Here is a 144,179-nt window from a genome sequence, read left to right on the forward strand (position 1 = left end):
TCTTCCCATGATAACCTCACTAGTAGTTCCGATTGGTGTGTGGGGCCTACTGTCATCTGTGGTCCCGCCCCCTTGGCACGTCACTCTGTTACAGCTTTTGTGCACAACAAACAGCCAAGGGGGGTGGGACAACAGATGACGGGCAGCCCGCACACAATGGGGGGGAGAAGGGGAATCCGGGCCTTATTGTCAATCATGATTAGCTCAAAATCAATGTCTCATTAGTATCTAGCAAGGAACAGTCTCAGTGATGCAAACCATGTATAGTCTGTATTATCATCATTTATTTTTAAGGGGTCAGAAAACTGCGGTGCCAGAGTTGCAAATTGTATAAATTCAATCACACATCAAACAAGTTCAGCAAGGGTTGACCAAGGAGGTGTAGACGTGAACCAAAGGCTAGAGAAGGCCAAGCTTGTGAGAGCTTACAATCTTTTAGGTGACCGCAATACTGAGGCAACAGGAGCTAGAGGAACTCTGAGTAGCCATAGGACTGTAGTTAGCAAAACATGCAAAAAGAGTATTGTGAAAAGGGCAGGTTTGAGAAAGTGTTTTAAAGACTGTAGGTTGATGGAGAGTCTGATCAGACAGGGGAAGTACCATAATAAGTACTCTAGGAAGCTGTACATAAGTCTTGGGGAGGGGCAGAGGTGTAGGTCACAGCAGATCAAAGAGGGCGTGTATCTCATAATGAGGAACAGGGATGTATGAAGGGTTAGTCAATGGAGGGAATTTCAAAAATTTAATGAGATAAGTTTATCATACATTGCTTGCTGATAAAAGCTCATGCAGTACCTCAACTTGACAAGTACATTGGGTAGTTCCGATTGATAAATGGTTGCCTCAATCATGTGATGGGGATGACAACTGCAGGATATTTTAATAAACTAAATAAACTACTTTTATCAAATGGGTTGACAACTTTTCAGTATAGTATTTTGCTATTCTCTTCATTTTATTGGATTGTTTTCTGATCTACTATCCTCTGCATTGTCTGTAGCTATTTGGTTACAGTATCTAGAGATCAAGCGTGTTAATACAACAAAATAAATTAAGCTTTCAAAACATTTCAAATGCATTTTATTTTGGGGGAAATCCATAGTGTATACTATCATTATGATCACAAAACATCTTCACATTTGATGCAAACATGAGAGATCAGTTACAAAAGTCAGTGTAACGAGTGGCACAGCTCTAATCTTATTACTACTAGAGGGAACAGAGATGCATTGCTTTGCAAAGGGTCCCGCCATGTAGGAAAGGAAGTAAACATAAAATAAAACAAAGTTAAGATTTTATAGTATAAGTCTGTAAAGCTCTAACTGCACTGCAGTTGTGAAAACACAAAATATGTTGTGCCACAAAAAGAACAAAAACAGCCAAGCTGATCACAAGCTTAGAATGCATTGCATATTATAGCATCATACTTTGCAATTGTTCAGATCTTGCTGGGCTATAAACAGAAGCATTTCTTACAAAGTCTTCTAATCGCTCTAAACCACAGGTTCTCAAACTCTGTCCTCAGGACCCAACACAGTGCATGTTTTGCAGGTCTCCTCACAGAATCGCAAGTGAAATAATTAGCAACACCTGTGAACCTTTTAAAATGTGTCAGTGAATAATGAATACACCTGTGCACGTGCTGGGTGACTTGCAAAACATGCACTGTGTGGGGTCCTGAGTACCAAGTTTGAGAACCTGTGCTCTAAACTAATAAATATTAAGCTTCATGCTTGTATGGGCTCTTGCGTGTTGATATTCAGCCTTCACTTTCATATAATATATTTTACAAGAAAAACAAGCTATTGGATTTGGTTAGTATGTTGCTTTTATCGAGTCCCTGCTGCATTGTGGATTGATGGCGGGCTGTCATGGTCTGATAGGAAGGAAGTGGCTGCAGCAGCTTCTGGAAGAAGAGATGCGAGGACGTGACGGCAGACAGGACATGTTCCAGACTGTAAAATAATATAGAATAAAATAAATAATGAAATACATTGTAAACTTTTAAAAGCCATGCTTATTTTCTCCATGAGTCCCTTACTTTTATGTCTGTTTAAACCCAGTCTTTTTTCAATAATGTGTTTGCTCCCAACTGTAAAGCACAGTAGAGTAACTTGATGCTATATAACTAAATGTTATTATTTTCTTCAGCCTTTGCAACTATGTAATCTTTAAATGTATTAAATGCATGCTTGTAATAATGCACAAGACCATGTATTAGCTAGTGTAATATAAATATGATGGGTAACAGTTTAAAAACCGTCTCAAAATAAAAAGACCTCTTTTAAAGTAAAATATGCACAATACAGATGCGATCCGGCGCCTAACCCCACTACGGGAGTGCACAAAGATGTTCCCATTAAAGTGAATTGGGTGTGCGCTTCTCGGACGCGCGCGCACTTCAGATGCGGCGATGGGCACGCCTAGGCACTGAAAGAGCCACGATAAGCTTGACGTAATCAAAGGTCAAGATTTAATTCCAGCCAATGTGCACATAGTGCCTTTGGAACAGTACAGTTATTGTATGCACTATGAGGACATCCATCTTTGCTGATTTTCCTTTACCACCCCACAAAGGTGCGCAGGAAATTAAGTGAAGATTTGATACTATATTCCAAGGTAATGTGTGCAACCAGTCATTGCGGGGATGTCTGGCAGCACATCGATCGAGAACTAATTGTCTCCATACAGTCTTAGTAATCACAGAGAAAAAGCATTGCAGGGAATACGTTATCTTGAATGAAGACTGCAAAAAAGACATACAATTAATGTTAAAAAAAAATAATACTAAAAAAGTGCAGAAGTAGAAAGCAATCTTACAAATAGTCGGCAACTTGATTTTAGTCTAGCTAGACCCAGTGCTCAACATATACACATAAATGTTCTGCCATACAGTGATGTCCAAGTTGATGTTTTCAAGAATTTAATCAAAAACGTTTTGGGTAGATAGTTTAAACCAACACCTGTGCGCCTCAATGATATACAGAAGTTCTTCTAAAACACCAACAAACATTTTTATGGACAATGAACAATGCTACAAGTAATGTATACATATAAAATATTACATTATTAAAACACTTACTTTTTGTAACCAAAGTGTCACACATGGCTTGTGAAAGAGGTGGTGACATGGGAGCTCTGTTAAAATTTCATCCTTGATATACTCACTACAGCATATGGCACAGCACTGTTCCTGACCTACAACTTAAACATATGTCAATGACTTAAGATTGTTTTAAAAAGTGGTACAATATACAAGACAGAAACCACGTAGCAGTTCTTGTTCACATGCAAAATTATTTTACATAATTAAAGAACAGAAAAATACACAAAAATGAATGGCCTTTGTTTCCAACTACCTTACTACACAATGGCATTTGTAATAAATGTGTAGGCTACATCAAAGAGAAGAGAGAAAATGGAAAAATATATTGACAGGAAATGCAGACAAAAAGGCTCTCAAGTTCCAGCCAAATGTACTTTCTTTTATAATTGCATGATTGGGACTATGGCATGCTCAAGCAAAGCTCTTGATAACAGCAATACACGACTTGCTAATATACACACACACACATTACTCCATGTATTGTCTCTTACTATTGTGGTCATCTGTGATAATGATCTGAGGAAGACACTCAATGCTTTCCTTTGTAGCTGGAGGGTGAGCCTGCTCCACGTCTACTGCCAGGGACTCCAAATGTGCCAAAGCAGTCTGAAATCAGATACAGCAAATATCATATGGCAACTTCTGAGTGTTACATTCTGAGTGTTGCATATAAATCATCATTTTAGAATTTACACTTTAAATTCAGCAAGACTAATAAATAAGACACGTTTCTTTTTGTTTTTTACTAACTGGTGTCAAATTATGAGGAACAATCTAAAGACACGGTGGAAGACAGTTACAACTGAATGGCAAAATGCAATGTACGACATAAACTGCATGTGACTTGTGAGGTCACACAAAGTCTGTGCAGTGCCCTACAGGGCTTTGGGAGGAGTGATGGAGGCTATGAGGTAGTGTATGGGATTTCTCTTGGTGCAGAGTTGGAATAGTATGTTCCTCATGTATACTTTCCTAAGCATTGCAAACACATAGAGGTGTGACTCTTTGCATTTTATTTTGCATTATTATAATAAAAATGTTTTTTATAATGCGCCACAAAAAGTGCCCATGCCATACAGGGTAAATACAGAAACATTTTCCATTAACAGAGCAAAAGTACTATACACAACTCCATACTGTACCATAGCATAAGTACCAAAGGTTAAATTAATACCAGACTGAATAGTACAAATAACAAAAAGGCATGGATAGGGAAACTTGCTGAAGCTAGCAGAGCCATAGGAAGGAGTCCATCCGGTACCAAACATATGGGCAAGTAGACAAATTCACAGAGTCACTGAAGGGAAGGAGACAAGGGAGCATAGCACTAGTAACTAGGAGTGTGCTAGGTAGGAACACGAGGGAGAAGTGTTCTGCCCATATACTATGGCTAAATCTAGATAAGAATTTGCCTGAAAATATGTCATGTTGGGGTAAAAGCTGCATGTGGTACAATCTGTTTCGGTAGTAGTAATATGAGAAACATAACCAAAGAAAAATATCAGGTAGGCTCAAGATGGCGTACACAAATAAAACTTTTACTAAACGACATTGAGAATACATAACAATAGGAAAGCCACAATTGGTTTTCAGTTATTAACAAAGGGAAAGTACACCACTACCTCTGGGGTGCCTAGAAATCTGTCTAACAAGGTGAAGGGAAGTTCTGTTTTCTGCAGTCACATTGAACAGAAACCAATGAAAACAAAAATACCATCAACCACCAGCAAGAAAGCAGCAAATTCTAACTACAGATAACTCCTTTACTGCCAAGTACCCCATGGCAGCCATTACAGTAGGCAGCTACCCTCACAGTCTGGTAACGGGGTCTCTGCCAGTTATCTATGCCGGTGACATGAGAGTACGTGGAGCAGCAGTGTTTGTCCAAGCTGTTATTCCTGTCACTCAGATTAGCAGACTTACATTAAATGAATGCTGTGAGCATATTTTATCCATATTTTATCCATACATTCTTCAAAGAGAGTTACCTTCTTGTAGTGGTTTCCTGGAAACACTGAGTTAGGATGCTGTCTGGCTGAAATGGATTACTGAATCCTCTAATGATCAGTATTTGCTCTCTACACATATGTTATTGGGGGGGAGGGGGGGGGGGGGCACCATCAGTGGTTCCTTGTTCGCAATCTTGGAAATCCCCTGCCTGGTGAGGATTGCAACAAGGTTGAACTGCTTACAATAAAGTACTTTTATTTGACTGTACAGTGACTTATTTGTGCTCAAAGGTGTTAAAAGTTGAAATCTTGCATATATCGATATCATTTATCAAGAATAAACTTCCTAGGTGTTTCTTCAGTTGCCTCAGTTTCAAGTGCCTCAGTAGAGGAGTCTCCAAATGCACCTGCAAAATCCCAGCATGAATGGGGGCATAAATCCTCAATACCCATATAGGTCTGAGAAGTGCAGTATGTATGGTGTAATGGGTAGCATTACTGCCTTAAAGCACTGTACTTGTGGGTTCAATTCCCACCACAGCCCTAACTGTGTGGAGTTTGTACATTCTTCCTGTACTTGTGTGAGTTTCCTCCAACACAACAAAATATACTGATAGGTTAATTGTCTCCCAGCAAAAAGTCCCAGAATCAAGTTACTTTAATATGGCATTAACAGCCCCACCCCCTGTGGGTGTTAGCCCCAAACCGCATGGCACACTGCCCCTCCCTGACATTCAGAATGCAGCAGATCATGTGTCAGGGAGGATTAATGATCAGTTCCCCCCTGCTGCAGCTGATCAGTGCACCAGCAGAAATCAGCCAAACAGTGCTTGGAAGTAAACGGATTTACCCTCCACGCAATTTTGTCCCGGCTCCAGAGTGATATTCCGGCAGTGATATCAGCAAACACAGACCTCTACATCACTGCTTGGGGGCTGGGAGCCAAACTAAGGATAAATCTAGATAAGAATTTCAATGAAAATTTGTCATGACGGCATGAAACATGACAATCTCTCAGATGAGGGCAATACTGATCAGTACCCCCGTGTGCAGCTGATTACTGCCCCAGGAGGAGAGCGATGTGGCAACTGCCACAAGGACAAGGTGTCTGTGTTACAGGGGGCCCCATGATGGTCCCCTCCCCCCCCCCCCCCCCCCCCCCCCCCCCTCCCTCCATGCCCTGGATCAACCACTGCTGAGTTGAATTTGTATGGAAACTAAAATTTTGTCTTTATCAAATGTACTATACTCCGGGCAGGGTAGGTCCACCAGCATCTACATAAAAGTATTTGGTTTGGTAAGTGAACCTCACCTTGAAAGGGATTTGGTAAATGTAGTGCTACCCTTCCAGAGAACAATGAACAGCTTGTGCCTCTGACCTATGAAGTTTCTACATTATCCAACACCCATCCCCCCCACCAAAAAAACAAATCCTATCTGTTCACATCTTCTGTCCCAACTGTGGCAATTTTAGCCCCTGCGGATCGTCCTCTGTATGTGGTCTCATTCTGGTAGCTGTAGAATTGAAAGAACTCAAAACTGGTTTTCTCCATTTCCACCTACTACAGTAAGTTTTTCTATGCACAGTCCAACCATGATACAAAGAAATTAAAAACCTAGTAAATACCTCCATGGCCTGTGCAAGACGCTCTTCAAGAGCCATATATGTAAGAAACTGAGGATCCATATAGGACATGGCTTGGGCCACACCAATACCATCACCAAAGTCATCAAGTAATCTAAGGAAAAATTTGAAGAAATACATTTTAGAAAATTTCATACAATAAACTGGCAAAAAAAAATAAAAAAATGCATAAGCTATGCCATGGTTGGCCAACAAAGACACAAATCCAACTCAATAAGCAAACGTGCAGAGGAGTTTGCATGGAATTACAGATGTGTCCTGAAACATCTAGCGTCTATATGGCGCAAGATGCCTAGAGTGAAACACACTGAGTGGTGTAACTTATCATAGTTTTCTTTAGCTTTTGTGTGTTATTCGGATCGCAGAGAAACACCAGGCAAAGTGTACTAGAGGCACTGGACCGTGACTTTAACCACACAGGAATTAGTTTTAAACACAAAGTCACAGATGAAGCACAATGGCTGCTACATCGTAGCACTTCGTACAGATTCAGACTCATTTACAAACAGATGTACAAATGTCATACATCAAACTGACCAGTGTAATCTAGCAGAGTACTTTGTCACTTCCAGTTGTTTTACTTATGCAAATAAAGACACATTTTGAGCGAGACAGGATCTGGCGTGCTGACAAGGGCTGTTTGGCGTGACTGAAGCCACAGCATATGAGGACTCATCTGTATGATGTGCACTGAATAAAAGAGATATGCAGTTCTCCTTCAAGCCCCACTTTGGTCTCAAAATCCTGTTGCATCTTGAGGACGTAAAGGAGTGCACAGAAAAAAAGAAAATGCAGATGCACACTCTGTAGTACTAAGCACTGCTAATCATAATTATAATTAACTCTACAATCTAACAAAGCAAAACTGAGGTGCTTAGCATTATTTTTTGAAGTAAGGGAGTATTCTGGCACTGTTTGATAGGTGGAGGCAACAAACTATTATCCACTCCTTTCTTGTAATCTCGACCTAGTACATGTCGACCTAATGAATGTCGACCCAACGACCCATACCCTCTGTACCACATATATCCATCCAAAACTCTGCTGCCAGACTGATCTTGCACACATCTGCTTATCAACATTGATGGTTAATAAACTGGTTCCCCTTATACTCCAGAACCCCATTCCAAAACCTCACACACTTACAAAGCCCTCAACACTTCAGATCATCAATAATCTCCAAATACTCTCCTTTTTACTCATTCTAATCTGCTTCTGACCTAGGACTCTTACTCTATAATCACTCCTGACTACCAACTAAAAAGGATAAATCCAATTACAATACGCACACACACAGCATTCCATACCATACCTTCATGCCTCTAAAACTTTCAAAATGTTGTTAAAAGCCCTATTATTTTCCCAAACTTACGCAACAACCACCTAAATAGAAACATAGAATTTGATGGCAGATAAGAACCACTTGGCCCATCTAGTCTGCCCCTTTTTTTTATCCTTTAGGTAATCTCAACCCTTTTTGAACCTTATCCCTCCCATTACGCCTGTCCTAAACTCCAACTGGAGTACCGCTTGCTCCTCAACAGTAGCCCTATAAATAGTAAGCTCTCCATCATTTCACATTCACACTCATCATGTTGCTACTTTGCATGTCACTTTTGTACGCTGTTCTGACATTGTCCAGTGCTGTATAACACTGTGATGTTTCACAAATGGACAGTAATAATGAAAAAGTCCAGATTCTGGAGGAACGTTAAATGCAATTAACTTAACAAAAACATAACTGCTAATAGCTGTGTAAAGGCCAGTACTCACAGCCCGATTTGGGAGAGATGTGTGCTGAGCGAACCGCTCAGAACACATCGCTCCCACCGTTTAGCACAGCGCGATGTGTGCTGAGCGTGCGAGGGGAGATGGGGACGAGGGTGGGGGGGGGGGGTGAAATGAGCGACCTGCCAGTTTCGCCTGCATGGCAGGCCAATCTAGCACCAGCTAGATTGCTTAGATTTTAAGCAGCGATCGCTCCGTGAGTACCCCCCTTAACTGTTTTCTGGTAATTGGAAAAGGTCCTGGGACAAATTTCCTAAAAATGAAAGCTAATTCAGTGGAACGAGCTCCATCGCTTTATTAGACTCTCACTGACCTTGCAAAGCTTCAAATGGCACTGAAAACCCACCTCTTCATAAAAGCATACCCTTCCACATAATAGTCTCGAGGCTGCTCTCCCAACCCCCTGTCTAATGCCTTGGCCATCTCTGCCTCGTTAACTTATTGCCACAAAGCCACCTTCTGCTTGCTCGCAACTTATGTCTCCGGTCTGTCTCCCTCTTCCCCTAGATTGTAAGCTCCTTGGAGCAGGGCCCTCCTCCCTCCTGTTCTCACAGCCCTCTTCTCTTGCACTTCAATTACAGCTCTTTCATACTGAGTGTCCATCTATACCCGCTTCTCTTCTCACTCATAACCATTCATCTCTTCCAACTGCTGCCTGCATCAAGCAGTACGCAGATTACTCCTTTGTTTCCTTATATCTCAGCTGTATGGTGTACTGAAAATCGTGTTGCTAATTGCTACCTGTGCTCTATTCTAGTTTTTCAGTTACTGTTAAGTTCTGTGTACCCTGTATTGTTCTAATGTGTGCTGTATGTACGCTGCTGTGAACCACTTGTGGCACCTTATAAATACAATGTAAATCAAAATAATAATCATTTAGCTTACAAGCAAAATTATCATTAAAAGGTTAGTATGTTTAATTTTTTTTATTCCCAATGGTTTATCGGGTAATTCTGCTCTCCTAAATTCTGTACAATCTTGCTTAAATTAGCTGCAGTAGGTGAGGAGTAATGGAACTGTGACAAACGTAAGCCGCACTGCCACTAACAGTGATACCTGCTCAGGAAGTGCATCATTGCTTATTGTAGGCAAACTGGCCTGATAAAGTCTTACTATACAGAGATCTGCCTAAAACAAACATTCCACCAGTTATTTATTATGCAATTCTAATATTCAAATAAAAAATAATTATGCTATTTAATTATACAAAAACAAACATATGATGCCATAAAGAGCAATGCACATATACCAAGGCTTACCTCCATTCAACTTCTAAGTCTTCACTCATACTTGAATCATCTTCCAAATTATTATTGCCATCCAAAATGAAAAAACCTGGAGGTAAATAATGACTGCCAATTTCATTTTCCTCATCTGTGCTGCTTTCAATGTCCTCATGATATTGTAGCCAAGGGATTTCCCCATCTTCTAAAGAGTTTTGTTCCCTAAAGAACACAGTACAAGAATTGTAAAAAAAAAAAAAAAAAAAACACGACTGTACAATGTTTTAGAAATTAAAGTTTTACTTGACCACTGGACACGCACAACCACTGATCTCAGTACCTTCCTCAAACCAGAAATGATTAAAGTCCAGTAGCAAGACGCACAGAATACAGAAGTTAGTAATGTCAGCTGCTTACCAGCTGTGGGGGAATAACTATGCAGCACCGTGGGTCACAGTCGCAGCTTAAAAAAAAAAAACATTAAAAAAAAAAAAAGGAGAAGGAAGCAGCAAAAATGTCTACAGGGAAGCAATGTTCATTTTATTTCTATTTAAAGTAGGTTTAAACACCTTTAAGTAAATATAAATGGATTGTACTAAAACATTATTTTTCTACTTATACATGCACTTCTTAAGGCTCATTCACACTTGCCGAGAAAATGAGCGACGTCCCTCATTTTCACCCTTCCTGAGCGACATCGCTCACTTTCTCAGCAAGTGTGTATGCTGCCGCCGACCAGCGATGCGCGGCCCCGCGGGTCATTAACGACCCTCTGGGCCGTTGGACTGTCGTCCAAGAGCTGCCTGCATAGCCTGGCCGCTGTGTGACGTCACCGAGCAATATGGTCGTCATATCAATGTGTACGTCCTGCAGCCGACCGCCCTGGCCCGGGAGGGGAAACACTAGGCGTCGTCGCTCACAGAGCACGTCGCCTAGTGTACACCCATCTTGAGAACTCTACACAAGAAAAACAAAATATAGAGATTTAAAAACTTTACCAACTTCAAACAAAAAACTAAAGTCAGCACTGATTGGAATAGGACATGTTGTTCTCCCCAAAGCATTTAATGTTCCAGTGCTGCCTTGCTAACACTTGCCTAATTCAAACTGGCAGCTGCTCTGTCAATACCCTTCTCAGAAATTTCCATGAGCATATACCGAGTAGTTAAAAAAACTGGCTGGTAGAAGCAGTGCAGTACTGTGTCGGTGAACAGCGAACTCCAACTCAAGTCTATTTTATCTAATACTGGGGAAGATGCATTAAGCCTTTAGAAGTGACGAAGCAGTGATAAGTGCATGGTGATAACGCACCAGCAAATAACCTCTTAACTGTCGATTTACATATTGGAGCTGATTGGCTGGTGCATTATCACCTTGCACTTATCACTGCTTTATCACTTCTCCAGGCTTAATATGGGTGTGGTATGTTAGATAGATTAGACTTAGGTCGACAGGTAGTAGGTCGACATGAGTATTTTTAATTTTTAGGGTGTCGTTTTAATCGTAGAGTGACCGGGAACCCCAATTAGTGCACCATGTCCCCTCGCATGGCGAGCAAAGCAAGATGTCATGCTGCGCTCGGCACAGGTTACCATTCCCAATTGTAGTCCACGTGGATCGTAAAGTATGAAAAAGTTTTTTAAAAAATGGAAAAAAAAAGTGAAAAACTCATGTCGAACTTTTGTCATGTCGACCTAGAGTCCCAGTCGACCTAGAAACCATGTCGACCAATAGTGGTCGACCTAGAGACCGGATCCCGCTTAATACATCTGCCCCCATGAGCTCAAACCAATATTACATTTTAAGCTATCAATAAAGGTTCTCAGAATTCAGGTCTTGCATTTTTTACAATTTCAAAAATGTATATGCATATAAGCCTTATTTTGCTTTCAGGTAATCAGATGTAGGCCACAGAAAACACTACATCTTGATCTCATTAGTAGCATTTGAGCTATCTAATTCGGTGTCAAAAATTCAGGTCACCATACTAAACTACTTCAGGAGTTAGATGGAAATGAGGCTGTAGAAATTCACTTACAGGACCATTTTCAGACAATGAAACATAAATTAGCCCTAACAAAAACATTCAGAGCTTTGCTGATTGCAATTCTGAGCCATCGCATCAATCAAACACTAGTATAAGGATTGCAAACACATTGTTGAAATCAGAACTAAAACAGTTTCTTTCACAAAATGTGTGTTTAGTTTGTAATGTAACAATTTCCAATAGTATCAATGGGTAATCAGCCACAACAGGAAACAAGATAAAAAAAAATGAATTAAGCTATACTAACAAAAAAAAAAAAAAAGTGTCAATAACACACGCATTAAGTTTCAGTGTTATTCATCTAACTACAGAGCGGTTCTGTACCTAGTAACTAAATGACAAACCAATGGATTGTACACACCTCAGACAAAAACAAACCAAGTTGGTACAGCAATAATATGATACCGGACAACTTGTCACTGCAGAAAGGTTTTAGAATGTAGCAACAGCAGATTATGCAGCTAAAATGTAATTGAAACAAAGGGGGGAACTCAATTGCCCAAAGTAATTTTTTGGCCGGTAAAAACAGGACTTTACTGTGATTTTTTTTATTGGGCAATCAAATCAGAGCCCGTTTTTACTGCCAGAAAAATTACCTGTTTTTGGCCAAAAACACATAGGATCCGTGTGATAAGTTTACAGACCTATGTGTTTGCGCAGTCACAATTGCAAATGCAAGGTACTTATCAGAATCGGGTCCCAAAACAAATCCATGATATGTGCCATGTCGGCCTGCCTTCGGGACTAACTGGATTGCCCCGGGGTATCAATTAGCCCGCAGTAAATTATTGCAGATAATTGAATTCCCCCAAAGTCTACTAGTGTACATGAAGTAACCCAGGAGCGTTTGGGCTCATATGCAAGTATGAACCTGCAGGCCACGTGCTTTAACGGGTTCGGTATAGCAACTATTCAGATTCTAGACAGAATCCGATTGGTTGCTATGGGCAACCTCTCCACTTGTGAAAACCCGCACTTTAGTAATTTACCCCCTGGAGTCTAGAAACTATTCTTCATAATTATCTATTAATCTACAGTCAAAAGAGCAGGAGTTTATGTAAACCAATTAATTTTGATCACTCTAGTACAGGCCTGGCCAACCTGTGGCTCTCCAGATGTTGTGAAACTACACATCCCAGCATGCCTTGCCACAGTTTTAGCATTCCCTAATAGCAAAACTGTGGCAAAGCATGATGGGACTTGTAGTTTTACAACAGCTGGAGAGCCACAGGTTGGCCAGGCCTGCTCTAGTACAATTCAGACCAATGAAAGCAGAGGTCTGAATGGATAATGGGGTACTGCAGGGTAGCATCATTAATTGTGAATAAACTGACTATATTAAAAACAGACTCATTTATACACATGACCAATTTTAATTTGCAGGACAGCAAGGTGACAGGAATCACGTAACCAACAGGGTGAAAAAATCAAGACTCCCCTGGAAACTAGGAAAGGCCATTTGCAACCAAGGAGCCCTTTGCTTAGTGTAAAAAACTAATGGGGATCTTTTTTTTTTTTTTTAAATAAAGGGTGAAATATGTATGTCTTCAATGTCCATCAGCAAAGCTAGAAGGAAATCTATTAACTGCTGTGAAGACAAAAGATACTTACTCTACTTGAAAGCAAAATTCTGAGTTCTCTTCTTCTAGACTGCTGCTAATGCTCTGAACCTCATGCTCTTCTTTTCCAGGTAAAGTCTCCCAGCTCTCATCACCAGACGAAAGATCTTTGTCACCAGAAAAATATGAAGGTAAACATGTAGACCATTCCCCATCACTGCAATCAGAGCTGTAAGACAGGTACCAATAATGAGATATATCAAAACGTAACAGTGGTTGTTTTAGTTCAAACTGCTGTAGAAATGAGTTTCATTGTATGCAAGTTATGTAGTAGAGATTTGTAGATGAGGAAATCTGAACTTAACCATTTCCATTATCTTTGTTGAGCAGCATGTGAGACTGTTTGCAGGGATCCTCTACAGTGAGTGTGCCAAGTTGTGAGAGAAGAGGTTAGAGACTAGGGTGGTCATTCCGAGTTGATCGCTCGCTAGCAGTTTTTAGCAGCCGTGCAAACGCATTGTCGCCTCCCACCGGGGAGTGTATTTTCGCTTTGCAGAAGTGCGAACGCCTGTGCAGCAGAGCGCCTGCAAAAAACATTTTGTGCAAAACAAGACCAGCCCGGTAGTTACTCTTCGTGTGCGTTGATTCTAACGTTGGTGGGTTGGCTTTTGACGTCACACACCCGCCCAGCGTTCGGCCAGCCACATCTGCATTTTCCCTGGCACGCCTGCGTTTTTCTAAGCACTCCCTAAAAACGGTCAGTTGACACCCAGAAACGCCCCCTTCCTGTCAATCTTCTTGCGGCCGCCAGTGCGAATGAAAACGTCGCTAGAACCTTTGCAAAACCACAAAGGACTTTGAACCCATACGTCGCGCGTGTGCATTGCGGTCCATACGCATGCGCAGAAATGCAGATTTTTAGCCTGATCACTGCGCTGCGAACAACGGCAGCTGGCGATCAACTCGGAATGACTCCCTAGGATGATAACAAGACAGGAGATCACAATTCACTCTATGGAGAGCTCGGTGTAGGTAGGAACATTTAAGAGGCGAGGATAAAGCAATCATACTGAGGAATAGTGTGAAAGATTCACAACTGGAAAACACAGAAATTCCCTTTCTTCCTAGAAGTAGCATCCCAGCAAATTCACCCAAAGATCAGACAGACTGATGCCACCGATAAATGGCAAAAAAAACAAGCTGCATCCAAGGATTTGCAGGCCATGTCAATATGGTAAATGTAAGACTACAACAGTATACCATCAGAAAAAGACTGAGCAAGTATGGCTTTCGTGACTGGGTAAGCAGGACAATGTCCCGTACAGATGTGTCCTCATACATCTAGCCTCAATATTGCCACAAGGGAGCCGCCAGGTTCCACGCAACTCTGCTAGCGTTGAACATCTTTTTTTTTTTTACGAAAATGCACCTTAGCCACAACGCATTGTGACAACAGTTCATCAGGAGATTGTGCTGATTAATTTGATATGAGACACTTGAATATGATGTGCGAATAAGTCTGTATACGGAGCACAACAGAACTTGTACTGGAAAAAGCTGCGGCTGCTACGTTGTAGAACTTTGCATACAGATTCTGAGACTCAATCACACACAGATCTGCAAGTATTGCATATCAAATGAATCAGCACAAACAAGTCTTGCAGTGCAAGCTTTGGTTTGTAAAACTGCACCTGAATTCAACAGAAGACTTTGGAATTCATCTGCTCTTGACAAAACAAAAAAGTGAAGTTGTTTTGTTTTACTGCAAACTGCCATGTTTACATTAAAATAACACAACACAACTTCATATCAACTATAAATGCACAGTGGTGGATATGTGATGCTATGGGGTTGATTTGCAGGTACAAAAATTTTTGGAGGAGACTGATAAACCCAATTAAATCCCTTCAAATGATTGCGGCTACTCATGCCTGCATACAGAATGGGGTCAATCCAACCTTCTTCCTCCCAGAGTCCGTTTAGGTCTGGAGGGTATATGGAGCCACATTCCCCCATCCTATGTTTTCTGCTTCTCCCGAAGCTGCAAGATATCCTAAAATCATATTTTAGCTAGGGTTGGAAAAAAATAAATTAAAAAACCCCCCACCAAAAAACAGTTTTTTTTATATTAAAAGTTTTAATGAAAAAAAAAACAAAAAAACAAAAACAAACGCAATCCTCCTTATTAAATTAATACTGTGAAACATTGCTACAGTATGTATTAGAAACCTCAATCAACCATGTTTTAATGCTTTCTAACATTAACAATCCAAAATCATCAGGCTTTGATATACACTTGTTTGTTGTGTGCGACTGAGTCTGTATAGGAGCACAACGGAACATGTATTGAAAAAAAGCTGCCGTTGCTACATTGTAGCACTTCATATAGATTCAGAGATCAGTCATTCACACATCTTCCAGGAAAACCAATTTTACTGTGTATTATTCTTATTACATCTGAATATATGTAGATAGAGTAAGCATTAAAACATACAAAGTACGCTCAGATAGATGTAATCTATACATATAATAAAACTGTAATGGTTATGTCTGTACATAGACATTTTTTTTTTTTTTTAGAAATATACTTCTAGGGACTGTTTATGTATTTTTGTCTGTTCATTTCAGCATCACACAAAAATCGGATGATTTTGTATTGCATTTTCACTATTGTATAACTTAGTATGATCTACAGTATACAGTATATAGGTATGTATGATCTCGATGTCACATCAGGGAGAGGAGCAATAAAAGGAAAAAACAGACGCTTGATACTCTGTGCGTCCATTGTGCAGGCTCCTCAAGTCCAAAATGTCTATATGTGTATATAGGGATTCAGTATGATATCCCGGCTGTTCGGTTGCCGCAGGGTTATATTCCCCCTCAGGTGGTGGCATGGACCACCAACCGAGTGGGGATTCCAACCGCTGGTATTTCTCCAGGTGTCGGTCTCCTGACAGTTGGGATTCCGACAGTTGGCAAATTGAATGCCTCCCGTATATAGAAACATCAATCTTAGGTCTCAGGACCAGCTGCTGCTCCCATGGGCAGCTTTATGTGGTTTGCTTACGAGTTAGTAACCCCGAAAATTGTTTTGTGGTAATCCCTGAAGAGAAAAAAATGCAAATATTGTTGACAAAGAAATTTTGTGATCAATGTGTACAATATAAAATAAAGCATCACAATATTAAATGTCACTACGGTCTTTGTAAAATTAGTTCTGCTGAGTAATAACAGACATCTACGAGAGCGAAGCCATGGGCAAAATCATGTTGAAAATAACAAGTTAATGTTAAGCATTAATCCTACTTTTTATTTATAAATAAATCAATCTGAACAGTAGTACAAAATGGAATACGCAAATGCACTTTTCAGAGAAACTCACAAACACACAGAAAAAAAGACAAAAAAAAAAAAAAAGAGGAATTAAGCATCAGCACTGGGCATGCCACTGGCATTTTGAATAAAAACACTAGTATTTTAGTATAATTTTTTATTTTTTTTCATCAATAGTTTTTATTGAATTTTTTTCGTTGCAAACAGGGGTACAAAAGGAAGAGAGAGGGAGGGGGGGGGGGGGGGGAGTAGGTACATAAACATATAAGTGAACGTTACAATAGACATGTGCAAATAAGTGCAAACAGTTCAAAGTCGATCACACAGGTACATCGTAAGGAAAACAAGAAAAAAAGAAAGGCATTTATAGAGATGGGAGGACGGCAATGGGCTCACCATAAATACAACCCAAATAGGGGTTCATTGTGGTCTTAGAAGGGGGGGGGGGGAGGCCCCATCAGCCGATGGGGCTGGGAGGTGGCTGTCCAGGGGGGAGGGGGCGTAAGATCAATGCAGCACCTTCACCTTCCGTGGTAAACAGATGCCAAGGCATCCAGCGCACAAAAGGAGATTTAGCAGTGAAGGAGTATGGGATGTGTTCAGTCTCGATCAAAAAGTGCAGCTGAATTTTGTGTATTACCTTCAGCAATGGAGGCAGCGTGGCTTGTTTCCAGTTTTGAGCTAAAGCCGCCCGCGCGGCTAGACAGATGTGGCCTAAGACATAGTGTAGATGTACACCCACGCCTCGTGGGTATGTATTCAGTAAAGCTATAAGGGGGGAGGGGGACAGGTCAAGATTCAAAACATTATTGATAAGGCCAAATATTTCTGACCAGTACGCCTGGACATGGGGGCATGACCAGAAAATATGGAAGAGGTGGCCTACCTCTCCGCATAGACGCCAACAAAACTTCGAACATTCAGGCCAGATCGTATGTAGCCTTTCCGGTGTAAGGTATAATCTATGGAGTAGCTTAACATGCATTTCAGAGTGATTCAGGCATTTAGACATGGTAAAAGATGACATAAAAATGCGGTGCCATTGAGAATCCTGGAGAACACATCCCACATCTGCCTCCCACCTGATTAGGGCTTTAGATTTAGGAGCAGGGAGTAATGAGAGCAATGTTTTATACCAGAAGGAGATCTCCCCTCTAGAAGTGGCACAGGAGAATCGGCCTATAGCTTGCTGAATAGCAGGTGGCGGTGGGGAGGGGGAGAGGTGGAGGCTAGTCCACCAGTGCTGTATTTGGTAATATCGAAGCCTCTCAGAGTCAGGCAGAGAGAAGCGTCCCTGTATATCAGAAAAGGAGGCGAGCACAGATCCATTAAACAAGTCTCCCAGGACCTCCATCCCCCCGGACCTCCAGCTCGCCAGGTTAAGATTAGGGACCAGGGCGGCCACCGTACGTAGCGATATCAGGGAGAAATTATGATATGAAGGGGATGTGGCCGCAGTCAATTTGTCCCAAACCTGGAGCGTGGCTCGGGTAGAGGGGAGGAGGTTTAAGCTCCGTGGGCGAAGGGTTCTAGGGATCAAAAAAATAAGAATTTACTTACCGATAATTCTATTTCTCATAGTCCGTAGTGGATGCTGGGGACTCCGAAAGGACCATGGGGAATAGCGGCTCCGCAGGAGACTGGGCACAAAAGTAAAAAGCTTTAGGACTACCTGGTGTGCACTGGCTCCTCCCCCTATGACTCTCCTCCAAGCCTCAGTTAGGATACTGTGCCCGGACGAGCGTACACAATAAGGAAGGATTTTGAATCCCGGGTAAGACTCATACCAGCCACACCAATCACACCGTACAACTTGTGATCTGAACCCAGTTAACAGCATGATAACAGAAGGAGCCTCTGAAAAGATGGCTCACAACAATAATAACCCGATTTTGTAACAATAACTATGTACAAGTAATGCAGACAATCCGCACTTGGGATGGGCGCCCAGCATCCACTACGGACTATGAGAAATAGAATTATCGGTAAGTAAATTCTTATTTTCTCTAACGTCCTAGTGGATGCTGGGGACTCCGAAAGGACCATGGGGATTATACCAAAGCTCCCAAACGGGCGGGAGAGTGCGGATGACTCTGCAGCACCGAATGAGAGAACTCCAGGTCCTCCTCAGCCAGGGTATCAAATTTGTAGAATTTAGCAAACGTGTTTGCCCCTGACCAAGTAGCTGCTCGGCAAAGTTGTAAAGCCGAGACCCCTCGGGCAGCCGCCCAAGATGAGCCCACTTTCCGTGTGGAATGGGCTTTTACAGATTTTGGCTGTGGCAGGCCTGCCACAGAATGTGCAAGCTGAATTGTACTACAAATCCAACGAGCAATCGTCTGCTTAGAAGCAGGAGCACCCAGCTTGTTGGGTGCATACAGGATAAACAGCGAATCAGATTTTCTGACTCCAGCCGTCCTGGAAACATACATTTTCAGGGCCCTGACTACGTCCAGCAACTTGGAATCCTCCAAGTCCCTAGTAGCCGCAGGCACCACAATAGGCTGGTTCAAGTGAAAAGCTGAAACCACCTTAGGGAGAAATTGAGGACGAGTCCTCAATTCTGCCCTGTCCGTATGAAAAATTAGGTAAGGGCTTTTATAGGATAAAGCCGCCAATTCTGAGACACGCCTGGCTGAAGCCAGGGCTAACAGCATTACCACTTTCCATGTGAGATATTTTAAGTCCACAGTGGTGAGTGGTTCAAACCAATGTGATTTTAGGAATCCCAAAACTACATTGAGATCCCAAGGTGCCACTGGAGGCACAAAAGGAGGCTGTATATGCAGTACTCCCTTGACAAACGTCTGAACTTCAGGAACAGAAGCCAGTTCTTTTTGGAAGAATATTGACAGGGCCGAAATTTGAACCTTAATGGACCCTAATTTGAGGCCCATAGACAGTCCTGTTTGCAGGAATTGCAGGAAACGACCCAGTTGAAATTCCTCCGTAGGGGCCTTCCTGGCCTCGCACCACGCAACATATTTACGCCAAATACGGTGATAATGTTGTACGGTTACATCCTTCCTGGCTTTGATCAGGGTAGGGATGACTTCATCCGGAATGCCTTTTTCCTTCAGGATCCGGCGTTCAACCGCCATGCCGTCAAACGCAGCCGCGGTAAGTCTTGGAACAGACATGGTCCCTGCTGGAGCAGGTCCTTTCTTAGAGGTAGAGGCCACGGGTCTTCCGTGAGCATCTCTTGAATTTCCGGGTACCAAGTCCTTCTTGGCCAATCCGGAGCCACGAGTATAGTCTTTACTCCTCTCCTTCTTATGATTCTCAGTACTTTTGGTATGAGAGGAAGAGGAGGGAACACATACACTGACTGGTACACCCACGGTGTTACCAGAGCGTCCACAGCTATTGCCTGAGGGTCCCTTGACCTGGCGCAATATCTGTCCAGTTTTTTGTTGAGGCGGGACGCCATCATGTCCACCTTTGGTTTTTCCCAACGGTTCACAATCATGTGGAAGACTTCTGGGTGAAGTCCCCACTCCCCCGGGTAAAGATCGTGCCTGCTGAGGAAGTCTGCTTCCCAGTTGTCCACTCCCGGAATGAACACTGCTGACAGTGCTATCACATGATTCTCCGCCCAGCGAAGAATCCTTGCCACTTCCATCATTGCCCTCCTGCTTCTTGTGCCGCCCTGTCTGTTTACGTGGGCGACTGCCGTGATGTTGTCCGACTGGATCAACACCGGCTGACCCTGAAGCAGAGGTCTTGCCTGACTTAGGGCATTGTAAATGGCCCTTAGTTCCAGGATATTTATGTGAAGTGACGTTTCCATGCTTGACCACAAGCCCTGGAAATTTCTTCCCTGTGTGACTGCTCCCCAGCCTCTCAGGCTGGCATCCGTGGTCACCAGGACCCAATCCTGAATGCCGAATCTGCGGCCCTCTAGGAGATGAGCACTCTGTAACCACCACAGGAGAGACACCCTTGTCCTTGGAGACAGGGTTATCCGCTGATGCATTTGAAGATGCGATCCGGACCATTTGTCCAGCAGATCCCACTGAAAAGTTCTTGCGTGGAATCTGCCGAATGGAATCGCTTCGTAAGAAGCCACCATCTTTCCCAGGACCCTTGTGCATTGATGTACTGACACTTGGCCTGGTCTTAGGAGGTTCCTGACTAGGTCGGATAACTCCTTGGCTTTCTCCTCCGGGAGAAACACCTTTTTCTGTACTGTGTCCAGAATCATCCCTAGGAACAGCAGACGTGTCGTCGGAATCAGCTGCGATTTTGGAATATTTAGAATCCATCCGTGCTGTCGTAGTACTACTTGAGATAGTGCTACTCCGACCTCTAACTGTTCTCTGGACCTTGCCCTTATCAGGAGATCGTCCAAGTAAGGGATAATTAAGACGCCTTTTCTTCGAAGAAGAATCATCATTTCGGCCATTACCTTGGTAAAGACCCGGGGTGCCGTGGACAATCCAAACGGCAGCGTCTGAAACTGATAGTGACAGTTCTGTACCACAAACCTGAGGTACCCTTGGTGAGAAGGGCAAATTGGGACATGGAGGTAAGCATCCTTGATGTCCAGAGACACCATATAGTCCCCTTCTTCCAGGTTCGCTATCACTGCTCTGAGTGACTCCATCTTGAACTTGAACCTTTTTATGTAAGTGTTCAAGGATTTCAGATTTAAAATGGGTCTCACCGAGCCGTCCGGCTTCGGTACCACAAACAGCGTGGATTAATACCCCTTTCCCTGTTGTAGGAGGGGTACCTTGATTATCACCTGCTGGGAATACAGCTTGTGAATGGCTTCCAATACCGCCTCCCTGTCGGGGGGAGACGTTGGTAAAGCAGACTTCAGGAACCGGCGAGGGGGAGACGTCTCGAATTCCAATTTGTACCCCTGAGATACTACCTGCAGGATCCAGGGGTCCACTTGCGAGTGAGCCCACTGCGCGCTGAAATTCTTGAGACGGGCCCCCACCGTGCCTGAGTCCGCTTGTAAGGCCCCAGCGTCATGCTGAGGACTTGGCAGAAGCGGGGGAGGGCTTCTGTTCGTGGGAAGAGGCTGTCTGCTGCAGTCTTTTTCCCCTTCCTCTGCCCCGGGGCAGATATGAGTGGCCTTTTGCCCGCTTGCCCTTATGGGGACGAAAGGACTGAGCCTGAAAAGACGGTATCTTTTTCTGCTGCGAGGTGACTTGGGGTAAAAAGGTGGATTTTCCAGCCGTTGCCGTGGCCACCAGGTCCGATAGACCGACCCCAAATAACTCCTCCCCTTTATACGGCAATACTTCCATATGCCGTTTGGAATCCGCATCCCCTGACCACTGTCGTGTCCATAATCTTCTTCTGGCAGAAATGGACATCGCACTTACTCTTGATGCCAGAGTGCAAATATCCCTCTGTGCATCTCGCATATATAGAAATGCATCCTTTAAATGCTCTATAGTCAATAATATATTGTCCCTGTCCAGGGTATCAATATTTTCAGTCAGGGAATCCGACCAAGCCACCCCAGCACTGCACATCCAGGCTGAGGCGATTGCTGGTCGCAGTATAATACCAGTATGTGTGTATATACTTTTAAGGATATTTTCCAGCTTCCTATCAGCTGGTTCCTTGAGGGCGGCCGTATCTGGGGACGGTAACGCCACTTGTTTTGATAAGCGTGTGAGCGCCTTATCTACGCTAGGGGGTGTTTCCCAACGCGCCCTAACCTCTGGCGGGAAAGGGTACAATGCCAATAACTTTTTAGAAATTGGCAGTTTTTTATCGGGGGAAACCCACGCTTCATCACACACCTCATTTAATTCATCTGATTCGGGAAAAACTACGGGTAGTTTTTTCACACCCCACATAATACCATTTTTTGTGGTACTTGTAGTATCAGAAATGTTCAAAACCTCCTTCATTGCCGTGATCATGTAACGTGTGGCCCTACTGGAAAATACGTTTGTTTCCTCACTGTCGACACTGGAGTCAGTGTCCGTGTCTGGGTCTGTGTCGACCACCTGAGGTAACGGGCGCTTTAGAGCCCCTGACGGTGTTTGAGACGCCTGTACAGGTATTAACTGATTTGCCGGCTGTCTCATGTCGTCAACAGTCTTTTGTAAAGTGCTGACACTATCACGTAATTCTTTCCATAAGACCATCCAGTCAGGTGTCGACTCCCTAGGGGGTGACATCACTAACACAGGCAATTGCTCCGCCTCCACACCATTTTCCTCCTCATACATGTCGACACAACGTACCGACACACAGCACACACACAGGGAATGCTCTGATAGAGGACAGGACCCCACTAGCCCTTTGGGGAGACAGAGGGAGAGTTTGCCAGCACACACCAGAGCGCTATATATATACAGGGATAACCTTATATAAGTGTTTTTCCCTAATATAGCTGCTGTATATATTTATATGCCAATTTAGTGCCCCCCCTCTCTTGTTTTACCCTGTTTCTGTAGTGCAGGACTGCAGGGGAGAGTCAGGGAGCCTTCCTCCAACGGAGCTGTGAGGAAAAAATGGCGCCAGTGTGCTGAGGAGATAGGCCCCGCCCCTTTTTCGGCGGCCTTTCTCCCGCTTTTTTATGTAAAAATAGGCAGGGGTTAAATACATCCATATAGCCCAGGAGCTATATGTGATGTATTTTTTGCCAAAAAAGGTGTTTTTATTGCGTCTCAGGGCGCCCCCCCCCAGCGCCCTGCACCCTCAGTGACCGGAGTGTTAAGTGTGCTGAGAGCAATGGCGCACAGCTGCAGTGCTGTGCGCCACCTTATTGAAGACAGGACGTCTTCTGCCGCCGATTTTCCGGACCTCTTCCGTCTTCTGGCTCTGTAAGGGGGACGGCGGCGCGGCTCTGGGACCCATCCATGGCTGGGCCTGTGATCGTCCCTCTGGAGCTAATGTCCAGTAGCCTAAGAAGCCCAATCCACTCTGCACGCAGGTGAGTTCGCTTCTTCTCCCCTTAGTCCCTCGGTGCAGTGAGCCTGTTGCCAGCAGGTCTCACTGAAAATAAAAAAAACCTACTTTAAACTTTTACACTAAGCAGCTCAGGAGAGCCCCTTAGCCTGCACCCGTCTCGTTCGGGCACAAAAATCTAACTGAGGCTTGGAGGAGGGTCATAGGGGGAGGAGCCAGTGCACACCAGGTAGTCCTAAAGCTTTTTACTTTTGTGCCCAGTCTCCTGCGGAGCCGCTATTCCCCATGGTCCTTTCGGAGTCCCCAGCATCCACTAGGACGTTAGAGAAAAGATCTTTCACGGGGAAACGGGGGCAGGTCGCCTCCTCTAAACACGTCCACCCCGGAGGCACGTTTTTGTGGAATTCTTTAATCTGGGCCAGAAGGGAGGCCTCCTGGTACATTGATAGATTGGGCATATCCAGGCCACCAACTCTCCTTGGTAAAGACATCCTCGCGCGGGCAATTTTAGGCGGTCGCTAAGACCATATATAATTAGTGAGGATTGTGGTGGCTTTATCTAGATACTTCTTGGGGAGGTTAAAAGGAATAGTGCGAAACAAGAACATTAATTTAGGGAGCAGCAAAATCTTGAAGGCGGCCAAACGGCCCATCCAAGAAACCTCATAGTTGAGCCATGATTTGGTAAACAACTGAAGGGAGGACAGCAGGGGAGGAAGATTGACCTCAAATACAGAAGAGGAAGATGGAGGGATATATATACCCAGATATCGTATCGAGGATGTTTGCCAATTATATGGATACTTAGCGCGTAGTAGGGGCAAAGAGTTAGAGAGATTGATGGGCAAAGCATCCGTCTTGGAGGCATTTAATTTATAATACGATGCTGCAGAATACCTATCTAAAACATTGTGTAAGTGGGGGAGTGTTGTGGTTGGATCTGTTACAAATAAAAGAACATCATCTGCGAACAGACATAGTTTGTGTGACGTGACGCCCAACCTCAGTCCAGGGAATTGCGGGTCCGCACGAAGCCTAGCCGCCAGTGGTTCTATGGCTAGAACGAATATGAGAGGGGAGAGAGGACAGCCCTGGCGGGTACAGTTATAGATTGGAAAAGAACTAGATAAAAAAACCATTACTGAATACCCGGGCCGTCGGGGAGCTATACAGAGCTAATATTGACGAGAGGATATGGTCACGTAGGCCAAATTTTAGTAGGACTTCTCATATAAGACCAGTTTAAGCGATCAAAGGCCTTCTCAGCGTCCAAAGATAGCAGTAGGAGACCTTGCTTGGGGGTTAGAGAATCGACAAGGTTGAATACCCTGCGTGTATTATCGGACACCTGTCTTCCCGGGATAAAGCCAACCTGGTCCGGATGTATCAGGGAGGGGAGGAGGGTGTTCAATCGAGAGGCGATTAATTTAGCATATATTTTAATATCCCCATTCAGTAACGCAATGGGGCGATAATTTTGGCAAAAGGTCGCATCTTTACCCGGTTTAGGGATCGTGACAATACGTGCCTCGAGCATCTCCTGAGGGAAAGTGCCCTGTGAGGTAATATCGGTGTAGACTGCCACCAAAGAGGGAGCTAGAAGGTCTTGGAACGAAACATAGAAGTCATTAATAAAGCCATCGGGGCCAGACGCCTTACCTTGAGGGAGGGACTTGATCACCTGGAGGGTTTCTGATAAAGACCATGGGGCATTCAGCAATGCTAGTTGATCATCTGAGATATGTGGAAGGTTTAAATCCGCTAAGAAGGAGTTGATAGAGGAAGGGGTGGGTTGTGGGGTGTCAGGGTCTGATGCGAGGTTATAAAGTTGGGAGTAAAATTTGGCAAATTGGTTCGCTATCTCTCTTGGGTTAGATATTTTGGTGCCTGTGGGGGATATAATGAGCTTGATTCTATTCCGCGCCCGTTGAGCCCTAAGCTTCCGGGCTAGCATTTTCCCCGGCCTGTTCCCAGTTAGATAAAACTTCTGGCGTATCCTATTCAAGGAAGCCTGGGTGCGCGCCATTAGTAATGTCTGGAGTTGAGATCTAATATCGACTAACTGCTTCTGTAAAGATTTCGTAGGTCTAGATTGGTTTTTGTCCTCTAATTCCTTCAGTTTGAGCTCCAGATCAACCTGGCATTGTAGGTTGAGTTTCTTGAGCTGTGCTCCCGCCTGAATCGCTGCACCCCGTATAACAGCCTTAAGTGCGCACCAGAAGTTCAGGGTGGACGTGTCTGAGGGAGAATTAAATTCCATATAGGACGAAATACTGTCAACTATAATTTTTTTTGAGACTGGGTTGGACAGCAAATGAGGAGAGAGTCTCCACGGGCGGGGGGGAGAGTGTTGGCAAGCTACACTCCATTTAAGAATCAGCGGGGCGTGGTCAGACCAAGTTATAGGGAGAATGTCTAAGGATCTGGCGAACTGGAGAGTCCATTTGTCCGAAAATATAAAATCAATACGGGAGTAAGAGTTGTGGACGGGGGAATAATAGGTGTACTCCCGCCCTGTAGGGTTTTGTACTCGCCATATGTCATAGAGATCAAATTCAGCCAAGAGGTTACGAAAGGCTAAGGAGTTGGCATTGGGGGAGGCGGAGGCGGGGGGAGAGGTCCTAGGAGACCTGTCCAACTTAGGGTCAAGAACTAAATTAAAATCTCCCGTGAGCAAAAGGGAGCCCGTACGAATCCTCTGAATAGCCACACATAACTTTCTGATAAAGGCTACTTGGTTTGAGTTTGGGGCATATGCCGAGACCAGGGTGACCGGCTTGTCGTTTAAAAGGCCGCTCAGTATAAGGTACCGGCCATTTTTATCAGCCAACTGGGAGTGCAAAATGAAGGAGACGGAGTCTCTAAATAATATAGCCACACCGTTCCTCTTAAAAGGCCCATTAGCAAAATAACCTAGAGGGAATCTCCGATCTTTAAAAATAGGGGGTGCTACAGATGAAAAATGAGTCTCCTGTAGGGTAACTATATCAGCTTTATTCTTAGTAAAATAACCCAAAGCCAGCCTACGCTTATTAGGGGAATTCAGCCCCTTGACATTCATAGATAATATCTGGACCATCGGGGCAGGTTAAAGTACTTTGTTAGAAGTGAAGGACCTTGACATAAACTAAAATAGAATTGTCTCGAGTAGCGAGTACCTACATCATAAAACAGGGGGGGGGGGGGGGGGGGGGGAGGAAGGGAACATGGGGACGAGGGGGGGAGGGAAAAACCAAAATGACCCAGTATATCGGGTCGGCATAACTACTGCAAGGAAGGTAAAAAAATGCAGTAGTATATTACCAGGGGGGAACATGTGGCCTAGCGCCACCACCCATGGAGCTAAACAGAAAAAGTAAGCGTAAGCAGAAACAAATATGCTTACCCACAATATATATGCGAACACATGAAAATAATAAAAAAAAATGTAGATATAAGAAAAAAAACAAATAAACTCAGATATAACATGTAAGGCTAGTGCACCGCCATCACAACAGGGCGCAGGGCAACTCACGTGACCCCAACAGGGACAATGTTCAAGTCCATTCTGCGATGACGGTGCCGGAGACAGTTCAATATGAAATCCCAGGCTGGTTGTATCAGCATCAGGCGGTGACCCATTCCGAGCGGATGGTGGGCTGTTTCTTGGATCCAGGAGGAAGTGTAACAGAGATATCCCACTCTGCTAGTAATTTGACTCCAGTCTCCAATGAAGTCACCGTGTAAGACTTATTTTCATACGAGATGACGAGCTTCACCGGAAAACCCCATCTGTATGTGATGTCTTGGTCGCGAAGTGCCAAAGTGACGGGGAGAAATGCTCGTCGTTTGGCAAAGGTGAGAGCGGAGAAGTCCGGGAATAGTTGTAAACCTCCAAGAACATCTGAGTCGGAGTCGCCTGCTTCTCTGGCCGCTTTCAGGATGCGTTCTTTGATTGTGAAGAAATGCACCCTCAGGAGTGTATCTCTCGGGAGCGAGGGGGCAACTGAGCGCGGTTTAGGCAGTCTGTGAATTCTGTCGATAAGTAACTCTCTAGCGTCAGTTCTAGGCAGAAGCTTCTGGAACAAGACAGTAGCATAATTTTCCAACTCGGAATTCTGCACGGAGTCTGGGATGCCACGGATCTTAATATTATTCCGCCGGGATCTGTCCTCTATATCTGCAATTTTAAGTTTGAACGCCTCCAGGTCACTTTGCTGCTGGTCGTGGGACGTTATGAGGTCATTATAAGACGAGACCAATTCCTCTACTTTCCTCTCCAGATGGTCCGTGTGGTCGCCGATAGCGTGCAGCTCCGTCTTAACCTCCCGAAGGGCCGCTGTGAGGTCCTGAGTCAGCTCAGATTTAAATGCTGAGAGGGCTTGATACAGAGTTTTGACCGTGAGAGGCGCATCAGATTCAGGGTCAAACCCCGGCAGGGAGGCAGGGCTGCTAGGGGTATTTTGCGGAGAAGCGGCGGTCGGGGACTTCCGCAGAGAAGAGGCGGCCTGTGACGTTTTCTGAGGCGGAAAAGATACTCTAGGGGGCAGCACCCCTTTGACCTTTTTAGGAGGCATTCCAACGGAGTGCGGTTCTGTAGGCAGAATGAGAATAACAATAAAGAAGCTCAGGATCTCGCAGATTAAATGACGTAGATTTAGGTAAGCATAAAAAAACACGGGTGGTGGCGGGCAGATGATCTGCGCTACATCAGAAGATCGATATCACACATGACCTGGCAGAGGGTCATCTCCATTCTGCGGGGTCCAGATGAGAGGCTCCCAGCCGGGAGAGAGGGGTGAGTGGACCGATACACACCTCGGGTCCAGCAGCGCTGTGCTTTAAATGCTACAAAACAGAGCTGTGGTATGCTTCCCACCAGGGACCACTCATTGATGGGATCCAGCAGGCAGCAGGCAGGAGAGGGGTGAAGGCTCAGTAGCTGCCATCCAGGGGAGCAGGGCGTCTAAGCAGGACGTCTGGGCAGGCTACTTATACTGAATCCAGCAGCAGAAGCAAAAAAACAAGATGGCCGCCGCACCTGCCTGGGAGTCTGTGTCCCGACCTTCTCCACTTGCCAGGGGTCCCCCACGGCTAATTGCCCCACAGGGATACCTCCCTGGGGGTCAGAGGAGCTGACTGGGTGGCTGCAGAGGCTCCGGCGGGGTCCGCGTCTCTTTCCGGCTCCGCCGTGGAGCTCAAAACGCGGGCGCCGGGAGTACGCGAGTCCCCGGCTTCTGGATGTGCCTAGGCCGCAACCGGCGGGAGCCGTAAAAACAGCTCCCCGGCTCCGCGGCGGGCACTACTGGGTACAGGGGGGTTTTAGAAGGAGAGGGGAGCCCTCAGATAAGGGTAGGAGCAGGCCCGGGGGGAGAATAAAGACAAATATTACTGCTGGATAGAGGAGTGCAGCAGAAGCAGGTCTGCTATCTTCTCCAGCTAGGCCACGCCCCCCCCTTTTTTTTTTTAAAGAAGTCACGGCACTGTGCCTTTAGTTACAGCATAACAAAAAACCACAACACCTTTGGTTTAAGTTTAAGGGTGGTTTAAACCAGACAACCCAGATTTTAGCAATCACTGAAGTTAGAGAGGCCGACAAGTTGCCATGGAGTAGTCAAGGAAACCAAACGAGCATTAATAATGTCAAACTTCCTGTTTTCCCTTCATAGTAGCATAGACAATGGGGTAAGGTCAACACTGAACTTCGCTTGGGGTGGACACCATATCTACTTCATCTAAAGTTTAATAATAAACTTAACAAAAAGCTGTTCTGTTTTTATAAATGATTTTGTTCTGAATACCTCTAACCAAATCTAGATAGCGGAATTGGCTTTTCTTTTGAATCTTTGGTTTAGGACAGGAATCCAAGACATCCTGGTTCATATGGAACTGATAAACCACTTTATGTAGGAGTGTAGGTGTTAGTTTTTTGGTAAGCTTTATAAAAAAAAAAAAAAAAAAAAAAAAAATAAGGGGGGGGGGGGCCGAGGAGGGGGCTTTTCTGCAAATAACGTTTGTAATTCAGAGACAATCCATTATAGTGTAATAGTAATCTAGAATATATCTTTCACTTGGAGTTGCCTTGCAAAGGGTCAGGTTCCTGGCCTGATTCCGAGTCAGATGTTGCCCTTGTGTGCAACTTTAGGCTAATACCAGTACAAGCCCTCCCCTGGTATACATCCGTGCGTCTGCATGTGCAAGTGCTCAGATGCTGAAATACCGCTGTGGCATCTTTAGAAACTACCACTGAGACTTGCACCAGCCCCATGCTAGGCGCAGATTAAGCGACACTACCATGCCCCAGTGTCTCTCTGTGCATCTGAGTAGCCATAGTCAGGAATGCCCAATACATTCTTAATAACTTCTGAGAACGTGTTTCAATTGCAACTGCAAGTACGATGAGGATGTCCCAAAGCTCCCAGAATGGGTGGGAACACGCTGAGACGCCTGCAGCACCGTATGTCCAAATTGGACATCCACTTTAGCCAGGGTATCAAACCTATAGAACTTGACAAACATGTTTGTCCCTGACCAGGTAGCGGCCCGGCATAGGGGGTAATTCTGAGTTGATCGCAGCAGCAAGTTTGTTAGCAACTGGCCAAAACCATGTGCACTGCAGGGGGGGGGCAGATACAACATTTGCAGACAGTTAGATTTGGGTGGGTTATTTTGTTTCTGGGGGTAATTCCAAGTTGATCGCAGCAGGAAATTTTTTAGCAGTTGGGCAAAACCATGTGTACTGCAGGGGGGGCAGATATAACATGTGCAGATAGAGAGATTTGGGTGTGGTGAGTTCAATCTGCAATCTAAATTGCAGTGTAAAAATAAAGCAGCCAGTATTTACCCTGCACAGAAACAAAATAACCCACCCAAATCTAACTCTCTTTGCAAATGTTATATCTGCCCCCCCCTGCAGTGCACATGGTTTTGCCCAACTTCTAAAAAATTTCCTGCTGCGATCAATTTGGAATTACCCCCATAGTTGCAAAGCCGAGACACCACGGGCAGCCGCCCAGGAAGAACCCACAGACCTGGTAGAGTGGGCCTTGATAGACCGAGGAATAGGCAAGGCCGCCGAAGCGTAGGCCTGTTGAATAATAAGCCTAATCCAATGGGCAATCGACTGATTTGAAGCAAGACAACCCTTCTTGTAAGCATCATGCAGCACAAAGAGGGAATCTGATTTTCGGACAGCAGCAGTCCTCGACATAAAGCTTAAGGGCTCGCACCACATCCAAAGACTCAGCCTATTGTGGTCATGGTGGCTTTGGCCACTTTATCAATTCCTGATTGAGGTGTAATGCAGAAACCACCTTAGGCAGGAACTGCCGTCAAGTCCTGAGTTCCGCTCTGTCCTCATGAAAGACCAGGTCAGTACTTCTACAGGACAAAGCGCCAAGTTCTAAAACGCGTCTAGTGGAAGCCAAAGCTAAGAGTATAATAGTCTTCCACGTAAGGTACTTGCCCTCCACCGGCAGTGGAGGTTCAAACCAAGAGGACTGTAGAAAGGCCAAAATCACGTTTAGATCCCAAGGTGCCGTGCGCAGCACAAAAAGGAGGCTGGATGTGAAGTACACCCTGCAGAAACGTCTGAACTTCAGGCAAAGCAGCCAATTTCCTCTGAAATAAAATGGACAAGGCCGAGATCTGAACCTTTATGGAGCCCAACATTAGGCCCATATCCACACCAGCCTGTAAGAAACGCAAAAAGCGCCCCAGGTTCAATTCAGCAGTTGGATATTTTCGCCCCTCACACCAGGAGACGTATCGTTTCCAGATATGGTGGAAATGCTTCGACGTGACAGCCTTCCTGGCTTGAATCAAGGTGGTAATAACCTTACCCAGAATCCCTTCTCAGCTAGAAGGTTCCGCTCAACCATCATGCCGTTAAACAAAGCCGCTGTTAAGTCCAGGTAGACGAACAGCCCTTGCTGAAGAAGATCCTCCCTTAGTGGCAGGGGCCTTCTATTGCCACGGCCAGAAGATTCACGTACCAGACCAGTCGAGGCCAGTTGGGTGCAATGAGAACTGCCTGAACTCCCTCTCTTCTGATTCTTTTTAGAACCCTGGAGAGCAATGGAATTGAAGGAAACAGGTACACCAGCCAGTAAACCCACAGTGTTGTCAGCGCGTCCACTGCCGCTGCCAGAGGCTCCCTCGTCATGGAACAATAGCACTGGAGCTTGATGTTGAGTCGAGAGGCCATCAGATCGATCTGCAGACAGCCCCACAGATCTTTTATCAATTGAAATACCTGCGGATTGAGACCCCACTCTCCTGGGTGTAGGTCGTGACGACTGAGAAGGGCCGCCTCCCAGTTGTCCACTCCCAGAATGAAGATGGCCGAGACTGCCCTTGCATTCTTTTCCACCCAGAGAAGTGTCCTGGATACCTCCCGCGTGCAGGCCCTGCTTTTTGTTCCTCCCTGTCGATTGACGCATGCCACAGCCGTGGCGTTATCTGACTGGACTTGAATGGCTTGACCTTGAAGCAGATGAAACACATGCAGCAGAGCATTGTATATTGCTCTGAGTTCCAGTATGTTTATAGTTCCAGTATGCTTCGAGGCTTGACCTCCAGCCCTGAAACTGTGCCCCTTGGGTGACAGGTCCCCAGCCCCAAAGGCTCACGTCCGTGGTCAAGAGAATCCAAACGTAGATCCAAAAGCTCCGCCCCTCCAAGAGGTTCAGGAGGAATCTTGGCCTGCGGTGAGAGACGTATGACCTGGTGCATCTGCAGATGCGAACTGGACTATTTCTTCAGGAGATCCAGTTGGAATGTCCTCGCATGGGATATGCCGAACTGAATGGCCTCGAAGGAGGCCACCATCTTTCCCAACAGACAGGTGCAAAGATGTACAGAGACCTGGTTCAGCTGCATAACCGCCCAAACCAACTCCTGAAGTGCCTTTGCCTTGTCCGCCGGAAGGAAGACCTTCTGAGCCACAGTGTCCAGGATCATACCGAGGAACTGGAGAAGCTGGGTCGGCTCGAGGTGGGATTTTTGAAAGTTTAGAATCAAACAGCGGTGGGACAACAGGGATGGTGGCAGATGGTGTCCAGCAGTATTTTGTTTGATCTCGCTTTTATCAGCAGATCATCCAGATAGGGGACAATGTTCAGACCCTGAATCCTGAGTTGGAACATAATTTCCGCCATCACCTTGGTGAAGACCCTTGGGGCCGTAGATAGGCCGAAGGGCAGCGCCTGGAACTGGTAGTGTTCCTCCAGCAGAGCAAACCTGAGGTAGGCTTGATGAGGCGGCCATATCGGAATATGGAGGTACGCGTCCTTTATGTTCAGAGACCAAGAACTCCCCTCTCCTCCAGACCTGAGATCACTGCTCTCAGAGACTCCATTTTGAACCGGAAAAACCCGCAGATATGGGTTTAGTGATTTGAGGTTCAAAATGGGCCTCACTGAGCCGTCCGGTTTTGGTACCACAAAAAGGCTGGAATAGTATCCTTTGATCCGTTGTGGAAGAGGCATGGCAACAATGACCTGGGTCCGAACCAATTTTAGAATAACCTCCTGTAGTGGGGGCGCATGGTTTCTGAATTTGATAATCCCGATTTGAAAAACCTGTGAGGCGGAGAACTTTCGAACTCCAATTTATAGCCCTGTGATTTCAGGTCTTTTACCCAGGGATCTGTTCCAAACGGGGCTGAAAAATCTCAGACTAGCTCCCACCCCGAGATCCCCCAGGAGCGAAGGGACACCAGCATGTTGAGTGTTTTGGAGAGACAGAGCTGACCCGAGACCCTGTGGTGGCAAACTTATGTGACAAACCTCTGGAGCCTCGTGCCGCATTTGAGGCACCTCTGTCCTTAGACAAAAACAAGAATTGATCAGGCAACCTTACTCAGATACCTGCTGCTTTTCTGTGGGTATACTCAACCAAAAATAAACATGAAATATATATTCAAAGAAGAAAAGCGCTGGTATACAGTAAAATGTCTTATTTTTTAAAAAAGAAATTGTCTACAACATTTACACAATATAAAAATAAGCATCAGCTGGCCGGCATACTCTACTCATGATGATAGCACAATTAAAAAACTGATTAAAATTCAACAGTGCAGATAACAATATGTTACTTAGTAATCAAAAATTCAATCACCAGTATTTAATTATTTGTATAGCAATAATAAAGAGAATATTATTCACTAAGAAGTTTGTTTCCCACAATAAAATGATTGCCAACAGTTCTTCACAATTAGTAACTTTTAGATGACATAAGAGTTGGGAGATTGATATATGCAAATAAGCTTTATTTACCACTTTCATGGATTTTGGAGACACTCACTGTCCTCGCGGCCACTGGTGCTAATATCCTTTAAAGATGGCCATATCCAGAGGAGTGTTTGTTACAAAATTGTATCTCTCCACTTATACTCCTTCTTTGATGCCGTTGTCTCCCTCAAATGGGACAATGTGTACTGCTGCCAATGAACTGCTGTGCTCCGTTATTTGCAGTATCTGGTGAGAGTATTTATAATGCTGGCAAGGATGGTTCCCCGCTACTGCTGTGCCCGTAGTTTCTGCAAGGTACCTGGAGGCTATGGTGATGCTAGGACGCTCCCGCTGCACACGGTGGTAAGATGTTCCTCGCTCCCTGTAGCGACTTGGTTTGTCCGTATGTAGCGCAGCCTGCCTCAAGTGATCATCGGCAGCTTCCTCAGACCAATAGACCTGGTGTTCCCTGTGTTTCCTTTTTTTGAAGGGACCAGATATCTTGCACATGTGCTACAATTATGTGTTCCACACCTCATTATCAGGTGTTGTACAGATGTGTCCACATACATCTTTGCTATATCCCGCCATGTATGGCACGGTCTTGCATGCCATAGACTCAGAGATTTAGCCATGCCTTGTGATTTTTCTTAATTTGCTTCTTTAATATGTTACTTTATACATATTCTATTATGGCAAACAAAACTTTTAAAATCCATCCACTCACTACTCGTGAAAAACAGCTTAGCCGTGTTTTGCATGTTGTGCCAAAAAAAAAAAAAGCAAAGATGTAAGTGGACATATCTTGTAGCTCATATGCTGATGATGTCTTTGAATGGTTTCACAGTGATACATATTAACACATTTAAATAGGCTACAAACTTTACACATATTATATTATACACAGTATATCTTTTGCAAGAGACTACCTCATAAATATAAAATGCTCATTTATTCCTCTTGCTTTTTATATATAGTATAGTTGCAAAGGAGAAATGGATACCAGTAGCTTATTACACTCAGAAAACATCACGCCCATATATTAATATGAGTGAGATGTGCAGTATAAATGAAAAACATTTTATGCAACCATAATTATCCGTATATATACCAATAATGAACATAATACTGCTGTAATAAATGCAATACTATTAAACAGGCTATATAGACTCTTTAGAAATTGCTGCCTTCCCCCTTAGTATTCTTTATTTGTATCATTATCTATACACAGGAACATGTATATTCATCTGTATAGAACTCAAATACATATGTCACCACTAATATTATAATATATATATATATATATATATATATATATATATATATATATATATATATATATGTTGCAAAGAAGAGGCGGCACTCAGAGACTGTAGTTGTCAAAATTGTATTCCACACAAACGATCCAACGTTTCGGGGGTACTTACGCCCCCTTTGTCAAGGTGAACAACAGATGTTGTTCACCTTGACAAAGGGGGCGTAAGTACCCCCGAAACGTTGGATCGTTTGTGTGGAATACAATTTTGACAACTACAGTCTCTGAGTGCCGCCTCTTCTTTGTAACATTGTCCCATCTGCACTGGGAAGGCACCGGAGCAACGCTGTTTCTTGAGGAGGGAGTGCCAGTCCACAGTAACTTATATATATATATATATATATATATATATATATATATATATATATATATATATATATATATATATATATATATATATAGTATATTATTTACATGGGACATATAGTTACCAAAAAATACATATTGACATATAGGGGGGAATTCAAATGCCCGAAAAGTCAGCTGGGTGTCTGCTCCCTCCTATCTAATAAACAGGAAAAAACAGACCCCCAAAGACTGTATTCCTCACATAGGACATACACTCACCAATGAGAAGAAAGAAACTATGAATTATTATCATAATGAAAATAAAAATAAATAGGAGGGCTATTAAGGTCTTCTGTTCTGATAAATCAATTACTATCAAGCCGGCTGATAAGGGGGTTGGGATTGTTATCGTCAATACTGCAGATTACCTAATGAGGCCGGCAGAGTTGGAGGACACCAATTTTTATTTAAAAAAAAATTGAGTAGCAACCCCACAATACCCCATCAGCGTGAATTTTAGACATTGTTAAATAAAGCTCTCGATGAAGGCACAATATCCAAGGATATTTATCACTTTTTATTTAATGCACACCCTGTAATGCCAACATTTTATTATTTGCCCAAAATTCACAAATCCATCACATCACCTCCTGGTCGTCCTATTTTTTCGGGTGTTGGGTCCCTTACATGTAACTTATCCACATTTGTAGATTATTTTTTACAAGACCATGTAAAGAATATGCGGTCATATATAAAAGATACAAAGCACTTTTTAAAATTGACTCAGACAATAAAATGGAAGAGAGGTTACATACTCATGACGTGACGTGGAGGCTTTATATTTCAAAAATCCCTCATGATTTAGGGATAGAAGCCATAAAACATTATTTGTTCCAGGATTTAGACATGTCAACACCTTTGTATGACCTTATTTTGGAATCTATAAAATTTATTTTACATCACAATTATCTTTTGTTCAATTCACAGTTTTATTTAAAGACACGAGGTGCTGCGATGGTGGCTGGATTCGCTCCGAGTCTCGCAAACCTATATATGGGGAGATTTGAGGAGGAGTACATCTGGCGCGGGGACTATGGAGCGAATCTAGCCCTGTACAGGTTCGATACCCTGTGTAGGGGTAGAATCCCCACTAATGGGATCCCCATCATCCTCGTCCACCTGTACATCATCATCAGAATCTGATAGTATTGCAGGCAAAGCACGTATTTGTGCACCTGTAGTAGACAATGGGGGATGGGAAGCATCAGCCTTGGCAGTTAGGCTAGCCACTGCTTGTTGCAGTTCTTGTGTTTTATTGGCATTGGCAGTGAGCTGAGATTACATATCTGACATCATGGTTTTTATAGCCCCCAGCCAGGAAGGCTCTGGACTCTCTCCCATGTTGTTATCAGCATTTTGTGATGACTGACTATACTGCTCACAGTATATGGAGCCCGAAAAACTAGGGGAGACTCTGGTATTACATACATTGCATGACTTCTTTATCACCATAATGAAAGACAGAAACAATACACATACAACACAGAATGAATACAATACAAGCCTGCCCTATTGCAAGTCAGAGGAGACACAGAAGAGAGGACACCAGCGCACCCAACGCTGTACAGCCCCAGTGAGACGGTCAGCGTTTTATGTATTAACATATAACAGTGATACTGCTGTGCAGAGAATTCCCCAGAGGAATGTAAACTGTGCACTAATAGCGTCTCTCCCCCTCTACACCTGGTACAGTGATCCCGTGACTGTTTTGAGGAGCTGCATGAGGCTGCTGCTTATGCAGAGGAAGGTGCCAAAAAGCCGCTGAGCACGCTCTGATGTAGCTCCGCCCCCCGCTATGGCGCTGGAGCTACTAATAAATTTTATACTGGCAATGTCTCCACAGGCTGTGTAGCCTCACATAAATGCTTCACACACACTTCTGCCGCACAATGAACCGGCGATCACCTTCAGGATCTGTTAGGGGTGTGCGGCAAGCTGCAGCAGCTAAGGCGCAGTGCCCCGCTGAACAAACAGCCCCTCAGGTCCTGCAGCAGAGAAGCGGCTCTGCACCTCATGAGTCCAGTAACCGTCTCCCCTAACTCCCACAGCGCAGGTATGCTCTTGCCCAAACAGCATACCGAAATAAGTAAAAGTTTAAATGAAATTGAAGAAAAAACTCTGGAGCTTGCAGAGTGTGCATCCTCTCCTGAGGGCACTTTTTTCTAAACTACCTGTGGGAGGGGGCTTAGAGGAGAGGAGCCAGCACACCCAGTTGAAGAAATTTAAAGTGCACTGGCTCCTTTGGATCCGTCTATGCCCCCATCCTACTAAATCTGTCCCCAATATCCCTTATGGATGCTAGAGAAATCAGAACGGGCTTTGAATAGGTCAAATGTGAATTCGACCTACAAACAGGCGGCAAGTGCCAGTTTTTCAACTTGTCAGAAAAACTGCACTAATTGAATACCCCCCAGATATGAATATTAATGTAAAAAGTCGCACAAAAAGACACTCGGCACTACTGAGTAACGTGCCGGGAGGCTATATGTGAGTGGACACATCGTAACATAAGAGACTTCAGATGGGACATTTCCCAGTGCACACAAGTGACTGCTATTTTAATGCTGATCAGAAATACATGTGCTTTTCCACCTGTCAGTTTAGGTTACATTTGATTTTTTGCATTTTTATGTTTTTACACTGGATTCATTTTAATAAAAGGTTATAATAGGTACATTTTAGAATTAACCTATTAGCTGCGGTAATTTTTCTGGCAGGAAAAAAAAAAAAAAAGGCATTTATTGTGATTTTTGCCTGATGGTCATTATTGGGCTATCCAATTACGGTCTATTTTTTTCTGTGCGACAAATTATCCGTTTTCGCAGGAAAACACAAGGGATTTTTGAAAAACAGCAGTAGACCTATGTGTTTTCGCAACAGTGATCATGGAAAAACAAAATCCCTGCTAATTTACAGAGGGTTATTGACTCGACTAGAGCTACCCAATTAGCCCCGGGCAAGTCAATTACCCTTGGTAAATTACTGTGGCTAATTGGATACCGCCCTTTATTGTAAAAGATTTATCATTTCATTTTTCTATTGTTAAAGAAAATATGTCCATTTTCTAGAATACCTGTTATATTGTTATTTTATTTTGAGCTCCTTTTGCATATTCTCCTGTGCAAGGGGCAGGGTTTTTTTTTTGCAATGATTGGCGTGCAGGAAACCGACCACCTGATATGTCACAGGTCTAGATGTACAGGTAAGCTGCAGTCATGGGAGAGTGTTTCAGGTGACGCAATACCGGACAGTGACAGGCCAGGAGTGTAATGTATCCGGATGGGTGGTCTTCAGTTTGCTGACTGTCGGGATCCCGGCGCCAGAATCCCGACACTTTCTCCCTCTTGGGGGTCCACGACCCCCCTGGAGGGAGAATAGATAGCGTGGCGCGCGTAGCACGCCACCGTGCCCGCAGCGTGGCGAGCGCAGCAAGCCCGCAAGGGACTCATTTGCGCTCACCCAGCTGTCGGTATGCCGGCGGTCGGGATTCCAGATAAGACTGGTGAATTAAGGTTGGAAGTGTTATGGTGGTTTTTGGGTCATAACAAATGGTGGAACTAAAAATGATGACAAGTATGGATGATGACAGTGTCGGTGGGGATGTGTCATTTGAAAATAGTTGGAGGAGAAAGAAACCGTTGTTGAAATAGGTATTAATGCTTCTTTATACATTGTAGCCTTGGAAAGTAACCACTTGAGAGGCTGAGATATAATTTGGCAAAGTGCATATGTATATTGTGGCATAAAAGTGAGAGCAGAATTGTCAGAAGAGAGGTATTGTAATTCAATACAAGTATGTTCCACATCCAAGGGTGGAATATAAATAGGAGAATAGAATCAGAGCTGGTTAAAACTATAGCAGTTAGATCTGAAAGGTAAGACTTGCCATTGAACTGGAATAGGTTGGATCAGATCCCACCCCCTAGATATTAAACACGTTTTAATATATTAAAAAAACCAGACTTTGTGTTGGTAATGCATAAATATCCTACCTGTCTTCATCTTTTGTAGAATCTGTTAATTTCATACCATAGACTTCAAAATCATCCCAAAAAGTATCATCCACTAAAGGTTTATCTTCTTGCGGCGTTACATTTTCCTTATTACCCCTTTTTATCTTTTTTCTGGCTCCTTCAATGGTTGTCGGGTCTTTAACATTGTGGTTCTTTTCATCCATCTTTTCCACACTAAATATGGTTTCCCGGTTTCCTTTTCTAGAACTTTTGGTTTCTTTTCCAATTTCCTCCGTTATCAACGGGTCTTTTCCAGTTGAAATTGAGGGAACCTGTTTTCTAATCTTAGGCCTGACAACGGGTTCATTCTCGTGTTCAGTCTTAACACTAACTGTATTTATTTCGTTGCAGAGTCCTATAGTGCTTTTCTGCGCCAGTTCATGTCTATGTTTCAGTTGCAGAGAATCACAAAGATTCATATTGCCAACACCTGTGGCTTCGTCCTCTGACACAGAGCTTGCGGACAAACTCCACGGCGTTGTGCATAGGTCTATGTTATATTGTTTGGCTAAGGATGCAGGCCTCACCTGAGATAAACTGTCTTTGGAAAAAGTATGATTCAAGCTGGAAAATTCTGACAGTATTTCAGTAGGAGATTCTTTTTTAAAGTCAGAGAGCATGTGATTTAACGTTTTCTTATGGTTTCCAGTCTCACAGTTTAAAGAAATATCATCGTGGTGGCTAACAGTGTCTTCCCCTTCACTGCTGTCTGGCTCAAAAGAGTCAATATTCACAAATGAAATGCTGTTTTGATGGGAGTGGCGCGAGTGCTCCATTGAAGCATGCCTGATGAAAGTTTTTGTGCTTTTCTCGCAGTCAGTGCTATTATTCAATGTCTGACATCTTCTCACATGTTCTGACATTGAAAAGGGGGACACAGTATTTTGCTCGGCTTCAGTAAACACAGACAAACTATCATTAGCATGAAATGTTCTGCTTTCTTCCTGAAAATCCGCAGTTAAAACGCTACCGATGGTGAAGAGTGATGAATCAGGACTTTCAGACAAAACTAAAAAAGAAAAATATATTTAGAATCAAGCTTGGCATTTCTGTGATCAAAGACAGCAGCATGCGGAGGAACAAATTACTATAAATATGGTTGACTTTGTTACAATGATAGTGGGGAGAAAGTTATAAATAATAGTAGACAGCCCACTGTACGTTTATGTGGGTGATTTACAGCTAGGATGACAAAAAAATAAAATAGTAGTTCTTGTTTATTTTTCAAAAACACTGCTGCTACAGAAATGCTTTTGAAGTAGTAATTATTTAATTAACAACCATTCAATAGCTAAATCAATTCATTACTAATTAATGTTCCAAAATTCATCTTTAGTGAAACCCTGTGATTGTATGCCACACTCATATAGTTGTGCTCTCATCGCATAGACATATTTCTGCTTTTTACCAATGGTAATTTGTTTTTAATGCATAAATGTATGAAACGCAAACTGACATTTACGGGACCATCTTCTTTTTTTTTTTTTAAACACTACTGCTTTAGAAAACAAGGAAAAAATAATACCTTGCAGTGATGGCAAAAACACGCTATGGCGCTTATTTTACCAAATAATTCATTGTGGGGACTCAAAAAAGAAAAAAAAAAAACAGGGTCCCCCAGGACATGCTCTGACCAGCAGCGGTCAGTTTTCGTCTCAACGGCAGCAGAAGGAGGAAATTGGAAGTGGAGGAGACCATGGAGAATGTGTTCTCCCGCCTCCCCCTCACAGTCTGCTCCGCGCGCACTGCACATGACAGGAATCATCCTGTGTGTACGGTAGCTGGGGCTGTGACCTCCGCGGGCAAGCTGAGGAAATCCATGGTGCCCCTCCAGTGAGCTACAGGAGCCAGACCGCGGAGGAAGCAGGAAGATGGTAGCGGTAAGTTGCGGGACAAGAGGCGGCTGCGGGTGCTGTACAGCATGAGGGTCATATGGGCTGGGGAGGAGTAGGGGGAAGCTCCTACAGGACCAGACCCGCCCCGTTCATTCACTAACCTGACGCTCTGTATTGTAATCTGCTCCTCTCATTACGAGGACTACACTCACCCACTTTTTACCCTCCACCCTGTCACCCGCTCCCCTCTTCCACGATACTCTGTTGGAGCTCCACAGGAGCAGGGTAGTACTGGAGGGATGTAAGAACTGCCCCCCCCTCCCCCTTTCCCCAGTGTGTATAATAACTGGGGGCCCCCCTTCCCCTGTGTAATAGTAATAATGTTATAAACTGGGAAAGAGGCTTCCATAATTTAAGTAGGTTTCAGATTGGCTGAGGCAGCTAAGGTTAGCCATTTATATCTGTACATTCAGAATACTAGTACTGTAAGAATCTTTCTCAGCATAAGACCACAACTGAATAGTCTTTAATCGATATGCATTAATTCCTGTTTGGTATGTATGCAGATGATAATAGCCTAGAAGAGCTTCCTTGTGAATGAATAGAAGGCATGCAATGGTTTGAGCTTTCACTATGAAGAACAGTTAAATGATCTGGTTGATGACTGGGAGCAGATACATACAGTCTCAACTTTCAGCAGCCAAATGGTCTAATTAAAGAAAGAAAAAAGAAAGAAAAAAAGAAAGAAAAAAAGAAGAAGCATGGGATTACAACAGAACTAAACCTATTATAAAAGTGTATATCTAAATATAACCACTAAATACTGATTTCATTGATAATCAGCCATGCATAACCATGAGTTAAGCACTCCTCGTTGCAATTGCTAGGATTATACACAGTATATAATTTGCTTCAGCATTGTATGTGTCTATATAATATATATTTTATAATGAGGATCATGTTAGACTACTGTACATAAACAGGAACAAACAATAGCATATCACACACTTAATTCCTTCTCCTTTTGCACATTGTCTAACTCCATCCCTTCAGTTTCTCTTCCAAGCTGAGCTGAAGTTCTGTTTGGACTCTCAAGAGATGGGCGGAAGCTGATATAGGCATGCCTTCTTCCGTACCTTCGCCCTGTGATTGTTTGATAGCCTCCTGAGGGTTTAGGCCAGGCAGCTTTACATGCTTCCTGACCCATACCTGAAAAGCAATAGTAAAACTAATTAAAAAGTAGATGTGATGTGTAGGAAAAAAAAAAAACCAAGAGATTATTAAACAAAGCTGCTGTCTATACCAGGAGAGGTCGCTTTACAATGTCAGCCTTTACTGACTGGTAGCTGCCATGAAGATTGGCAGAATATTATCATTACGGAGAGGATATAAAATAGTTTCCAGAACTAAATGGCAATAATCCTGTAAATGTCAAAATTATTTAATCTTCAGTCCCATTTTAACCAAGTAATTGACATTTCACTGCTGTTAATATGTTTTAGCACATAAAGCCACAATGACCTTAATTAAACATGTAAAAAATGATTCAACAATGGAACTGTGAAAAAGAAAAAGCCAAACAAACAAAAAAACAATACAAAACCTAAACACACCCTTATCGCTCCTGTGTGATAATAAAAAAATAAAATAACTAATAAATGCAGAGAGATCAGCTGGTTCCCTTTGGAGGGTGGATCACTGCTGTGTACTTGTAATGATGATGCTCAGAATTAGAATCAGCTTTATTGGCCAGGTACACTTGCGTATACTAGGAATTTGATTTCGGTTTACAGTGCAGCAGCAAGGAGGCGAACACATAGACAAGAGTAAAAGTACACAGTGTTCATTACAATCAGAAGATCGTAGTAGAGCGACTGGACAGTCAACGCGGCAGTTTGTCAAGAGTTCAGCAGGTGGACTGCTTGAGGAAAGAAGCTTTTGAGGCTTCTATTGTTTCTGGTGGGAATGGCCCTGTATCTTTTTTCTGATGGCAGCAGGTTGAGCACACCATAGCCCGGGTGAGGCAGATCATTGACTATCCTGGTCGCCCTTTTTTTGGCTCTGGACCGGTACAGGTCGTGAACAGGCGGTCGATGATCTCAGCAGACCTTACCACTCTTTGGAGCCTGTGTTTGTCTCTCTGATTGGCGGAGCTATACCAGACGATAATAGAGGAGCACAGAACAGATTTTACAATTGCGGAGTAGAAGAGGAGCAGGAGATTCTGTGGGATGTTAAACTTCTTAAGTTGCCTTAGGAAGAACAGCCTCTGCTGCACCTTTCCGATTGTGGCATCTGCATTTGGTCCCCACTTGAGGACTCTAGAGGTCCACTAGCAACACCACACTATCGGCTATGATTAGTGGGGGTGCTTCTGCTGGGTTCTTCCTAAAGTCTACTACCATTTCGACAGTTTTAAGTGGGTTGAGCTCTACGTTGTTACAGCTACATCACCGGGCCAACCAATCCACTTCCCATCTATAGTCCGATTCGTCCCCTTCTTTAACGGTGGTGTCGTTAGTGAATTTAATCATTTTAACTGACTGGGACTCAGAGGAACAGTCATTAGTGTACAGAGAGAAGAGCAGGGGGTGAGAGTACACAGCCCTGGGGTGCCCCGGTACTGATGGACCGAGCTTGGGAGGTGGATCCCCCCACTTTGACCAATTGTATTCTATCAGATACAGTAATGCAGCAGGAGGCGCCTGGTACATGTAGACACCTCCTACTTGCATGTGTGATCCACTGCTGTGCCCAAGGACGCAGCAACACATCACTTCCTAGAAAACTGGACAGCTGAGTAAACCCGGAAGTCACGCAGACCGGCTGCGACAGCTGAGGCCAAGAAACATCCATTGGAAGACTGAGACCCTGGCTTTTGCACTCCCACAAAATGGAAGCAATACACCTCCGTTTTGTGAAATGGCGGCTGTCGCTGCCGCCCCCGAATGGCAACAGACTGTCTGCAGCAGCTCCACCCCTGAGGCCAGAACATTTCAGTCACAAGACAGTGAGACCCTAGCCCCAGCACTCTCACAAAATGCAGATGACACGCCTCCGTTTTGTGAAACAGCAGCCGTCGCAGCCCACAAATGGTTGCAGAGTGCCAATTACTAGATGTCTGCAACCATACTGCGTCTGATGATGTAGAACCTGTACTGTACATGCACAGTACGGGTCCGGCACAAACTTGTGCATTTGCCATTAATTCATCTGAACATCCAGAACATTTCAATATTATAACCATTAATTCGAGGTGAAGGGTACATATTAAAGAAGTAAAATTAATTAAAATTGTAATAAAAATGTCTTGCTACCCAGAGGCGTAACTAGGGTTTTTTGGAGCCCAGGGTAAGATGGAACGTTGTTCCGACACCACCACCCCACCCAAAAAAAAAAAAGTTATATATATATATATATATCTCTCCAATACAATCAAACCGGCACTCCCACAAATAACTATACTGGGCTCCTTTGCCCTAGGTCCCAGTTTTGTAGACAGAGAAATAGAAATACTGCGGCACTCGGACACTTAAGCAAAACAGGTACATTTTCAATGTGCAGGCAATCCAACGTTTCGGGGCTCATATTTTTATTTATATATATATATATATATATATACATATACATACATATATACACACACACACACACACATACATACATATACACACATACATATACATGTACACTGCTCAAAAAAATAAAGGGAACACTAAAATAACACATCCTAGATCTGAATGAATGATATACTCTTATAACATACTTTGTTCTTTACATAGTTGAATGTGCTGACAACAAAATCACACAAAAATTATCAATGGAAATCAAATTTATTAACTCATGGAGGTCTGGATTTGGAGTCACACTCAAAATTAAAGTGGAAAAACACACTACAGGCTGATCCAACTTTGATGTAATGTCCTTAAAACTAGTCAAAAATAAGAATTTACTTACCGATAATTCTATTTCTCGGAGTCCGTAGTGGATGCTGGGGTTCCTGAAAGGACCATGGGGAATAGCGGCTCCGCAGGAGACAGGGCACAAAAAGTAAAGCTTTAGGATCAGGTGGTGTGCACTGGCTCCTCCCCCTATGACCCTCCTCCAAGCCAGTTAGGTACCGTGCCCGGACGAGCGTACACAATAAGGGAGGAATTTTGAATCCCGGGTAAGACTCATACCAGCCACACCAATCACACCGTACAACTTGTGATCTAAACCCAGTTAACAGTATGATAACAGCGGAGCCTCTGAAAAGATGGCTCACAACAATAATAACCCGATTTTTGTAACTATGTACAAGTATTGCAGATAATCCGCACTTGGGATGGGCGCCCAGCATCCACTACGGACTCCGAGAAATAGAATTATCGGTAAGTAAATTCTTATTTTCTCTATCGTCCTAGTGGATGCTGGGGTTCCTGAAAGGACCATGGGGATTATACCAAAGCTCCCAAACGGGCGGGAGAGTGCGGATGACTCTGCAGCACCGAATGAGAGAACTCCAGGTCCTCTTTTGCCAGGATATCAAATTTGTAGAATTTTACAAACTTGTTCTCCCCTGACCACGTAGCTGCTCGGCAGAGTTGTAATGCCGAGACCTCTCGGGCAGCCGCCCAAGATGAGCCCACCTTCCTTGTGGAATGGGCCTTAACCGATTTAGACTGTGGCAGGCCTGCCTCAGAATGTGCAAGTTGAATTGTGTTACAAATCCAACGAGCAATCGACTGCTTAGAAGCAGGCGCACCCAACTTGTTGGGTGCATACAGTATAAACAGCGAGTCAGATTTTCTGACTCCAGCTGTCCTGGAATATATTTTCAGGGCCCTGACAACTTCTAGCAACTTGGAGTCCTCCAAGTCCCTAGTAGGTGCAAGGCACCACAATAAGCTGGTTCAGGTGAAACACTGACACCACCTTAGGGAGAGAACTGGGGACGAGTCCGCAGCTCTGCCCTGTCCGAATGGACAAACAGATATGGGCTTTTTTGAGAAAAAAACACCAATTTGACACTCGCCTGGTCCAGGCCAGGGCCAAGAGCATGGTCACTTTTTATGTGAGATGCTGCAAATCCACATATTTGACTGGTTTTAAACCAATGTGATTTGAGAAATCCCAGAACTACGTTGAGATCCCACAGTGCCACTGGAGGCACAAAAAAGGGGTTTGTATATGCAATACTCCCTTGACAAACTTCTGGACTTCAGGAACTGAAGCCAATTCTTTCTGGAAGAAAATTTACAGGGCCGAATTTGAACCTTAATGGACCCCAATTTGAGGCCCATAGACACTCCTGTTTGCAGGAAATGCAGGAAACGACCGAGTTGAAATTTCTTTGTGGGGCCTTCCTGGCCTCACACCACGCAACAAATTTTCGCCACACGTGGTGATAATGTTGTGCGGTCACCTCCTTTCTGGCTTTGACCAGGGTAGGAATGACCTCTTCCGGAATGCCTTTTTTCCCTTAGGATCCGGCTTTCCATCGCCATGCCGACAAACGCAGCTGCGGTAAGTCTTGGAACAGACATGGTACTTGCTGAAGCAAGTCCCTTCTTAGCGGCAGAGGCCATAAAACCTCTGTAAGCATCTCTTGAAGTTCCGGGTACCAAGTCCTTCTTGGCCAATCCGGAGCCATGAGTATAGTTCTTACTCCTCTACGTCTTATAATTCTCAGCACCTTAGGTATGAGAAGCAGAGGAGGGAACACATACACCGACTGGTACACCCACGGTGTTACCAGAACGTCCACATCTATTGCCTGAGGGTCCCTTGACCTGGCGCAATACCTGTCCCGTTTTTTGTTCAGACGGGACGCCATCATGTCCACCTTTGGTATTTCCCAACGGTTTACAATCATGTGGAAAAAACTTCTCAATTAAGTTTCCACTCTCCCGGGTGGAGGTCGTGCTGAGGAAGTCTGCTTCCCAGTTTCCATTCCCGGGATGAAAAACTGCTGACAGTGTTATCACATGATTTTCCGCCCAGCGAAAAGTCCTTGCAGTTTCTGCCATTGCCCTCCTGCTTCTTGTGTCGCCCTGTCTGTTTACGTGGGCGACTGCCGTGATGTTTTTCCCACCGGATCAATACCGGCTGACCTTGAAGCAGAGGTCTTGCTAAGCTTAGAGCATTATAAATTTACCCTTAGCTCCAGTATATTTATGTGGAGAAAAGTCTCCATACTTGATCACACTCCCTGGAAATTTTTCCCTTGTGTGACTGCTCCCCAGCCTCTCAGGCTGGGCTCCGTGGTTACCAGCATCCAATCCTGAATGCCGAATCTGTGGCCCTCTAGAAGATGAGCACTCTATAACCACCACAGGAGAGACACCCTTGTCCTTGGATATTGGGTTATCCGCTGATGCATCTGAAGATGCGATCCGGACCATTTGTCCAGCAGATCCCACTGAAAAGTTCTTACGTGAAATCTGCCGAATGGAATTGCTTCGTAGGAAGCCACCATTTTTACCAGGACCCTTGTGCAATGATGCACTGTTTTTAGGAGGTTCCTGACTTGCTCGGATAACTCCCTGGCTTTCTCTTCCGGGAGAAACACCTTTTTCTGGACTGTGTCCAGAATCATCCCTAGGCACAGCAGACGTGTCGTCGGGATCAGCTGCGATTTTGGAATATTTAGAATCCACCCGTGCTGATTGTAGCAGTATCCGAGATAGTGCTACTCCGACCTCCAACTGTTCCCTGGACTATGCCCCTATCAGGAGATCGTCCAAGTAAGGGATAATTAAGACGCCTTTTCTTCGAAGAAGAATCATCAATTCGGCCATTACCTTGGTAAAGACCCCGGGGTGCCGTGGACAATCCAAACGGCAGCGTCTGAAACGGATAGTGACAGTTCTGCACCACGAACCTGAGGTACCCTTAGTGAGAAGGGCAAATTTGGGACATAGAGGTAAGCATCCCTGATGTCCCGGGACACTATATAGTCCCCTTCTTCCTGGTTCGTTATCACTGCTCTGAGTGACTTCATCTTAATTTGAACCTTTGTAAGTGTTCAAAAAAAATTTTTTAGAATAAGTCTCACCTAGCCTTCTGGCTTCAGTACCACAATATAGTGTGGAATAATACCCCTTTTCTGTAGTAGGAGGGGTAATTTAATTGTCACCTGCTGGGAACACAGCTTGTGAATTTTTTCCCATACTACCTCCTTGTCGGAGGGAGACTTGGTAAAGCAGACTTCAGGAGCCTGTGAAGGGGAAACGTCTCGACATTCCCATCTGTACCCCCGGGATACTACTTGTAGGATCCAGGGGTCCTGTACGGTCTCAGCGCCATGCTGAGAACTTGTCAGACGCGGTGGAACGCTTCTGTTCCTGGGAATAGGCTGCCTGTTGCAGTCTTCTTCCCTTTCCTCTATCCCTGGGCAGATATGATCTTATAGGGACGAGAGGACTGAGGCTGAAAAGACGGTGTCTTTTTCTGCAGAGATGTGACTTAGGGTAAAAAACGGTGGATTTTCCAGCAGTTGCCGTGACCACCAGGTCCGATGGACCGACCCCAAACAAGTCCTCTTCCTTTATACGGCCATACTGTGCCGTTTGGAATCTGCATCACCTGACCACTGTCGTGTCCATAACATCTTCTGGCAGTTATGGACATCGCGTTTATTCATGATGCCAGAGTGCAAATATCCCTCTGTGCATCTCGCATATATAGAAATGCTCTATAGTCAATAAAATACTGTCCCTGTCAAGGGTATCAATATTTTTAGTCAGGGAATCCGACCAAGCCACCCTAGCTCTGCACATCCAGGCTGAGGCGATCGCTGGCCGCAGTATAACACCAGTATGTGTGTATATACTTTTTATTATATTTTCCAGCCTTGTCAGCTGGTCCTTGAGGACGGCCCTATCTATAGACGGTACCGCCACTTGTTTTGATAAGCGTGTGAGCGCCTTATCCACCTTAAGGGGTGTTTCCCAACGCGCCCTAACTTCTGGCGGGAAAGGGTATACCGCCCATAATTTTCTATCGGGGGGAACCCACGCATCATCACACACTTTATTTAATTTATCTGATTCAGGAAAAACTATGGTAGTTTTTTCACATCCCACATAATACCCTCTTTTGTGGTACTTGTAGTATCAGAAATACGTAACACCTCCTTCATTGCCTTTAACGTGTGGCCCTAATAAGGAATACGTTTGTTTATTCACCGTCGACACTGGATTCAGTGTCCCTGTCTGTGTCTGTGTCGACCGACTAAAGTAAACGGGCGTTTTAAAACCCTTGACGGTGTTTTTGAGACGTCTGGACCGTACTAATTGTTTGTCGGCCGTCTCATGTCGTCAACCGACCTTGCAGCGTGTTGACATTATCACGTAATTTCCTAAATAAGCCATCCATTCCGGTGTCGACTCCCTAGAGAGTGACATCACCATTACAGGCAATTGCTCCGCCTCCTCACCAACATCGTCCTCCTACCTGTCGACACACACGTACCGACACACAGCACACACACAGGGAATGCTCTGATAGAGGACAGGACCCACTAGCCCTTTGGAGAGACAGAGGGAGAGTTTGCCAGCACACACCAAAAACGCTATAATTATATAGGGACAACCTTATATAAGTGTTTTCCCTTATAGCATCTTAATATATATATAAGCATATCGCCAAATTAGTGCCCCCCCTCTCTGTTTTAACCCTGTTTCTGTAGTGCAGTGCAGGGGAGAGCCTGGGAGCCTTCCCTCCAGCCTTTCTGTGAGGGAAAATGGCGCTGTGTGCTGAGGAGATAGGCCCCGCCCCTTTTTCGGCGGCCTCGTCTCCCGCTCTTAACGGATTCTGGCAGGGGTTAAATATCTCCATATAGCCTCCGGAGGCTATATGTGAGGTATTTTTAGCCAAAATAGGTATTCATTTGCCTCCCAGGGCGCCCCCCTCCCAGCGCCCTGCACCCTCAGTGACTGCCGTGTGAAGTGTGCTGAGAGGAAAATGGCGCACAGCTGCAGTGCTGTGCGCTACCTTTAGAAGACTGAGGAGTCTTCTGCCGCCGATTCTGGACCTCTTCTCACTTCAGCATCTGCAAGGGGGCCGGCGGCAAGGCTCCGGTGACCATCCAGGCTGTACCTGTGATCGTCCCTCTGGAGCTGATGTCCAGTAGCCAAGAAGCCAATCCATCCTGCACGCAGGTGAGTTCACTTCTTCTCCCCTAAGTCCCTCGTTGCAGTGATCCTGTTGCCAGCAGGACTCACTGTAAAATAAAAAACCTAAGCTAAACTTTCCTAAGCAGCTCTTTAGGAGAGCCACCTAGATTGCACCCTTCTCGGCCGGGCACAAAATCTAACTGGCTTGGAGGAGGGTCATAGGGGGAGGAGCCAGTGCACACCACCTGATCCTAAAGCTTTACTTTTTGTGCCCTGTCTCCTGCGGAGCCGCTATTCCCCATGGTCCTTTCAGGAACCCCAGCATCCACTAGGACGATAGAGAAATGAGGCTCAGTAGTGTGTGTGGCCTCCACGTGCCTGTATGACCTCCCTACAACCCACACAAGTGGCTCAGGTAGTGCAGCTCATCGAGGATGGCACATCAATGCGAGCTGTGGCAAGGTTTGCCGTGTCTGTCAGCGTAGTGTCCAGAGCATGGAGGCGCTACCAGGAGACAGGCCAGTACATCAGGAGACGTGGAGGAGGGCAACAACCCAGCAGCAGGACCGCTACGTCCGCCTTTGTGCAAGGAGGAACAGGAAGAGCACTGCCAGAGCTCTGCAAAATGACCTCCAGCAAGCCACAAATGTGCATGTGTCTACTCAAACGATCAGATACAGACTCCATGAGGGTGGTATGAGGGCCAGACGTCCACAGGTGGGGGTTGTGCTTACAGCCCAACACCATGCAGGACGTTTGGCATTTGCCAGAGAACATCAAGATTGGCAGATTCGCCACTGGCGCCCTGTGCTCTTCACAGATGAAAGCAGGTTCTCACTGAGCACATGTGACAGACGTGACAGAGTCTGGAGATGCCAAGGAGAACGTTCTGCTGCCTGTAACATCCTCCAGCATGACTGGTTTGGCAGTGGGTCAGTAATGGTGTGGGGTGGCATTTCTTTGGGGGGCCGCACAGCCCTCCATGGGCTCGCCAGAGGTAGCCTGATTGCCATTAGGTACCGAGATGAGATCCTCAGACCCCTTGTGAGACCATATGCTGGAGCGGTTGGCCCTGGGTTCCTCCTAATGCAAGACAATGCTAGACCCCATGTGGCTGGAGTACGTCAGCAGTTCCTGCAAGACAAAGGCATTGATGCTATGGACTGGCTCGCCCGTTCCCCAGACCTGAATCCAATTGAGCACATCTGGGACATCATGTCTCGCTCCATCCACCAACGCCACGTTGCACCACAGACTGTCCAGGAGTTGGCGGATGCTTTAGTCCAGGTCTGGGAGGAGATCCCTCAGGAGACCATCCGCCACCTCATCAGGAGCATGCAAAGGCGTTGTAGGGAGGTCATACATGCACGTGGAGGCCACACACACTACTGAGCCTCATTTTGACTTGTTTTAAGGACATTACATCAAAGTTGGATCAACCTGTAGTGTTTTTCCACTTTAATGTTGAGTGTGACTCCAAATCCAGACCTCCATGGGTTAATTAATTTGATTTCCATTGATCATTTTTGTGTGATTTTGTTGTCAGCACATTCAACTATGTAAAGAACAAAGTATTTAATAAGAATATTTCACTCATTCAGATCTAGGATGTGTCATTTTAGTGTTCCCTTTATTTTTTTGAGGTATGTATGTATGTATGTATGTATGTATGTATGTATGTATGTATGTATGTATGTATGTATGTATGTATGTATGTTTTTATTATTATTTTTTTTTATTGCCTCCCGGTAGGTCCTTTTCTCGTAGTCCATATGGGATAATGGGGTCATTCCTTAATACAATGGGGTATGGAGGGTATCCGCAGGAGGAAAGTCACAAAGTCTTCAGCAGGGTGTGCTGGCTCCTCCCCTCTATGCCCCCACGCACAAGCCATTTAAGGTAAAACTGTGCCCGAAGGAGGATGAACATACTTGAGAGAAGGAACAAAAGTGCAATATGTGGTGAGATTCATACCAGCACACCATAACACACAAACCAGAACAACCGGAAATACATTTTTTACACATTGGCCATAACATTTGGCAACTAGTCTAACAAATAGTAATACTGAACAGGATAACTTGCATAAGAACCTGCAGAAAAACTCTGCACTGAGGCGGGCGCCCAGTATCCCACATGAACTACTAGAAAACAGGATTTTGATACCTACCGGTAAATCCTTTTCTCCTAGTCCGTAGAGGATGCTGGGGTCCACTTCATGACCATGGGGTATAGACGGTTCCGCAGGAGCCATGGGCACGCTTAAGACTTTTCAATGGGTGTGAACTGGCTCCTCCCTCTATGCCCCTCCTCCAGACCTCAGTTATAGGAACTGTGCCCAGGGAGACGGACATTTCGAGGAAAGGATTTACTTTAAACTAATGGTGAGATACATACCAGCTCACACCTCAACCATTCCGCACAACATGGCATTCAACAGATCACACGCCAACAGGCATGAACCAATTACAGCAACATGCTGAAACTAATATAACACAACTTGTGTAACTCTAATAACAAAACTGCAGGTAAAGTATGCACTGGGACGGCGCCCAGCATCCTCTACGGACTAGGAGAAAAGGATTTACCGGTAGGTATCAAAATCCTGTTTTCTCATACGTCCTAGAGGATGCTGGGGTCCACTTCGTGACGATGGGGTTTATACCAAAGCTCCAGTACGGGCGGGAGAGTGCGGATGACCCTGCAGCACCAATTGACCGAACTTGAGGTCTTCATCGGCCAAGGTGTCAAACTTGTAGAATTTTGCAAATGTGTTTGACCCTGACCAAGTAGCTGCTCTGCAAAGTTGCAATGACGAGACCCCCCGGGCAGCCGCCCAGGATGAGCCCACCTTCCTAGTGGAATGGGCCTTCACTGACGTCGGTAACGGCAATCCAGCCGTAGTATGAGCGTGCTGAATCGTACTTCTGATCCAATGCGCAATAGTCTGCTTGGAAGCAGGACACCCAATCTTGAGCATACAGGACAAACAAAGACTCTATTTTCCGTATACGAGCTGTTCTAGTGACATAAATCTTCAAAGCCCTAACCACATCTAGAGACTTTGACTCAGTGAACGTGTCAGTAACTACTGGCACCACAATAGGTTGGTTTATGTGGAAAGATGAAGCCACCTTCGGAAGAAAATGTTGACGAGTCCTCAACTCTGCCCTATCTTCATGGAAGATCAGGTAAGGGCTCTTGTGAGACAAGGCCCCCAATTCAGACACCCGCCGTGCGGATGCCAATGCCAAAAGCATCACCACTTTCCAAGTGAGAAACTTCAACTCTATCTCTTGTAGAGGCTCAAACCAATCTGACTGAAGGAACTGCAACACCACGTTAAGGTCCCATGGTGCCACTGGATGCACAAATGGAGGTTGGATGTGCAGAACCCCTTTCACGAAGGTCTGAACCTCTGAAAGAGAGGTCAATTGTTTTTAGAAGAACACGGACAAGGCCGAAATCTGGAACTTGATTGATCCCAATCGTAGGTCCGCCTCCACACCAGCCTGCAGAAAATGGAGAAAACGTCCCAACTCAAACTCTTGGATTCACACCAAGACACATATTTTCTCCAAAAACGGTGGTAATGTTTCGAGGTTACTCCTTTCCTGGCCTGAATAAGGGTGGGGATGACTTCCTTCGGAACACCCTTTCCGGCGCTCAACAGCCATGCCGTCAAACGTAGCCACGGTAAGTCTTGATACACGCACGGCCCCTGCTGCAGCAGAACCTCCCGAAGAGGAAGAGGCCGAGGATCTTCTATGAGCAACTCCTGAAGATCTGGGTACTAAGCCCTCCTTGGCCAGTCTGGGGCAATGAAGATTGCTCGAACGCTTGTTCTTCTTATGATCCTGAGCACTTTTGGGATCAGCGGAAGTGGATGGAAGACATACACCGACCAGAACACCCACTGGGCCACAAGCGCATCCACTGCTATTGCTTGAGGGTCTCTCGACCTGGAACAATATTTCTGAAGCTTCTTGTTGAGACGAGATGCCATCATGTCTACTTGAGGAACTCCCCAAAGACTTGTCACCTCTGTGAAGACTTCTTGGTGTAGGCCCCACTCTCCTGGATGGAGATAGTGTCTGCTGAGGTAGTCTGCTTCCCAGTTGTCTACTCCCGGAATGAAAATTACCGACAGAGCCTTTACATGTCTTTCTGCCCAGAGGAGGATCTTCGTCACCTCTGCCATTGCTGCTCTGCTTTTAGTTCCGCCCTGCCTATTTATGTACGCGACTGCTGTTACATTGTCCGACTGGCTCTGCACGGGATGATCTTGAAGAAGATGTACCGCTTGTCGAAGGCCGTTGTAAATGGCTCTCAATTCCAGCACATTTATGTGAAGGCAGGCTTCCTGACTTGACCATTTTCCCTGGAAGCTTTCTCCCTGAGTGAATGCTTCCCAGCTTCGGAGACTTGCATCCGTGGTTACCAGGAGCCAGTCCTGAATCCCGAACCTGCATCCCTCTAGTAGGTGAGAACTGTGTAGCCACCACAGGAGCGAAATCCTGGCTCTTGACGACAGGATTATCTTCCGGTGCATGTGTAGGTGGGATCCCGACCACTTGTCCAACAGGTTCCACTGGAATACCCGGGCATGGAACCTGCCAAACTGTATGGCCTCGTAGGCCGCCACCATCTTCCCCAACAACCGAATGCACTGATGGATCGACACACTCGATGGTTTCAATATCTGTTTTACCATTTTCTGGATTTCCAGAGCCTTTCCACCAGAAGAAACTTCTGTGTCCAGAATCATCCCGAGAAAAGACAATCTTGTCGTCTGTTCCAACTGTGACTTTGGATAATTTATGATCCAACCGTGTTGTTGGAGTATTGACAGGGAGAGTGTGATGTTTTGTAACAACTGCTCCCTGGATCTCGCCTTTATCAGGAGATCATCTAGATAAGGAGTTATATCGACTCCTTTTTGACGCAGGACAACCATCATCTCTGCCATCACCTTGGTGAATACCCTCGGCGCCGTGGAGAGACCGAAAGGTAACGTCTGGAATCGGTAATGGCAATCCTGAACCACGAATCTTAGATAAGCCTGGTGAGGAGGATAAATGGGAACATGCAGGTAAGCATCTTTTATGTCTACAGACACCATGTAGTCCCCCTCCTCCAGACTGGAAATCACTGCCCTCAGTGATTCCATTTTGAACTTGAATCGTTTCAAGTAGAGATTCAGATTTTTCAGGTTTAGGATCGGTCTGACTGAGCCGTCCGGCTTCGGAACTACAAAAAGGCTTAAATAAAACCCCTCCCCTTGTTGTGACAAAGGTACCAGGACTATGACCTGATCCTGACATAATTTTTGGATTGCCGCTGTTACTGCTTCCCTTTCTGGAAGAGAAGCTGGCAAGGTCGATTTGAAAAATCGGCATGGGGGAACGTCTTGAAACTCCAGCTTGTATCCCTGGGACACTATTTGCAACACCCAGGGATCCAGGCCAGACCTTGGCTGAACAGTTTGAGACGTGCCCCTACCCGAGCGGCCTCCCGCAAAGGAGCCCCAGCGTCATGCTGAAGATTTGGCAGAAGTAGGGGTAGACTTCTGCTCCTGGGAACCTGAAGCTGCTGTGGACTTCTTTCCCTTTCCCCTTCCCCTACCCGCAAAGAAGGGGGAACCTCTCGCTTTTTTGTATTTATTGGGCCGAAAGGACTGCATATGTGGGTGATATGTCTTTTTTGCCGGTGCAGGCGCAGTGGGCAAAAATGTTGACTTACCTGCGGTAGCTGCCGAGACTAACGCATCCAGTCCATCGCCAAATAAGGCCTCATCTTTATATGGGAGAGCCTCCATATTTCTTTTGGAATATGCATTCGCGTTCCACTGGCGAATCCACAACGCCCGCCGAGCTGATACTGCCATGGTAGCGGCTTGTGAACTCAAGAGTCCAATATCTTTCATCGCTTCTAGCATGTATGCGGCAGCGTCTTTGATATTCCCTAACTTAAGGAGTATCTCATCTTTATCAATCGTGTTAATTACTGATGACACGCTTTCTGACCATTTTTCAATAGCGCGACTCACACACGCGCAAGCAATTGTGGGCCTGAGCAGCGTACCATTGGCAACATAAATGGATTTCAATGTAGTTTCCATCTTTCGGTCTGCCGACTCTTTTAGTGAAGCCGTGCCAGGTGCAGGGAGAATTACCTTCTTTGTCAACCTGGACAGTGCACTGTCTAACACAGGGGGTGACTCCCATTTTTTCCTGTCCTCCACCGGGAAAGGATAAGCTATCTGAATTCTCTTGGGAATACAAAATTTATTTTCGGGATTCACTCACATCCCTTCAAAGAGTGTATTAAGCTCGTGGGAAGGAGGGAAAGTGACCTTAGATTTCTTTTCTTTATAGAAATAAGCCTTCTCCTGAGGTACAGGAGTGGCTTCCGTGACTTCCAGAACTTCCCTTATAGCCACAATCATATATTGTAAATTTTTTGCCAATTTATGATCTATTTCTCTGGAGTCACTATCGTCGACACAAGAATCAGTGTCCGTGTCGGTATCAGTAGTCACAATATTCGCAAATGGTCTCTTATGTGACCCAGAGGGGTCGCCTGCGGATGGAAGAACAGAGCCCTGAAAAATGCAGCACTCCCTTTACAAACGTCTGAACATCAGGCAGAGAAGCCAGTTCTTTTTGAAAGAAAATAGACAGGGCCGAAATCTGGACCTTAATGGAACCCAATTTTAGGCCCAAAGTCACTCCCGTCTGTAGGAAGTGAAGGAAACGGCCCAGCTGGAATTCCTCCGTGGGGGCATTCCTGGCCTCACACCAAGCATCATATTTTCGCCATATACGGTGATAATGTTTAGCCGTCACGTCCATCCTAGCCTTTATCAGCGTAGGAATAACCTCATCCGGAATGCCTTTTTCTGCTAGGATCCGGCGTTCAACCGCCATGCCGTCAAACGCAGCCGCGGTAAGTCTTGGAACAGACAGGGCCCCTGTTGCAACAAGTCCTGTCTTAGAGGCAGAGGCCATGGGTCCTCTGTGAGCATTTCTTGCAGATCTGGATACCAAGTCCTTCTTGGCCAATCCGGAACAATGAGTATTGTTCTCACTCCTCTTTTTCTTATGATTCTCAGCACCTTGGGTATGAGAGGAAGAGGAGGAAATACATAAACCGACTGGAACACCCACGGTGTCACTAGTGCGTCTACAGCTATCGCCTGAGGGTCTCGACCTGGCGCAATACCTCTGTAGCTTTTTGTTGAGGCGGGATGCCATCATGTCCACCTGTGGCAGTTCCCACCGACTTGCAATCTGCGTGAAGACTTCTTGATGAAGTCCCCACTCTCCCGGGTGGAGGTCGTGCCTGCTGAGGAAGTCTGCTTCCCAGTTGTCCACTCCCGGAATGAACACTGCTGACAGTGCGCTTACGTGATTCTCCGCCAAGCGAAGAATTCTGGTGGCTTCCGCCATCGCCACCCTGCTCCTTGTGCCGCCTTGGCGGTTTACATGAGCCACTGCGGTGATGTTGTCTGACTGAATCAGAACTGATTGGTCGCGAAGCAGGGTCTCTGCTTGACGTAGGGCGTTGTATATGACCCTTAGTTCCAGGATATTGATGTGAAGGCAAGTCTCCTGACTTGACCACAGACCTTCGAAATTTCTTCCCTGTGTGACTGCCCCCCACCCTCGGAGGCTTGCATCCGTGGTCACCAGGACCCAGTCCTTAATGCCGAATCTGCGGCCCTCGAGAAGGTAAGCACTCTGCAGCCACCACAGGAGAGACACTCTGGCCCTGGGGGATAGGGTGATCAGCAGATACATCTGAAGATGTGATCCGGACCACTTGTCCAACAGATCCCATTGAAAGGTCCTCGCATGGAACCTGCCGAAGGGAATGGCCTCGTATGATGCCACCATCCTTCCCAGGACTTGCGTGCAGTGATGCACCGACACCTGTTTTGGTTTTAATAGGTCTCTGACCAGTGTCATGAGCTCCTGAGCCTTCTCCATCGGGAGATAAACCCTCTTCTGGTCTGTGTCCAGAATCATGCCCAGGAAGGGCAGACGAGTCGTAGGAATCAACTGCGACTTTGGAATATTTAGAATCCAGTCGTGCTGTTGTAACACTTCCCGAGAGCGTGCTACGCTGATCAGCAACTGCTCTCTGGACCTCGCCTTTATGAGGAGATCGTCCAAGTATGGGATAATTGTGACCCCTTGCTTTCGCAGGAGCACCATCATTTCCGCCATTACCTTGGTAAATATTCTCGGTGCCGTGGAGAGACCAAACGGCAACGTCTAGAATTGGTAATGACAATCCTGTACCACAAATCTGAGGTACGCCTGATGAGGTGGATAAATGGGGACATGAAGGTATGCATCCTTTATGTCCAGAGACACCAAAAAATCCCCCCCTTCCAGACTTGCGATGACCCCTCTGAGCGATTCCATCTTGAACTTGAACCTTTTCAGGTATATGTTCAGGGATTTTAAATTCAATATGGGTCTGACCGAACCGTCCGGTTTCGGTACCACAAACATGGTCGAATAATAACCCTTTCCATGTTGAAGGAGGGGAACCTTGACCACCACCTGCTGAAGATACAATTTGTGAATTGCAGCTAACACTTTCCCTCTCTAAGGGGGAACCTTGCAGGGCCGATTTGAGGTATCGGTGAGGGGGCATCTCCTCGAATTCCAGCTTGTATCCCTGAGACACAATCTCCATTGCCCAGGGATCCACCTGGGAGTGAACCCACTTGTGGCTGAAATTTCGGAGACGCGCCCCCACGGGGCCTAGCTCCGCCTGTGGAGCCCCAGCGTCATGCGGTGGATTTAGTGGAAGCCGGGGAGGACTTCTGTTCCTGGGAACTAGCTGTGTTGTGCAGCTTCTTTCCTCTGCCCCTGCCTCTGGCAAGAAAGGACGCACCTCGGATTTTCTTGCCTTTTTGTGAACGAAAGGACTGCATTTGGTAATACGGTGCTTTCTTAGGTTGTGAGGGAACATATGGCAAAAAATTTGACTTTCCAGCAGTCGCTGTGGAGACCAGGTCCGAGAGACCCTCCCCAAACAATTCCTTACCCTTGTAAGGTAAAACCTCCATGTGCCTTTTTGAGTCGGCATCGCCTGTCCATTGCCGAGTCCACAGGACCCTTCTCCACCCTAGGGGAGGATTCCCAGCGTAACCTGTCCGTTGGCGGGAAAGGATACGCCATAAGCATCCGTTTGGAAATTTGCAGTTTTTTATCTGGAGATTCCCAAGCCTTTTCACATAACTCATTTAGCTCATGTGAAGGGGGAAAGGTCACCACCTGCCTTTTTTCCCCATACATATGAACCCTCTTGTCAGGGACTGGGGTTTCCTCTGTGATGTGCAACACCTCCTTCATTGCTATAATCATATAACGGATGGCTTTAGCCAATTTAGGCTGTAACTTTGCATCATCGTAATCGACACTGGAGTCAGAATCCGTGTCGGTATCTGTGTCAACAATTTGGGATAGTGGGCGCTTCTGAGACCCTGACGGCCTCTGCGACATAGGATCAGGCATGGGCTGAGACCCCGACTGTCCTAAGGTTTCAGCTTTATCCAACATTTTATGCAAGGAATTAACATTATCATTTTAAACCTTCCACATATCCATCCAATCAGGTGTCGGCGCCGTCGGCGGAGACACCACATTCATTTGCTCCCGCTCTGCTTCCACATAGCCTTCCTCGTCAAACATGTCGACACACGCGTACCGACACACCACACACACAGGGGATGCTCTTACTGAAAACAGTTCCCCCACAAGGACCTTTGGAGAGACAGAGAGCGAGTATGCCAGCACACACCCCAGCGCTATATGTCCCAGGAATCACACAGTAACTTAGTGTTAACCCAGTAGCTGCTGTATTATATGTTTTTGCGCCTAATTTATGTGCCTCCCCTCTCTTTTTACCCTCTTCTACCGTGAATCTGCAGGGGAGAGCCTGGGGAGCTTCCTCTCAGCGGAGCTGTGGAGACAAAATGGCGCTGGTGAGTGCTGAGGAAGAAGCCCCGCCCCCTCAGCGGTGGGCTTCTGTCCCGCGTTTCTGTACAATATAATGGCAGGGGCTCATGCATATATACAGTGCCCAACTGTATATATGCCCAACTTTTGCCAAGAGGTCCTAATTGCTGCCCAGGGCGCCCCCCCCCCCCTGCACCCTACAGTGACCGGAGTATGTGGGTGTAGTGTGGGAGCAATGGCGCACAGCTGCAGTGCTGTGCGCTACCTCAGTTTGAAGACTGGAGTCGCCGCCGATTTTGAAGTCTTCTTGCTTCTTTCACCCGGCTTCTGTCTTCCGGCTCTGCGAGGGGGACAACGGCGCGGCTCCGGGATCGGACGACAAAGGGCGAGATCCTGTGTACAATCCCTCTGGAGCTAATGGTGTCCAGTAGCCTAAGAAGCAGGACCTAGCTTCAGAGAGTAGGGCTGCTTCTCTCCCCTCAGTCCCACGATGCAGGGAGTCTGTTGCCAGCAGATCTCCCTGAAAATAAAAAACCTAACAAAATACTTTCTTATAGCAAGCTCAGGAGAGCTCACTAAACAGCACCCAGCTCATCCGGGCACAAATTCAAACTGAGGTCTGGAGGAGGGACATGGAGGGAGGAGCCAGAGCACACCAGAATCCAAATTCTTTCTTAAAGTGCCCTGTCTCCTGCGGAGCCCGTCTATTCCCCATGGTCCTTACGGAGTCCCCAGCATCCACTAGGACGTTAGAGAAAGTTATTTACAGTTAAAGAAAAGTTTAACCATAATGTTTATATATGTACGGATTTACCATTTTAAAACAGCTGCACTTACTATTTTATCTTGCCTATCCCACGACAGACATTTTTAAAAGTTTGGGCTATTCAGTCTTTGTAGTTCATTATCTGCATATTCAAAATCTTGTTAATTAAGAAAAAAAAAAAAAAAAGATTTTACTTACCGATAAATCTATTTCTCATAGTCCGTAGTGGATGCTGCGACTCCGTAAGGACCATGGGGAATAGCGGCTCCGCAGGAGACAGGGCACAAGAATAAAAGCTTTAGGATCAGGTGGTGTGCACTGGCTCCTCCCCCTATGACCCTCCTCCAAGCCTCAGTTAGGATACTGTGCCCGGACGAGCGTACATAATAAGGAAGGATATTGAATCCCGGGTAAGACTCATACCAGCCACACCAATCACACCGTACAACTCGTGATCTGAACCCAGTTAACAGTATGATAACAACGAAGGAGCCTCTGAAAAGATGGCTCACAACAACAATAACCCGATTTTGTTAACAATAACTATGTACAAGTATTGCAGACAATCCGCACTTGGGATGGGCGCCCAGCATCCACTACGGACTATGAGAAATAGATTTATCGGTAAGTAAAATCTTATTTTCTCTGACGTCCTAGTGGATGCTGGGACTCCGTAAGGACCATGGGGATTATACCAAAGCTCCCAAACGGGCGGGAGAGTGCGGATGACTCTGCAGCACCGAATGAGAGAACTCCAGGTCCTCCTCAGCCAGGGTATCAAATTTGTAGAATTTAGCAAACGTGTTTGCCCCTGACCAAGTAGCTGCTCGGCAAAGTTGTAAAGCCGAGACCCCTCGGGCAGCCGCCCAAGATGAGCCCACTTTCCTTGTGGAATGGGCTTTTACAGATTTAGGCTGTGGCAGGCCTGCCACAGAATGTGCAAGTTGAATTGTACTACAAATCCAACGAGCAATAGTCTGCTTAGAAGCAGGAGCACCCAGCTTGTTGGGTGCATACAGGATAAACAGCGAGTCAGACTTTCTGACTCCAGCCGTCCTGGAAACATATTTTCAGGGCCCTGACAACGTCAAGTAACTTGGAGTCCTCCAAGTCCCTAGTAGCCGCAGGCACCACAATAGGTTGGTTCATGTGAAAAGCAGAAACCACCTTAGGGAGAAATTGAGGACGAGTCCTCAATTCTGCCCTGTCAGAATGAAAAATTAAGTAAGGGCTTTTATATGATAAAGCCGCCAATTCTGACACACGCCTGGCTGAAGCCAGGGCTAACAGCATCGTCACCTTCCATGTGAGATATTTTAAGTCCACAGTGGTGAGTGGTTCAAACCAATGTGACTTAAGGAACCTCAAAACAACATTGAGATCCCAAGGTGCCACTGGAGGCACAAAAGGAGGTTGTATATGCAGTACCCCTTTTACAAACGTCTGAACTTCAGGTACTGAAGCCAGTTCTTTCTGGAAGAAAATCGACAGGGCCGAAATTTGAACCTTAATGGACCCTAATTTTAGGCCCATAGACAGTCCTGTTTGCAGGAAATGGAGGAAACGACCCAGTTGAAATTCCTCTGTAGGGGCCTTCTTGGCCTCACACCACGCAACATATTTTCGCCAAATGCGGTGATAATGTTTTGCGGTTACATCCTTCCTGGCTTTGACCAGGGTAGGGATGACTTCATCTGGAATGCCTTTTTCCTTCAGGATCCGGCGTTCAACCGCCATGCCGTCAAACGCAGCCGCGGTAAGTCTTGGAACAGACAAGGCCCCTGCTGGAGCAGGTCCTTTCTTAGAGGTAGAGGCCACGGGTCTTCCGTGAGCATCTCCTGAAGTTCCGGGTACCAAGTCCTTCTTGGCCAATCAGGAACCACGAGTATCGTTCTTACTCCTCTCCTTCGTATGATTCTCAGTACTTTTGGTATGAGAGGCAGAGGAGGGAACACATACACTGACTGGTACACCCACGGTGTCACCAGAGCGTCCACCGCTATTGCCTGAGGGTCCCTTGACCTGGCGCAATATCTGTCTAATTTTTTGTTTAGACGTGACGCCATCATGTCCACCTTTGGTTTTTCCCAACGGTTTACAATCAGGTGGAAGACTTCTGGGTGAAGTCCCCACTCTCCCGGGTGAAGGTCGTGTCTGCTGAGGAAGTCTGCTTCCCAGTTGTCCACTCCCGGAATGAACACTGCTGACAGAGCTATCACATGATTTTCCGCCCAGCGAAGAATCCTTGCAGCCTCTGCCATTGCCCTCCTGCTTCTCGTGCCGCCCTGTCTGTTTACGTGGGCGACTGACGTGATGTTGTCCGATTGGATCAATACCGCCTGACCCTGAAGCAGGGGTTTCGCTTGACTTAGGGCATTGTAAATGGCCCGTAGTTCCAGAATGTTTATATGAAGAGATGTTTCCATGCTTGACCACAAGCCCTGGAAGTTTTTTCCCTGTGTGACTGCTCCCCAGCCTCTCAGGCTTGCATCCGTGGTCACCAGGATCCAATCCTGAATGCCGAATCTGCGGCCCTCTAGAAGATGAGCACTCTGCAACCACCACAGGAGAGACACCCTTGTCTTTGGTGACAGGGTTATCCGCTGCTGCATCTGAAGATGCGAACCGGACCATTTGTCCAGTAGATCCCACTGAAACGTTCTTGCATGGAATCTTCCGAATGGAATTGCTTCGTAAGAAGCCACCATTTTTCCCAGGACCCTCGTGCACTGATGCACTGACACCTGGGCTGGTTTTAGGAGGTTCCTGACTAGCTCGGATAACTCCTTGGCCTTCTCCTCCGGGAGAAAGACCTTCTTCTGGACTGTGTCCAGAATCATTCCTAGGAACAGAAGACGTGTCGTTGGAATCAGCTGCGATTTTGGAATATTTAGGATCCACCCGTGCTGACGTAACACTATCTGAGATAGTGCTACTCCGACTTCTAACTGTTCCCTGGACCTTGCCCTTATCAGGAGATCGTCCAAGTAAGGGATAATTAATACGCCTTTTCTTCGAAGAAGAATCATCATTTCGGCCATTACCTTGGTAAAGACCCGAGGTGCCGTGGACAACCCAAACGGCAGCGTCTGAAACTGATAATGACAGTCTTGTACTACAAACCTGAGATACCCTTGGTGAGAAGGGTAGATTGGGACGTGGAGATAAGCATCTTTGATGTCCAGAGACACCATATAGTCCCCTTCTTCCAGGTTAGCTATCACCGCTCTGAGTGATTCCATCTTGAATTTGAACCTTTTTATGTAAGTGTTCAAGGATTTCAGATTTAAAATTGGTCTCACCGAGCCGTCCGGCTTCGGTACTACAAACAGCGTGGAATAATACCCCTTTCCTTGTTGTAGGAGGGGTACCTTGATTATCACCTGCTGGGAATACAGCTTGTGAATGGCTTCCAGAACTGCCTCCCTGTCGGAGGGAGACTTTGGCAGAGCAGACTTCAGGAACCGGCGAGGGGGAAACGCCTCGAATTCCAGTTTGTACCCCTGCGATACTACCTGTAGAATCCAGGGATCCACTTGCGAGTGAGCCCACTGCGCGTTGAAATTCTTGAGACGAGCTCCCACCAAGCCTGAGTCTGCTTGTAAAGCCCCAGCGTCATGCTGAAGACTTGGCAGAAGCAGGGGAAGGCTGCTGATCCTGGGAAGCGGCTGCATGGTGCAGTCTTTTTCCCCTTCCTCTGCCCCGGGGCAGAAAGGAATGGCCTTTTGCTCGCTTGTATTTATGGGAACGAAAGGACTGAGTTTGAAAAGACGGTGTCTTTTTCTGTTGATGTGAAGTGACCTGGGGTAAGAAGGTGGACTTTCCAGCCGTTGCCGTGGCCACCAGGTCCGAAAGACCAGCCCCAAATAACTCCTCCCCTTTATACGGCAATACTTCCATATGTCGTTTGGAATCCGCATCCCCTGACCACTGACGCGTCCATAACGTTCTTCTGGCAGAGATGGACATAGCACTTACTCTTGATGCCAGGGTGCAAATATCCCTCTGTGCATCACGCATATATAGTAATGCATCCTTCAAATGCTCTATAGTTAACAATATATTGTCCCTATCCAGGGTATCAATATTTTCAGTCAGGGAATCCGACCACGCGACTCCAGCACTGCACATCCAGGCTGAAGCGATTGCTGGTCGCAGTATAACACCAGTATGTGTGTATATACTTTTTAGGATATTTTCCAGCCTTCTATCAGCTGGTTCTTTGAGGGTGGCCGTATCAGGAGACGGTAACGCTACTTGTTTAGATAAACGTGTGAGCGCCTTATCTACCCTAGGGGGTGTTTCCCAACGTGTCCTAACCTCTGATGGGAAAGGATATAGTGCCAATAATTTATTAGAAATTAGCAGTTTTTTGTCGGGAGAAACCCACGCTTTATCACATACCTCATTCAATTCATCTGACTCAGGAAAAACTATTGGTAGTTTTTTCACCCCCACATAATACCCTTCTTAGTGGTATTTGTAGTGTCAGAAATGTGCAATGCTTCCTTCATTGCCGTGATCATGTAACGTGTGGCCCTACTGGACATTACGTTCGACTCATCACCGTCGACACTAGACTCCGTATCTGTGTCTGGGTCTGTGTCGACCCACTGAGGTAACGGGCGTTTTAGGGCCCCTGACGGTGTCTGAGACGCCTGGACAGGCACTAATTGATTTGCCGGCTGTCTCATGTCGTCAACAGTTTTTTGCAAAGTGTTGACATTATCACTTAATTGTTTGAACACGATCATCCAGTCAGGTGTCGACTCCCTAGGGGGTGACATCACTAACGCAGGCAATTGCTCCGCCTCCACATCATTTTCCTCCTCATACATGTCGACACACACGTACCGACACACAGCACACACACCGGGAATGCTCTGATAGAGGACAGGACCCCACGAGCCCTTTGGAGAGACAGAGGGAGAGTCTGCCAGCACACACCCAGCGCTATATATATATATATATATATATATATATATACAGGGATAACCTTATAAAAGTGTTATTCCCTTATAGCTGCTGTTTATATTGTCATGTGCTGCCAATAGTGCCCCCCCTTCTCTTTTTTACCCTGATTCTGAAGCAAGACTGAAGGGGAGAGTCAGGGAGCCGTCCTTCCAGCGGAACTGTGAGGGAAAATGGCGCTTGTGTGCTGAGGAGATAGGCTCCGCCCCTTCACGACGTCCTTATCTCCCGCTTTTTTGTGTAAAAATGGCAGGGGTTAAAATACATCCATATAGCCCAGGAGCTATATGTGATGTATTCTTTTGCCACCTAAGGTATTATCATTTATATTGCGTCTCAGGGCGCTCCCCCCCAAGCGCCCTGCACCCTCAGTGACTGGAGTGTGAAGTGTGCTGAGAGCAATGGCGCACAGCTGCGGTGCTGTGCGCTACCTTAGTCTGAAGACAGGATTGTCTTCTGCCGCCGATTTCACCGGAACATCTTCGTCTCTTCTGGCTCTGTAAGGGGGACGGCGGCGCGGCTCCGGTGACCCATCCAGGCTGAACCTGTGATCGTCCCTCTGGAGCTAATGTCCAGTAGCCTAAGAAGCCCAATCCACTCTGCACGCAGGTGAGTTCGCTTCTTCTCCCCTTAGTCCCACGATGCAGTGAGCCTGTTGCCAGCAGGACTCACTGAAAATAAAAAAAAACTAAATTAAACTTTTATTCTAAGCAGCTCAGGAGAGCCACCTAGCCTGCACCCTTCTCGTTCGGGCACAAAAATCTAACTGAGGCTTGGAGGAGGGTCATAGGGGGAGGAGCCAGTGCACACCACCTGATCCTAAAGCTTTTATTCTTGTGCCCTGTCTCCTGCGGAGCCGCTATTCCCCATGGTCCTTACGGAGTCCCAGCATCCACTAGGACGTCAGAGAAATTATTTTGCTATTTATTTTGCACTGCCTCCTTTCTTCAATGTAAGTGAGAGGGGTGCTTCACACCAAGATCGGTAGCGCAGCAATGAAGGACCATCACCACTCTCGCTACATGCTTTTTGGATGGCTAATCCCACGTAGCATCGAACAAATTGTGTTATGGCTAAACTTTTTATTGTTTTCACTGAAAATTAATCTGCTGGCTGCCAGATTTGACCGACTGGCCCTAGTAGTGTACATTGTTCTATCCATCCCAGAATTACTGTCATTTACAGCTGAAAGTGCAATTCCGCTGCCTAATCACAAAAACACCTGAAAAGCTAATTGTCGCATGAAAGTATTTTTGTTCTTTCGGGAACATTTTGGAAAAACTTTTCCTTCTGTACCGACGTAGTAGTGATGTAAGCCAAAATTTACTGACATTTTCAAAAACAGTAAATTATAATTTCATATTCTGGATTATCTTTGATTGTAGTTTAGAAGTATTACTGCACATTTTGCTCCATGACTGCTAAAATGTGTGTTCATATGGTATGTATGTAAACCTTTTGCAATGTTCTAAGTTTGTAGAAAAGGAGGAAAAATTGAGAATAGACATTAAGTTCTGCTGATTTTGCATCCTGGAGACATGCCTATGTTGCTAATGCTATCTGTCGAAAGAATAATGGTAACGATAGTGCTAAAACAGCTTATATGAAGGGTACTACTTTACATGATAAAAGACATGCAAATATTTAACAAGCAAAGCAAGCATGGTTAAGCTGGCCACACAGAAACAAGACAATTCTTCTAGACCAGAGGTTCTCAAACTCGGTCCTCGGGGGCACAAACAGTGCATATTTTGCAGGTCTCCTCACAGAATGGCAAGTGAAATAATTAGCTCCACCTGTGGACCTTTTAAAATGTGTCAGTGAGTAATTAATACACCTGTGCACCTGCTGGGTTACCTGCAAAACATGCACTGTGTGTGCCCCCGAGGACCGAGTTTGAGAACCTCTGTTCTAGACATACACGTCAGGCATGTTAATGCACTTGGAATATTACACTCACAAGTCAATAGCATTACATAAAATGCCCAATATAAATTTCTGTGTGCTGCAGGTATCAGGTCCTACATGCAATCAAGACCTAATTACCAGGTGTGACTGGCACAGGTAGCACAAAGTAAAAATAAAAAAATAAAACCCAGTAACATTTGATACACACTTGACAGATTCGTTAAACCATGCTAGGAAGATTAAAAGCGATCCCAAGAACATCAGATTTCTATCGTACACAATCATCAAGCTGAGAAGAGCCACACCATTGTTGATTTAAATAACGCCCACAAAAATTACCTTTTAACACCAACTATGGGCAGGATTCTGAGCCAGACAGTCAGCGTTCCACACAAATTACAGCTTCCGCCAGATCATTTACCGTTGCATATGGGGGTCATTCTGAACCGATCACACGCTGCAGTTTATCGTAGCAGTGCGATCGGGTCAGTACTGCACATGCGCCGGCGCATGGCAGACTGCCTGATTGACAGTAAAGAGGCAGTCGCTGGGCGGAAGGGTGCTGGACGGCGGCGTTAAGCCGACGTTTAGAGGGCGTGGTCCGGCCAACGCAGGCGTGGCAGTGACCGTTGGGAGGGTGGGCCACGGCGGCTGCGTGGCATCACACACAGTCGCTGCAACCCGGGGCAGCGAAGAGGTTCTATCGGCCAGCCGCACGAGCTGCGCTGGCTGGGAGTTACTCCACAAATGCAAAAGTATCGCAGCTGTGCGATGCTTTTGCACTTCTGCAGGGGGTGGGGGGCGGCACTGACATGCGGGGTGGACTAGCCCTGTGCTGGGCGTCCCCCCGCATGTCTGAGTGCCTGATCGTAGCGGTGCTAAATTTAGCACAGCTACGATCAACTCGGAATGACCCCCATAGTGCAGTACTTTTGATATCGAGGCCCAAGCCCACTGGTTTTGACCTAGCCGTCGGCCACAAGTGCAGCGTATACACTATCAGTCTTACTCAGGTCAAACGGTTGTAAATTGGCATTTATGACTAACTAGGTGATTCATCGCGCCCTACAGGCCCTCTTCACACCGTCGTAAGAGGATACGTCCCCTTAACCCTTGCTCGCCCTTGTGGCATGCAATATTTTTATTATTTGGAGTATTACCTCCAATCATAACTGCGTGAGTGGTTAAAATAAGATTTTAAACCTACCGGTAAATCTTTTTCTCCTAGTCCGTAGAGGATGCTGGGGACTCTGTAAGGACCATGGGGTATAGACGGGCTCCGCAGGAGACATGGGCACGCTAAAGACTTTACAATGGGTGTGCACTGGCTCCTCCCTCTATGCCCCTCCTCCAGACCTCAGTTAGAGAAACTGTGCCCAGAGGAGACAGACAGTACGAGGAAAGGATTTTTGTTAATCTAAGGGCAAGATTCATACCAGCCCACACCATCCACACCGTATAACCTGGAATATACGCAACCAGTTAACAGTATGAACAAAACAGCATCAGCCAACGACTGATCTTAACTGTAACATAACCCTTATGTAAGCAACAATTATATACAAGTCTTGCAGAAATATGTCCGCACTGGGACGGGCGCCCAGCATCCTCTACGGCAGGCATTCCCAACCACGGTCCTCAAGGCACACCAACAGTGCAGGTTTTAGTGATATCCAGGCTCCAGCACAGATGGTTAAATCAAAATAACGGAGGTACTAATTAAGTCACCTGTGTTCAAGCCTGGATATCACTAAAACCAGGACTGTTAGTGTGCCTTGAGGACCGTGGTTGGGAAACACTGCTCTACGGACTAGGAGAAAAAGATTTACCGGTAGGTTTAAAATCTTATTTTCTCTTACGTCCTAGAGGATGCTGGGGACTCTGTAAGGACCATGGGGATTATACCAAAGCTCCAAACCGGGCGGGAGAGTGCGGATGACTCTGCAGCACCGATTGAGCAAACATTAGGTCCTCATCAGCCAGGGTATCAAACTTGTAGAATTTTGCAAAGGTGTTAGACCCCGACCATGTAGCTGCTCGGCAAAGCTGTAACGCCGATACCCCTCGGGCAGCCGCCCAAGAAGAGCCCACCTTCCTAGTGGAATGGGCCTTTACAGAATTTGGTAACGGCAATCCCGCCGTAGAATGAGCCTGCTGAATCGTGTTACAGATCCAGCGAGCAATAGTCTGCTTAGAAGCAGGAGCGCCAACCTTGTTGGCCGCATACAGGGCAAACAGTGCCTCTGTTTTCCTAATCCGAGCCGTCCTGGCTACGTAAATTTTTAAGGCCCTGACTACATCCAGGGACTTGGAATCCTCCAAATCTCCCGTAGCAACCGGCACCACAATAGGTTGGTTCATATGAAAACGATGAAACCACCTTTGGCAAAAATTGAGGACGCGTCCTCAACCCTGCTCTATCCACATGGAAAATCAGATAGGGGCTTTTGTGAGACAAAGCCGCCAATTTGGACACCCGCCTTGCAGATGCCAAGGCCAACAACATGACCACCTTCCAAGTGAGAAATTTTAATTCAACTGTTTGAAGAGGCTCAAACCAGTGAGATTTTAGGAACTGTAACACCACGTTAAGGTCCCATGGTGCCACTGGGAGCACAAAAGGAGGCTGGATGTGCAGCACTCCCTTTACAAAAGTCTGGACTTCTGGGAGAGATGCCAATTCCTTCTGAAAGAATACTGACAGGGACGAAATCTGTACCTTAATGGAGCCTAACTTCAGGCCCATATCCACTCCTGTCTGTAGAAAGTGGAGAAAAAGGCCCAAGTGGAAATCTTCCGTAGGAGCATTCTTGGCTTCACACCAAGATACATACTTCCTCCAGATACGGTGATAATGTTTCGCCGTCACCTCCTTCCTAGTCTTTATCAGAGTAGGGATGACTTCCTCCGGAATCCCTTTCCCAGCTAGGATTCGGTGTTCAACCGCCATGCCGTCAAACGTAACCGCGTTAAGTCTTGGAATACGCAGGGCCCCTGTTGCAACAGGTCCTCCCTGAGAGGAAAAGACCATGGATCTTCTGTGAGCATCTCCTGAAGATCTGAATACCAGGCCCTTCGAGGCCAATCTGGAACAATGAGTATTGTCCGAACTCTTTTTCGTCTTATGATTCTCAATATTTTTGAGATGGAGAGGAAAAGGAGGGAACACATAGACCGACTGAAACACCCACGGTGTCACCAGGGCGTCTACCGCTACTGCCTGAGGATCCCTTGACCTGGCACAATACCTCCGAATCTTCTTGTTGAGGCGTGACGCCATCATGTCTATTTGAGGAAGTCCCTAAAGACTTGTTACCTCTGCAAAAACTTCTTGATGAAGTCCCCACTCTCCTGGATGGAGATAGTGTCTGCTGAGGAAGTCTCCTTCCCAGTTGTCCACTCCCGGAATGAAGACTGCTGACAGAGCGCTTACGTGATTTTCCGCCCAGCGAAGAATCCTGGTGGATTCCGCCATTGCCACTCTGCTCTTTGTCCCGCCTTAGCGGTTTACATGAGCCACGGCTGTAACGTTGTCTGATTGAATCAGAACCGGTAGGTCGCAAAGAAGATTTTCCGCTTGTCGTAGGCCGTTGTATATGGCCCTTAATTCTAGAATGTTGATTTGTAGACAAGCCTCCTGGCTCGACCACAGTCCCTGAAAATGTCTTCCTTGTGTGACTGCTCCCCATCCAAGGAGGCTCGCGTCCGTGGTCACCAGAACCCAGTCCTGAATGCCGAACCTGCGACCCTCTAGAAGGTGAGCACTCTGCAGCCACCACAGGAGAGACACCCTGGCCCTGGGGGACAGGCTTATTTTCTGATGAATTTGAAGATGGGACCCGGACCACTTGTCCAGAAGGTCCCACTGAAATGTCCTCGCATGAAACCTGCCGAAGGGGATCGCCTCGTAGGTCGCCACCATTTTTCCCATTACTCGAGTGCATTGATGAACTTACACTCTGTTCGGTTTTAACAGGTCTCTGACCATGTTCTGGAGTTCCTGGCCTTTTTCCATCGGGAGAAAAACCCTCCTTTGTTCCGTGTCCAGAAGCATGCCTAAGAACGATAGCCGAGTCGTTGGAACCAACTGTGACTTTGGTATATTTAGAATCCAGCCATGTTGTTGGAGCACTCTCAGGGAGAGCAACACGCTTTTCAGCAACTGATCTCTCGATCTCGCTTTTATCAGGAGTTAGTCCAAGTACGGGATAATTGTGACTCCCTGCCTGCGCAAGAGCACCACCATTTCCGCCATTACCTTGGTGAAAATCCTCGGGGCCGTGGAAAGCCCAAACGGCAACGTCTGAAACTGGTAATGACAGCCCTGTACAGCGAATCTCAGGTACGCCTGATGAGGGGGATATATGGGGACATGGAGGTATACATCTTTTATGTCTAGTGATACCATAAAATCCCCCCCTTCCAGGCTGGAGATAACTGGCTGGAGTGATTCCATCTTGAATTGGAACTTTTTCCAAGTACAGGTTTAGGGATTTTAGATTCAGAATGGGTCTGACCGAGCCATCCGGCTTCGGGACCACAAACAGAGTTGAATAGTACCCCTTCCCCTGTTGAAGTAGGGGAACCTTGACAATCACTTGCTGTTGACACAGCTTTTGAATTGCAGCTAAAACTATTTCCCTTTCTGGGGGAGAAGCTGGTAAAGCCGATTTGAAAAATCGGCGCGGAGGCACCTCTTCGAATTCCAGCTTGTAGCAGGCATTCTTTTCCCTTTACCCTTACTTCTGGCGAGGAAGGAAGAGCTCCGACCTCTTCTGGATTTATGCGACCGAAAGGACTGCATCTGATATTGGGGTGTTTTCTTTTGCTGTGGGGGAACATAAGGCAAAAAAGTAGATTAACCCGCGGTAGCTGTGGAAACCAGGTCCGCGAGACCTTCTCCAAAGAACACCTCACCCTTGTAAGGCAAAACTTCCATATGCCTCTTTGAGTCGGCATCACCCGTCCATTGGCGGGTCCACAGGGCTCGCCTAGCAGAAATGGCCATGGCGTTGGCTCTTGAACCTAGTAGTCCAATGTCTCTCTGAGCGTCTCTCACATATAAGACTGCGTCTTTAATGTGACCTAAGGTCAATAAAATGGTATCCCTATCTAGGGTATCAATATCAGCTGACAAGGTATCTGTCCAAACTGCTGCCGCGCTACAACCCAAGCCGATACTATTGCCGGTCTGAGCAAACCACCCGTATGTGAATAAATTGATTTTAAGGTAGTTTCCTGTCTGCGATCCGCAGGATCTTTGAGGGCTGCCGTGTCTGGAGACGGTAGCGCCACCTTCTTGGACAAGCGCGTTAAAGCCTTGTTCACCCTGGGCGAGGATTTCCACCGTACCCTGTCCTGTGCAGGGAAAGGATACGCCATAAGAATCCTCTTGGGAATCTGCAGTTTTTTGTCTGGGTTTTCCCAAGCTTTTTCAAATAACGCGTTCAGCTCATGAGATGGGGGAAAGTTTACCTCAGGTTTCTTTTCCTTAAACATGCATACCCTCGTGTCAGGGACAGAGGGGTCATCTGCGATATGCAAAACAACTTTTATTGCAATAATCATATAATGAATACTTTTGGCCACCCTTGGGTGTAACCTCACATCATCGTAGTCGACACTGGAGTCAGAATCCGTGTCGGTATCAGTGTCTGCTATTTGGGAAAGGGGACATTTTTGAGACCCTGAAGGGCCCTGTGACACAGTCAAAGCCATTGATTGACTCCCTGTTTTATCCCTGGACTCTGCTTTGTCCAATCTCTAATGTAATAAAGCCACATTTGCATTTAAAACATTCCACATATCTAACCAATCAGGTGTCGGCGTTGCCGACGGAGACACCACAATCTGCTCCACCTCCTCCTTAGATAAGCCTTCCGCTTCAGACATGCCGACACACACGTACCGACACTCCCACACACTCAGGGATGTATCTATATGGAGACAGTCCCCCAATAAGGCCCTTTGGAGAGACAGAGAGAGAGTATGCCAGCACACACCCAGCGCCACCGGACACTGGAATAAAATCCCAGTTAGTACAGTGCTTTATATAATATATAAATACACTCATTGCGCCAATTAAATGTGCCCCCCTCTTCTTTGCCCTCTGTAACCGTGTTCAGCAGGGGAGAGTCCGGGGAGCCAGCTTCTCTGCAGTGTGCTGTGGAGAAAATGGTGCTGGTTAGTGCTGGAGGACCAAGCCCCGCCCCCTCACCGGCGGGCTTCGGTCCCGCTCAAATTATTTATACTGGCGGGGGTTTATTAATATACTGCCTCCGCAGTATCTACTTTATGTGCCAGTGTCCCTAGAGGTTTTTATTGCTGCCCAGGGCGCCCCCCCCTGCGCCCTGCACCCTTACAGTGCCCGCTGTGTGTGTATGTGTGGGAGCAATGGCGCTGCGCGTTACCTCAGTGAAGATCTGAAGTCTTCTGCCGCCTGTGAAGTCTTCTTTTCTTCTTAATACTCACCCGGCTTCTATCTTCCGGCTCTGTGAGGAGGACGGCGGCGCGGCTCCGGGACGAACGGCGAGGGCGAGACCTGCGTTCCGACCCTCTGGAGCTAATGGTGTCCAGTAGCCTAAGAAGCAGAGCCTATCATTTAAGTAGGTCTGCTTCTCTCTCCTCAGTCCCACGATGCAGGGAGCCTGTTGCCAGAAGTGCTCCCTGAAAATAAAAAACCTAACGAAAGGTATTTTTCAGAGAAACTCAGGAGAGCTCCCCTGTAATGCACCCAGTCTCCTCTGGGCACAGGATCTAACTGAGGTCTGGAGGAGGGGCATAGAGGGAGGAGCCAGTGCACACCCATTTCAGAGTCTTTAGAGTGCCCATGGCTCCTGCGGAGCCCGTCTATACCCCATGGTCCTTACGGAGTCCCCAGCATCCTCTAGCACGTAAGAGAAATATTGCACGGACAAAGGACGTGTAATGGTTAAGGGTTTGTAGCCCCTTGCAACTGTGTGAACAGCGCATGCAGGGTCTGATGACTTAGTAGGTGCAGTGGTTGGGCCCAGGGGAGATGCGGATGGGGGAGGGGTGGTTTGCGGGGGTGCCGCGGGTGGGGGAGGAGCGGTTGCGGGGGTGCCGCGGGTGGGGGAGGAGCGGTTGCGGGGGTGCCGCGGGTAGGGGAGGCTGCGGTGGTGCCGAGGGTGGGGGAGGGGCAGGTGTGGGGGTGCTGCGGGCGGTTTGGAGCCACCGCAGGTGGTGGATGGGGGGGTAGTGCTTCTCCTCCTGAAAGCAGCTAAGCTGCTGTCCTCCCTTTGGCAGTAGCTCTCCCGGAGACTCGCACAGCAGCCAAGCAGCCAGTCACTATTATTAGCACCGGTGTCCCAATGCGCCGTATTACAGGAAGAAGATGCACTCAATAAACTACAGCTCCCAGCAGCCCTTAGCACCGGAATGCTTCAGCGCCAAGGGCTGCTGGGAGCTGTAGTTTATTTAGTGCGTCTACTTCCCTGTAATGCGGCACGTTGCGACACCGACGCTAACAATAGTGACTGGCTGGCAGAACTGACTGACTGAATCAATGTAAAAGGTGAGTGCTGTGCAGTGTCAGTGCAAACCCACTGCACTGCACTGTCACCTTTTACATTTATTCAGCATCCAGACATTACCCTCCGCGATATTACCCACTCCAGTGTTCGCAAATACGCGCTATAGCGCGTATTTTACCCTGATCTGTGCTCCGGGGACTCACTTTTCTAAACTGTGTGAGTCCCCTGGGACGCGCTCCGCTGAAGCTGGTCATCTTGTTTAAGTTCTCTTGTGGCAGCGCAGCGCGGCCCCCCCCCCCTTCCCCCCTGACAGAGTGTGAGGACGGCTTCCCACCCCCCCACCCCTCCCCCCGATCACCTGCTGCAGCAGCTTCAAGGGGGACCGGACAGACAGTGAGGACGCCCCCCCCTTCCCGCCGATCACCCAGTGCAGCTTCACGGGAGCCGGACAGAGTGAGGACGCGCCCCCCCCGCCGATCACCCGCTGCAGCTTCACGGGAGCCGGACAGAGAGCAAGGACGGCTCTGCGGCGCTACACACTGTGCTGCGGGGAAATTGAACGCCGGAGACCGCGGAAGGGTGAGCTGGACTTACGGTGGCGGCTGGGGGGCTGCTCATATCGGTGGGATAGCGGAGATGGGGGCTGCATGGCGCCGGCAAACATGTATTAAATGCAACATTTTTGTGGTATGGAGTGGGAGTGAGGCGAGAGGGTGACAGTGCCGCTGGTCTCTGCAGCATACAGGACCCTTGATACAACCAATGGATTTGAGTCATGCTGCCTGTAATTTATGTGCTGACTGATCAACTTCAGTGACACTCACTGTTCTGGCTGCCTTTGTTGGTTGCTGTTGGTTACTGCTGGTTGCCGCTGGTTACTGTAAAGGCAGCCAGCACAGTTAGTGTCACTGAAGTTGATCAGTCAGCACATAAATTACAGGTAGCATGACTCAAATCCATTGGTTGTACCAAGTGTCCAAAGTCATCAGGTCAGGATGTTGGCATTTAGTATATCGACACCAGCATCCCGATCGCAGCAAAGCTGACAAGAGTGACGAGTGCAGAGGGTACCCTAACCTCCCACCCCTAACCCTCCATTTCCCGCAGCCTAAACCTAACCCACCCCCTTAAGGCCCGTACACACTGGTCGATGTATCGGCCGTTCTCATGAACGGCCGAAACATCGCGGGACCGTCGGCCAGTGTGTACGGGCGATACGTCTGTGAACTCAGTCGTTCACAGACGTATCGCATCGGCCCCGCAGCACAGCCGACAGCCAATATATCTAACGATATATTGGCGCGTCGCTGTGTGTGTACGGGGCGGTCGTCCGGCCGCCCGTACACATGCTGCGGCGGCCGGCGGTGATTGACAGGTGAACTGGGCGGGCGCAAGCGCCCGCCTGCCCAATTCATGACGTCAGTCCCCCGACGGATCGGGCAGTGTGTATGCACAGCACACTGCCCGATCCGTACATAGATATATCTGCAGATCAATTGATCTGCAGATATATCTAATAGTGTGTACCCACCTTTAGTGCCTAACACTTATACCCCCTCTCTGCAGCCTAACCCTAACCTCCCCAACACCATATCCTAACCCCCCCACCCGCAAGCTAAACCAGTGGCTGCAGTGCATACTTCCCTTCAGGATCCTGACTGTCAGGATATCGTTGCCGGGATGCTGATCTCCTCGGGATGCCAGCGTTGGCATTGTGGTGGCTGTCAGGATTCCGGCATCGGAATTACGGCTGCTGGGATCCCAACAGCCAGGATCCTGAATGCATACTTTTGATATGATAACAGCCCAGCAGCACTGCCACCCTCCCTCCCCCACAACACTTTTGTAGTGTCTAAATCCAGTCTGGGGCTCCTATTATAGCGGCACCATAAAGCCATTCACCATAAAGCCATTACATACAGAAAATGTATTATTTAATAATGTTGTCCTGTTTTTTAATCATATAATTAAGTGCTCTGCCTGGCGCAATGTGAATAACGTGCTCTGCCTGGCGCAATGTGAATAACGTGCTCTGCCTGGCGCAATGTGTATAAAGTGCTCTGCCTGGCGCAATGTGAATAACGTGCTCTGCCTGGCGCAATGTGAATAACGTGCTCTGCCTGGCGCAATGTGAATAACGTGCTCTGCCTGGCACAATGTGAATAACGTGCTCTACCTGGTGCAATGTGTGGCGCAATAATAAGAATTTACTTACCGATAATTCTATTTCTCGGAGTCCGTAGTGGATGCTGGGGTTCCTGAAAGGACCATGGGGATAGCGGCTCCGCAGGAGACAGGGCACAAAAAAGTAAAGCTTTACTAGGTCAGGTGGTGTGCACTGGCTCCTCCCCCTATGACCCTCCTCCAGACTCCAGTTAGGTACTGTGCCCGGACGAGCATACACAATAAGGGAGGCATTTTGAATCCCGGGTAAGACTCATACCAGCCACACCAATCACACCGTACAACTTGTGATCTAAACCCAGTTAACAGTATGATAACAGAAAGGGCCTCTTAAAGATGGCTCCTTAACAATAACCCGAATTAGTTAACAATAACTATGTACAAGTATTGCAGATAATCCGCACTTGGGATGGGCGCCCAGCATCCACTACGGACTCCGAGAAATAGAATTATCGGTAAGTAAATTCTTATTTTCTCTATCGTCCTAAGTGGATGCTGGGGTTCCTGAAAGGACCATGGGGATTATACCAAAGCTCCCAAACGGGCGGGAGAGTGCGGATGACTCTGCAGCACCGAATGAGAGAACTCCAGGTCCTCCTTTGCCAGGGTATCAAATTTGTAAAATTTTACAAACGTGTTCTCCCCCGACCACGTAGCTGCTCGGCAGAGTTGTAATGCCGAGACCCCTCGGGCAGCCGCCCAAGATGAGCCCACCTTCCTTGTGGAGTGGGCTTTTACAGTTTTAGGCTGTGGCAGGCCTGCCACAGAATGTGCAAGTTGAATTGTGTTACAAATCCAACGAGCAATCGACTGCTTAGAAGCAGGTGCGCCCAACTTGTTGGGTGCATACAATATAAACAGCGAGTCAGATTTTCTGACTCCAGCCGTCCTTGAAATGTATATTTTTAAGGCTCTGACAACGTCCAACAACTTGGAGTCCTCCAAGTCGCTAGTGGCCGCAGGCACCACAATAGGTTGGTTCAGATGAAATGCTGATACCACTTTAGGGAGAAAATGCGGACGAGTCCGCAGTTCTGCCCTATCCGAATGGAAGATTAGATAAGGACTTTTATAAGATAAAGCCGCCAATTCAGATACTCTCCTGGCAGAGGCCAGGGCTAGTAACATAGTCACTTTCAATGTGAGATATTTCAAATCCACCTTTTTCAATGGTTCAAACCAATGGGATTTGAGGAAATCTAAAACTACATTTAGATCCCACGGTGCCACCGGAGGCACCACAGGAGGCTGTATATGCAGTACTCCCTTGACAAAAGTCTGGACCTCAGGGACAGAGGCCAATTCTTTTTGGAAGAATATTGACAGGGCCGAAATTTGAACCTTAATGGATCCCAATTTGAGACCCATAGATAATCCTGATTGCAGGAAATGTAGGAAACGACCCAGTTGGAATTCCTCCGTCGGAACACTCCGATCCTCGCACCACGCTACATATTTTCGCCAAATGCGGTGATAATGTTTCACGGTGACTTCCTTCCGTGCCTTAATCAAGGTAGGAATGACTTCTTCTGGAATGCCTTTCCCTTTTAGGATCTGGCGTTCAACCGCCATGCCGTCAAACGCAGCCGCGGTAAGTCTTGAAAAAGACAGGGACCCTGCCGTAGCAGGTCCCTTCTCAGAGGTAGAGGCCACGGTTCGTCCGTGAGCATCTCTTGAAGTTCCGGATACCAAGTCCTTCTCGGCCAATCCGGAACCACTAGTATTGTTCTTACTCTTCTTTGCCGTATGATCTTCAATACCTTTGGTATGAGCGGCAGAGGAGGAAACACATACACTGACTGGTACACCCAAAGAGTTACCAGTGCGTCCACAGCTATTGCCTGTGGATCTCTTGACCTGGCGCAATATTTGTCCAGTTTCTTGTTGAGGCGAGACGCCATCATGTCTACAATTGGTCTTTCCCAACGGTCTATTAACATGTTGAAGACTTCTGGATGTAGACCCCACTCTCCCGGATGAAGATCGTGTCTGCTGAGGAAGTCTGCTTCCCAGTTGTCCACGCCCGGGATGAACACTGCTGACAGTGCTATCACGTGATTCTCCGCCCAGCGAAGAATCTTGGCAGCTTCTGCCATTGCACTCCTGCTTCTTGTGCCGCCCTGCCTGTTTACATGGGCGACCGCCGTGATGTTGTCCGACTGAATCAACACCGGCTTTCCTTTCAGGAGAAGTTCCGCCTGGCTTAGAGCATTGTAGATTGCTCTTAGTTCCAGAATGTTTATGTGAAGAGACTTTTCCAGACTCGTCCATACTCCCTGGAAGTTTCTTCCTTGTGTGACTGCTCCCCAGCCTCTCAGGCTGGCGTCCGTGGTCACCAGGATCCAATCCTGAATGCCGAATCTGCGGCCTTCTAATAGGTGAGCCTTCTGCAACCACCACAGAAGTGACACCCTTGTCTTTGGTGACAGGGTTATTCGCAGGTGCATCTGCAGATGCGACCCTGACCATTTGTCCAACAGATCCCTTTGGAATATTCTTGCATGGAATCTGCCGAATGGAATTGCTTCGTAAGAAGCCACCATTTTTCCCAGGACTCTTGTGCATTGATGTACTGACACCTTTCCTGGTTTTAGGAGGTTCCTGACCAGATCGGATAACTCCTTGGCTTTTTCCTCTGGAAGGAAAACCTTTTTCTGAACCGTGTCCAGAATCATTCCTAGGAACAGCAGACGAGTTGTCGGGATTAAATGGGATTTTGGAATATTCAGAATCCACCCGTGCTGTCTTAGCACCTCTTGAGATAGTGCTAAAGCTGTCTCCAGCTGTTCTCTGGACCTTGCCCTTATTAGGAGATCGTCCAAGTATGGGATAACTAATACGCCTTTTCTTCGAAGAAGAATCATCATCTCGGCCATTACCTTGGTAAAGACCCGAGGCGCCGTGGACAATCCGAACGGCAGCGTCTGAAACTGATAGTGACAGTTTTGAACAATGAACCTGAGGTACCCCTGGTGTGCGGGGTAAATCGGAACGTGTAGATACGCATCCTTGATGTCCAAGGATACCATAAAGTCCCCTTCTTCCAGGTTCGCTATCACTGCTCTGAGTGACTCCATCTTGAACTTGAACTTTTTTATGTAGAGGTTCAAGGACTTCAGATTTAGAATAGGCCTTACCGAGCCATCCGGCTTCGGTACCACAAATAGAGTGGAATAATACCCCTTTCCTTGTTGTAATAGGGGTACTTTGACTATCACCTGCTGAGCGTACAGCTTGTGAATGGCTTCCAACACCCTCTCCCTTTCGGAAGAGACGGTTGGTAAAGCAGACTTCAGGAAACGATGAGGAGGATCCGTCTCTAATTCCAACCTGTACCCCTGAGATATTATCTGCAGGATCCAGGGGTCTACCTGCGAGTGAGCCCACTGCGCGCTGTAATTTTTGAGACGGCCGCCCACTGTCCCCGAGTCCGCTTGAGAGGCCCCAGCGTCATGCTGAGGTTTTTGCAGGAGCCGGGGAGGGCTTCTGTTCCTGGGAAGGAGCTGCCTGTTGGTGTCTCTTCCCTCTTCCTCTGCCTCGTGGCAGGTACGACAAACCCTTTGCTCTCTTATTTTTGTAGGAGCGAAAAGGCTGCGGTTGAAAGGTCGGTGCCTTTCTCTGTTGGGGAGTGACTTGAGGTAAAAAAGTGGATTTCCCGGCAGTAGCCGTGGCCACCAAGTCTGATAGACCAACTCCAAATAACTCCTCCCCTTTATACGGCAAAACCTCCATGTGACGTTTTGAATCCGCATCGCCTGTCCACTGTCGTGTCCATAAGGCTCTTCTGGCTGAAATGGACATAGCACTCACCCGAGATGCCAGTGTGCAAATATCCCTCTGTGCATCACGCATATAGATAAATGCATCCTTTATTTGTTCTAACGACAGTAAAACATTGTCCCTATCTAGGGTATCAATATTTTCAATCAGGGATTCTGACCAAACTACTCCAGCACTGCACATCCAGGCAGTTGCTATAGCTGGTCGTAGTATAACACCTGCATGTGTGTATATATTCTTTTGAATAACTTCCATCTTTCTATCTGATGGATCCTTAAGTGCGGCCGTCTCAGGAGAGGGTAACGCCACTTGTTTAGATAAGCGTGTGAGCGCCTTGTCCACCTTAGGGGGTGTTTCCCAGCGCGCCCTAACCTCTGGCGGGAAAGGGTATAATGCCAATAACTTTTTTGAAATTATCAACTTTTTATCAGGAGCAACCCACGCTTCATCACACACGTCATTTAATTCTTCTGATTCAGGAAAAACTGTTTGTAGTTTTTTCACACCATACATAATACCCTGTTTTACGGTATCTGTAGTATCAGCTAAATGTAACGTCTCCTTCATTGCCAAAATCATATAACGTGTGGCCCTACTGGAAAATACGTTTGAATTTCTACCGTCGTCACTGGAATCAGTGCCTGTGTCTGGGTCTGTGTCGACCGACTGAGGCAAAGGGCGTTTTACAGCCCCTGACGGTGTTTGAGGCGCCTGGACAGGCATTAATTGATTGTCCGGCCGCCTCATGTCCTCAACTGACTGTTTAAGGGAAGATAAACCATCACGTAATTCCACAAATAAAGGCATCCATTCTGGTGTCGACCCCCTGGGGGGTGACATCTGCATATTTGGCAATTGCTCCGCCTCCACACCAATATCGTCCTCATACATGTCGACACCCCGTACCGACACACACCGCAAACTCACAGGGAATGCTCTAATGAAGACAGGACCCACTAGCCCTTTTGGGGAGACAGAGGGAGAGTCTGCCAGCACACACCACAAAGCGCTATATATACAAGGGATATCCTTATATTAAGTGCTCCCTTATAGCTGCTTTAATATATAATATATATATATATAGCCATTAATGTGCCCCCCCTCTCTGTTTTACCCTGTTTCTGTAGTGCAGTGCAGGGGAGAGACCTGGGAGCCGTCCTGACCAGCGGAGCTGTGACAGAAAATGGCGCCGTGTGCTGAGGAGATAGGCCCCGCCCCTTTTTCGGCGGGTTCTTCTCCCGCTATTTTTCCAGTCAGGCAGGGGTTAAATATCTCCATATAGCCCCTATGGGCTATATGTGAGGTATTTTTAGCCTTGTATAAGGTTTATATTTGCCTCTCAGAGCGCCCCCCCCCAGCGCTCTGCACCCTCAGTGACTGCCCAGTGAAGTGTGCTGAGAGGAAAATGGCGCACAGCTGCAGTGCTGTGCGCTACCTTATGAAGACTGAGGAGTCTTCAGCCGCCGGTTTCCGGACCTCTTCACGCTTCAGCATCTGCAAGGGGGTCGGCGGCGCGGCTCCGGGACCGGACTCCACGGCTGGGCCTGTGTTCGATCCCTCTGGAGCTAATGGTGTCCAGTAGCCAAGCAGCAAATCCACTCTGCATGCAGGTGAGTTTACTACTTTCCCCCTAAGTCCCACGTTGCAGTGATCCTGTTGCCAGCAGGACTCACTGTAAAGAAAAAAAAAACCTAAACTAAACTTTCTCTAAGCAGCTCTTTAGGAGAGCCACCTAGATTGCACCCTTCTCGTTCGGGCACAAAATCTAACTGGAGTCTGGAGGAGGGTCATAGGGGGAGGAGCCAGTGCACACCACCTGACCTAGTAAAGCTTTACTTTTTTGTGCCCTGTCTCCTGCGGAGCCGCTATCCCCATGGTCCTTTCAGGAACCCCAGCATCCACTTAGGACGATAGAGAAATGTATAACGTGCTCTACCTGGTGCAATGTGTTCCGCAATGTGTATAACGTGCTCTACCTGGTGCAATGTGTATAACGTGTATACTGTGTGGAATAATGTGAATTGGTACTATTATGTGACCACGCCCCTTCCCCACGAAGCTACGCCCCTAAAAAATTCCAGCGCGCCTTCGACGCGCACTGCCGCAGTTTTCAGTATCGGTGCAGGAGAACCGATTCTCTTTCTGCCACAAGGTCACCAAAATGTCTAATTACATCTAAAGTGCGGGGTGTCCTGTATGCTACACAGCCCAGCAGCATAGTCACCCCATCCTCCCCCTTGCACCCCTTTTATAGTATCCAAATCAAGTTTGTGTTTTTAGATTTGAATCATTAATAAGACTAATTAAAACCTTCATTCCGATGGGACCCAGAAAAGGACAGGTAGGACCCCAATTTTTAAAAGTGAGGGGTCCCTGGGACCCACTTTTTTTTGGTCTCAGCGCGATCACTGCACTCTATCCGTTACATTAGCCATCTCGGGGCTTACAGGCCGGGCAGTCCAGGTGCTGTGTTGCGGAGTCAGGGACTCTGGAGATCCGGGCGCGGCTGTGGCGGGGAGACACTTCTGTGACATCACGCGTAGAGGAGGCTCTGGGGCTCAGAGAGTATGCGGCACAGGGAGGGCTATGAAAGCCTTCGCTGCACCGCTTTCATACACATCTATGCCGGTGGCCACAGCAGCTTTTGTTCCACCTGCGCCGTGGCTAGGGAGTGGGGATTGTTGATGCCGGAGGGGGCAGGCGGACTGGCAGCAGAACGTAGGTCGCTATCTACAGCACAGAGACTTGCTGCAGATGCAGTGGCATACCCTCTAACTGTACCTTTTTAGAAGGTACAGGACCTTTTTTTTTAGGGTCTGTCCAGATTTTTGGCTCTCCAAACTTCCATTAAAAGTATAGGAAAAGGGGCGTGGCCACATTATCCGTGGCCATGCCCCCTTTTCGAATTTGTACCGATTTTATGTGTAAATTGTTGGAGGGTATGTTGCTGCAGATGCAGTGGGCCTATTTTGGGGTGTGGAGCTAGGGCTGCAGCTCCATCAGCCCCATTGTTAATCCTGCTCTGGGAACACACAGCAGCCAAAGGGCAGAGCCTCCCATTGGATGTAACCTGTGTGGGAGGGTGTTTCTTGCCCAATCAGCTGTGGACTGGGTGCGATAGACCTGTGCTGCTAACCCAATGAGAACTCCTAGCCATGCCCAGCATTAAACACACAGGCACAGAGTCACAGATCTGGGATATTATATAGGAGATTATTGTACAGCGTGTACCCATCTTAAGTCCAGCCATTTACTACTACAGGAAAGCAAACATCTTTTTTGGAGACTAAATTAAAAAATAAGATTTTACTCACCGGTAAATCTATTTCTCGTAGTCCGTAGTGGATGCTGGGACTCCGTAAGGTCCATGGGGAATAGCGGCTCCACAGGAGACTGGGCACAACTAAAGAAAGCTTTAGGACTACCTGGTGTGCACTGGCTCCTCCCACTATGACCCTCCTCCAGACCTCAGTTAGGATACTGTGCCCGGAAGAGCTGACACAATAAGGAAGGATTTTGAATCCCGGGTAAGACTCATACCAGCCACACCAATCATACCGTATAACTCGTGATACTATACCCAGTTAACAGTATGAAATATAACTGAGCCTCTCAACAGATGGCTCAACAATAACCCTTTAGTTAGGCAATAACTATAAACAAGTATTGCAGACAATCCGCACTTGGGATGGGTGCCCAGCATCCACTACGGACTACGAGAAATAGATTTACCGGTGAGTAAAATCTTATTTTCCCTGACGTCCTAAGTGGATGCTGGGACTCCGTAAGGACCATGGGGATTATACCAAAGCTCCCAAACGGGCGGGAGAGTGCGGATGACTCTGCAGCACCGAATGAGCAAACTCTAGGTCCTCCTCAGCCAGGGTATCAAACTTGTAGACTCTTGCAAAAATGTTTGAACCCGACCAAGTAACAGCTCGGCAAATTTGTAAAGCCGAGACCCCTCGGGCAGCCGCCCAAGAAGAGCCCACTTTCCTCGTGGAATGGGCTTTCACCGATTTAGGATGCGGCAGTCCAGCCGTAGAATGTGCAAGCTGAATCGTGCTACAGATCCAGCAAGCAATAGTCTGCTTAGAAGCAGGAGCACCCAGCTTGTTGGGTGCATACAGGATAAATAGCGAGTCAGTTTTCCTGACTCCAGCCGTCCTGGAAACATATACTTTTCAGGGCCCTGACTACGTCCAGTAACTTGGAATCCTCCAAGTCCCAAGTAGCCGCAGGCACCACAATAGGTTGGTTCACATGAAAAACTGATACCACCTTAGGAAAGAATTGGGAACAAGTCCTCAATTCCGCCTTATCCATATAAAAAAAATCAGATAAGGGCTTTTGCATGACAAAGCCGCCAATTCTGATACACGCCTGGCCGACGCCAAGGCCAACAGCATGACCACTTTCCACGTGAGGCATCGTAGCTCCACGGATTTAAGTGGCTCAACCCAATGCGACTTCAGAAAATCCAACACCACGTTGAGATCCCACGGTGCCACTGGAGGCACAAACGGGGGCTGACTATGCAGCACTCCCTTAACAAAAGTCTGAACTTCAGGCAGTGAAGCCAGTTCTATTTTGGAAGAAAATCGATAGAGCCGAAATCTGGACCTTAATGGAACCCAATTTTAGGCCCATAGTCACCCTGACTGTAGGAAGTGCAGAAATCGACCTAGCTGAAATTCCTCCTTTGGGGCCTTCCTGGCCTCACAGCACGCAACATATTTCCGCCATATGCGGTGATAATGGTTTGCGTTCACTTCTTTCCTAGCTTTAATTAGCGTAGGGATAACTTCCTCCGGAATGCCCTTTTTCCTTCAGGATCCGGCGTTCAACCGCCATGCCGTCAAACGCAGCCGCGGTACGTCTTGGAACAGACAGGCCCCCTGCTGCAGCAGGTCCTGTCTGAGCGGCAGAGGCCATGGGTCCTCTGAGATCATTTCTTGGGAGTTCTGGGTACCAAGCTCTTCTTGGACAATCCGGAACAATGAGTATAGTTCTTACTCCTCTCCTTCTTATTATTCTCATTACCCTGGGTAAGAGAGGCAGAGAAGGGAACACATACACCGACTGGTACACCCACGGTGTTACCAGAGCGTCCACAGCTATCGCCTGAGGGTCCCTTGACCTGGCGCAATATCTTTGTAGCTTTTTGTTGAGGCGGGACGCCATCATGTCCACCTGTGGCCTTTCCCAACGGTATACAATCATTTGGAAGACTTCTGGATGAAGTCCCCACTCTCCCAGGTGGAGGTCGTGTCTGCTGAGAAAGTCTGCTTCCCAGTTGTCCACTCCGGGAATGAACACTGCTGACAGTGCTAACACCTGATTTTCCGCCCATCGGAGAATCCTTGTGGCTTCTGCCATAGCCATCCTACTTCTTGTGCCGCCATGTCGGTTTACATGAGCGACCGCCGTGATGTTGTCTGACTAGATCAGCACCGGCCGGTGTTGAAGCAGGGGTCTAGCCTGACTTAGGGCATTGTAAATGGCCCTTAGTTCCAGAATATTTATGTGTAGGGAAGTCTCCTGACTTTTCCATAGTCCTTGGCAGTTTCTTCCCTGTGTGACTGCCCCCCAGCCTCGAAGGCTGGCATCCGTGGTCACCAGGACCCAGTCCTGTATGCCGAATCTGCAGCCCCCTAGAAGATGAGCACTCTGCAGCCACCACAACAGCGACACCCTGGCCCTTGGAGACAGGGTTATCCGCCGATGCATCTGAAGATGCGACCCGGACCACTTGTCCAACAGATCCCACTGGAAGATCCTTGCATGGGACCTGGCGAATGGAATTTCTTCGTATGAAGCTACCATCTTTCCCAGGGCTCGCGTGCATTGATGCACCGACACCTGTATTTGTATTAGGAGGTCTCTGTCTAGAGACGACAACTCCTAGGACTTCTCCTCCGGGAGAAACCCTTTTTATCCTGTTCTGTGTCCAGAACCATACCCAGGAACAGTAGACGCGTCGTAGGAACCAGCTGCGACTTTGGAATATTCAGAATCCAGCCGTGCTGTTGTAGCACTTCCCGAGATAGTGCTACTCCGACGAACAACTGCTCCCTGGACCTCGCCTTTATAAGGAGATCGTCCAAGCACGGGATAATTATTTCGGCCATTACCTTGGTAAATACCCTCGGTGCCGGGGACAGACCAACGGCAACGTCTGGAATTGGTAATGACCATCCTGTACCACAATTTTGAGGTACTCCTGGTGAAGAGGGTAAATAGGGACATGCAGGTAAGCATCCTTGATGTCCAGTGATACCATGAAATTCTCCAGGCTTGCAATAATCGCCCTGAGCGATTCCATTTTGAACTTGAACCTTCGTATATAAGTGTTCAAGGATTTCAATTTTAGAATGGGTCTCACCGAACCGTCTGGTTTCGGTACCACAACATTTTGGAATAGTAACCCCGGCCTTGTTGAAGGAGGGGTACCTTGATTTCACCTGCTGGAAGTACAGCTTGTGAATTGCCGCCAGTACTACCTCCCTTTCTCCGAGGGCAGCAGGCAAGGCTGATGTGAGGTAACGGCGAGGGGGAGTCGCCTCGAACTCCAGCCTGTATCCCTGTGATACTACTTGCAGAACCTAGGGATCCACCTGTGGGCAAGCCCACTGGTCCCTGAAGTTCCCGAGACGCGCCCCCACCGCACCTGTCTCCACCTGTGGAGCCCCAGCGTCACGCGGTGGACTCAGAGGAAGCGGGGGAAGATTTTTGATCCTGGGAACTGGCTGTCTGGTGCAGCTTTTTCCTTCTTCTGTGCAGAAAGGAAGCGCCTTTGACCCGCTTGCTTTTCTGAAGCCGAAAGGACTGTACCTGAAAATACGGTGCTTTCTTAGGCTGTGAGGAAACCTGAGGTAAAATTTTTTCTTCCCAGCTGTTGCTGTGAATACGAGGTCCCAGAGACCATCCCCAAACAATTCCTCACCCTTATAAGGCAGAATCTCCATGTGCCTTTTAAAGGCAGCATCACCTGTCCACTGCTGGGTCTCTAATACCCTCCTGGCAGAATGGACATTGCATTAATTCTGGATGCCAGCCGGCAAATATCCCTCTGTGCATCCTTCATATATAAGACGACGTCTTTAATATGCTCTATGTTAGCAAATATTATCTGACAGGGTATCAGACCACGCTGCAGCAGCACTATTTATGCTGAGGCAAATGCAGGTCTCAGTATAGTACCTGAGTGTGTATATACAGACTTCAGGATAGTCTCCTGCTTTTTATCAGCAGGCTCCTTCAAAGTGGCCGTATCCCAAGACGGCAGTGCCACCTTTTTTGACAAACGTGTGAGCGCCTTATCCACCCTAGGGGATATCTCCCAACGTGACCTATCCTCTGGCGGGAAAGGGTACGCCAGCAGTAACTTTTTAGAAATTACCATCTTCTTATCGGTGGAACCCACGCTCTTTACACACTTCATTCACTTATCTGATGGGGGAACCAAACACTGGCTGCTTTTTCTCCCCAAACATAAAACCCCTTTTATATGGTACTTGGTTTCATGTCAGAAATGTGTAACACATTTTTCATTGCCGAGATCATGCAACGGATGTTCCTAGTGGATTGTGTATATGTCTCAACCTCGTCGACACTGGAGTCAGACTCCGTGCCGACATCTGTGTCTGCCATCTGAGGTAACGGGCGTTTTTTGAGCCCCTGATGGCCTTTGAGACGCCTGGGCAGGCGCGGGCTGAGAAGCCGGCTGTCCCACAGCTGTTACGTCATCCAGCCTTTTATGTAAGGAGTTGACATTGTCGGATTATACCTTCCACCTATCCATCCACTCTGGTGTCGGCCCCACAGGGGGCGACATTCCATTTATCGGCCTCTGCTCCGCCTCCACGTAACCTTCCTCATCCAACATGTCGACACATCCGTACCGACACACCGCACACACACAGGGAATGCTCTGACTGAGGACAGGACCCCACAAAGTCCTTTGGGGAGACAGAGAGAGAGTATGCCAGCATACACCAGAGCGCTATATAATGCAGGGATTAACACTATAACTGAGTGATTTTTCCCCCAATAGCTGCTTGCATACACATATTGCGCCTAAATTTAGTGCCCCCCCTCTCTTTTTAACCCTTTGAGCCTGAAAACTACAGGGGAGAGCCTGGGGAGCTGTCTTCCAGCTGCACTGTGAAGAAAAAATGGTGCCAGTGTGCTGAGGGAGATGGCCCCGCCCCTTTTCCGGCGGACTTCTCCCGCTTTTTCTGGAATTCTGGCAGGGGTATTTACACCTATATAGCCTTCCTGACTATATATGGTGTAGATTTGCCAGCCAAGGTGTCTTATATTGACCTCAGCCCCCCCCCTCCCCCCCCAGCGCCCTGCACCCATCAGTGACCGGAGTGTGAGGTGTGCATGAGGAGCAATGGCGCACAGCTGCAGTGCTGTGCGCTACCTTGTTGAAGACAGAAGTCTTCTGCCGCCGATTTTTCGGAACACTTCTTGCTTCTGGCTCTGTAAGGGGGCCGGCGGAGCGGCTCCGGGAACGAACACCAAGGTCGGGTCCTGCGGTCGACCCCTTTTGGAGCTAATGGTGTCCAGTAGCCTAAGAAGCCCAAACTACCACCAGTTAGGTAGGTTCGCTTCTTCTCCCCTTAGTCCCTCGCTGCAGTGAGTCTGTTGTCAGCAGATCTTCCCCCCTTTCTTTCTTTCTTTCGATTGACAAAATATCCTACTACTATTTCTCCTACGTCCTAGTGGATGCTGGGGACTCTGAAAGGACCATGGGGAATAGCGGCTCCGCAGGAGACTGGGCACAAAAGTAAAAGCTTTAGGACTACCTGGTGTGCACTGGCTCCTCCCCCTATGACCCTCCTCCAAGCCTCAGTTAGATTTTTGTGCCCGAACGAGAAGGGTGCAGTCTAGGTGGCTTTCCTGAGCTGCTTAGAAAAAAAGTTTAGTTTTAGGTTTTTTATTTTCAGTGAGACCTGCTGGCAACAGGCTCACTGCACCGAGGGACTAACGGGAGAAGAAGCGAACTCACCTGCGTGCAGAGTGGATTGGGCTTCTTAGGCTACTGGACATTAGCTCCAGAGGGACGATCACAGGCCCAGCCATGGATGGGTCCCAGAGCCGCGCCGCCGTCCCCCTTACAGAGCCAGAAGACTGAAGAGGTCCGGAAAATCGGCGGCAGAAGACGTCCTGTCTTCAATAAGGTAGCGCACAGCACCGCAGCTGTGCGCCATTGCTCTCAGCACACTTCACACTCCGGTCACTGAGGGTGCAGGGCGCTGGGGGGGGGCGCCCTGAGACGCAATAAAAACACCTTTTTTGGCAAAAAATACATCACATATAGCTCCTGGGCTATATGGATGCATTTAACCCCTGCCAATTTTTCCATAAAAAAGCGGGAGAAAGGCCGCCGAAAAGGGGGCGGAGCCTATCTCCTCAGCACACTGGCGCCATTTTTTCCTCACAGCTCCGTTGGAGGAAGGCTCCCTGACTCTCCCCTGCAGTCCTGAACTACAGAAACAGGGTAAAACAAGAGAGGGGGGGCACTAATTTGGCAGATAAATATATATTGCAGCTATATCAGGGAAAAACACTTATATAAGGTTATCCCTATATATATATATATATATATATATATATATATATATATATATATATATATATATATAGCGCTCTGGTGTGTGCTGGCAAACTCTCCCTCTGTCTCCCCAAAGGGCTAGTGGGGTCCTGTCCTCTGTCAGAGCATTCCCTGTGTGTGTGCTGTGTGTCGGTATGTTGTGTCGACATGTATGAGGAGGAAAATGGTGTGGAGGCGGAGCAATTGCCTGTGTTAGTGATGTCACCCCCTAGGGAGTCGACACCTGACTGGATGGTCTTATGGAAAGAATTACGTGATAGTGTCAGCACTTTACAAAAGACTGTTGACGACATGAGACAGCCGGCAAATCAGTTAATACCTGTACAGGCGTCTCAAACACCGTCAGGGGCTCTAAAACGCCCGTTACCTCAGGTCGATACAGACACTGACACTGACTCCAGTGTCGACGGTGAGGAAACAAACGTATTTTCCAGTAGGGCCACACGTTACATGATCACGGCAATGAAGGAGGTTTTGAACATTTCTGATACTACAAGTACCACAAAAAAGGGTATTATGTGGGGTGTGAAAAAAAAAAACTACCCGTAGTTTTTCCTGAATCAGATGAATTAAATGAGGTGTGTGATGAAGCGTGGGTTTCCCCCGATAAAAAACTGCTAATTTCTAAAAAATTATTGGCATTATACCCTTTCCCGCCAGAGGTTAGGGCACGTTGGGAAACACCCCCTAGGGTAGATAAGGCGCTCACACGCTTATCAAAACAAGTGGCGTTACCGTCTCCTGATACGGCCGCCCTCAAGGAACCAGCTGATAGGAAGCTGGAAAATATCCTAAAAAGTATATACACACATACTGGTATTATACTGCGACCAGCAATCGCCTCAGCCTGGATGTGCAGTGCTGGGGTGGCTTGGTCGGATTCCCTGACTGAAAATATTGATACCCTGGACAGGGACAATATATTATTGACTATACAGCATTTAAAGGATGCATTTCTATATATGCGAGATGCACAGAGGGATATTTGCACTCTGGCATCAAGAGTAAGTGCGATGTCCATTTCTGCCAGAAGAGGGTTATGGACGCGACAGTGGTCAGGGGATGTGGATTCCAAACGGCATATGGAAGTATTGCCGTATAAAGGGGAGGAGTTATTTGGGGTCGGTCTATCGGACCTGGTGGCAACGGCAACGGCTGGGAAATCCACCTTTTTACCCCAGGTCACCTCTCAGCAGAAAAAGATACCATCTTTTCAGGCTCAGTCCTTTCGTCCCCATAAGGGCAAGCGGGCAAAAGGCCACTCATATCTGCCCCGGGGCAGAGGAAGGGGAAAAAGACTGCAGCAGACAGCCTCTTCCCACGAACAGAAGCCCTCCCCCGCTTCTGCCAAGTTCTCAGCATGACGCTGGGGCCTTACAAGCGGACTCAGGCACGGTGGGGGCCCGTCTCAAGAATTTCAGCGCGCAGTGGGCTCACTCGCAAGTGGACCCCTGGATCCTGCAGGTAGTATCTCAGGGGTACAAATTGGAATTCGAGACGCCTCCCCCTCGCCGGTTCCTGAAGTCTGCTTTACCAACGTCTCCCCCCGACAGGGAGGCGGTATTGGAAGCCATTCACAAGCTGTATTCCCAGCAGGTGATAATCAAGGTACCCCTCCTACAACAGGGAAAGGGGTATTATTCCACGCTGTTTGTGGTACCGAAGCCGGACGGCTCGGTGAGACCCATTTTAAATCCGAAATCCTTGAACACTTACATAAAAAGGTTCAAGTTCAAGATGGAGTCACTCAGAGCAGTGATAGCGAACCTGGAAGAAGGGGACTATATGGTGTCTCTGGACATCAAGGATGCTTACCTCCATGTCCCAATTTGCCCTTCTCACCAAGGGTACCTCAGGTTTGTGGTACAGAACTGTCACTATCAGTTTCAGACGCTGCCGTTTGGATTGTCCACGGCACCCCGGGTCTTTACCAAGGTAATGGCCGAAATTATGATTCTTCTTCGAAGAAAAGGCGTCTTAATTATCCCTTACTTGGACGATCTCCTGATAAGGGCAAGGTCCAGAGAACAGTTAGAGGTCGGAGTAGCACTATCTCAAGTAGTACTACGACAGCACGGATGGATTCTAAATATTCCAAAATCGCAGCGGATTCCGACGACACGTCTGCTGTTCCTAGGGATGATTCTGGACACAGTACAGAAAAAGGTGTTTCTCCCGGAGGAGAAAGCCAGGGAGTTATCCGACCTAGTCAGGAACCTCCTAAGACCAGGCCAAGTGTCAGTGCATCAATGCACAAGGGTCCTGGGAAAGATGGTGGCTTCTTACGAAGCGATTCCATTCGGCAGATTCCACGCAAGAACTTTTCAGTGGGATCTGCTGGACAAATGGTCCGGATCGCATCTTCAAATGCATCAGCGGATAACCCTGTCTCCAAGGACAAGGGTGTCTCTCCTGTGGTGGTTACAGAGTGCTCATCTCCTAGAGGGCCGCAGATTCGGCATTCAGGATTGGGTCCTGGTGACCACGGATGCCAGCCTGAGAGGCTGGGGAGCAGTCACACAGGAAAAAAATTTCCAGGGCTTGTGGTCAAGCATGGAAACGTCACTTCACATAAATATCCTGGAACTAAGGGCCATTTACAATGCCCTAAGTCAGGCAAGGCCTCTGCTTCAGGGTCAGCCGGTGTTGATCCAGTCGGACAACATCACGGCAGTCGCCCACGTAAACAGACAGGGCGGCACAAGAAGCAGGAGGGCAATGACGGAAGTTGCAAGGATTCTTCGCTGGGCGGAAAATCATGTGATAGCACTGTCAGCAGTGTTCATTCCGGGAGTGGACAACTGGGAAGCAGACTTCCTCAGCAGACACGATCTTCACCCGGGGGAGTGGGGACTTCACCCAGAAGTCTTCCACATGATTGTGAACCGTTGGGAAAAACCAAAGGTGGACATGATGGCGTCCCGCCTCAACAAAAAATAAGAATTTACTTACCGATAATTCTATTTCTCATAGTCCGTAGTGGATGCTGGGGACTCCATAAGGACCATGGGGAATAGCGGCTCCGCAGGAGACTGGGCACATCTAAAGAAAGCTTTAGGACTATCTGGTGTGCACTGGCTCCTCCCCCTATGACCCTCCTCCAAGCCTCAGTTAGGATACTGTGCCCGGACGAGCGTACACAATAAGGAAGGATTTTGAATCCCGGGTAAGACTCATACCAGCCACACCAATCACACCGTATAACCTGTGATCTGAACCCAGTTAACAGCATGATAATAGAGGAGCCTCTGAAAGATGGCTCACAACAATAATAACCCGATTTTTGTAACAATAACTATGTACAAGTATTGCAGACAATCCGCACTTGGGATGGGCGCCCAGCATCCACTACGGACTATGAGAAATAGAATTATCGGTAAGTAAATTCTTATTTTCTCTAACGTCCTAAGTGGATGCTGGGGACTCCGTAAGGACCATGGGGATTATACCAAAGCTCCCAAACGGGCGGGAGAGTGCGGATGACTCTGCAGCACCAAATGAGAGAACTCCAGGTCCTCCTCAGCCAGGATATCAATTTTGTAGAATTTTACAAACGTATTTGCTCCTGACCAAGTAGCTGCTCGGCAAAGTTGTAAAGCCGAGACCCCTCGGGCAGCCGCCCAAGATGAGCCCACCTTCCTTGTGGAGTGGGCATTTACAGATTTTTGGCTGTGGCAGGCCTGCCACAGAATGTGCAAGCTGAATTGTACTACAAATCCAACGAGCAATAGTCTGCTTAGAAGCAGGAGCACCCAGCTTGTTGGGTGCATACAGGATAAACAGCGAGTCAGATTTCCTGGCTCCAGCCGTCCTGGAAACATATATTTTCAGGGCACTGACAACGTCTAGCAACTTGGAGGCCTCCAAGTCCCTAGTAGCCGCAGGCACCACCAATAGGTTGGTTCAGGTGAAACGCTGAAACCACCTTGGGGAGAAACTGAGGACGAGTCCTCAATTCCGCCCTGTCCGAATGGAAAATCAGATAAGGGCTTTTTCAGGATAAAGCCGCCAATTCTGACACGCGCCTGGCCCAGGCCAGGGCCAACATCATGACCACTTTCCATGTGAGATATTTTAACGCCACAGATTTAAGTGGTTCAAACCAATGTGACTTTTGGAACCCAAAACTACATTGAGATCCCAAAGTGCCACTGGAGGCACAAAAGGAGGCTGTATATGCAGTACCCCTTTTACAAACGTCTGAACTTCAGGCACTGAAGCTAGTTCTTTTTGGAAGAAAATTGACAGGGCCGAAATTTGAACCTTAATGGACCCCAATTTCAGGCCCATAGACACTCCTGTTTGCAGGAAATGTAGGAATCGACCCAGTTGAATTTCCTCCGTCGGGCCTTACTGGCCTCGCACCACGCAACATATTTTCGCCAATTGCGGTGATAATGTTTTTGCGGTTACATCCTTCCTGGCTTTGATCAGGATAGGGATGACTTCATCCGGAATGCCTTTTTTCCTTCAGGATCCGGCGTTCAACCGCCATGCCGTCAAACGCAGCCGCGGTAAGTCTTGGAACAGACAGGGTCCTTGCTGGAGCAGGTCCCTTCTTAGAGGTAGAGGCCACGGATCCTCCGTGAGCATCTCTTGAAGTTCCGGTTACCAAGTCCTTCTTGGCCAATCCGGAACCACGAATATAGTGCTTACTCCTCTCCATCTTATCAATCTCAGTACCTTGGGTATGAGAGGCAGAGGAGGGAACACATACCCTGACTGGTACACCCACGGTGTTACCAGAGCGTCTACAGCTTATTGCCTGAGGGTCCCTGGACCTGGCGCAATACCTGTCGAGTTTTTAATCATGTGGAAGACTTCTGGGTGAAGTCCCCACTCTCCCGGGTGGAGGTCGTGCTGAGGAAGTCTGCTTCCCAGTTGTCCACTCCCGGAATGAATACTGCTGACAGTGCTATCACATGATTTTCCGCCCAGCGAAGAATCCTTGCAGCTTCTGCCATTGCCCTCCTGCTTCTTGTGCCACCCTGTCTGTTTACGTGGGTGACTGCCGTGATGTTGTCCGACTGGATCAACACCGGCTGACCTTGAAGCAGAGGTCTTGCTAAGCTTAGAGCATTGTAAATGTCCCTTAGCTTCAGGATATTTATGTGAAGTGATGTCTCCAGGCTTGACCATAAGCCCTGGATATTCCTTCCCTGTGTGACTGCTCCCCAGCCTCGCAGGCTGGCATCCGTGGTCACCAGGACCCAGTCCTGAATGCCTAATCTGCGGCCCTCTAGAAGATGAGCACTCTGCAACCACCACAGGAGGGACACCCTTGTCCTTGGTGACAGGGTTATCCGCTGATGCATCTGAAGATGCGACCCGGACCATTTGTCCAGCAGGTCCCACTGGAAAGTTCTTGCGTGGAATCTGCCGAATGGGATTGCTTCGTAGGAAGCAACCATTTTACCCAGAACCCTTGTGCATTGATGCACTGAGACTTGGCTCGGTTTTAGGAGGTTCCTGACTAGCTCGGATAACTCCCTGGCTTTCTCCTCCGGGAGAAACACCTTTTTCTGGACTGTGTCCAGGATCATCCCTAGGAACAGAAGACACGTCGTCGGAACCAGGTGCGATTTTGGAATATTGAGAATCCAATCGTGCTGCCGCAACACTACCTGAGATAGTGCTACACCGACCTCCAACTGTTCCCTGGATCTTACCCTTATCAGGGAATTGTCCAAGGAAGGGATAACTAAAATTCACTTCCTTCGAAGGAATATCATCATTTCGGCCATTACCTTGGTAAAGACCCGGGGTGCCGTGTACCATCCATACGGCAGCGTCTGAACTGATAGTGACAGTTCTGTACCATAAACCTGAGGTACCCTTGGTGAGAAGGGTAAATTTTGACATGAAGGTAAGCATCCTTGATGTCCCGAGACATCATGTAGTCCCCTTCTTCCAGGTTCGCAATCACTGCTCTGAGTGACTCAATCTTGAATTTGAACCTCTGTATGTAAGTGTTCAAAGATTTTAGATTTAGAATCGGTCTCACCGAGCCGTCCGGCTTCGGTACCACAACAGTGTGGAATAATACCCCGTTCCCTGTTGCAGGAGGGGTATCTTGATTATCACCTGCTGGGAATACAGCTTGTGAATGGCTTCCAAAACGGTCTCCCTGTCAGAAGGAGACATCGGTAAAGCCGACTTTAGGAAACGGCGAGGGGGAGACGTCTCGAATTCTAATTTGTACCCCTGAGATATCACCTGAAGGATCCAGGGGTCTACTTGCGAGTGAGCCCACTGCGCGCTGAAATTCATTGAGACGGGCCCCCCACCGTGCCTGATTCTGCTTGTAAAGCCCCAGCGTATACTGAGGGCTTGGCAGAGGCGGGAGAGGGTTTCTGTTCCTGGGAACTGGCTGATTTCTGCAGCCTTTTTCCTCTCCCTCTGTCACGGGGCAGAAATGAGGAACCTTTTGCCCGCTTGTCCACGAAAAGACTGCGCCTGATAATACGGCGTCTTCTCATGTTGAGAGGCGACCTGGGGTACAAACGTGGAATTCCCAGCTGCTGCCGTGGCCACCAGGTCTGAAAGACCGACCCCAAATAACTCCTCCCTTAATAAAGCAATACTTCCAAATGCCGTTTGGAATACGCATCACCTGACCACTGACGTGTCCATAACCCTCTACTGGTAGAAATGGACAACGCGCTTAGACTTGATGCCAGTCGGCAAATATTCCGCTGTGCATCACGCATATATAGAAATGCATCTTTTAAATGCTCTATAGGCAAAAAATATACTGTCCCTATCTAGGGTATCAATATTTTCAGTCAGGGAATCCGACCACGCCAACCCAGCACTGCACATCCAGGCTGAGGCGATTGCTGGTCGCAGTATAACACCAGTATGTGTGTAAATACCTTTTAGGATACCCTCCTGCTTTCTATCAGCAGGATCCTTAAGGGCGGCCATCTCAGGCGAAGGTAGAGCCCTTACAAGCGTGTGAGCGCTTTATCCACCCTAGGGGGTGTTTCCCAACGCACCCTAACCTCTGGCGGGAAAGGATATAATGCCAATAACATTTTAGAAATTATCCGTTGTTATCGGGGGAAACCCACGCATCATCACACACCTCATTTAATTTCTCAGTTTCAGGAAAACTACAGGTAGTTTTTCCTCACCGAACATAACTCGTATTATCAGAAATGTGTAAAACATTTTTCATTGCCTCAATCATGTAACGTGTGGCCCTACTGGAAGTCACATTCGTCTCTTCACCGTCGACACTGGAGTCAGTATCCGTGTCGGCGTCTATATCTGCCATCTGAGGTAACGGGCGCTTTAGAGCCCCTGACGGCCTATGAGACGTCTGGACAGGCACAAGCCGAGTAGCCGGCTGTCTCATGTCAACCACTGTCTTTTATACAGAGCTGACACTGTCACGTAATTCCTTCCAACAGTTCATCCACTCAGGTGTCGACCCCCTAGGGGGTGACATCACTATTACAGGCAATCTGCTCCGTCTCCACATCATTTTTCTCCTCATACATGTCGACACAAAAGTACCGACACACAGCACACACACAGGGAATGCTCTGATAGAGGACAGGGCCCAACTAGCCCTTTGGGGAGACAGAGGGAGAGTTTGCCAGCACACACCAGAGCGCTATATATATATATATATATATATACAGGGATAACCTTATATAAGTGTTTTTCCCCTTATAGCTGCTGTATAGTTAATACTGCGCCTAATTAGTGCCCCCCTCTCTTTTTTAACCCTTTCTGTAGTGCAGTGACTGCAGGGGAGAGCCAGGGAGCTTCCCTCCAACGGAGCTGTGAGGGAAAATGGCGCCAGTGTGCTGAGGAGATAGGCTCCGCCCCTTTTTCGCGGACTTTTCTCCTGCTTTTTTATGGATTCTGGCAGGGGTTAAATGCATCCATATAGCCCAGGAGCTATATGTGATGCATTTTTTGCCATCCAAGGTGTTTTTATTGCGTCTCAGGGCGCCCCCCCCCCCAGCGCCCTGCACCCTCAGTGACCGAAGTGTGCTGAGAGCAATGGCGCACCGCTGCAGTGCTGTGCGCTACCTTGTTGAAGACAGGACGTCTTCTGCCGCCGATTTTCCGGACCTCTTCTGCCTTCTGGCTCTGTAAGGGGGCCGGCGGCGCGGCTCTGGGACCCATCCAAGCTGGGCCTGTGATCGTCCCTCTGGAGCTAATGTCCAGTAGCCTAAGAAGCCCAATCCACTCTGCACGCAGGTGAGTTCGCTTCTTCTCCCCTTAGTCCCACGATGCAGTGAGCCTGTTGCCAGCAGGTCTCACTGAAAATAAAAAAATAAGAATTTACTTACCGATAATTCTATTTCTCGTAGTCCGTAGTGGATGCTGGGAACTCCGTAAGGACCATGGGGAATAGCGGCTCCGCAGGAGACAGGGCACATCTAAAGAAAGCTTTAGGATCACCTGGTGTGCACTGGCTCCTCCCCCTATGACCCTCCTCCAAGCCTCAGTTAGGATACTGTGCCCGGACGAGCGTACACAATAAGGAAGGATTTTGAATCCCGGTAAGACTCATACCAGCCACACCAATCACACTGTACAACTTGTGATCTGAACCCAGTTAACAGCATGATAATAGAGAAGCCTCTATAAAAGATGGCTCACTACAACAATAACCCGAATTTTTTGGTAACAATAATTATGTACCAGTATTGCAGACAATCCGCACTTGGGATGGGCGCCCAGCATCCACTACGGACTACGAGAAATAGAATTATCGGTAAGTAAATTCTTATTTTCTCTGACGTCCTAGTGGATGCTGGGAACTCCGTAAGGACCATGGGGATTATACCAAAGCTCCCAAACGGGCGGGAGAGTGCGGATGACTCTGCAGCACCGAATGAGAGAACTCCAGGTCCTCCTCAGCCAGGGTATCAAATTTGTAGAATTTTACAAACGTATTTGCTCCTGACCAAGTAACTGCTCGGCAAAGTTGTAAAGCCGAGACCCCTCGGGCAGCTGCCCAAGATGAGCCCACCTTCCTTGTGGAGTGGGCATTTTAAGATTTTTGGCTGTGGCAGGCCTGCCACAGAATGTGCAAGCTGAATTGTACTACAAATCCAACGAGCAATCGTCTGCTTAGAAGCAGGAGCACCCAGTTTGTTGGGTGCATACAGGATAAACAGCGAGTCAGATTTTCTGACTCCAGCCGTCCTGGAAACATATATTTACAGGGCCCTGACCACGTCAAGCAACTTGGAATCCTCCAAGTCCTTAGTAGCCGCAGGTACCACAATAGGTTGCTTCATGTGAAATGCAGAAACCACCTTAGGTAAAAATTGAGGACAAGTCCTCAATTCTGCCCTGTCAGAATGAAATATTAAATAAGGGCTTTTATATGATAAAGCCGCCAATTTTGACACACGCCTGGCTGAAGCCAGGGCTAACAGCATCGTCACCTTCCATGTGAGATATTTTAAGTCCACAGTGGTGAGTGGTTCAAACCAATGTGACTTTAGGAAACTCAACACAACATTGAGATCCCAAGGTGCCACTGGAGGCACAAAAGGAGGCTGTATATGCAGTACCCCTTTTACAAATGTCTGAACTTCAGGCACTGAAGCCAGTTCCTTTTGGAAGAAAATCGACAGGGCCGAAAATTGAACCTTAATGGACCCTAATTTTAGGCCCATAGACAGTCCTGTTTGCAGGAAATGGAGGAAACGACCAAGTTGAAATTTCTCTGTAGGGGCCTTCTTGGCCTCCCACCACGCAACATATTTTCGCCAAATGCGGTGATAATGTTTTGCGGTTACGTCCTTCCTGGCCTTGACCAGGGTAGGGATGACTTCATCTGGAATGCCTTTTTCCTTCAGGATCCGGCGTTCAACCACCAAGCCGTCAAACGCAGCCGCGGTAAGTCTTGGAACAAACAAGGCCCCTGCTGGAGCAGGTCCTTTCTTAGAGGTAGAGGCCACGGTTCGTCCGTGAGCATCTCTTGAAGTTCCGGATACCAAGTTCTTCTTGGCCAATCCGGAGCCACGAGTATCGTTCTTACTCCCCTTTGCCGTATAATTCTCAGTACTTTTGGTATGAGAGGCAGAGGAGGGAACACATACACTGACTGGAACACCCACGGTGTTACCAGAGCGTCCACAGCTATTGCCTGAGGGTCTCTTGACCTGGCGCAATACCTGTCCAGTTTTTTGTTGAGGCGGGACGCCATCATATCCACCTTTGGTTTTTCCCAACGGTTCACAATCATGTGGAAGACTTCTGGATGAAGTCCCCACTCTCCCGGGTGTAGATCGTGTCTGCTGAGGAAGTCTGCTTCCCAGTTGTCCACTCCCGGAATGAACACTGCTGACAGTGCTATCACATGATCTTCCGCCCAGCGAAGAATCCTTGCAGCTTCTGCCATTGCCCCCCTGCTTCCCGTGCCGCCCTGTCTGTTTACGTGGGCGACTGACGTGATGTTGTCCGATTGGATCAATACCGCCTGACCCTGAAGCAGGGGTTTCGCTTGACTTAGGGCATTGTAAATGGCCCTTAGTTCCAGAATGTTTATATGAAGAGATGTCTCCAGGCTTGACCATAAGCCCTGGAAATTCCTTCCCTGTGTGACTGCTCCCCAGCCTCGCAGGCTGGCATCCGTGGCCTCCAGGACCCAGTCCCGAATGCCGAATCTGCGGCCCTCTAGAAGATGAGCACTCTGCAACCACCACAGGAGGGATACCCTTGTCCCCGGTGACAGGGTTATCCGCTGAAGCATCTGAAGATGCGACCCGGACCATTTGTCCAGTAGGTTCCACTGGAAAGTCTTGCGTGGAATCTGCCGAATGGGATTGCTTCGTAGGAAGCCACCATTTTTACCCAGAACCCTTGTGCATTGATGCACTGAGACTTGGTTCGGTTTTAGGAGGTTCCTGACTAGCTCGGATAACTCCCTGGCTTTCTCCTCCGGGAGAAACACCTTCTTTCTGGACTGTGTCCAGGATCATCCCTAGGAACAGAAGACAAGTCGTCGGACCAGCTGCGATTTTGGAATATTGAGAATCCAATCGTGCTGCCGCAACACTACCTGAGATAGTGCTACACCGACTTCCAAGTGTTCCCTGGATCTTACCCTTATCAGGGAATCGTCCAAGTAAGGGATAACTAAAATTTCCTTCCTTCGAAGGGATATCATTTCGGCCATTACCTTGGTAAAGACGGGGTGCCGTGGACCATCCCTACGGCAGCGTCCGAACTGATAGTGACAGTTCTGTACCATAACCTGAAATACCCTTGGTGAGAAGGGTAAATTTTGACATGAAGGTAAGCATCCTTGATGTCCCGAGACATCATGTAGTCCCCTTCTTCCAGGTTTGCAATCACTGCTCTGAGTGACTCAATTTTGAATTTGAACCTCTGTATGCAAGTGTTCAAAGATTTTAGATTTTAAAATCGGTCTCACCGAGCCGTCTGGCTTCGGTACCACAATAGTGTGGAATAATACCCCGTTCCCTGTTGTAGGAGGGGTATCTTGATTATCACCTGCTGGGAATACAGCTTGTGAATGGTTTCCAAAACTGCCTCCCTGTCAGCGGGAGACGTCAGTAAAACAGACCTTTGGAAACGGCGAGGGGGATACGTCTCGAATTCCAATTTGTACCCCTGAAATATTACCTGAAGGATCCAGGGGTCTACTTGCGAGTGAGCCCACTGCGCACTGAAATTCATTGAGAACGGGACCCCACCGTGCCTGAACTTGTAAAGCCCTAGCGTCATACTGAGGGCTTGGCAGAGGCGGAAAAGAGTTTCTGTTCCTTGGAACTGGCTGATCTCTGCAGCCATTTTCCTCTCCCTCTGTCACGAGCAGAAAAGAGGAACCCTTTTGTCCGCTTGCCAACCAGGACTGCGCCTGATAATACGGCGTCTTATTTTGAGAGGCGACCTGGGGTACATCCCCTTTTTTGTTAAGGCAATAATTCCAATTGCCGTTTGGAATCCGCATCACCTGACCACTTTACTGGTATAATTGGACAACGCACTTATACTTGATGCCAGTCGGCAAATATTCCGCTGTGCATCATGCATATATAGAAATGCATCTTTTAATTGCTCTATAGGCAATAATATACTGTCCTTATCTAGGATATCAAATTTCCAGTCAGGGAATCCGACCACGCCAACCCAGCACTGCACATCCAGGCTGAGGCGATTGCTGGTCGCAGTATAACACCAGTATGTGTGTAAATACATTTTAGGATACCCTCCTGCTTTCTATCAGCAGGATCCCTAAGGGCGGCCATCTCCAGAGAGGGTAGAGCCCTTGTTCTTACAAGCGTGTGAGCGCCTTATCCCCCCTAGGGGGTGTTTCCCAACGCACCCTAACCTCTGGCGGGAAAAGGTATACTGCCAATAACTTTTTAGAAATTATCAATTGTTATCGGGGGGAAACCCACGCATCATCACACACCTCATTTTATTTCTCAGATTCAGGAAAACTACAGGAAGTTTTTCCTCACCAAACATAATACCCCTTTTTTTGGTGGTATTTATATTATCAGAAGAGTGTAAACTTTTTCCATTGCCTCAATCATGCAATGTGTGGCCCTATTGGAAATCACGGTTGTCTCTTCACCGTCGACACAGGAGTCAGTATCCGTGTCGGCGTCTATATCTGAGGTAACGGGCGCTTTAGAGCCCCTGTATGAGACGTCTGGACATGCACAAGCTGAGTAGCCGGCTGTCTCATGTCAACCACTGTCTTTTATACAAAGCTGACACTGTCACGCAATTTCAACAGTACATCCACTCAGGTGTCGACCCCCCAGGGGGTGACATCACTATTACAGACACTCTACTCCGTCTCCTCATCATTTTTCTCCTCATACATGTCGACACAAACTTACCGACACACAGCACACACACAGGGAATGCTCTGATAGAGGACAGGACCCCACTAGCCCTTTGGGGAGACAGAGGGAGAGTTTGCCAGCACACACCAGAGCGCTATATATATACAGGGATAACCTTATATAAGTGTTTTTCCCTTTATAGCTGCTGTATTGTTTATACTGCGCCTAATTTGTGCCCCCCTCTCTTTTTTAACCCCTTTCTGTAGTGTAGTGACTGCAGGGGAGAGCCAGGGAGCTTCCCTCCAACTGAGCTGTGAGGGAAAATGGCGCCAGTGTGCTGAGGAGATAGGCTCCGCCCCTTTCTCGGCGTCCTTATCCTCCGTTTTCTTGTATGTTTTGGCAGGGGTTAAATGCATCCATATAGCCCAGGAGTTATATGTGATGCATTTATTTTAGCCATAAAAGGTTTTCTATCGATTTATTGCGTCTCAGGGCGCTGCCCCCCCAGCGCCCTGCACCCTCAGTGACCGGAGTGTGAAGTGTGCTGAGAGCAATGGCGCACAGCTGCGGTGCTGTGCGCCTACCTTTATCTGAAGACAGGAAAGTCTTCTGCCGCCGATTTTTCCGGACCTCTTCGCTCTTCTGGCTCTGTAAGGGGGCCGGCGGCGCGGCTCCGGTGACCCATCCAGGCTGAACCTGTGATCGTCCCTCTGGAGCTAATGTCCAGTAGCCTAAGAAGCCCAATCCACTCTGCACGCAGGTGAGTTCGCTTCTTCTCCCCTTAGTCCCTCGATGCAGTGAGCCTGTTGCCAGCAGGTCTCACTGAAAATAATAAACCTAAACTAAAACTTTCACAAAGAGCTCAGGAGAGCCCCTAGTGTGCACCCTTCTCGTCGGGCACAGAAAATCTAACTGAGGCTTGGAGGAGGGTCATAGGGGGAGGAGCCAGTGCACACCAGGTGATCCTAAAGCTTTCTTTAGATGTGCCCTGTCTCCTGCGGAGCCGCTATTCCCCATGGTCCTTACGGAGTTCCCAGCATCCACTAGGACGTCAGAGAAACCTATTTAAACTTTTACTCTAAGCAGCTCAGGAGAGCTACCTAGCATGCACCCTTCTCGGCCGGGCACAAAAATCTAACTGAGGCTTGGAGGAGGGTCATAGGGGGAGGAGCCAGTGCACACCAGCTAGTCATAAAGCTTTTACTTTTGTGCCCAGTCTCCTGCGGAGCCGCTATTCCCCATGGTCCTTACGGAGTTCCCAGCATCCACTAGGACGTCAGAGAAATGAAGTATTCTCTGTAAAGCGCTGCGGAAAATGTGTGCGTTATATAAATAACTGGTAATAAATAAATAAATACTGTTGCTTAAGTTTACTGTAGTTTGTATTTAAGCAAGTTCAGCAAAACAAAAATATAAAGCATGCTTTAAGGGGCCCATACATCAGGCATTTATCAGGGCAACTCCCCGTTCTGCCAATGCCTGGGTTGGGTAATCTGCAAAATCCAACATGCTAGAACTCCTAAATTAGACAAATCCGACCCAAAACATGATTTTGACAATCCCAGAGAAACCGGTAGATCTGATCAGCATAAGGGAAGTACTGGGTAGGGTTACATTCAGGAAAGTTTGTTATTTTAGAAAGTTGGCCTCTTAAGATTTTTCTGTTTCATGAATTCAATGCAAAACAATGTATGCATCTTATTGAAGGTCAAAGGTAATGAAAAAGATAAACGTATATAACAAATTTGTGCTTTTTTTTTTATTAGATTTTTTTGTAAGTATTTTGTAAAGCATGTACTAGCATACAATATCATGGGATTGGATGCATCAACAACATTTATAATTCTGATGGTGTATACATATGGCATGTAGTCAGAGAACTTTATTATAATAATTATTACTATTATAATTTATATTAAAAAAAAAACCCTACCCAAACATCTTACCCCAGATTGGAGTCACAGTTTGTGAATTCACCGCCACCAATTTGATTGCTACTCAACTCCAATAGTGGTGGATCTTACCTAGAGGGTAATTTTATGCGATTGTAGAGTTAGGGTGTGTACATACGGTGCGATATTTTCTTTCGATTTTGACTATATAGTCAAAATCAGAAGAAAAGTTAGTGCAGATCGCAAGGTGACTTTCACCTTGCGATCCCTATTCGATCCCGATGCGCGGTCCCGCCAGGTCGACATTGCAAGAAAAGATAGACAAGTCAATCCTTGCTTGATCGGTGTACTATCTCACATGTCAATGACATCTCACATAAGGCAAAATCTCACATAAGCCAAAATCGTAAGCATAGTCCATATCTCAAGAAAAGTTAGTCAAAATCGGTGGTCCTGAGCTCCGGGGAGTTCAAGGGAAATCGCAAGTGAAAATCGGGCATAGCAAGGATCTCACCGTGTGTACACACCCTTACAATTTAGACACTGTAATGAAATTAAAAGGACGGCGTATGTCCCCAACAAGAAGCAGGTTAAAAGGTGACAGTGTGTCAGTCACTTGCAAGCAGAGGGTTTGTTTGGAGTTCTATGGTTGAGGTTTAGGTCATTGGACACTATAGGACATTTAAGGGCAATTTAATTTTTTTTTGGGGGTGCCCAAAATAATGGGTGCCTTTCAGAGCAATTCCATTGTTGCTCTGTCCATTACTTTTTAAGCACCTAAATAGACCCAAATTGGCCGGGTTTAGCAGCAAACAGCGGCAAATCCCATCTCAAGTCTTGGTTAGTGTGCCTAAACTTCTATTTGGGCGCCTAAACCACGGACTTTTCACATATTTCTTCTCGCCGCCTCAGGATGCAGCGCAGCTAATGGGTATGACTTAGCACAAGTATTGGCCAAACATCATTTGGAGCAAAAATGACAGAGCAAATACAAATAATAATCTTAGTGCTCGCTTCAATTCACCATGATAGTATTAGCACCGGGAAGGAGGTCCCTGAGCTATTCAACTGTCCTCATCGCTAGTCGGGAGTAAGCCGTGAGTTTAGTTGCGAGAACCGGCATTCTCTGCCTTACGTGTCTACCGCAAAGCTGTTTACTCTGCGCTAAAGTCAGAAAACAGCATCGCGACACTAGTTTTGTCAGATTTCTGCTCGCACCTCAGGAGGGGTGTGAGCAGAAATCCTCTAGTTGGACTTAAAAGCACGGCCATAGCTCCGGGACCTCTTTCCTGGCGCTATAAAACACTGCATTGAACTGAATCGAGCTCTTATTTTTCTAGCCTGATTCTGCATGTTTAAATGCTGGGAAGCATGCTGTCAGCAGTACATAGGGAAATATATCCCCAAAGAAACCTCTTTTATAGGGGTAAATACTATATCCAACTTTTACACTTCTACAAACCATGAAATCGTACAACACGAGATTAAATGTGCATATTAACTTTGACATAAATAAAACGCATTAAGGTTATTCTATATTTAAGGGGGAGTGAATCATAGGATCGACAGAAACTAGGTCAACCACTATTGGTCGACAGTGACTAGGTCGACACCGAAAAAAGATGACATGAGTTTTTTTATATTTTTTTTGTATCGCTTTCTTCTTAAAGTGACCGGGAACCCCGATTAGTGCCCCATATACCCTCGCCATGCTTCGGGCAAGGTGCCTTGGTCCACTGCACTCGGCACAGGTTACTATTCCCAATCGTAGTCCACGTGGATCGTGAAGTATTAAAAAGTTCAAAAATTGGAAAAAAAAACCTTGTCCATGTCGACCAATAGTGGTCGACCTAAAGACCGGATACCATTTAAGGGCAACAAAATAATAAATTATTAAATGTATGCACTGTCTCATGTAGGGTGCATTGGATGCCACAATCTTTGTACCCATTTTTTACAAGAGCCTCCAATCACTCTGCTCTGTGCTGTTCCATGATCCTAGCCAAGCCACTTACAAGTAGAGATGAGCAGGTTCGGTTTTACTCGGTTCTCAAAATGGCATCTTATTGGCTCACGGATGTCTCTTGTTTTGGATAGCCAATAAGATGCCGTTTTGAGAACCGAGTAAATCCAAATAAAACACAGTAAAATCAGAACCCGCTCATCTCTACTTACAAGCTGTCAGCCCTAATATCACTAAAAGTAGTAATATCACTGCCTCCCACACAATCAGACTACTCATAACCTGAACTACTCTTCACTGCTGTGAGCACCCTATTGACCTGATGCTGAAATTAGTAAACAAGATCAAAGAACATGCTTATTTATTCCAAAAATAATTTTATGCTTAAATCCACCAAATCCATTTATGTTACCTGGAAGACCATCTCCCATAACTCTGCACTGGATGTATTATCCAGAATAGTTGAGACTAAAGGTTTCAGGAGTAAGAGGCTTTTGGCAGGCTTATAATGATAATATGTAAAAAAAAACGTGCTTGTTTTATGCCTCATTTAGGTGCGTATTTATCACAATCAACATTTTGAATGCAGATGTGATAAATATTTTTAATGGAAATTCACAAAGTTAAAATTAATATTTTCACGCAAATTTACTAACAACTTCTTGCCAGAAGGGCTCCGATATGAGTCAGTCCTGGCGAAGAGCTGGAAGCAGTGTGGCAGCATAAAGTTATCACACTGCTTCCTGGTTTGGGTCGCCGGCACACACTGCGCATGCGTGATTGTCAGCTGGTGTATAAAAAATGGGTGAATTAGCAGCCCATAGGTGCATTCTGGAGCTTGGTAAATCTGACAGTTTTGCAGCTCACATACAGTAGAAATGGGTTGGGGCTGTTTTGTCGGCGGCCGGGATCTCGGCGGTCAGCATCCTGACGCCGGAATCCCGTACGCAGAATGCCGACAGGGGTGGCGAGCACAATGAAGCCCCTTGCGGGATGGGGGGGCGCACATGCTCACTTCACCCAGCGATGATGCAAGCGATCTAACTAGATTGTGCCTGCATGCCAATCTAGAGTCAGCGATTGTGACGCGTGGGGCCGCGCATCACTATTGCTATGGGGCATACACACAGAGAGATATGCGCTTCATTTCTAAGCAATCTATGCTTAGAATTTATGCACACATCACTATGCGTGTATCCCCCTTAAGCAGAGATAACTATAATTAGTGGTATCTAGGATCAGTATTTCAGCAGATGTGTATGCTGTTCTTTAGGTTTAATATTACAGAGGATCAGGTTTGAGAAACATTAAACTTAACCAATCACAACCAAAAGTTATGCTTTCATGCACTGCTTTACAAGGTCTTCTAGTGTGTGTACCCACATCTTAGAAGATTATTATATAGATGTGTATTACGAATGGGAGCATGGAAATCTGCAGCAGTCAGGGTTAGGGTCAGATGGGCAGGGGAGTCCGAGGTGACTCAGGTAACTTTACTAGTTTATGTACGTATAGGTAGGATGGATCCTGTATGATATACTGGCAGACGGGATGCCAGCAGTCAGGATATCGACAGGGGCATCCCATCTGCCAGAATACCAGCAGCAAGTTCCCTAGCGGGCTCGCCACAGGTTCTATTTCCACTCGGTTGGTGGCGTGGCCTCACCGACCGAGTTGGAATTACGGGTGGGTGTCAGTATTCCGATCATCTGTAAAATTCCGGCTGTCGGGATTCCAGTATCGGTCTCCTGGACGCCTGGATCCCGACAGCCGGCATTTTAACTGCATCCCGGTAGGATAGGCCCATGGTGGAAATCAAACCTGTGCTGCAAGGCAGCAATGCTAGTCACTACACCAACCATCGTACCTATGTTTCTGTATAAAAGAGCACATCATTGTTGACAGTGTTTTAAATGAGGTTAAGTAATTGATTCAGTGTTCATTAGGAAAACCTATGTACTACAAGGAATTAGTCATCGCCTGCTGCAAAATGATATGTATATTAGAAACCACCTCGATTTTGTGTGCTCTGTATAAAAGCACTTGCCAAAACTAACCAAAAAGGTCCGATATCATTAAAGTAAGGCCAAAATTAGAGCTCAAGTACCAAGCCAGGTCACACTACAGTAGAATATAAAGTTTTGTTACTGTATAAAGTGACAAGAATGCGTAGCTATATGTTTTGTGGTTTATACTCTATTTTGTACAATGTTTTGTCCAACGTACCAGGTACCTACTGCTGCATCACACATTACACTGACACTATACTGTATTATTAATGGACCATGTTGGTGATTGATTTTTTGCAAGTTTGCAGTTTTGGCTATGACAGAGACTGTTAATAAGTAATCATATTTACTATACTTAAAATGTATATTAGGGATACATACGGGAGCCAAAAGGATGGGATGCCGGCTGTCACTATACTGACAGCAGCATCCCGATCTCCATTGGGCCCGAATCTTTGCTCGCCACACGTTATATTCCCACTCAGGTGGAAGCAAGGACCCACCACCCGAGTGGGAAAACTGGGCTGCGGTCAGGATTTAGATCGCCGGCATTTCCCCCGCTGTTGGGGCGCCAGAATCTCGACAGGCGCTATATTAACCGGATCCCGTACACTGCCCTCAGTGTCCACACTGTAGTCACAGTTTTTAAACATAAAGTGAGGAATGAATACACCATCTTTTAAAATGTGTCTGTTAATGAACTAGTACAGTGGTTCCCAAAGTGGGTGCTGTGGGCATAGCACAATTGCAGGGGTGTCATGGATTAATGGTCCAAGACCAAAGTTTGAGAACCATTGAACTAGTATACTTGATCCACCAGGTCAAGGGAGTCTCTTCACAGGGCCGCATCCAGGGGGATCATAGCCACGCCCACCTACATGATGGTGACAGCGGCCACATTGCCAGCCACAGCCACTAGGTCCAGCAGCGGCATGAGGAAGATCCCAAGGTAGCAGGGCAAGCTGTCTTCGGCACACAGTAGGGAGAATGAGCTGGATGAGCAGTTCCCGCCGCTGCTGATGCTGTTCAGACAGGGGCTGTGTGATGGCGGCTCATCCATTATGGGCCCTGTCAACCTCGCGAGATGGGGGTAAGCCACTCTGGGTGGCAGTGATCTCCCTATGCTGGTATCGCTCATCTTCCTCCCCCGGCTCCCCCTGCGCCAGTGCCTGCAGCAGTTAGCACAGCATCTCTCACCTGAAGGGGGATCCTTCATAGCGGCAGCATCCACCTCCCTAGCATCCGGCTACCCGTACCAATACATGGCACGCTGCAGCAACGCCAGCACCACAGGCATGAACGGGGGTCGTGCTGGCTCCCTGCGTTGATGGGGCCGCCAGAGGTGGGGGCTGCTGCCAGGTGATGGTGTGTGGCTGCACTGACATCCCTCCCCATCCTCCGTGTCCCCTAGCCCCATCTGCCTGCACATGCCGTCACCCCCACCTTGGGCAGTGTGTGCCGCCCATCGGTGTGTTAGTAGTTACGTGTGCCCGGTGTGTGTGCTACATAAGAAGTACATGTGCAGCCTGGCATTGCTTTATATGCTCTTTAGAGCATTAATGGACAGTTGGGATGGGAAGTGGGAGGAGTAATGAGTGTAGGGGAAGAATCAGGAATAAATAAACCGCACCCCCTAAAAGAAAAAAGTCTAGATCGTCCCTGTCTCTTCACTCCCCTCTACTCCGACTTCCTGCTCCGTTTCCCCGGGGTTGCAGTCATTTGCACATATCCATGTCACTGTCTGAGCATGCTATTCTCAAATATTATACAGCTACAAAGCCCCAGTATGCTGTATGCTATAGTACCACACTAGCTGCTGGAGGGCCAGGTGTGCACACACCCCTGTCACGTGACCATAGCACTGGCGTGCTGCCCGGTGCCCATGTAATAACACCACATTGAAGTTGCAGCATGTTTGCAGTGCCGTGCCCTGTGTATAATATGTATTATATGGTGGTAGCTCAGTGACGCTATGGCCCCGCCCCCTCACTACAGGCCTCAGCAGCGTCCCCGGCTCACACACACGCACTTTTCTTTAGCGCCTGCAAAGCACCGATACCCGCACGCGTTCTGTACCTTCTTCCGGCAGCTCCCCGTCTCCTGCCTCCCGATAACGCCGGAGAGCCCGGGGCCTCCAGCACCACCGACTGCACGGTCTCCGTCACACACCGAGCGTCACCGGCCGGGCAGCCAGCGTCACCGCCTCACCCAATCACGAAGCTAAGGCTCTCCTCAGCCGGCCAATCAACGAGTGACAGAAGGCGGGGAAAAGACACGCAGTGGCCAATCATAAGCAAAACCCTGTACGTCTCCCTTTCACACAGGTACCGTTATGTGGTATGTGCTGTAACTAGCGCATCCTGTATAGTCATAGATATTATAATATATCTATATTTTTATATATATATATATATATATATATATATATATATATATAATAAATAAATATATATAATAAATATATATATATATATATATATATATATATATATATATATATATATATATACAGTGGCGGAACTAGCGAGCGGTGGGCCCAGGTGCGACAAAATGCTTTGGGCCCCCCACAGCGTACACTTTCTCTATCGTCCTAGTGGATGCTGGGGTTCCTGAAAGGACCACAGGGGGAATAGCGGCTCCGCAGGAGACAGGGCACAAAAAGTAAAGCTTTAGGATCAGGTGGTGTGCACTGGCTCCTCCCCCTATGACCCTCCTCCAAGCCTCAGTTAGATTTTTGTGCCCGGCCGAGAAGGGTGCAATCTAGGTGGCTCTCCTAAAGAGCTGCTTAGAAAAGTTTAGCTTAGGTTTTTTATTTTACAGTGAGTCCTGCTGGCAACAGGATCACTGCAACGAGGGACTTAGGGGAGAAGAAGTGAACTCACCTGCGTGCAGGATGGATTGGCTTCTTTGGCTACTGGACATTAGCTCCAGAGGGACGATCACAGGTACAGCCTGGATGGTCACCGGAGCCTCGCCGCCGGCCCCCTTGCAGATGCTGAAAAGAGAAGAAGGTCCAGAATCGGCGGCAGAAGACTCCTCAGTCTTCTTAAGGTAGCGCACAGCACTGCAGCTGTGCGCCATTGCTCTCAGCACACTTCACACGGCAGTCACTGAGGGTGCAGGGCGCTGGGAGGGGGGCGCCCTGGGAGGCAATGTAAACCTATTTTTTGGCAAAAAATACCTGACATATAGCCTCCGGGGGCTATATGGAGATATTTAACCCCTGCCAGAATCCGTTGAAGAGCGGGAGACGAGCCCGCCGAAAAAGGGGCGGGGCCTATCTCCTCAGCACACAGCGCCATTTTCCCTCACAGAAAGGCTGGAGGGAAGGCTCCCAGGCTCTCCCCTGCACTGCACTACAGAAACAGGGTTAAAACAGAGAGGGGGGGCACTAATTTGGCGTTAGAAATATATAAAAAGATGCTATAAGGGAAAACACTTATATAAGGTTGTCCCTATATAATTATAGCGTTTTTTGGTGTGTGCTGGCAAACTCTCCCTCTGTCTCTCCAAAGGGCTAGTGGGTCCTGTCCTCTATCAGAGCATTCCCTGTGTGTGTGCTGTGTGTCGGTACGTGTGTGTCGACATGTATGAGGACGATGTTGGTGAGGAGGCGGAGCAATTGCCTGTAATGGTGATGTCACTCTCTAGGGAGTCGACACCGGAATGGATGGCTTATTTAGGGAATTACGTGATAATGTCAACACGCTGCAAGGTCGGTTGACGACATGAGACGGCCGACAAACAATTAGTACCGGTCCAGACGTCTCAAAAACACCGTCAGGGGTTTTAAAACGCCCGTTTACCTTAGTCGGTCGACACAGACACAGACACGGACACTGAATCCAGTGTCGACGGTGAATAAACAAACGTATTCCTTATTAGGGCCACACGTTAAGGGCAATGAAGGAGGTGTTACATATTTCTGATACTACAAGTACCACAAAAGAGGGTATTATGTGGGATGTGAAAAAACTACCTGTAGTTTTTCCTGAATCAGATAAATTAAATGAAGTGTGTGATGATGCGTGGGTTCCCCCCGATAGAAAATTATTGGCGGTATACCCTTTCCCGCCAGAAGTTAGGGCGCGTTGGGAAACACCCCTTAGGGTGGATAAGGCGCTCACACGCTTATCAAAACAAGTGGCGGTACCGTCTATAGATAGGGCCGTCCTCAAGGAGCCAGCTGACAGGAGGCTGGAAAATATCATATAAAAGTATATACACACATACTGGTGTTATACTGCGACCAGCGATCGCCTCAGCCTGGATGTGCAAAGCTGGGGTGGCTTGGTCGGATTCCCTGACTAAAAATATTGATACCCTTGACAGGGACAGTATTTTATTGACTATAGAGCATTTAAAGGATGCATTTCTATATATGCGAGATGCACAGAGGGATATTTGCACTCTGGCATCAAGAGTAAGTGCGATGTCCATATCTGCCAGAAGATGTTTATGGACACGACAGTGGTCAGGTGATGCAGATTCCAAACGGCACAAAGGTGTATTGCCGTATAAAGGAAGAGGAGTTATTTGGGGTCGGTCCATCGGACCTGGTGGCCACGGCAACTGCTGGAAAATCCACCGTTTTTACCCTAAGTCACATCTCTGCAGAAAAAGACACCGTCTTTTCAGCCTCAGTCCTTTCGTCCCTATAAGAGTCATATTTGCCCAGGGATAGAGGAAAGGGAAGAAGACTGCAGCAGGCAGCCCATTCCCAGGAACAGAAGCCTTCCACCGCTTCTGCCAAGCTCTCAGCATGACGCTGGGACCGTACAGGACCCCTGGATCCTACAAGTAGTATCCCAGGGGTACAGATTGGAATGTCGAAACGTTTCCCCCTCGCAGGCTCCTGAAGTCTGCTTTACCAAGGTATCCCTCCGACAAGGAGGCAGTATGGGAAAAAATTCACAAGCTGTATTCCCAGCAGGTGATAATCAAATTACCCCTCCTACAACAAGGAAAGGGGTATTATTCCACACTATATTGTGGTACTGAAGCCAGAAGGCTAGGTGAGACCTATTCTAAATCTAAAAAAATTTGAACACTTACAAAGGTTCAAATCAAGATGGAGTCACTCAGAGCAGTGATAACGAACCAGGAAGAAGGGGACTATATAGTGTCCCGGGACATCAGGGATGCTTACCTCCATGTCCCAAATTTGCCCTTCTCACTAAGGGTACCTCAGGTTCGTGGTATAGAACTGTCACTGTCAGTTTCAGACGCTGCCGTTTGGATTGTCCACGGCACCCCGGGTCTTTACCAAGGTAATGGCCGAAATGATGATTCTTCTTCGAAGAAAAGGCGTCTTAATTACCCCTTACTTGGACGATCTCCTGATAAGGGCAAAGTCCAGGGAACAGTTGGAGGTCGGAGTAGCACTATCTCGGATACTGCTACAACAGCACGGATGGATTCTAAATATTCCAAAATCGCAGCTGATCCTGACGACACGTCTGCTGTGCCTAGGGATGATTCTGGACACAGTCCAGAAAAAGGTGTTTCTCCCGGAAGAGAAAGCCAGGGAGTTATCCGAGCTAGTCAAGAACCTCCTAAAACCAGGAAAAGTGTCAGTGCATCATTGCACAAGGGTCCTGGTAAAAATGGTGGCTTCCTACGAAGCAATTCCATTCGGCAGATTTCACGCAAGAACTTTTCAGTGGGATCTGCTGGACAAATGGTCCGGATCGCATCTTCAGATGCATCAGCGGATAACCCTATATCCAAGGACAAGGGTGTCTCTCCTGTGGTGGTTACAGAGTGCTCATCTTCTAGAGGGCCGCAGATTCGGCATTCAGGATTGGATGCTGGTGACCACGGAGGCCAGCCCGAGAGGCTGGGGAGCAGTCACACAAGGAAAAAATTTCCAGGGAGTGTGATCAAGTCTGGAGACTTTTCTCCACATAAATATACTGGAGCTAAGGGTAAATTTATAATGCTCTAAGCTTAGCAAGACCTCTGCTTCAAGGTCAGCCGGTATTGATCCAGTGGGAAAAACATCACGGCAGTCGCCCACGTAAACAGACAGGGCGGCACAAGAAGCAGGAGGGCAATGGCAAAAGCGTCCCGTCTGAACAAAAAACGGGACAGGTATTGCGCCAGGTCAAGAGACCCTCAGGCAATAGCTGTGGACGTTCTGGTAACACCGTGGGTGTACCAGTCGGTGTATGTGTTCCCTCCTCTGCTTCTCATACCTAAGGTACTGAGAATTATAAGACGTAGAGGAGTAAGAACTATACTCATGGCTCCGGATTGGCCAAGAAGGACTTGGTACCCGGAACTTCAAGAGATGCTCACAGAGGACTTATGGCCTCTGCCGCTAAGAAGGGACTTGCTTCAGCAAGTACCATGTCTGTTCCAAGACTTACCGCAGCTGCGTTTGACGGCATGGCGGTGGAACGCCGGATCCTAAGGGAAAAAGGCATTCCGGAAGAGGTCATTCCTACCCTGGTCAAAGCCAGGAAGGAGGTGACCGCACAACATTATCACCACATGTGGCGAAAATATGTTGCCTGGTGTGAGGCCAGGAAGGCCCCACGAAGAAATTTCAACTCGGTCGATTCCTGCATTTCCTGCAAACAGGAGTGTCTATGGGCCTCAAATTGGGGCCCATTAAGGTTCAAATTTCGTCCCTGTCGATTTTCTTCCAGAAAGAATTGGCTTCAGTTCCTTAAGTCCAGAAGTTTGTCAAGGGAGTATTGCATATACAACCCCCTTTTGTGCCTCCAGTGGCACTGTGGGATCTCAACGTAGTTCTGGGATTCCTCAAATCACATTGGTTTAAAACCAGTCAAATCTGTGGATTTGAAGCATCTCACATGAAAAGTGACCATGCTCTTGGCCCTGGCCTGGGCCAGGCGAGTGTCAAATTGGTGGGTTTTTTCTCAAAAAAGCCCATATCTGTTTGTCCATTCGGACAGGGCAGAGCTGCGGACTCGTCCCCAGTTCTCTCCCTAAGGTGGTGTCAGTGTTTCACCTGAACCAGCTTATTGTGGTGCCTTGCGCCTACTAGGGACTTGGAGGACTCCAAGTTGCTGGATGTTGTCAGGGCCCTGAAAGTATAGGTTCCAGGACGGCTGGAGTCAGGAAAACTGACTTGCTGTTATCCTGTATGCACCCAACAAACTGGGTGCTCTTGCTTCTAAGCAGACTATTGCTAGTTGGATGTGTAATACAATTCAGCTTGCACATTCTGTGGCAGGCCTGCCACAGCCAAAATATGTAAATGCCCATTCCACAAGGAAGGTGGGCTCATCTTGGGCGGCTGCCCGAGGGGTCTCGGCTTTACAACTTTGCCGAGCGGCTATTTAGTCAGGGGCAAACACGTTTGTAAAATCCTACAAATTTGATACCCTGGCTAAGGAGGACCTGGAGTTCTCTCATTCGGTGCTGCAGAGTCATCCGCACTCTCCCGCCCGTTTGGGAGCTTTGGTATAATCCCCATGGTCCTTTCAGGAACCCCAGCATCCACTAGGACGATAGAGAAAATAAGAATTTACTTACCGATAATTCTATTTCTCGGAGTCCGTAGTGGATGCTGGGCGCCCATCCCAAGTGCGGATTATCTGCATTACTTGTACATAGTTACAAAAATCGGGTTATTATTGTTGTGAGCCATCTTTTCAGAGGCTCCGCTGTTATCATACTGTTAACTGGGTTCAGATCACAGGTTGTACAGTGTGATTGGTGTGGCTGGTATGAGTCTTACCCGGGATTCAAAATCCTTCCTTATTGTGTACGCTCGTCCGGGCACAGTATCCTAACTGAGGCTTGGAGGAGGGTCATAGGGGGAGGAGCCAGTGCACACCACCTGATCCTAAAGCTTTACTTTCTCTATCGTCCTAAGTGGATGCTGGGGTTCCTGAAAGGACCATGGGGAATAGCGGCTCCGCAGGAGACAGGGCACAAAAAAGTAAAGCTTTTACCAGATCAGGTGGTGTGCACTGGCTCCTCCCCCTATGACCCTCCTCCAGACTCCTGTTAGATTTTGTGCCCGAACGAGAAGGGTGCAATCTAGGTGGCTCTCCTAAAGAGCTGCTTAGAGAAAGTTTAGCTTAGGTTTTTTACTTTACAGTGAGTCCTGCTGGCAACAGGATCACTGCAACGAGGGACTTAGGGGAGAAGTAGTGAACTCACCTGCGTGCAGAGTGGATTTGCTGCTTGGCTACTGGACACTAGCTCCAGAGGGACGATCACAGGTACAGCCTGGATGGTCACCGGAGCCGCGCCGCCGGCCCCCTTGCAGACGCTGAAGAGAGAAGAGGTCCAAAATCGGCGGCTGAAGACTCCTGAGTCTTCATAAAGGTAGCGCACAGCACTGCAGCTGTGCGCCATTTTCCTCTCAGCACACTTCACACAACAGTCACTGAGGGTGCAGAGCGCTGGGGGGGGCGCTCTGAGAGGCAAATAAAAACCTTATTAGAGGCAAAAAATACCTCACATATAGCCCACAGAGGCTATATGGAGATATTTAACCCCTGCCTAACTTCAAAAATAGCGGGAGACGAGCCCGCCGAAAAAGGGGCGGGGCCTATCTCCTCAGCACACAGCGCCATTTTCTCTCACAGAAAAGCTGGAGAGAAGGCTCCCAGGCTCTCCCCTGCACTGCACTACAGAAACAGGGTTAAAACAGAGAGGGGGGGCACTGATTTTGGCGATATTGTATATATATAAAAGATGCTATAAGGGAGAAACACTTATATAAGGTTGTCCCTATATAATTATAGCGTTTTTGGTGTGTGCTGGCAGACTCTCCCTCTGTCTCCCCAAAGGGCTAGTGGGTCCTGTCCTCTGTCAGAGCATTCCCGGTGTGTGTGCTGTGTGTCGGTACGTGTGTGTCGACATGTATGAGGACGATGTTGGTGAGGAGGCGGAGAAATTGCCTGTAATGGTGATGTCACTCTCTAGGGAGTCGACACCGGAATGGATGGCTTATTTAGAGAATTACGTGAGAATGTCAACACGCTGCAAGGTCGGTTGACGACATGAGACGGCCGACAATCTATTAGGACCGGTCCAGGCGTCTCAGAAACACCGTCAGGGGTTTTTAAAAAACGCCCATTTACCTCAGTCGGTCGACACAGACACAGACACGGACACTGAATACAGTGTCGACGGTGAATAAACAAACGTATTTCTCATTAGGGCCACACGTTAAGGGCAATGAAGGAGGTGTTACGTGTTTCTGATACTACAAGTACCACAAGAAAGGGTATTATGTGGGAGTGAAAAAACTACCTGTAGTTTTTCCTGAATCAGATAAAATAAAATGAAGTGTGTGATGATGCGTAGGGTTACCCCGATAGCAAATATTGGCGTTATACCCTTTCCCGCCAGAAATTAGGGTACGTTGGGAAACACCCCTTAGGGTGATAAGGCGCTCACACGCTTATCAAGTGGCGTTACCGTCTCCAGATACGGCCGCCCTCAAGGAGCCAGCTGATAGGAAGCTGGAAAAATATCCTAAAAAGTATATACACACATACGGTGGTTATACTGCGACCAGCGATCGCCATCAGCCTGGAGATGCAGTGCTGGGTTGGCTTGGTCGGATTCCCTGACTGAAAATATTTTATTCATGTACAGCATTTAATAGGATGCATTCTATATATATGTATGTGAGATGCACAGAGGGATATTTGCTCTCTGGCATCAAGATAAGTGCGTTGTCCATATCTCCCAGAAGATGTCAGGGACACGACAGTGGTCAGGTGATACAGATCCCATACGGCAGATGGAAGTATTGCTGTATAAAGGGAAGGAGTTATTTGGGGGTCGGTCCATCGGACCTGGGGACCACAGCAACAGCTGGGAAATCCAACCTTTTTTACCCCAAGTTACATCTCAGCTAAAAAAGACACCGTCTTTTCAGCCTCAATCTTTCCTTTCCCATGAGGGCATGCAGGCAAAAGGCCAGTCATATCTGCCCAGACATAGAGGTAAGGGAAGTAGACTGCAGCAGGCAGCCCTTTCCCAGGAAAAGAAGCCCTCCACCGCGTCTGCCAAGTCCTCAGCATGACGCTGGGGCCGTGCAAGCGGACTCAAGGTGGGGGGGTAGTCTCAAGAGTCTCAGGGCGCAGTGGGATCACTCGCAAGTTGACCCCTAGATCGTACGAGTATTATCCCAGGGGTAAAGATTGGAGAGTCGAGACATCTTCTCCTCGCAGGTTCCTGAAGTCTGCTTTACCAACGGCTCCCTCCGACAGGGAGGCAGCATTGGAAACAATTCACAAGCTGTATATCCAGCAGGTGATAATCAAAGTACCCCTCCTACGACAAGGAAAAGGGTATTATTTTTCCACACTATATTGTGGTACTGAAGCCAGACGGCTTGGTGACACATAGTCTAAATCTAAAATGTTTTGAACACTTACATAAAAGGTTCAAATCGAGATAAAGTCACTCAGAGCAGTGATAGCGAACCGGAAAAAAGGGGACTATATGGTGTCCCTGGACATCAAGGATTACCTCCATGTCCAAATTTTGTCCTTCTCATCAAGGGTACCTCTGGTTCGTGGTACAGAACTGTCAATATCAGTTTCAGACGATGCCGTTTGAATTATCCACGGCACCCCGGGCCTTTTTACCAAGGTAATGGCCGAAAAGATGTTTCTTCAAAGAAAAAAGGCATCTAAATTATCCCTTACTTGCACGACCTAAAAAGGGCAAGTTCCAGAGAACAGTTGGAAGTCGGAAGAGCACTATCTAAAGTAGTTCTTCGACGGCACGACTGGATTCTAAATATTCCAAGAATCGCAGCTGTTTTCCGACGATACGTCTGCTGTTCCTAGGGATGATTCTGGACACGGTTCAGAAAAAGGTTTTTCTTCCCGAGGAAAAAGCCAAGGAGTTATCCGACCTGTCAGGAACCTCCTAAAACCAGGAAAGGTGTCTGTACATCAATGCACAAGAGTCCTGGGAAAAATGGTGGCTTTTTACGAAGCAATTCCATTCGGCAGATTCCATGCAAGAATTTTCCAAAGGGATCTGTTGGACAAATGGTCAGGGTCGCATCCTCAGATGCACCTGCGAATAACCCTGTCGCCAAGGACAAGGGTATATCTTCTGTGGTGGTTGCAAAAGGCTCATCTATTGGAGGGCCGCAGATTCGGCATACAGGATTTGATCCTGGTGACCACGGACGCCAGCCTGAGAGGTTGGGGAGCAGTCACACAAGGAAGAAACTTCCAGGGGGTATGGACGAACCTGGAAAAGTCTCTTCACATAAACATTCTGGTACTAAGAGCAATCTAAAATGCTCTAAGCCAGGCGGAACCACTCCTGCAAGGAAAACCGGTGTTGATTCAGTCGGACAACATCACGGCGGTCGCCCATGTAAACAGACAGGGCGGCACAAGAAGCAGGAGTGCAATGGCAGAAGCTACCAAGATTCTTCGCTGGGCGGAGAATCACGTAATAGCACTGTCAGCAGTGTTCTTCCCGGGCGTGGACAACTGGGAAGCAGACTTCCTCAGCAGACACGATATTCACCCGGGAGAGGGGGGTCTTCATCCAGAAGTCTTCCACATGCTAGTAAACTGTTGGGAAAGACCAATGGTAGACATGATGGCGTCTCGCCTCAACAAGAAACTGGACAAGTATTGCGCCAGGTCAAGAGATCCACAGGCAATAGCTGTGGACGCACTGGTAACACCTTGGGTGTACAAATCAGTATATGTGTTTCCTCCTCTGCCTCTCATACCAAAGGTATTGAAGATTATACGGTGAGGAGGAGTAAGAACAATACTAGTGGCTCCGGATTGGCCAAGAAGGACTTGGTACCCGGAACTTCAAGAGTTGGTCACGGACGACCCGTGCCTTCTACTTCTGAGAAGGGACCTGCTACAACAGGGTCCCTGTCTCTTTCAAGACTTACCGCGGCTGCGTTTGACGGCATGGCGGTTGAACGCCAGATCCTAAAAGGGAAAGGCATTCCAGAAGAAGTCATTCCTACCTTGATTAAGGCAAGGAAGGAAGTCACCGCGAAACATTATCACCGCATTTGGCGAAAATATGTCGCGTGGTGCGAGGATCGGAGTGTTCCGACGGAGGAATTTCAACTGGGTCGTTTCCTACATTTCCTACAATCAGGATTGTCTATGGGTCTCAAATTGAGATCTATTAAGGTTCAAATTTCGGCCCTGTCAATATTCTTCCAAAAAGAATTGGCCTCAGTTCCTGAGGTACAGACTTTTGTTAAAGGAGTACTGCATATACAGCCTCCTGTGGTGCCTCCGGTGGCACCGTGGGATCTAAATGTAGTTTTAGATTTCCTCAAATCCCATTGGTTTGAACCATTGAAAAAGGTGGATTTTAAATATCTCACATGGAAAGTGACTATGTTACTGGCCCTGGCTTCCGCCAGGAGAGTATCTGAATTGGCGGCTTTATCTTATAAAAGCCCTTATCTAATCTTCCATTCGGATAGGGCAGAACTGAGGACTCGTCCGCATTTTCTCCCTAAGGTGGTATCAGCGTTTCACCTGAACCAACCTATTGTGGTGCCTGCGGCCACTGGCGACTTGGAGGACTCCAAGTTGTTGGACGTTGTCAGAGCCTTAAAAATATACATTTCAAGGACGGCTGAAGTCAGAAAATCTGACTCGCTGTTGATACTATATGCACCCAACAAGTTGGGTGCCCCTGCTTCTAAGCAGACGATTGCTCGTTGGATTTGTAACACAATTCAACTTGCTCATTCTGTGGCAGGCCTGCCACAGCCTAAATCTGTTAAGGCCCATTCCACAAGGAAGGTGGGCTCATCTTGGGCGGCTGCCCGAGGGGTCTCGGCATTACAATTCTGCCGAGCAGCTACGTGGTCGGGGGAAAACACGTTTGTAAAATTCTACAAATTTGATACCCTGGCAAAAGAGGACTTGGAATTCTCTCATTCGGTGCTGCAGAGTCATCCGCACTCTCCCGCCCGTTTGGGAGCTTTGGTATAATCCCCATGGTCCTTTCAGGAACCCCAGCATCCACTTAGGACGATAGAGAAAATAAGAATTTACTTACCGATAATTCTATTTCTCGGAGTCCGTAGTGGATGCTGGGCGCCCATCCCAAGTGCGGATTATCTGCAATACTGTACATAGTTATTGTTAACAAATTCGGGTTATATTGTTAAGGAGCCATCTTTAAGAGGCTCTTTCTGTTATCATACTGTTAACTGGGTTTAGATCACAAGTTGTACGGTGTGATTGGTGTGGCTGGTATGAGTCTTACCCGGGATTCAAATTGCCTCCCTTATTGTGTACGCTCGTCCGGGCACAGTACCTAACTGGAGTCTGGAGGAGGGTCATAGGGGGAGGAGCCAGTGCACACCACCTGATCTGGTAAAAGCTTTACTTTTTTGTGCCCTGTCTCCTGCGGAGCCGCTATTCCCCATGGTCCTTTCAGGAACCCCAGCATCCACTACGGACTCCGAGAAATAGAATTATCGGTAAGTAAATTCTTATTTTTTGTGCCCTGTCTCCTGCGGAGCCGCTATTCCCCCTGTGGTCCTTTCAGGAACCCCAGCATCCACTACGGACTCCGAGAAATAGAATTATCGGTAAGTAAATTCTTATTTTTTACACATAACGGCAGACAGCATGCCCTTGTTAAACATAGCAGCAGACAGCGTACCCTTTTTACACATTACGGCAGACAGCGTCCCCCTTTTTACACATTACGGCAGGCAGATTCCCCCTTTTTACACATTGCGGCAGGCAGATTCCCCATTTTTACACATAGCGGCAGGCAGATTCCCCATTTTTACACATTGCGGTAGGCAGATTCCCCATTTTTACACATTGCGGCAGACAGATTCCCCATTTTTACACATTGCGGCAGGCAGATTCCCCATTTTTACACATTGCGGCAGGCAGATTCCCCCTTTTTACACATTGCGGCAGGCAGATTCCCCATTTTTACACATTGCGGAAGGCAGATTCCCCCTTTTTACACATTGCGGCAGGCAGTCGAAAGAAAGAAAGAAAGAATTATACTTACCCTCTCCGCTGGCTCAGGCTCCTCGGTGCAGCTTGACGATTCCCGGGCGGGAGAGAAAGAGGAGGAGGGAGGTGGAGGAGGGAGCCGCAGCAGCGCTGTGTTATTGGCTGAGGCACTGCTGCCCCTCTGCTTCACTATAGGCTGTTCTCGGAAGACAGCCTATAGTGAAGCAGAGGGGCAGCAGCGCCTCCACCAGTAACAAAGCGCTGCTGCGGCTCCTTCCTCCACCTCCCTCCTCCTCCTTCCCCCGTACCGCTGCTCCTCTCCTCTCCGGGCGGCTGTGTGCTGCGGGCAGCGGTTGCCCGCAGCACACAGCGGCATGTAATGAGTCAGTTTGACTCATTACATGCTTTGGGCCCCTGGACAGAGGCGGGCCCAGTGCAACGCACTGGTTGCACTGGCGGTAGTTCCGCCTCTGTATATATATATATATATAATATGTGTGTGTGTGTGTGTGTGTGTATATATATATATATATATATATATAATATGTGTGTGTGTGTGTGTGTGTGTATATATATATATGTGTGTGTGTATATATATATATATATATATATATATATATATATATATATTCTCTAACGTCCTAGTGGATGCTGGGGACTCCGTAAGGACCATGGGGAATAGCGGGCTCCGCAGGAGACTGGGCACTCTAAAGAAAGATTTAGTACTATCTGGTGTGCACTGGCTCCTCCCTCTATGCCCCTCCTCCAGACCTCAGTTAGAATCTGTGCCCGGCCAGAGCTGGGTGCTCCTAGTGGGCTCTCCTGAGCTTGCTAGAAAGAAAGTATTTTGTCAGGTTTTTTATTTTCAGAGAGCTTCTGCTGGCAACAGACTCTCTGCTACGAGGGACTGAGGGGAGAGAAGCAAACCTACTCACGGCAGCTAGGTAGCGCTTTTTAGGCTACTGGACACCATTAGCTCCAGAGGGATCGAACACAGGTACCTAACCTTGATCGTCCGTTCCCGGAGCCGCGCCGCCGTCCCCCTCGTAGAGCCAGAAGAACAGAAGCAACAGAAGCATGAAGACATCGAAATCGACGGCTGAAGACTCCTGTCTTCACTTAAGGTAGCGCACAGCAATGCAGCTGTGCGCCATTGCTCCCACAGCACACCGCACACTCCGGTCACTGTAGGGTGCAGGGCGCAGGGGGGGGGGCGCCCTGGGCAGCAATTAAGTACCTTTTTGGCAAAAAGAGACATATATGCAGTCTGGGACTGTATATATGCCCGAGCCCCCGCCATTTTTTACACATTAAAGCGGGACAGAAGCCCGCCGCTGAGGGGGCGGGGCCTTCTTCCTAGGCACACCAGCACCATTTTCTCTTCACAGCTCCGCTGGAAGGACGCTCCCCAGGCTCTCCCCTGCAGTATACAGGTGCATTAGAGGGTAAAAAAGAGAGGGGGCACATAAATTTAGGCGCAGAGATATAGTAACAGCAGCTACAGGGTAAACACTAAGGTACAGTGTAATCCCTGGATTATATAGCGCTGGGGTGTGTGCTGGCATACTCTCTCTCTGTCTCCCCAAAAGCCTTTGTGGGGTCCTGTCCTCAGTCAGAGCATTCCCTGTGTGTGTGCTGTGTGTCGGTACGCCTGTGTCGACATGTTTGATGAGGAAGGATACGCGGAGGCAGAACAAGTGCAGCTGAGTGTGGTGTCGCCGCCGACGGTGCCGACACCTGATTGGATGGATATGTGGAAGGTGTTAAATGATAATGTAAACTCCTTGCATAACAGATTGGATAAAACTGTAACCGTGGGACAGTCAGGGTCTCAACCCATGCCTGATCCTACAGCGCAGAGGCCGTCAGGGTCTCAAAAGCGCACACTATCCCAGATAGTTGACACAGATGTCGACACGGAATCTGATTCCAGTGTCGATGACGATGAGGCAAAGTTGCAGCCTAAAATGACTAAAGCCATCCGCTACATGATTATAGCAATGAAGGATGTATTACACATTTCTGAGGAAAATCCTGTCCCTGACAAGAGGATTTATATGTATGGGGAGAAAAAGCATGAAGTGACTTTTCCCCCTTCACATAAATTAAATGAATTATGTGAAAAAGCGTGAGATTCCCCTGACAGGAAGGTGATAGTTTCCAAGAGATTACTTATGGCGTATCCTTTCCCGCCAACGGACAGGTTACGCTGGGAATCCTCCCCTAGGGTAGACAAGGCGTTGACACGCTTGTCTAAGAAGGTGGCCCTGCCGTCTCCGGATACGGCCGCCCTAAAGGATCCTGCGGATAGAAAGCAGGAAGCTATCCTGAAGTCTGTTTATACACATTCTGGCACACTGCTGAAGCCAGCAATTGCTTCGGCCTGGATGTGTAGTGCGGTAGCTGCATGGACGGATACTCTGTCTGAGGAGATAGATACCCTGGACAGGGACACTGTTCTACTGACCCTGGCACATATCAAGGACGCGGTCCTATATATGCGGGATGCCCAGAGGGACATTTGCCTGCTGGGCTCTAGAGTTAACGCAATGTCCATTTCTCTAACGTCCTAAGTGGATGCTGGGGACTCCGTAAGGACCATGGGGATTAGCGGCTCCGCACGAGACTGGGCACAACTAAAGAAAGCTTCAGGACTACCTGGTGTGCACTGGCTCCTCCCACTAAGACCCTCCTCCAGACTCCAGACCTCAGTTAGATTTCTGTGCCCGGCCGAGCTGGATGCACACTAGGGGCTCTCCTGAGCTCCTAGAAAGAAAGTTTATTTTAGGTTTTTTATTTTACAGTGAGACCTGCTGGCAACAGGCTCACTGCATCGAGTGACTAAGGGGAGAAGAAGCGAACCTACCTGCTTGCAGCTAGCTTGGGCTTCTTAGGCTACTGGACACCATTAGCTCCAGAGGGATCGACCGCATGGAACTGGCCTTGGTGTTCGTTCCCGGAGCCGCGCCGCCGTCCCCCTTACAGAGCCAGAAGCAAGAAGAGGTCCGGAAAATTGGCGGCAGAAGACATCAGTCTTCACCAAGGTAGCGCACAGCACTGCAGCTGTGCGCCATTGCTCCTCATACACACTTCACACTCCGGTCACTGAGGGTGCAGGGCGCTGGGGGGGGGGGGAGGGGGGGGGGGCGCCCTGAGCAGCAATAAAAACACCTTGGCTGGCAAAACAATCACAATATATAGCCCCAGAGGCTATATATGTGATAAATACCCCTGCCAGAATCCATAAAAAAGCGGGAGAAAAGTCTGCGAAAAAGGGGCGGAGCTATCTCCCTCAGCACACTGGCGCCATTTTCTCTTCACAGTGCAGCTGGAAGACAGCTCCCCAGGCTCTCCCCTGTAGTTTGCAGGCTCAAAGGGTTAAAAAGAGAGGGGGGGCACTAAATTTATAAAAATTCACTCAATATAGTGTTAATCCCTAAATTATATAGCGCTCTGGTGTGTGCTGGCATACTCTCTTTCGGTCTCCCCAAAGGACTTTGTGGGGTCCTGTCCTCAGTCAGAGCATTCCCTGTGTGTGTGCGGTGTGTCGGTACGGCTGTGTCGACATTTTGGATGAGGAAGGTTACGTGGAGGCGGAGCAGAGGCCGATAAATGGGATGTCGCCCCCTGTGGGGCCGACACCAGAGTGGATGGATAGGTGGAAGGTATTAACCGACAGTGTCAACTACTTACATAAAAGGCTGGATGACGTAACAGCTGTGGGACAGCCGGCTTCTCAGCCCGCGCCTGCCCAGGCGTCTCAAGGGCCATCAGGGGCTCAAACAACGCCCGTTACCTCAGATGGCAGACACAGATGTCGACACAGAGTCTGACTCCAGTGTCGACGAGGTTGAGACATATACACAATCCACTAGGAACATCCGTTACATGATCTCAGCAATGAAAAATGTGTTACGCATTTTCTGACATGAACCCAAGTACCACATAAAAGGGGTTTTATTTTTGGGGAGAAAAAGCAGCCAGTGTTTTGTTCCCCCATCAGATGAATGAATGAAGTGTGTAAAGAAGCGTGGTTTCCCCCGATAAGAAACTGGTAATTTCTAAAAAGTTACTGATGACGTACCCTTTCCCGCCAGAGGATAGGTCACGTTGGGAGATATCTCTTAGGGTGGATAAGGCGCTCACACGTTTGTCAAAAGGTGGTACTGCCGTCTTAGGATACGGCCACCTTGAAGGAACCTCCTGATAAAAAGCAGGAGGCGATCCTGAAGTCTGTATTTACACACTCAGGTTATATACTGAAACCTGCAATTGCCTCAGCATAAATAGTGCTGCTGCAGCGTGGTCTGATACCCTGTCAGATAATATTAATACGCTAAGACAGGGATAATATTTTGCTAACATTGAGCATATTTAAGACGTTGTCTTATATATAAAGGATGCACAGAGGGATATTTGCCGGCTGGCATCCAGAATTAATGCAATATCCATTCTGCCAGGAGGGTATTAGAAACCCGGCAGTGGACAGGTGATGCTGCCTTTAAAAGGCACATGGAGATTCTGCCTTATAAGGGTGAGGAATTGTTTGGGGATGGTCTCTGGGACCTCGTATCCACAGCAACAGCTGGGAAGAAAAAATTTTACCTCAGGTTTCCTCACAAAAGCCTAAGAAAGCACCGTATTTTCAGGTACAGTCCTTTCGGCTTCAGAAAAGCAAGCGGGTCAAAGGCGCTTCCTTTCTGCACAGAGACAAGGGAAGAAGGAAAAAGCTGCACCAGTCAGCCAGTTCCCAATATCAAATATCTTCCCTCGCTTCCTCTGAGTCCACCGCATGACGCTGGGGCTCCACAGGTGGAGACAGGTGCGGTGGGGGCGCGTCTCGGCAACTGCAGGGACCAGTGGGCTTGCCCACAGGTGGATCCCTAGGTTCTGCAAGTAGCATCACAGGGATACAGGCTGGAGTTCGAGACGACTCCCCCTCGCCGTTGCCTCACATCAGCCTTGCCTGCTGCCCTCGGAGAAAGGTAGTACTGGCGGCAATTCACAAGCTGTACTTCCAGCAGGTGAAATCAAGGTACCCCTCCTTCAACAAGGCCGGGGTTACTGTTCCAAAATGATTGTGGTACCGAAACCAGACGGTTCGATGAGACCCATTCTAAAATTGAAATCCTTGGAACACTTATATACGAAGGTTCAAGTTCAAAATGGAATCGCTCAGGGCGATTATTGCAAGCCTGGAAAATTTCAGGGTATCACTGGACATCAAGGATACTTACCTGCATGTCCCTATTTACCCTCTTCACCAGGTGTACCTCAAAATTGTGGTACAGGATTGTCATTACCAATTCCAGACGTTGCCGTTGGTCTGTCCCCGGCACCGAGGGTATTTACCAAGGTAATGGCCGAAGTACTTATTCCGTACTTGGACGATCTCCTTATAAAGGCGAGGTCCAGGGAGCAGTTGTTCGTCGGAGTAGCACTATCTCGGGAAGTGCTACAACAGCACGGCTGGATTCTGAATATTCCAAAGTCGCAGCTGGTTCCTACGACGCGTCTACTGTTCCTGGCTAGGGTTCTGGACACAGAACAGGATAAAAAGGGTTTCTCCCGGAGGAGAAGTCCATGGAGTTGGCGTCTCTAGACGGAGACCTCCTAATACAAATACAGGTATCGGTGCATCAATGCACGCGAGCCTTGGGAAAGATGGTAGCTTCTTACGAAGAATTTCCATTCGCCAAGTCCCATGCAAGGATCTTCCAGTGGGATCTGTTGGACAAATGGTCCGGGTCGCATCCTCAGATGCATCGGCGGATAACCCTGTCTCCAAGGGCCAGGGTGTCGCTGTGTGGTGACTGCAGAGTGCTCATCTTCTAGGGGGCCGCAGATTCGGCATACAGGACTGGGTCCTGGTGACCATGGATGCCAGCCTTCAAGGCTGGGGGGCAGTCACACAGGGAAGAAACTTCCAAGGTCTATGGGAAAATCAGGAGACTTCCCTACACATAAATGTTCTGGAACTATGGGCCATTTACAATGCCCTAAGTCAGGCTAGGCCCCTGCTTCAACACCGGCCGGTGCTGATCTAGTCAGACAACATCACGGCGGTCGCTCATGTAAACCGACAGGGCGGCACAAGAAGCAGGATGGCGATGGCAGAAGCCACAAGGATTCTCCGATGGGCGGAAAATCATGTGTTAGCACTGTCAGCAGTGTTCATTCCCGGAGTGGACAACTGAGAAGCAGGACACGACCTCCACCCGGGAGAGTGGGGACTTCATCCAGAAGTCTTCCAAATGATTGTACACCGTGGGGAAAGGCCACAGGTGGACAGGATGGCGTCCCGCCTCAACAAAAAGCTACAAAGATATTGCGCCAGGTCAAGGGACCCTCAGGCGATAGCTGTGGACGCTCTGGTAACACCGTGGGTTCCCTTCTCTGCCTCTCTTACCCAGGGTAATGAGAATAAGAAGAAGGAGAGGAGTAAGAACTATACTCATTGTTTCAGGTGGCCAAGAAGAGCTTGGTACCCAGAACTCCAAGAAATGATCTCAGAGGACCCATGGCCTCTGCCGCTCAGACAGGACCTGCTGCAGCAGGGGCCCTGTCTGTTCCAAGATTTACTGCGGCTGCGTTAGACGGCATGGCGGTTTAACGCCGGATCCTGAAGGAAAAGGGCATTCCGGAGGAAGTTATCCCTACGCTATTTAAAGCTAGGAAAGAAGTGAACGCAAACCATTATCACCGCATATGGCGGAAATATGTTGCATGCTGTGAGGCCAGGAAGGCCCCAAAGGAGGAATTTCAGCTAGGTCGATTTCTGCACTTCCTACAAGTCAGAGGTGACTATGGGCCTAAAATTGGGTTCCATTAAGGTCCAGATTTCGGCTCTATCGATTTTCTTCCAAAATAGAACTGGCTTCACTGCCTGAAGTTCAGACTTTTGTTAAGGGAGTGCTGCATAGTCAGCCCCCGTTTGTGCCTCCAGTGGCACCGTGGGATCTCAACGTAGTGTTGGATTTCCTGAAGTCGCATTGGGTTGAGCCACTTAAATCCGTGGAGCTACAATACCTCACGTGGAAAGTGGTCATGCTGTGGGCCTTGGCGTCGGCCAGGCGTGTATCAGAATTGGCGGCTTTGTCAAAAGCCCTTATCTGTATTTATATGGATAAGGCAGAATTGAGGACTCGTTCCCAATTCCTTCCTAAAGTGGTAGCAGTTTTTCATGTGAACCAACCTATTGTGGTGCCTGCGGCTACTTGGGACTTGGAGGATTCCAAGTATCTGGACGTAGTCAGGGCCCTGAAAAGTATATGTTTCCAGGACGGCTGGAGTCAGGAAAACTGACTCGCTATTTATCCTGTATGCACCCAACAAGCTGGGTGCTCCTGCTTCTAAGCAGACTATTGCTCGCTGGATCTGTAGCACGATTCAACTTGCACATTCTGTGGCTGGACTGCCGCACCCTAAATCTGTGAAAGCCCATTCCACGAGGATAGTGGGCTCTTCTTGGGCGGCTGCCCGAGGGGTCTCGGCTTTACAAATTTGCCGAGCTGTTACTTGGTCGGGTTCAAACACTCTTGCAAGAGTCTACAAGTTTGATACCCTGGCTGAGGAGGACCTAGAGTTTGCTCATTCGGTGCTGCAGAGTCATCCGCACTCTCCCGCCCCTTTTGGGAGCTTTGGTATAATCCCCATGGTCCTTACGGAGTCCCCAGCATCCACTTAGGACGTTAGAGAAAATAAGATTTTACTCACCGGTAAATCTATTTCTCGTAGTCCGTAGTGGATGCTGGGCGCCCATCCCAAGTGCGGATTGTCTGCAATACTTGTATATAGTTATTGCCTAACTAAAGGGTTATTGTTGAGCCATCTGTTGAGAGGCTCAGTTGTTATCATACTGTTAACTGGGTATAGTATCACGAGTTATACGGTGTGATTGGTGTGGCTGGTATGAGTCTTACCCGGGATTCAAAATCCTTCCTTATTGTGTCAGCTCTTCCGGGCACAGTATCCTAGCTGAGGTCTGGAGGAGGGTCTTAGTGGGAGGAGCCAGTGCACACCAGGTAGTCCTAAAGCTTTCTTTAGTTGTGCCCAGTCTCCTGCGGAGCCGCTAATCCCCATGGTCCTTACGGAGTCCCCAGCATCCACTACGGACTACGAGAAATAGATTTACCGGTGAGTAAAATATTATTTTCTGCCAGAAGGGTCTAATGGACTCGGCAATGGACAGGGGATACCGACTCTAAAAAACACATGGAGGTTTTACCTTATAAGGGTGAGGAATTGTTTGGGGACGGTCTCTCGGACCTAGTTTCCACAGCTACGGCTGGGAAGTCAAATTTCTTGCCTTATGTCCCTCCACAACCTAAGAAAGCACCGTATTACCAAATGCAGTCCTTTCGTTCTCAGAAGAGCAAGAAGGTCAGAGGTGCGTCCTTTCTTGCCAGAGGCAGGGGTAGAGGAAAAAAGCTGCACCATGCAGCTAGTTCCCAGGAACAAAAGTCTTCCCCGGCTTCCACTAAATCCACCGCATGACGCTGGGGCTCCACAGGCGGAGCCAGGAGCCGTGGGGGCGCGTCTCCGACATTTCAGCCACCAGTGGGTTCGCTCACAGGTGGATCCTTGGGCTATACAAATTGTGTCTCAGGGATTCAGGCTGGAATTCGAGGTGATGCCCCCTCACCGTTACCTAAAATCGACCTTACCAACTTCCCCCATGGAAAGGGAGATAGTGTTGGCGGCAATTCACAAACTTTTTCTCCAGCAGGTGGTGGTAGAGGTTCCCCCCCTTCAACGGGGAAGGGGCTACTATTCCACTATGTTTGTGGTACCGAAACCGGACGGTTCGGTCAGACCCATTTTAAATTTAAAATCCGTGAACATTTATCTGAAGAAATTCAAGTTCAAAATGGAATCGCTCAGAGCGGTCATTGCAACTTAGCCTGGAGGAAGGGGATTTTATGGTGTCTCTGGACATCAATGATGCTTACTTGCATGTCCCCATTTATCCGCCTCATCAGGAGTACCTCAGGTTTGTGGTACGGGACTGTCATTACCAATTCCAGACGTTGCCGTTTGGCCTGTCCACGGCACCAAGAGTTTTTACCAAGGTGATGGCGGAAATGATGGTGCTCCTTCGGAAGCAAGGGGTTACAATTATCCCATACTTGGACGATCTCCTCATAAAGGCGAGGTCCAGGGAGCAGTTGCTGATCAGCGTAGCACACTCTCAGGAAGTGTTGCGTCAGCACGGCTAGATTCTGAACATTCCAAAGTCGCAGCTGATTCCTGCGACGCGTCTGCCCTTCTTGGGCATGATTCTGTACACAGACCAGAAGAAGGTGTTTCTCCCGGAGGAGAAGGCTCAGGAGCTCGTGACTCTGGTCAGAGACCTCCTAAAGCCAAAACAGGTGTCGGTGCATCACTGCACGCGAGTCCTGGGAAAGATGGTGGCGTCATACGAAGCCATTCCCTTCGGCAGGTTCCATGCGAGGATTTTTCAGTGGGATCTGCTGGACAAGTGGTCCGGATCGCATCTTCAGATGCATCGGATGATCACCATGTCCCCCAGGGCCAGGGTGTCTCTTCTGTGGTGGCTACAAGGTGCTCACCTCCTCGAGGGCCGCAGATTCGGCATACAGGACTGGGTCCTGGTGACCACGGATGCAAGCCTCCGAGGGTGGGGGGCAGTCACTCAAGGAAGAAACTTCCAAGGGTTGTGGTCAAGTCAAGAGACTTGTCTGCACATAAATATCTTGGAGCTACGGGCCATATACAACGCCCTGAGTCAAGCGGAGCCTCTGCTTCGCAACCAACCAGTGCTGATTCAGTCAGACAACATCACGGCAGTCGCTCATGTAAACCGCCAGGGCGGCACAAGAAGCAGGGTGGCAATGGCGGAAGCCACCAGGATTCTTCGTTGGGCGGAGAATCACGTGCAAGCACTGTCAGCAGTGTTCATTCCAGGAGTGGACAACTGGGAAGCAGACTTCCTCAGCAGACACGACTTCCACCCGGGAGAGTGGGGACTTCATCAAGAAGTCTTCACGCAGATTGTAAATCGATGGGAGCTGCCACAGGTGGACATGATGGCGTCCCGCCTCAACAAAAAATTAAAGAGGTATTGCGCCAGGTCAAGGGACCCTCAGGCGACAGCTGTGGACGCCCTGGTGACACCCTGGGTGTTCCAGTCGGTTTATGTGTTTCCTCTTCTTCCTCTCATACCCAGGGTACTGAAAATCGTAAGAAAAAGAGGAGTGAGAACAATACTCATTGTTCCGGATTGGCCAAGAAGGACTTGGTACCCGGAACTGCAAGAAATGCTCACAGAGGACCCATGGCCTCTGCCTCTCAGACAGGACCTGTTGCAACAGGGGCCCTGTCTGTTCCAAGACTTACCGTGGCTGCGTTTGACGGCATGGCGGTTGAACGCCGGATCCTAGCAGAAAAGGGCATTCCGGAAGCAGTTATTCCTACGCTGATAAAGGCTAGGAAGGACGTGACAGCAAAACATTATCACCGTATATGGCGAAAATATGTTGCTTGGTGTGAGGCCAGGAAGGCCCCTACAGAGGAATTCCAGCTGGGTCGATTCCTGCACTTCCTACAGTCAGGTGTGACTATGGGCCTAAAATTAGGGTCCATAAAGGTCCAGATTTCGGCCCTATCCATTTTCTTTCAAAAAGAACTGGCTTCACTGCCTGAGGTTCAGACGTTTGTTAAGGGAGTGCTGCATATTCAGCCTCCTTTTGTGCCACCAGTGGCACCTTGGGATCTTAACGTGGTCTTGGCTTTCCTGAAATCCCACTGGTTTGAGCCACTTAAGACAGTGGAGCTAAAGTATCTCACGTGGAAAGTGGTCATGCTGTTGGCCCTAGCCTTAGCTAGGTGTGTGTCAGAATTGGCGGCTTTGTCATGTAAAAGCCCCTATCTGGTTTTCCATATGGATAGGGCAGAATTGCGAACTCGTCCGCAGTTTCTGCCAAAGGTGGTGTCATCTTTTCATCTGAACCAACCCATTGTGGTGCCTGCGACTACTCGTGACTTGGAGGATTCCAAGTTGCTTGATGTAGTCAGGGCTTTGAAGATCTATGTTGCCAGGACGGCTGGAGTCAAGAAAACTGACTCGCTGTTTATCCTGTATGCATCCAACTAGCTGGGTGCTCCTGCTTCAAAGCAAACCATTGCTCGCTGGTTCTGTAACACGATTCAGCAGGCTCATTCTGCGGCTGGATTGCCGCATCCGAAATCAGTGAAAGCCCATTCCACAAGGAAGGTGGGCTCTTCTTGGGCGGCTGCCCGAGGGGTCTCGGCATTACAGCTTTGCCGAGCTGCTACTTGGTCGGGTTCAAACACATTTGCAAAATTCTACAAGTTTGATACCCTGGCTGAGGAGGACCTGGTGTTTGCCCATTCGGTGCTGCAGAGTCATCCGCACTCTCCCGCCCGTTTGGGAGCTTTGGTATAATCCCCATGGTCCTTACGGAGTCCCCAGCATCCACTAGGACGTTAGAGAAAATAAGAATTTACTCACCGGTAATTCTATTTCTCGTAGTCCGTAGTGGATGCTGGGCGCCCGTCCCAAGTGCGGACTTTCTGCAATACGTGTATATAGTTATTGCTTAACAAAGGGTTATGGTTATGTAGCATCGGTTGAGTGATGCTCAGTTGTTGTTCATACTGTTAACTGGGTAAGTTTATCACAAGTTGTACAGTGTGATTGGTGTGGCTGGTATGAGTCTTACCCTGGATTCCAAAATCCTTTCCTTGTAATGTCAGCTCTTCCGGGCACAGTTTCCTTAACTGACGTCTGGAGGAGGGGCATAGAGGGAGGAGCCAGTGCACACCAGATAGTACTAAATCTTTCTTTAGAGTGCCCAGTCTCCTGCGGAGCCCGCTATTCCCCATGGTCCTTACGGAGTCCCCAGCATCCACTACGGACTACGAGAAATAGAATTACCGGTGAGTAAATTCTTATTATATATATATATATATATATATATATATATATATATTATATATATACACACACACACATACCTTCCAACATTTAACACATAAAAACGGTCATAAAATAGGAAAAGGGGGCGTGCCCACCAATAAGGGGTGTGGTCACGGGTAAGGGGGCGTGGCCACGTTCCCTTTCCTATATTTTCAATGGAAATTTGATGAGTCAAAAATCGGTACAAAGCCGTTTTTGGCAGGTACAGATCATAAAAAAAGATACTGTACCTGCCAAAAAGGTACAGTTGGAGGGTATGATTTATATATATATATGTGTGTGTGTGTGTGTGTGTGTGTATATATATATATATATATATATATATATATATATCTCACCGCACGTCCCTGATAGATAGAGAGAGAGAGAGAGAGAGAGAGAGTGAGAGAGAGAGATAGCTAGATAGATAGATAGATAGATAGATAGATAGATAGATAGATAGATAGATAGATAGATAGATAGATATTGCAAAGAAAACGGAGAGCGCACTCATCAGGGTAATATTGGTAACAAGAGTTCCAGTTGTTAAATGTTGGTTTGCCAAGCAGATTTGGAACTTTTATGCATGCAGAGTTGAAATGAATTACAGAGTTATAATTGTTAATCTCTATTAGACATGGCCATGCGTTAAATATCTGATTGTTTTTACCGCGACCGTCCTCTGGTAAACGGGTTCCTGTCCACTCCCGGCTCTGGTGCTCCACGACCTTATATCAAGCCCTATTAGGAGTAAAGACGGTCCCAAAAGCAATGGAGGATAGCGATCCAGCGGTACAGAGAGGGAACCTCAGTGCGGGTCTCAGGTCACAGTCCGTGTGAGACGCGTTTCCCCACCTTAAAGCAATTCAGCATCGGCGTGGGATATAGACGGGTCCACTAGGAGCCATGGGCACTTTAATAAATTGATAGTGTGCGCTGGCTCCTCCCTCTATGCCCCTCCTACTAGACTCAGTTTAGAAAATGTGCCTGGAGGAGCCGGTCACGTCTCTGGAAGCTCCTGAAGAGTTTTCTGCATTTATTTTCTGTGTTTGTTATTTTCAGGCAGTACTGGATGGCACCAGCCTGCCTGCTTCGTGGGATTTAGAGGAGGGAACGGCCCAACCTCTCTCAGGGTTAATGGTCCTGTTCCCCGCTGACAAGACACTAGATCCTGAGGGAACTATTCGCAAGCCCCACCACGGCGAGTGTACATTCCCGCAGCACGCAGTCACCCCTAACAGATCCAGAGGAAGGAATGGTGAGAACTAAGCCGGCGTCCTGGTTAGCGGGTCGCTGGCCATTATGGCGGCATGAGGGTGCGGAGACGCATGGCTTCTAAATGTGGCGGACTATGTCTCCCGCTGTGTAAGGACATAGATGCTGAACAGCGGACACGGGGTCATTCCAAGTTGATCGCATGTAGCAACTTTTGGACTCACCACTCCCAGAAAACGGTGAGTTGACGCCCCGGAACGTCTTCCTGCTGTCAATCTTCTTGCGATCGCCCCAGTGATCGCTTACTTCGTTCTTCTGGTCGTTGCCCGGCGACGGCGCACGTGCGCATTGCAGCCACTGCGCAGGTGCAGAACTGACCCGTTCGCACCACTGCAACAACCAGCAGCGTTCGAACGGGTCGGAATGACCCCCTCAGTGCCCAGACTGGCAACAAAGCTATAAAAGGAGTCTGTCTCCATTTTATGCACTTAGACACATACAGCCAGTATAAAAAAGAGCGGGAAGACCGCGCGCCATTGAAGGGGCGGGGCTTCATTATGAGCGGATCCAGCAGCTCATTAGCGCCATGTTCCCTTTGCAGCTGACACAGACGCTGACTGACAGGGATGCACAGCTCCTCCGGAGAGACTCCAGATTACCTCAGCGGTACCATTGGGTCATAACAGGGGGGGAGCGCTTATTAGTGTACTAAGTCCCTAATCTAGGTACTTAGTCCTCGACCTGGCTAAGCTTGGCATTAACGTTAAGGGTGCCGTGTGCTGGTTCCATACTTCCTCTGTGTCTCCCTGGAAGGGCTCTTTGTGGGTTAATTGTGCATTTAACCTTTTCCTATGTGTGTGTGCTGTCACTATACAGTATGTCAGGCAAAGAGTGTGTTTCATGTAAGGCACAGTGTTCTTCTTCCCCAGGGGGTTCACTAGTCTGTACTCAATGTAGTGTCCCTTCCCAGGCTAGTGGTGCAGAACCAGCATGGCTGGACTCCATTAGGAGAATGATTTCCACAATCTCTACTAAGATATCTCGGACTGAGAAAGAGATGCAATACTTAAGACAATCTATAACTGAGTTTATGAAAAGAGACTCAGAACCCAAACCAGCGTCTCAGTCCCCTGCCATTTGTCTGCAAAAACGCACTTTGGCCCATATCCTGCAGTCTGACTTGGATGATGAGGGGTCAGAAATGGAGGAGGGTGAAGTGGACTCAGAGGTGGGGGAGGGTACTCTGTCGCAGGGAATAGAGGCTCTTATAGAAGCTATCAGAGAAGTTCTAAATATCCCTGATAACGTGACAGAGGAGAGTGAGGAATTTTATTTTAATATAAAAAAGAAATCCTCAGCCACTTTTCCTGTGTGAAAGGAACTTAATACCCTGGTTGAAGAACCGTGGATTAGTCCTGATAGGAAATTTCAAATTCCTAAACGGTTGTTATCCTTTCCTTTTCCTCCTGAGGATAGGAAAAAAACGGGAAAATCCACCGATAGTGGATGCATCAGTATCCAGGCTTTCAAGAAAAATTGTAATGCCTGTCCCAGGTGCAGCCTTCCTAAAAGACGCGGCTGATCATAAAATTGAGACTACGCTCAAATCCTTGTATACAGCTGCTGGGGTGGCTCAGAGACTCACTATAGCATGTGGGTGGATTACTAGAGCCATTGCCAAATGGTCGGGTAAACTGGTTGAAGGGTTAGACACCTTGCTTCAGGAGGAGGTTATCTTGTTCCTACAGCATATACAGGACTCTGCAAATTTTATGGTGGAAGCCATAAAAGAAATAGGCTTGCTTAATGCACACACTATGGCTATGGCAGTGTCTGCACGCAGGCGTCAATGGCTACACCAGTGGACGGCGGATGCGGACTTCAGGAAAGACGTGCCTTTCACAGGCGAGGCCTTATTTGGAGATGAACTAGACAAATAGATCTCCAGAGCTACTGCGGATAAGTCCACATACCTTCCTCCCCCAGCTAGGAAGGCCTACTCGGGTCCCAATTTACAGTCCTTTCGGACTGCCAAGTTTAGGGGCAAACACAGAGGTTCTTCTACAGCCACCAGAGGCGTTAGAGGTAAACCACGCAAACCAGCAACCGCCGGTTCTCAGGAACAGAGATCAAGCTCTGCTTCCTCAAAACCTTCAGCATGACGGTGGACCGCGATGCCTGGAAGACTGGCAGGTGGGAGCCCGGCTAAAATAATTTAGTCACATCTAGACAAGTTTGTGCCAGGATCCCTGGGTCACAGATCTTATTTCCCAGTGCTACAGACTGGAGTTCCAGGAGCTCCCACCTCACAGATTCTTCAAATCAGGCTTATCAGTTTCGCAAGAGGCAAGTATAACTTAACAGGACACCATTCAAAAACTGGTACAGACTCAGGTCATTGTTCCAGTTCCACCTCATCTGCAAAACAAGGGGGGTACTATTCCAACTTGTTTTGTAGTACTAAAGCCGGATGGTTCGGTAAGACCGATTCTGAACCTCAAGTCGTTGAACCCGTACTTAAGAATGTTCAAATTCAAGGTGGAGTCTCTGACAGAGTTGATCTCAGGTCTGGAGGAGGGGGAATTCCTAGTGTCTCTGGATATCAAGGATGCATACCTTCACATTCCAATCTGGCCGCCTCATCAGGCTTATCTACGGTTTGCACTGCAGGAATGTCACTACCAGTTCCAGGCCCTGCCACGTGGTCTCTCCATGGCACTGAGGGTGTTCACCAAAGTGATGGCAGAGATGATGTTTCTACTCTGCAAACAAGGAGTGAACATAGGGGGTAATTCAGACCTGGTCGCATGCAGGCTATTTTTTGCACTGCTGCAACCAGGTAATCGCCGCCCACAGAGGAGAGGGGATTTGGTGTGCAGGGCTGCAAACGCTTGTGCAGAGAGATGCACAAACAAAAAGTTTGTGCAGTCTCTGCACAGCTCAGGACTTACCCGCTGCGATGATCCTTCCTGGAGCTGACGTCCGGATCCCTCCCTGGAAATGGCCGGGCACGCCTGCGTTTTCCTCGACACTCCCAGAAAATGGTGAGTTGACACCCCCAGATGGCCTCTTCCTGTCAATCTTCTTGCGGTTGCCGCTGCGAATGCTTTCTTTGCTGTTTCCCTCACTGCCCATCGCCGGCCAGCGGCGCGCCTGCGCATTGCGGCCCCCACGCATGCTCTGTTCAGACCCGAATGCACGGCTGCAAAAAACTGCAGCGTGCGATCGGATCTGAATGACCCCCATAATTCCGTACCCCAGGGAGCGGTTGATGGACAGCATTGACCTCTCAGCCAGACTACTCCTGGATCATGGGTAGATTCTGAACCTACCAAAATCTCACCTAGAACCAACACAGAGGCTTACTTTCCTGGGAATGATACTGGACACAGAGTCTCAGAAAGTGTTCCTTCCCTTGGAAAAGGCAATGGTAATCCAGTCGATGGTTCGGGCTGATCTAAAGCCAACCCGGATCTCGGTGCATCTGTGCATTCGCCTTCTGGGGAAAATGGTGGCCTCTTACGAGGCTATTTAGTACAGAAGGTTTCATGCGAGGCCCTTCCAGCTGGATCTGTTGGACAAATGGTCCGGATCGCATTTTCACATGCACCAGGGGATCTGTCTGTCGCCAAAAGCCAGGATCTCCCTCCTGTGGTGGATACAGACTTCTCACCTAGTCGAGGGTCGGAGGTTCGGGATTCAGAATTGGATTCTGATAACCACAGACGGAAGCCTCAGAGGTTGGGGCGCAGTCACCCAGGGGGTGCAGCTTGAGGGAAGATAGTCAAGTCCGGAGGTCGTCCATCCGATAAACATCCTTGAACTCAGGGCTATATACAACACCCTTCTGCAGGCCTCATCTCTTCTTCAGAATCAGGCCATTCAGGTCCAGTCGGACAATGTGATGGTAGTGACGTAAATAAACCGACAGGGCGGAACGAAAAGCAGAGCCGCAATGTCAGGGGTGTCAAGAATTCTCCTCTGGGCGGAAAAACACGCCGTGGCATTGTCAGCGGTCTTCATTCCGGGAGTAGACAACTGGGAAGCAAACTTCCTCAGCAGACATGACCTGCACCCGGGGGAGTGGGGCCTTCACCCGGAGGTGTTCTGGTGGTTGACACATCAACAATAAGCTGAAGCGGTATTGTTCTAGGTCGAGGGACCCACAAGCAGTGGCAGTAGACTCTCTGACAACTCCGTGGGTCTACCAGCTGGTGTACGTGTTTCATCCAGTTCCACTGATCCCAAGAATTCTTAGCCCCTACCTAATTTTCCATGAGGACAGAGCTGAACTCAGAACTCGTTAGCAATTTCTTCCTAAGGTGGTGTCTGCGTTACACATCAACCAACCTATTGTGTTTCCGGTTGTTACGGACACCTCTGCTACTTAAAAGTCTTTGGATGTTGTGAGGTCTTTGAAGGTTTATGTAAAGAGAACAGCTCATCACAGGAAATCGGACTCGCTGTTCCTTCTCTATGATCCCAGTAAAATTGGGTGTCCTGCTTCAAAGCAGTCAATTGCATGCTGGATCAGGCTCACTATCAAAATCTGTTCAGGCCCACTCTACTAAGTCGGTGGGTTCTTCTTGGATGGCTGCCCAAGGGTCTCGGCTTTACAGCTCTGATGGGGAGGGTGCCGGCTTTACAGCTCTGCTGAGCAGCTACTTGGTCAGGTTCGGACACGTTTGCTAAGTTTTAACAAGTTAGATACTTTGGCCTCTGAGGACCTTCAGTTTGGTCAATCAGTTCTGCAGGACCCTCAGCACTCTCCCACCCGGTTTGGGAGCTTTGGTACTTCCCCATGGTACTAAATGGATTCCCAGTATCCCCTAGGATGTAAGAGAAAATAGGATTTTAATTACCTACTGGTAAATCCTTTACTTTTGGTCCATAGGGAATACTGGGCGCCCGCCCGGTGCTTCGTTCTTCCTGCACTGTTACTTGGTTAAGTATTCTGGTTTATTCAGCCATTGCTGTTCCTGTTTCAAGTTTGGTTAGCATGGCCTGCCTGTTGTTCTGTGTGTGTGCTGGTTCGTAATCTCACCACTTTCCTTATCTATCCTTCTCTTAAAGTATGTCCATCTCCTCGGGCACAGTTTCCTAGACTGAGTCTGGTAGGAGGGGCATAGTGGGAGGAGCCAGCGCACACTATCAATTTCTTAAAGTGCCCATGGCTCCTAGTGGACCCTTATATACCCCATGGTACAAAATGGATTCCCAGTATCCCCTATGGACTTCGAGAAAAGGATTTACCAGTAGGTAATTAAAATCCTATTTTTTCTATGCAGATGTGGTACAAATGTGATTTTAAAGATACTGTACCCCAAATGCATATTACCCACTAGCAGAGGTGTCACCGAGTGTGGTGACACCCAGTGCACACACTTGATATCACAGCAGCTTGCAGCAAAAAAGGAAGCATGGCCACAGATAAGGGCATGGCCTCACAGGATCGTCACTCTGGCGGTGTACCCAGCATCTCCTGAGATGCTGGGCTGTACTGGGTGCCCCCGGAGACTGTCTCCCAGCGCTGTTGGCTCCTCTTCTATGACAGGTGCCGGGTGCTGTGGAAGACTTTCACACTGCAGCACCTGGCTCCTATCACTGTGGAGGAGCCCCTTCCTGGCATCACACCCGGGTGTGGGCCACACCTCCTTGTGATGCCACTGCCCGCTACTTTCTTCTCATGTGTTTTTTTCTATGCTGATGTGGTGACAATGTGATTTTACAGCTACTGTACCCCAAATGCATATTACCCGCTAGTTTCTTCTCATGTGTTTTTTCTATGCTGATGTAGTGCAATGATGATATCCTCAAATATATATCCTCTGGCCACCTCCACTGTTGGGGGTGGCCAGAATAATGTCCATTCTAATAAAATGTCTCTCTTTTGTTTCTAGAAATGTATCTGGACAATGGGGGTAATTCAGACCTGATCACTCGATAGTGTTTTTTTGTAGTCCAGCGTTCGCATAGTCGCCGCCCACCGGGGAGTGTATTTTAGCTGTGCAAGTGTGCGATCGCATGTGCAGGCGAGCAGTACAAAAAAACTTTGTGCAGTTTGTGAGTTGCCCAGAACTTACTCAGCCGCTGCAATCACTTCAGCCTATCCGGGGACGGAATTGATGTCAGACACCCGTCCTGCAAACGCTTGGACACGCCTGTGTTTTTCCAAACACTCCCAGAAAACAGTCAGTTGCCATCCACAAATGCCTTCTTCCTGTCAATCACCTTGCGATTGGCTGTGCGAATGGATTCTTCGTAAAACCCATCGCACCGCAACAGCCCGCTTTGTACCTGTGCGACACGCCTGTGCATTGCAGTGCATACACATGCGCAGTTCTGACCGGATCGCAGCGCTGCAAAAAACGCTAGCGAGCGATCAGGTCTGAATTACCCCCAATAAGAGAGATTTTATATCTGGATTCCTTAACCTATATAAAGCACATGAGTGTCTGTGGCTAGTAAAGTCACTTGACTGTGCAAATAAAATCAAAAGCAACCACGCTTATGAAGATCTCGCCACCTGCAGTAAGCCTTATCATGCTGCATCGTCAGTCCTGTGGGTTCATAAAAAGATCCAGAATCTCTGTACAGTTTTCCTGAAAGAACATAAAAAGATCGAAGAGTCCAAGTGGTCAGGAGCAGGAACTGACGACGTATACCAAACCAACCTTTGGTACTACGACAAACTAATGTTTACAGTCCAGCAGGAACCAGTCGGGAAATCTCTGGTCCTCATGGCTGAAGCTAAGGCTGAGGAAGGCATAGCGGAGGAGGAGGATCTGCTTGAATCACCTGAAGCCTCATCAGTAAGTAGTCACGGCACTCTCATATAGGAGAAATGACAGTCCTCTCTACTTTCCTTTCACTTTATTGTATGTACTCCTCCTGCCATGGCACCCCACCATCTCCATTGAAGTAGTCCATATATTCCTCTCTGTCTTTTTTGGCCAGAGCAGTCCCGGTTTCGGGCACTGGTGGTAACGCCACTGAGGGGAACTGAGCAACCTCTTCCGGATGCTGGGGTCTTCCACCACAGCTGTGCCCACTGTGCTTTGCTGGGTGGCTTTTATGTGCAGGAAGTTGTGCAGGACACAGCATGCAGTACAGCCCACACTGGCTCCCTCGGGGACTGGCCCACAACCAGTGCAGCCCACTATGGCTACCCCTGTTGCTGTCTCACAGCAACAGCAGTCTCTAATGGTTCCCTCTATGGGTTTTCAATAGCTATTGCAACCTGTTTATCAGGCCATAGCAGCCCTACCCATCCACCCTCAGAGGTTTGATTCGTTCACTACCTGTTCAGAGTCTAGCTGTTCTGTCTGCTGCCTTTCAAAGCATGTTACATAGGCAGGGC

General features: G+C 47.6%; 1 protein-coding gene across 2 annotated transcripts; it reads right to left on the reverse strand.

Annotated features, from left to right (window-relative positions):
- Nucleotides 1-1,063: 1,063 nt before the first annotated feature.
- On the reverse strand, nucleotides 1,064-111,977 carry PJA2 (praja ring finger ubiquitin ligase 2). 2 transcript variants are annotated; one of them, XM_063964101.1, is made up of 9 exons: nucleotides 111,803-111,977; nucleotides 42,266-42,466; nucleotides 39,402-40,431; nucleotides 13,370-13,546; nucleotides 9,748-9,933; nucleotides 6,683-6,794; nucleotides 3,598-3,712; nucleotides 3,083-3,198; nucleotides 1,064-1,955 (listed from the first exon to the last, which is right to left on the reverse strand). In XM_063964101.1, exons 2-9 carry the CDS (start codon nucleotides 42,462-42,464, stop codon nucleotides 1,830-1,832), a joined length of 2,061 nt encoding a protein of 686 aa, XP_063820171.1. In that variant the 5' UTR covers nucleotides 42,465-42,466; nucleotides 111,803-111,977; the 3' UTR covers nucleotides 1,064-1,829. The 2 variants fall into 2 exon arrangements, with proteins under 2 accessions (XP_063820171.1, XP_063820170.1); XM_063964100.1 differs by having other exon boundaries at nucleotides 3,083-3,204; nucleotides 111,803-111,976.
- Between the last annotated feature and the right edge of the window lie 32,202 nt (nucleotides 111,978-144,179).

This window comes from Pseudophryne corroboree, chromosome 1, assembly GCF_028390025.1.
Source record: "Pseudophryne corroboree isolate aPseCor3 chromosome 1, aPseCor3.hap2, whole genome shotgun sequence".
NCBI classification, from domain to species: domain Eukaryota; kingdom Metazoa; phylum Chordata; class Amphibia; order Anura; family Myobatrachidae; genus Pseudophryne; species Pseudophryne corroboree.

What these genes read in the sequence shown, in the direction of transcription:
- PJA2 (XM_063964100.1), bottom strand. Translation starts at nt 42,464, where the DNA reads ATGGGTCAGGAAGCATGTAAAGCTGCCTGGCCTAAACCCTCAGGAGGC. An exon ending in GCAAAAGGAGAAGGAATTAA is followed by an intron (nt 40,432 to 42,265) that starts GTGTGTGATATG and finishes TTTCTTTTTTAG; the next exon opens with TTTTGTCTGAAAGTCCTGAT. An exon ending in GACTTAGAAGTTGAATGGAG is followed by an intron (nt 6,795 to 9,747) that starts GTAAGCCTTGGT and finishes ATTTTTCCTTAG; the next exon opens with ATTACTTGATGACTTTGGTG.